The sequence below is a fragment of the Cydia strobilella genome, chromosome Z, assembly GCF_947568885.1.
Source record: "Cydia strobilella chromosome Z, ilCydStro3.1, whole genome shotgun sequence".
Classification (NCBI taxonomy): Eukaryota; Metazoa; Arthropoda; class Insecta; order Lepidoptera; family Tortricidae; genus Cydia; species Cydia strobilella.
In genome coordinates, this window is record NC_086068.1 from 30853569 (window position 1) to 30997747 (window position 144179).

Genomic DNA, 144179 nt, shown 5'->3' on the forward strand with positions numbered 1-144179 from the left:
GGTCCCAGTTCAAACCCTTGCGCCAAGCGTCTTGAAACATAATACGACCACGAACGACGATTGGTGCAAGGATTCCAAGCGGATCATAAATTCTCATTACGTGCACTAGAACCTCTCGCTTTGTTAGCTTCTCCGGCAACACGGTATCTTTCCTAATACCAGTATTAAAACCAATCAGGTCGTTAGCGGGTTGCCAGATAAGACTCAGCGTGCGAACGGGCGTAGCCAGGCGACCTACTTCAACGTCAACATTATTAGAATGAGGCACCTCGAGCAAAGATTCTTTAGGTAACAACGAAAGCGCACTTGAATTATTCGACGTCCAGCCGCGCATCTCAAAACCGGCGTGAGCATGAACGGTGTAAATATCAGCTGCCAGCTTGGCAGCTTTGCCGACGTCGTCTAAGCTAGTAATGCAATCGTCCATGTAATGGTCGTCGATGATTACTCCAGCCGCGTCAGGGTAAGTTTCCTGCCATTCTAAAGCATTTTTATTTTTTATGTGTATGGCTGTAAATGGGCTCGACGCGGCGCCAAAAATCATGGATGACATGCGGTACGTTCTAATCGGTTCACCAGGGGTATCTCGCCACAGAAATCTTTGCACGTCTCTATCTTTTTCAATAATTTTGATCTGCGGAAACATTTCACGAATGTCAGCGTTTAAAGCGACGGCACCCTCACGAAAACGCATTAGAATACCCAGCAGAGGTTGCAAAAGATCAGGGCCAGTCAATAACAAAGAGTTTAATGACACGCCGTGAGATTTTGCAGCTGCGTCGTGTACCGTTCGCAACTTATTGGGTTTATTTGGGTTAATCACGCCAAAATGAGGAAGGTACCAAACAGGACGTCCAGAAGCAGGGCGAGAAGAACATTGCTCAGCGTATTCTTTGAATAACATGTCATGAATATTGCGACGATAACGTTCAGCATAGCAAGGATCCTTCACCATTTTCTTTTCTAAGCTGAGGAATCTGGACAGTGCTAAATTGTAACTGTCAGGAATGTCCAGATTATCAGCCTTCCATAGCAATCCTACCTCAAAACGGCCACCCGGCAGACGGTGAGCCGTACTCTCTAGTACTTGTATGGCACGCTCATCGTCAGCATTGCGGGCCTCTTTTTTCGATATACCAATTGAATCGATCCTAAATTGCTCCCTAATAAGGTGTTCTAGGATAAAACAATCGCTATCGGAGTCAGGCTCGCTTACTGTGATATGGTTGACAACGTCAATACGTTTAGTCTTGCTGCAACCGAAACCAAACAAAACCCAGCCAAGAGCTGTTAAAATAGCTGCAGGTTGTGTCTTGGTTCCTTTACGCACGTCTGTAGCGAATGACAAATGCCAGTTGTCAAGTCCTATAATCATCAAGGGCTTTATGTCCCCGTAACAAAATTCACCGGCTATATCAGTTAAGTAAGGGTATTTGCGCACACTATCATGATGCGCACACTGCCGCGCAGCATCTAAACCGTTAATTGATCTAGCCTTTTTAATCAAGTGAACTTCAGTTGAATGACGACCCTGTATATTAAAATTGACATACTACACTTTAACGTCCTTGCTTAAACTAAGTACGCAATCTACGTGAATTAGCCTATCGGAGGTCTTCACTCCAATTTGAGAAGAAATTTTGGAATCAATATACGTTCCTGAGGACCCATCGTCCAATAACGCGAATGTGTCAACGCTACCAGAGGGTCCGGACACGGTGACGGCAACTATTTTTAACAACGGCCGTACGGAAGGCACTTTGGGCGATGAAGAGGTTGCATGCGTCAGAATATCGTATTCCGAGTCGTCAGGCAATGGAACTACAGTGGGCGCTTCGGGTGTTATGTTACGCCAGACGTCGATGGTACTTGCTCGTCGTCGTCGTCGGAGTCGCCGTCGGCCGCGCCGTCGTTGTCCTCTACGTCGACGTGCGCAGTAACGACGCGTTCAGATTTAGACCCGTGTAACAAATTATGATGACGGAATTCGCAACCTTCTACGCTACATACCTTTTTCATACATGAAATTTTGTTCTTATGGAAACCTTTTTTTAAACACCTATGACATATTTTATTCTTTTTGATAAATTGCCACCTATCATTTATTGACAGTTTGACAAACTTGTCACAATCAGATAAGTCATGGATTTGTTTACATAATGAACAATTATTGTTAGAATCATTATTATTTAATGATGTTGGAATGCTATCGGACGAATGGTTATTTTCAGCTATAATGTTTACTCTGTCCCTACTACCAATCAGCCGGGAAATTAGAGCCGGCGCGTAGTCAACAGCGCCTCCAAATCGGCATTGCAAGTCGACTTCGCGCGAGAGGAAATCGGCAAACATTTCAATTTTTGAAGCGCTACCATTGCACGAATGACCATAATCCAACCACCGCGGACGCAGCAGCGCAGGCAGCTTGCTCCATAGTGCTTGAAACAGCTCAGGCGAGCGTAAATGGTCGGGCTTATTTAACATGCGGATAACCTCTACGCAGTTACGAATACGACTCGCGAAAATCACTAGATCCTTACCGTCGTAGCTTACCTTAGGTAGGGCACGCACCGCTGTCACTTCATGCATGACGACAAGCTCAGGACGGCCGTAGCGCGCGTCGAGCGCGGCCACTACCGCGCCGGGGTCGCGGGCTGCTGCCAGCAAGCCCGCCACGGCCTCGCGAGCCGTCCCACGTAGGGCGCGTGACAACCTAGCTAAATTTTCAGTAGGCGAGAAACTATCTGCTTTATTTTCGTAAACTCTTTTTAAAGCTAACCAATCCAAATATGACTTGCCGTCGAAGGTCGGCAGCTCCGTCTTCGTTTGGTTTACTTTGTTTATTAACTTATCGAGCGAATTCACTAAGCGAGTCACTCCTCCGTCTTCAGGTCGATTTTGCTCGGGAGAGTTTTTACATGCCGCGGCACTCACGATTGCGCCGTGCGGGTCTCTCGGTCCCAGTGGTTCGCGCTGGGCCGCAATATCGTCGGACCTGAAAGGTGGGTTGGCACTTAATAAATGTTGCTCATTGGTATTAGGAATCGCATTATTCAACCATTCCTGTACGCTTGCACGACTGCGCGTGCCATGACTTCCACGTCGGCTTGGGCCCGCCTCTATGGCGGCGAGACTAGCTTCCAGTTCGAGATCAGCGAGTTGGCGCTCGCGCTCTGCTGCTTGGTGCTCGCGCTCAGCGGCCTGCCGCTCTCGTTCCTTATCTATTTCAGCCAGACGGCGCGCATGTTGCGCCCTCGCCTCCAGCTGGCGCGCGACAATGGTGGTAGAGGAGCGCGACGAGGCGCCGCTCGCCACGCGGGAAGGTGTCGGCCTTGGTTCGTGAAGGGCAGGGCCCGCGCCGCCTTGCTGCGCGAGCGGAGCAATGTCTCTCCCGACGGCTTCACCGTCTCCCTTATGAGCCGTCTCACTCATTGCACTTTTTGAGCGCATTATCATTGATATATCCGGTTCGAAGGACCAATTTTATAGACAACTGAATAATAGGCACTGGTTTTTAGGAGAAAACAAAATGTAATGTCAAATAGTAAAAAATAGACAAAACCATAAACATAAAATGAGTAAAAAACAACTATGTACAAGAAAAAAGAGAAAAAGACCTACCGTTATGAATGTTACCTTAAAATTACATGAAATTGTAAATGTATTAGGTTGGTATTAGGTCAAGAATAGCTAAATGCATTGAAAAAACTAATCTTGGTAGCTCATATTATATTAAAACCAATAAACATTAAAAGTCATGAAGAATTTTGGTAACAATTTTGTTTCGAATGAAAAATAGTTCGCGCGGAATTTTATTTTTTATTTTTCGATTTACGACAGCCGCCGTGGCACTGGTAATGCCATTCAGCCATTTAAACAAATATTTTTTTAGGGAAATATAATCTTATTTTACTGTTTACGTAATGTTTTCATGTATAATCAGTAATATAATATAATATTTTAATTATCACTAATTGAAACAAGTAAAATTTGAACTATTTTAATTGCCGTGAGCTAGCAAAAGCAGCGCCATCTAAGCTTAATTCCATTAAAAGCTGTAAAGCGGGGCGTACCGTATCGTGACCTCGGTCTGGTCAGCTTGTCTTTCTCTCTTTCATTCATAGCTGCGTTCTTCACGGATGTACTGCGAACCACTTTCCATTCGATCAAACAGACCTTGGATTATACTATAGGTAGTTGGTCAAGCAAATCTTGTCAGTAGAAAAAGGCGCGAAATTCTAATTTTCTATGGGACGATATCCCTTCGCGTAGGCGAATTTTTTAAATTTGCCGCCTTACCTACTAAAAAGATTTGCTTGACCAACTATAAGATCTCGGTCGGGTACACTTATCTATTAGCGCTTTAAATGTTCAATGTTTCGAATGAGCCAGGCATAGTTTTAAAGGCCTGTATGCTTATATCGACGGCAGATCGTAAAATCGGGCATATCGAGATTTCCCTAGGCATATCACGAAACGCCGCCATTTCATGATCTGACTAGCGACTACTAGCCATATCGTTCAAACCACAATGTTTGACGATTTGTCTGGCGACGTTTAGGCATATTAAATAAGTAAGGGTGTTATATTTCTAGGCAGATTATGAAACACCGCCATTTCATGATCTGTCTAACGAACACCAGCCATATCGTGCAAACTTCAAGGTGTGATATTCCTAGGCAGATCATGAAACGCCGTCATTTCATGATTTGCCTAGCGACCACCAGCCATATCATGCAAACTTCAAGGTGTGATATTCCTAAACAGATCATGAAACGCCGCCATTTCAGGATTTACCTAGCGACCACCAGCCATATCGTGCAAATCTCAAGGTGTGATATTCCTAGGCAGATCAAGAAACGCCGGCATTTCATGATCTAACTAGCGATATCGTGCAAACATCAACATTTAGACATATCGAATAAGTAGGGTGTCCATAAATTTTTGCAAATGATTGAAATGGCTTGACATACTATAGTACGTTTTTGGGCAGCGTACGATTTTATTACGCATGCTGCTCAAAAGGAACGTAAACCTGTACCAACTTGTACTAAAAGGTACGATCTGGAAACACTGGCGGAAGCACCACATAGAATGCAGCGCCACCAGTGGAAAATTTGCATTTATTTTACGATGCGCCCGGTACGAAGCTAGGAATTTTGACGAATACTTACATTGCTCCTATCGCTCTGCCGCCTCTTTTAAAGCTGTAATAGACTATTGCACCGGACCGCGATCTTGGTGCGGTCAAAATATCTCTTTCTCGCTCTAACTTATAGCTGTTTTCTTCCGTAACGCACGTACGCCGACCACCTTACACACTATTGACACGTGTGCCGATAGTCTATTACGGCGTTTATAAGGCAGATCGTGTTATGCCTGGGTTAATCTTAGTCAGATCATGAAATGGCGGCGTTTCATGATATGCCTAGGAACATATCGATCAAGCATTTTACGATGCGCCCGGTATGAATGAAGCTAGGAATATCAACGATCGCATTGGTCTGATCGATCTGCCGCCTCTTTTATAAGGCAGATCGTGTATTATAAAATTAAATAAAAAAAATTCAATTAGGCAACAAGGCCCATAGGCCCCCACAAATACCTTACAGACTAACATACATATATGTATTGTTATAGTTTGTCAAGGGACTGTCTCATTTCAAACATAGACAGAGAGAATTATACTATCTTTGTCTTACACTAGTACTAGCACCCAAAAGAAAAGGATGAGTATAGTTTTCTGTGTTCCTATTTACTGACAAGATTTGCTTGACCAACTATAAACAACTTATTCAACTTGTAACTATATTTTATTAGTAACTAATTAAGAAAGAAAGTCATGTTTTTTTGATATTGATAAAATAAACCCTTAATTTTTTGAATTATATTTGCAAATAAAAATAATAGGTATTTTATTTTATTTGCAAATAAAAATAATAGGTATTTTATTTGCAAACAAAAATATTGTAATCGGTTAAAAACCGCGTGAAACAGAAGCTAGAAATCAGGGCTATAACCACGAATACCGAAGTTCGCAAATTACAAGTATAGTTGGTCAAGCAAATCTTGTCAGTAAATAGAAACAAAGAAAACTATACTCATCCTTTTCTTTTGGGTGCTAGTACTAGTGTAAGACAAAGATAGTATGATTCTCTCTGTCTATGTTTGAAATGAGACAGCCCCTTGACAAACTATATTTTACCAGTTACCAATCAACAATAGGGCCATGGAGACTATATAAAGGAGCCAAATCTCTATGTATGAAAAGTGTCCATCAAAAAACAGTAATTAGGCGGCGCCACCATACACCGAAATACTACCAAAAACAACCTACGTAATTTGGTCGGGTTATTTGTTGCCTTATATGGTTCATGTTATACTCATGTCCCAGAGCCTAACTAACGCCACCGGAGAGATTAGGAACTATTATTTTCAGCTGAAAGCTGGTCACTTTTGCAATAGTTCTGCCATAAGAGATTGTCGTCCTTTCTATACCGTCCATAAATAGGGCAAATCTGTAATGTGTCAGTGACAAAAAACAAAAAAAAACCTCCTTTTCTACATTTAGGCGTAAAGCTCGCTCCAGACTACGCGGCATGAAGCCGCGAACGCGAGTCGGGAGTCGATATCGCTGATTAGCGAACTATAGGTAGACTCCACACTCGCGTTAACGTTCGCGGTTTCGCGCCGTGATTCGCGTATGAGTGTGGAGGGCCCTTAAGACGCTATCTTTTTCATTTCATTGTATGAAATCCAAAATCAACAATAATCTCTTTCACCGGTCTCCCTCATTGAAGTCGGTTTTTTTTTATTAAAAATTATTTACAAAAGAATTGAGATTATTTGGTTGTTGTGATTTTGCCCAAGCCAGAGCTACATTTGAGTCAGACCATAGATGAATCTTGGTAAAATTACACTAAGGCATTGTTTACCTTTTTAAATAACTGTGCAAGCAGCAACATCGCTCTAAGTTCAAGTTTAGGTATAGTTTCCTTACGCGCAACCCTTGTCTTCGAGCATAGTAATCGTGTTAAATAAAATATGGCCGTGCATATCTATAGTGCGTATATAGATAGCGCAACCGTATGCGGTCAATGAACTATCCGAGAATCCGTGCAATTCTAACGTTATGTAATCGCTGATAAGCGCGTACCTAGGTATTTGTAGTGAATTGAGCGTAAACAACTTTTAATAAAAGGTTTCCAATTCACTTACAACATCTGTAGGTAAACTTTGATCCCATTGATATTTATTGTCCCACAACTTTTTAATAATGAATTTAGCAATAATAAGGGTCGGGTTTAGAAGCCCTAGGGGGTCAAAAATAGCTAAGGCTAGGGATAAAATCTTTCGTTTGGTTAATGGCTTTGATACTGGTTCGTCTTTAAATTGGTACATTAAATTGTCACTTGTACTACACCACGCGAGCCCTAACACCTTATGCGTATCGTGTGCGAGTGAGATGGGTGTCGTGTTTGTGTGCGTGGGATCGGTATTACTTACAGTTTTTAATATGTTGGCGGAATTTGATTTCCAATTTCGCAGGTGAAAATTCGCTCCTTGCAGGATGTGCTGGAGATGCACCGAGTAGCTATATGGGGTGCGGTCTTCAAACCGAAACTGAGGGTTGTAAGTGTGTAGGTACGTAAAGGTTCTGTAGGATTTTCGCGCCATAGAATACATTTTAAATGTCGTTGGTCGGGGTTGATATAAATCATTCGGTACATACGTTCGATATCTGCCTTATTACATAGGTATTTATTTTTTCGGAACCTTAGCAATATGTTGACTAAGTCGTCTTGGTTTATTGTACCTTTGTATTAAATACTATTAAGTGATTTACCATTGTTAGTTTGAAATGAACAGTCCATTACGACTCTAAGAGGTGTCGTGGGCTTATGGGGGGTTAATACGGCATGATGGGGTAGGTAATTGCAGTGTTCAGTATTTTTTGTCTGAATCATATGTCCTGCATTTTCAAAATCTCTCATGAATTGAACATATTTTTCCCTATATTCGGGATTTCGAGAGAACTTGGATTATAATGTTTTAAATCGTTTGTAAACTACAGATCGGGACTGACCCAGATCGGTAGGCGGCTCCTAAAAGGGGATAGATACCACGAAGTTACCATCAGACGTTCTGGAGTGCTCATTGAATACCTTCTCGCACTGAACGTTTTCATCATCTGGTATGGCCGGTATAGAATGTTCGCTGTCTGAATTCCAAAAGGTCTGAAGCGCCTGAGTTTGAGTAAAGTTACATCTCACCCTCTGCGGCACGTTGGCCGAGTTGCAGGAATACGGGCCGGATACTATGTAACCTAGTTGGGTATTTTGAAGAATTGGTCGGCCAGTACCTAAAGAATGCCTCTCGGTACAAAGTAGCTGATAAAAATGCTCAGCTCCTATTAGCAAATCGACTTCTCCACCTTCGTAAAATAATTCGTCCGCTAAACGGAATCGCGTAGGTATATTTAACTGTCGAGCGGTAATCGAGTGTGTAGGTAAATTACTTATTGTAGATACAATAAAACAAGACAAATTCTTTGAGAATGAGTCATCGGTTGATCGAATGATTAAGTTGCATAATTGATTTACTCTCGTTATTTGTTCGTTAAATCCTATAATCTGATATCTAATTGTTGTTTTGGTAATTTTAATTTATCGTATGCATTTTCGGTAAAAAGTTCGATTGCGAGCCATTGTCTAGCAACGAGCGCAAAATAATTGGTTGGTTATCTTTATTAAGTACATTTACGCGGGCGGTAGATAAAATAACACCTTTATTTTGTGTAACTGAGGATGGATTCTCATCGCGCGGATTTCCACCAGAGTTCAATTGTCGCTGGTTAGTAATTAAATTGATTGACTGCGTATTTACGGAAGTCGGCGTCTCTGAAGGAGTATGAAGTGTCGATTATCGTGACTCGGTTGTGTCGGTATGTGTAATGTGTGAAAGCGTATGGTGCTTACCTTTACATGTTCTGCAGTTACTCGCGCGGCAGTTTGGAACAATATGATTAGATCCTAAGCAATTTGAGCAAAGACCTAATCTTTTTACCACACGAATGCGTGTAGCTGCATTCAGAGCCAAAAACTTCGGGCATTGGTTTATAAAATGCGCCTCCTTACAGTTCGGACATTGGTTACGGTAGGTACTATTTTTAAATGTTACCTTACTGTTGGTATGGGACGGAGGGTGCGTGATTACCATCGCCTTCCGCGACGGGGGCTCGGGGGCCGCGCCCTTCAGGGCCTCGGTTTGACTCACGGCCTCCCTGAGGTCGGCTTGGGTCCGCAAGAACGACTTGAAATCCTGTAACGTAGGCAATTCACGGGAATTATTTTTTTCTTCCCACTTGGTTTGCAGTTTTTTATCGAGTTTGGAACTGAGGAAAAAACAATTAGCAAATCCCAGTCGTTGGTTGGGACATTTACTGGTTTAAGTATGCGCAAATGCTTGGAAATATTATCATTTAATGATCTAAGGGCAGTGGCTGTATTAGGTAAGTAGTCAATATTAAACAGAGCTCTTAAATGGCTGTAAACGAGTGTCTTAGGACTATTATATCTTTCGCATAGTAATTGCCACGCTATGGCGTGGCTTTCCTCGGCAAATTCCAATGAGCTGATAACCTCAAGTGCGCTATCTGTTAAGCAACCCATTAGGTATTTAAATTTTTGAATAGGTTTTAGACTGGTTTGATTGACGAGCGCGTCAAAGGTGTCTCGAAACTCAATCCAGTCCGTAACCTGTCCATTATAGGACGGTAATTTAATATCTGGGTATTTAATAGAATCATGCTCACGTGGCTCGCTGACCTCGCGAACGTTGCCTTCGGGGGATCTAGAGGCTCCTGGACTAGATGCCTGCGCTAAATAACCTTTGCTTAAAGATACACATTCGAAATAAGTTTTCTCAAAGGCCTCTCTTTCCTGTAAATGCTCCTCGAGAGTTTCACTTAAAGTCTCAACTCTATCTTGAATAATTTCGAACTCTTTGAAAACACTTGTTATTCTAGATGTACGTAACTCTAATTCGATTATATGATTTCGACAGATATTTTTTTAAATAAGGTTACCTTCCCCTTAACTAAATACTCCTCGTTTTTTAATTAAATTCTTTAATTTTACATCCCCAACAACTGTGGATTCACTGTCTGAACTCGATGAAGACATATTTAAATTGAGTTATATGCAAATATGGTATGATATAGGTATAACACGTGTACAGTTAGGTTATAAAAATGCGAAAGTTGAAGGAATTTTCGAATAATTTAGCCCGTTAAATTAATTGCCAGCCACTTACTTGATATTAGAAACCTAGCCTTGGCCGTCTTCTTCTCTTCTCAACCCTTCTTTGGAGCTTGACCTCTGCAAGTGACCTCGGGCGTGGTCGCTCGCCACGACTCGTTGTTTGATGAATTGGTGAATTTCCAATTGATTTCGGTTGCAATCTCTGCGCATATGTGAAGATCTGTCGATTGTAGCACCTAGATTTCCTTCTCCGCTGGCAAGAATGCTTCTTCTTCGTTCGATGCGGGAACACAAAGACGGTCTATCTGCTTACCGCTCGATTTTCCCGTCTCGTTGTTGCTAGGCTCGCCTCGCCCAGCTTCTGCTCCGTGCGTATTCTCTTGGAAGTATCTTCTTTAGGGGTCACCAGAATGTTGGCACGTGGGTGGAGATCGAAGGAGTCAGGACAGGAGTCGGAGAGAAAACGCTTGTGTTTGGTATGGTGTCTATTCGTAAAGTAAGAGTACAAATATATTATTACTATCTTAAAACTAGATATTGATTAAGGCGCCATCTATGGGCCTATTCTTGAACTACGTGCCCTAGTGGGTGCGTAGAATATAAGCCATCGAGGGTTCAATACAGAGTAGAGAGTGTCCCATAGATGGCGCTTGTTGACGCAAGTCGACAGGTAATATGAAAACTATAAGGAAATATTTAAAAAAAAATAATGCAAATTTGTAGCTAAGTAAATTTTCCATCGATTGATGCAGGCAGTAATTTATTTTAATTGAGATATGGCCGTTCGAAAAAAAGGGTGGTTAACTGATGAACAGGTCACTCTACGTAACGATTTGTTTTTTTTTTGTATCTTCTCTACAATAGTTTCCCATACTATTTTTATTTTTGCTACACTAAAGAGAATATTTCAGAGCATATTATAAGAAAAGGAGTTTTGAATGATTCACGGTTAGTTTCACTAGACTTATATAGATTAGATTAGATATATTTATTTCACAACATATGATTATATGATTTATGATTTCACACATTAATGTCAATTTATAAGAATCTACATTGTGATCGTCAGAAATAAATTTAAATAATAGCAAAAACAATCCAATATTAATTTCATTAATTATACATTATATGAAAAATTTCCCCTGAGAAGGATCGTCAAATAGTAACAATAATAAACAAGGAAAATGTCAAAAATGGTATGCGATTAAAAATTATAGTTATGTCAAAAAATTCACTTATTGAATATAATGGGTTGTCCAGTAAAAAGTTTCTCAATCGACGCTTGAATGTTGTATCGGATGGTTCCGTCCTTATTTCTGCAGGTAATCGCTCATAATAAGTCGGACCGATGACACGCGGGTTCTTTGCTGCAAGTGCCATGCGACGTGGAACTGTTCTAATGTTTATTCCAGATACCTCAACGCATTTATTGACTTGTATTGAATATTGGGAGCTCAAAAACAATACAAAAGGTAATCATGGTCTATATTCCGGTCAATATAAGTCTAATATTAAAGAAAAACCTATTTAATGTCCAGACTTTGCACAGCACAAAGTGTGGTTGTTAAAAACGTTGTGTTTTCATAAAACATTACGTTTATGAAGACATTTATACACTATCTTAGCAAGTGCCATTCGGAGATAGCTTGGTCTGAATCAAATACCTATATTTTTTTGAATAAATAGTTTTTTAAGTAAAATTTGCAAATTAAATTATATTCTTGAAAACAAAGGCTGCAAAATTCTAAATGTCTATGGGATACACATGTACGAGTACCTAAACCTATCGTCAAGCTGGTAAAATTTGAGATACTGCTAAGATAATCAAACTAACTGCGTAAGCTGCCTAAGATGGGGCGACGTGACATATAAAGAATTTATAAGTAGACTAGACTGCGTTGTGCGTCAGGGCAGCTGAACCTCTCCGGACCTGTAGTACTCGCCCTTACCACGACTGCCTTAGCAGTGTTAAACTGACACATTCGCTAACGTCTGCTTAACTTACTTTCTATACATCTCGCTCGCACTAATATGCGAGTACGAGGGAGATGCATAGAAGGCAAGTTACGCACATGCTAGCGAATATGTCAGTGTCAAACTGGTGGTAGCCGTACTGGTGGCCCAAAATATGTTGTTAATAGTGGCACATATCACAAGACAAACGTATACATGTGACCTTAGCCATTGGACAAACCCTGAAATGCCACGTAGGGTTATTTCTCAGAAATGCTCTAACGTTAATATATTATTTTAATAAGAACCAAAGATAAAAAAAAAATCTAACAAAAGTTATTTCCAATAATCGACAACTAAAAGAAACATACTGTATAAATCATTCGCAGTGCTTTTGACAATTTCTTCGAAAATATGCGGCAATGATGGCAATTTGTCAAAAGTCAGAATCTTATTTCTGTCATAAATAAAAAAGATAATCAAAAAGGTCGAAGATTTCATAGTATTTATGAGCTCAGGAGCTACTAACATTACAGTTTTACAGTACTAACACGTACAGACTGATCCAAAGTAAATAATGGTAATTTGTTATTTACCGCGTAACCACTACACCGGTTGTTATGATATTTCGTATACCTAACCTACTGGTCCTAAATACCCTAATGCATATGTACATTTCGGCTTTGTCCAATGGCTAGGGACAACCTGTATAATTTATAAGCTTTTATCTTACTCTTTTTAATCGAAATAAAATGTTTGAAGTGAATGAGTGTTGGTTTGTATATAAATTAAAGACGCATTTCCTTCAATTATGCTTATATCTAACTTGACCTTGTTAATTGTTAGTTATTGTTTTTACGCCAAATACGTGCCATGATATTTTTAAAAGCTTTCATTATGGTTCGCCAATTATTTGTAAAAGTTAAATTTTCCCAGATTTTACATGCAGCGAAGAAGTTACCTACTATAATAGTTTCAGTAAAAAGTTGTATAAGGCACACAGCAGAAATTATTTCAGTGTATTGAATACAAATTTTATAATTCTGAATCAATACCTATCTAAGTTATTATGGGATGAAACATAGGTAGAATCAAAACAGTGATACATTTACCCTAGTTGATCTTGTGTAAAAGAATAATTACTCAAATAGAATTACGAAAGAGAAACTCTTCTAAGTAATGGAAAATTAAGTGAGCAGGAAACAAGGATATTAAAATACTTTACAAGCTACGTCAAGTTTAGCTTTATTGAAGTTAAGGGTTCATTTAAATTATGATGGCAATTATCCATATCGTCAAATTCTTGATTCTTACTCCAACTAGGTTTTTATTACAAACATCTTTATTGTAACATTATATAATCATTACTCATTCGCCTTTGAACCAGAATGAAAAAATAACGTGGTTTATCGTATGAAAATGATGAATCAACTAGGCTCATACGGCGACATAAATCACGACACACGGGTTTGAGTAACAATTTATTTTATTTTTACATAAATGCCCGTGGGACATATCAGGAACGTCAGCCAAACATTTATTCGCAGACATAAAGATACTCACATTACCCTCACAATTTATATTCAACATAGCTAAACACGTACACACACATAAACACACTTTTGTTATCAACAAACCCACACGCACTCGTTTAGGAAGCAAGGAACGACTACTATCAACACCCCACAGACTAAGCAAGTCTTCAAAGACCATGCATGTCTTAGGTCCTAAGATTTATAACGCGCTGCCTAATGACATCAAAATATTAGACAGTACGAATATGTTTATTAACAAACTTAAAAAATGGCTAATTGATAAAACTTTTTATATTGTAATGCAATTATTCGACGCCCGACCTATGTGCATTAAACTGCATGTAACTTATCTGGCTTTGTCAATTAAGATCTCCCTGCTAGGCTTCCAGCACCGGCTTAGATATAACAAGAGGTCCTTGTACTCCAATAGGACAATACTCTGCCGCTCTCTATATCTAGGCTTTATTCTAAATTCACCATAGGTTATTTTGATTCTTTACAATCTACTTTTTATCCATTACAACACCAGCTTCTTTTATACACGACAATATGGCCAAACATTACTACCATACTACATACTACACACTACATCACATCTACATCTACATACTACTACATTACTAACTACTAACATAATTATACTGACATAATTATTTATAATGTATTTTTAATTTAATGAACATAATGATTTATTGTAATTTTAATTCTAGACAATTTGTTTTCATTATCAATAATGTGATGATAATAATAATATATTCTGATGTTTGACGTGTAATATTTTAAGAATATTATGAATAAATGAGTATGAGTATGAGTATTTCTATTTACTCCTTTCTTGTATTTATCAACCCCGTTTGAAGTATAAGTATGGAGAATTTAGGTTTCTTTGAATTTCTCTGAATTAAGCGGGAAAAAATCATTTTTTTTCACAAATGCAAAATTGAAGAACTAACCAAGACTCAAAAAAATATGTCAAAAGATTTACTGTTATCATTTGGATTATTGGTAAAAATCGTCCTTGAAGTTGAAAATACGGTAAGTACAAGTATACTAATACAAGTGTCGGCGGCCGCGACTATAGAGGGGTCCTTCTATCAGAAGGCTTCTACTCTGTACGGAATCTGTACCTACACGAACAAAACGGTGTAATACTGTACAGCAAGTGTGTATGTATTGGATTTTGTTGCAAAATTAAGTGAATATTAAGCAGAGGCAGTGCATTTAAGGGGATCCCATGCCCCAATGACCTTCGATTTGAATCCCTTAGTGTTCTAATATTTTTTGTAGCTTATCATATTAACAGCAACGGATTTTAGCAATATAGTATCCCATATTTACATCAAAAGTTCATTGTTTTCGAAATATTTAGCATCAAAGTTGAACAATTTTAGGCCAAAAAACTGGTTTTCTGGACATAACTTTTGTGTAAATTAGTTTAAAATTAAAACAGACAAATTTTTAGAGACGTCTAAGACGAACCCAAAGATGTAGATTTCGTATAAGTAAGATATTTCACAGCAATCGAGATACGAAAAAATTGTTTTTTTAGACAATGTTTAAAACAATCATAAATAAATAAGTATTCATTTTTTTCACAATCCGGTAGACAAAAATGGAGATAAAAGATTGAAGAACCGATAGCCGCTTGTCTTATAATTCTATATGTAGTGCAAAAGTAGGAGATACGATTCAAAACTTGTCAAAAATCGATGAAAACCTCAGGTAGCCCCTTAAAACAGACTGTCAGTTCCACACAGAGTTTGCCGTTAAGAGCTAGGTTATGTCGGCGACAACTTCCCTAACAGCTGCCGCTTTGAGCTTGCAAGCTAACATGTTAGAAGTTTAACATCGTAAAGTGTTCTAATAAAAATTGCATAAGTTTGTTTTACTTTTGATATGTACCTACCGCCCGATAATTTATTTCATATGCATAGGTACCTATTTATAGACTGTAAAATGTATTGTCTGGAGCGTGTGTATTGTTAAAATCTGTTGCATGCCTTCACAGAGATGAAATTAATAATCCTAGTTACTTTAGATAGATAGGGTAAAGGCACCAGTGCTCGGCCATGCACCAGTAATCTTTCGAAAAAAGTAAGAGATAATTATTAATCCACATCAAAGTAATATTTTAATGCGGCTGACTATTGGAAACTACTTTTTTATACAAAATCCAACAGCAAGCCTCCTCAGGCTGACTTCAGCATGGGTTGACGAAAAGGTCGTAAACCCATGCAGAAGTCAGTCGCGGGAGGCTGACCATAAAAATTAAGACTTTTTTACATTAAAATGAAATGTTAGTCGTTAAACCAAGCACCTTAAATATTTAATTTATTATAAATATATTTTATTGAATACATTAAATATCCTATTTCATAAGTTGACATGTTCGAATAAGCGTGATCTATGCATGACGCTCTGGTTTTACAAATTCTAGTGGGAAAAGACACAAGTGGCTTTAGTCCAGCTGTCGTTACAGAATCAATTAATGATTTTTTTTCGGAAGTATTAGTTAATAAATCTACATTGAAATCGCCCACAATGAGCACTTTATATTGTTTTAATGATTGAAGTTCAAGTAATTGATTAAATTTATTAAGGAACGTTGAGAAGTTACTTTTCTCACCTATTTGGGGCGGTGGTTTATACACACATATAACTATCACGTTCAGTCCAACAAGCTCAATTGCGCACGCCTCAAAATCCATTTCTTGACAGAGGGCAGAGACTTCCTGGCGCTCTATTGTTAAGAGCGTAGACCGTTCGGGTATGCCTCGTTTAACCAACGTCGCACCTCAAGGCCGAAGTGGGCCGGACAACCGTCGTGCTGGAACCACATTGCTCTTCGTGTTTCCAGATCCACATCTTCCAGTAGATTAGTAAGCTCATTTCTCAAAAAATTCAAATAATTAGCTGAGTTCAATCGCAGGACTATCAATTTATTACCAATAATTCCAGCCCACAGGTTGACGGAAAATTTGTATTGATACGAATTTTCTCTCTTCGCATGAGGATTCTCATCTTGCCACAAATGTTGATTGCGAGAATTAAACTCTCCTTCCCTCGTAAACATCGACTCGTCAGTCCATAATATATTATTAAGAAACCCTAGGTCTTCTACTAATTTCTGGCTGACTCTTTGGCAATAGGCGACTCTAGCAAATCCATCATTCTTCACCCAACCTTGAACTTTCCGGTAATGGAAAGCATGAAGCCCGTACCTTTTCCATATTCTTAAAACGAGTCTGTAATTGACATTTACAATCCGTGCTACGGCTCTTGATGACAATGTCGGATCTTCTGTTATTAAATTCATAATTCTATTCTCTGTTCGTAAATCTAAATTCATCGCCATTTCTCTGCGATGTTTATTGAGGCCTTTTTCACGAAACTGTCTGTGTACATCCACGAAAGTGGAATGATGCGGAATTCGGCGGTTAGGAAATCTTCTTCTGTATTCAAAAACTGCGCTGTGCGAGTTTCCATTGCAAAATCCATAAATGAAATGGATGTCCGCTAAATGAGCCGAAGAATAATGCGGCATAGTGATTATTTTGATTACAATTTATTTGCAAATGAATCTTGCGTGACAGGCGGAATAATAATTTTGGACGTTGACATTTTAGCGATGTTAAGTTCAATTTACCGGCCAGTTATTAGCGTAGGCAACTAGGCACATAGTTTGCACTCTAGCGATAAAACGCAGAAACAAAACCTAAGTCTAGTTTAGTGATACAGGTATTTTGTGATAAAGAAAAGATAAAGATATTGTTACGATCAGTGTTGGCTGAACGTTAATACATTAATTAATTCCATTGACAGAAAATGAATTATCAATTGCCATTAACATCAATTGCCATAAATATTAATTTATTTCGAACTATTAACAATTAAAAATAATTAATAGTTAATGCTAAACCATTAACAATTGAATCAATTTTAATGAAAATTAAAAATGTGATTGATTATTAACAATTAACATGAATAATAAATATTGTAATTTTATAAAGGCGTCCAAGGGATCAAAGGTCTGCAAGACTGAAGGGCTTAGCATTGTCCCATTGCTAATATCGAAACTACCTCCAGTACTCGTTTCAATGTGGTCGGACTAAGCTTTCCACTAATCAAAGACGGAGCAAAGTCGCGTTTGAATATTATGACAATGTTTTCGCGTGAGCGGCCGCATTGATGCTGTGTTTGACGTACCCCAGGAAGCGAAAAGGCCCATTATTCTTGACGGACGGCATCCTACTACCAAGCTTTTGGTCAAGCACTATCATGTAAAGGCTGCGCACGGACACCAAGAAGCGGTAGTAAACGATTTAAAACAAGAATTTTGGATATTCCAGTTGCGACCTACCGTCAAAAATGTTACGTCTCGTTGCATGCTCTGCAGGCTAAGAAAGGCTACCTCACAGGTGCCTCGGATGGGTGACTTACCTCAAGCGCGCATGGCGCATCATCAACGTGCCTTCACCTTTAGCGGGATTGATCTGTTTGGGCCCATGGAAGTCACAGTAGGCAGACGTCGAGAAAAGCGTTACTTGCCTAACCGTCCGTGCAGTCCACATAGAAGTCGTTCACACACTTATTACCGACTCACTGATCATGGCGCTTCGACGAATGGCGTCTCGACGTGGATGGCCGTCGCATATTTATTCCGATAACGGCACGAACCTACGCGGAGCAGACATCGAATTGCGAAGATCCATACAGGAGCTCGACGAAGAATCACTAAGAGCCTCAGCTCTAAACAATCAAGTTCGTTGGACTTTTATTCCACCCGCCATCCCCCATCCCCCACGGTCTACCCATAATTTGTCAATAAACTTGTAGATAACGACTGTAAAGTTTTTACGTTCGTTCTGTATCTGTACAGATATAAAATAAAAAAAAGAATGACAGACTCCTAATATTTAATAAATGAAAATAATACCCCTACAAACTATGCGTATATATACCTACTGACAATATATTATAATAATCTCTCTAATACTCTAATAATATCATAATCTAATCTTATTTCTTGTAATTAAGTAATCTCATTTTTAACTTTATATAATTTTTGTTTTTCCTATGTACCACAATAATGTTTAAAAAATGTAAAATGTATAGGGCGATATAGTGCGATGGGGTTTCACGGCACTTTTCTGTCTGATGTAATGTAAGATTTTAATATAGAATAAATAAAAAAATATAGGTACGTACTTGGCACCTAAAGTAGTACAACAGATAGGTACTTTAACACATTCACTGCCAGCGCGAGCAAGTCTCTATAGGCGTAGCCCATAACATGGTTTTCCCGTTTCGCTAGCTAGTTTCGGGTCGCTAGCTGTGAATGTGCACCACAAATAGACACCACTAACCAATTGAGTAGCCAAAACAATAAATATATGCAACTATTGTATATATTTATTGACCGTGTTCCCGCCAAAACGCAACTTACTTAAGCATCTAGATATATTATGTATGTAGCACTTAGGTACCTAGGTACCTCATTAAAACATATTCACAAACGAAAACTCAAGTGATAAGTACCTAATTAAACTTAGGTATCCACCCATACATTACATATATACAACTGTGAGTTCAGTTAAAGAGTAAATATGAGGAATGTGGTAATTAAATAGATAATGATAGCCTTAAGGATTTAAATATAATTACCTACCTAAATCTAAAGAATGTTATTGCACACAAGTGCGTCAAAACCATCCCCACCCTCCTTACACTCCACCGCGCGCCGTACATCATGTTCCCCCGTAACCCGCAACGGGACGGACGCGTGAGACAGTATAGTGTAGGAAATAAAGGTAGTGGACCCCGCAGTAATTCCTCTGCCAGAAAAAACTTTACAGTATGATAAAGTATCAATAAATAAAGAGTATTGTATAAATGTCCAAAGAATAATAATAATAGGATTTAAGTAAATACCTAAAGTCTTAAATCGTTAATATCTTTTTACGGAAAAATGCTCCGTTCAAATTTTCTTCACCGGACATATTCATGTAACGTATTGCAACAATATATGAAATATAAAAAAAAAATATCCCAGCAGAAATACCAATATTAATAAATATAATTTTTTGGCATGTCTTGTACCGGAAAATTGCTCCGTCTAATTTTTTCACTGGAATGCAATTTTATTGCCGTTTTTTTTTAGGTTTAGGTTTAAGATTCTTTATTCTCACTAAGAATTTGACAATTCACTTACATGAGAACTTAAAACTACACAAATACATTTATTTTGCATGAAATTAGCGAAAGAACTAATAACATAGAGGGTATTTAAACATACAGTAAAAAAAATCGGCCGATACACTTTTAACAAAACAAGGTGATTAGTGGTGCATATGGTTAACATTTCGTCTACTTGAGATGTACACAAAAAGTTTTGTAGTTGACAGTAAGCTAAGGCCCAGTTTAACTTATTTCCGAGATTCGTAATAACTGTGCGTCAGCGGGGATCATCCCTGTACTGGTCAGTATAATGGGTAAGTAGACCGTAGGTGTCGCGAATGTCGGGACTGGTTTTTAGTTGCTATGAGCTTATTAAATATTCAATTATCGATCTTATTACCTAGTTATGTTAGGGTATTTTTTGTAATGGTCATGTACATATTTTATTTATCGTATAAATGGTACAATGCAGTGCAGCAAGTACGCTAACTTACAGATACTGGAAGTGGCAATGTTTTTGTTTTATTACAATTATATTATAATTTTATTACAGATTGTTTTTATTTTATTTATTAGGTGTTTAATTTTGACGCCTACATCTGTCCCACTTAAGCTTAGCGGTCTTGACGCCTACATACATACATACGTAGGCGTCAAGACCGCTAAGCTTAAGTGGGACTGGGCGGGACATGTCTGTCGCATGCACCCGGAAAGATGGGCCAAAATGGTTACTGAGTGGGACCCACGGAGCACCATAGACGGTGCAGGCCGGGGTTCAGGCAGACCAAAAAGGAGATGGCGGGACGACTTGGACGCATTCTACCCCAAATGGTGGGAAAATGGCGATGACAGGGTCGAGTGGAGAAAACGAGGGGAGGCCTTTGCCCAGCAGTGGGACACCAAAATAGGCTATTAAAAATAAAATAAAAAAAAGGTGTTTAATTTTATAACTCTAAGCGTTCTTGGTAATGTGATATGTAGATTATATACACAATGATATATTATAAAGTTGCTATTTAGGTATATATAGACAAGATTAAATTTGAAATGGTCTATTTTTTTTGGTAATGTTATTTTTAATTTAAATAAATTATATAGGTATGCGAATTTTTATTTTATTTTATACAGCGGCTGTTTATGATTGACATTTACTTTCCGAATATTTAGATTTATTCTATGGCGAATCATTGCTTACGTGTTTTTTCAATTGTTTTTTAAAGCTATACATAGACTTGATTTCTTTTATATTTTTTAATCTACATAAAATGTTCTACAAAAAAGATTCTGAAAACTTTTCTCTAATTTTCCCAAATAACTCGTAAACGGTGGCCAATAAATAATCTACATAAAATGTTCTACAAAAAACATTCCAAAAACTTTTCTCTAATTTTCCCAAATAACTCGTAAACGGTGGCTAATAGCAAAACCTGTTGTTGAACGTAAATAATCTACACAAAATTAACTACAAAAAAGACTAAGGATCCTTTTTGCTACGATTAATATTTAAAAATATATTAAAGAGGGTATGTTAATTATAATCAATTCGGTTCCTTTTTTTCACTTTTTCGTAAATAATTTTTAAAGTATGACCTACAGCAAAAAGAAATCTGATACATAAATAATTTACAGACAATTTCCTACAAAAAACATGTACACACACACACACTCACACACTCAACACTTTTCGCTAGTATCAATAATTTAAAAAGATATTAAAGCGGGAAAGTTAATTATTATCAATTTTAGTATTTTTTTAGTTTTTCGTAAATAACTTTAAACGGTGGCCCATAGCAAAAATATGTCCCGTTACATAAATAATCTACATAAAATTTGCTACAAGAAAGATTTCATACACTTTTTCGCTAGCATCAATATTTAAAAAGATATTAAACGAGAAATATCAAATATCAAATATCTTTATTTTGCTTAAAATATGGTACAAAAGATGGACTTAGTAACTAAGAAGCACATGCATACTTCACCAGCAACTGGCATGCAAAAAACACAAACGCGAGCTATGCTACATGGAATTAATAATGCTAATAAATTTAAATATTATACATGTCACTTCTTATAATTAATTAAAATCAATTCTATGGTGTTTTTTTTTATATTTTCGTAAACGGTGTAAACGGTGGCTAATAGCAAAAAATGCTGTGGAACGTAAATAATCTACACAAAATTTACTACAAAAAGGACTATGCAGCCTTTTTTCTAGGATTAATATTTAAAAAGATATTAAAGGGGAAATGTTAATTTTAATCAATTCTAAGGTTCCTTTTTTTCAGTTTTTCGTAAATAATTGGTTTACATATAATTTCCTACAAGAAAAATGTGGTACACTTTTCGCTAGCATCAATATTTTAAAAAGATATTAAAGCGGGAAAGTTAATTATTATCAATTTTGAAGTCCTTTTTTTAGTTTTTCGTAAATAGCTCGTAAACGGTGGCCCATAGTAGAAAAGGTTTTGGTAAATAAATAATGTAATTTTCTACAAAAAACGTTCCGAAAACTTTTCTCTAGGATCAATATTTTAAACGAAATTAAAGGAATAAACTTAATTACAATCAATTCACAGCTCCCTTTTTTTAAGTTTTTCGTCAAAATCTCGTAAACGGTGGTCCATTGCAAAAAAATGTTACACATAATTATTTTACATAACATTTTCTACAAAAAAGGTTTATTACACTTTTTCGCTAGGATCAATATTTAAAGAGGTATTAAAAGGGGAATTTAAATTATAATCAATTCTACACATTATTTAACTTTCCCACTTTAATAGTTTTAAAAATATTGATCTTAGGGATAAGTGTTCCACATGTTTCTTGTAGGAAATTGTATGCCAATTACTTGTAGTATTTTCTGTACAAAGGGACCTTATTGTCGATGGCGCTTACGCCAATATAAACGATGCTCCGATATAAATACAATGCCGCTCGACGCTGTGCGGCGTAAGCGCCATCGACAATAAGGTCCCGTTTAATAGAAAATCGTCGCTGGGCGTACAAAAGTCGCCATGTGTTTTTAACCTACTTTACAGGAGACACAAAATACTGTTTATTTCGATAATTATTGGACATAAATGAATCAATATTTTTGTGACAAAAGTATTTGCACTTTAACATACATTAAGGTATTACATGAAAAAATATTTTAGTTTTAATAATATTAAAATTGATAATAATTAACTTTCCCGCTTTGATATCTTTTTAAAATATTGATCCTAGCGAAAAGTGTACCACATTTTTCTTGTAGGAAATTATATGTAAACCAATTATTTACGAAAAACTGAAAAAAAGGAACCTTAGAATTGATTAAAATTAACATTTCCCCTTTAATATCTTTTTAAATATTAATCCTAGAAAAAAGGCTGCAGTCTTTTTTGTAGTAAATTTTGTGTAGATTATTTACGTTTCACAACATTTTTTGCTATTGGCCACAGTTTACGAGTTATTTACGAAAATATAAAAAACACCATAGAATTGATTTTAATTAATTATAAGAAGTGACATGTATAATATTTAAATTTATAAGCATTATTAATTCCATGTAGCATAGCTCGCGTTTGTGTTTTTTGCATGCCAGTTGCTGGTGAAGTATGCATGTGCTTCTTAGTTACTAAGTCCATCTTTTGTACCATATTTTAAGCAAAATAAAGATATTTGATATTTGATATTTCTCGTTTAATGTCTTTTTAAATATTGATCCTAGCGAAAAAGTGTATGAAATCTTTCTTGTAGCAAATTTTATGTAGATTATTTATGTAACAGGACATATTTTTGCTATGGGCCACCGTTTAAGAGTTATTTACGCAAAACTAAAAAAATACTAAAATTGATAATAATTAACTTTCCCGCTTTAATATCTTTTTAAATTATTGATACTAGCGAAAAGTGTTGAGTGTGTGAGTGTGTGTGTGTGTACATGTTTCTTGTAGGAAATTGTCTGTAAATTATTTATGTATTAGATTTCTTTTTGCTGTAGGTCATACTTTACAAATTATTTACAAAAAAGTGAAAAAAAGGAACCGAATTGATTATAATTAACATTCCCTCTTTAATATATTTTTAAATATTAATCGTAGCAAAAAGGATCCATAGTCTTTTTGTAGTAAATTTTGTGTAGATTATTTACGTTCAACAACAGGTTTTGCTATTGGCCACCGTTTACGAGTTATTTACGAAAAACTATAAATGGACTTTAAAATTGATAATAATTAAAATTCCCGCTTTAATATCTTTTTAAAATATTGATCCTAGCTAAAAGTGTTCCACATGTTTCTTGTAGAAAATTTTATGTACATTATTTAAGTATAAGATTTTTGCTATAGGTCATACATAGTTTTCAAATTATTTACGAAAAACTGAAAAAAAAGGAATTAATTATAATTAACATTCCCTTTAATATCGTTTTAAATATTAATCCTAGCAAAAATGATGCATAATCTTTTTTGTAGTAAATTTTATGGAGATTATTTACGTTCAAAAACATTTTATTGCTATTGGCCAATATACAAGAAACTTACCATAGAACTGATTTTAATTAATATTCTCGTTTAATATGTGCACGAAAGTGTACGAAATCTTTCTTTTAGGCAATTTTATGTACTTTATTTATGTAAAAGGACATTTTTTGCTATGGGCCACCGTTTACGAGTTATTTACGAAAAACTAAAAAAAGGGATCTTTAAACCCCCACCACCTCCCCCCACCCGTTAGCTTAACCCCTATCCATCAGTACTTTTATTATGTTGTTTCAGGCACCTTTATCTACAACTATGCCAGAATTCGCCTGCACACGAATTATTTCCCCCGATTTTCCTTCCTTTGGTGGCCTAATAACGAGCTTTGCTCCCGTACGACCGCAGACAATATAACAAACGAAAACAGTAAGCCGCCGCCGCCGGGCGACTCCTCGACTCGGGCAAAGCGCGGCGCGCGCGCGGGCGGCGGCCGGTTCCGCTCCCGCACCCCGCTTGTACACTCCGCTCCCTATCACACTGCTACCGAATCTCCCGATATGTTTAGTTTTTAATACGCTCGTTATTTTTTTGGATTTTTTTATAATTGAATGGTAAGAAAACTGTGAACTTAATTCAATAGATAAAATGGATAGAGAAATTTTCCACAGGGAGTAAAAAGGCAATTTCTGAAAATAGTATAGTTACATGGTAATTTTTTAGATTTTCATTTTGTAGGTATAAAACGGCAAAAATTAGACGGAGCAATTTTCCGGTACAAGACATGCCAAAACATTATATTTTATTAATATTGGTATTTCTGCTGGGATATTATTTTGATATTTCATATATTGTTGCAATACGTTACATGAATATGTTCGGTGAAGAAAATTAGAACGGAGCATTTTTCCGTAAAAAAATATTAACGATTTAAGACTTTAGGTATTTACTTAAATCCTATTATTATTATTCTTTGGTCATTTATACAATACTCTTTATTTATTGATACTTTATCATACTGTAAAGTTTTTTCTGGCAGAGGAATTACTGCGGGGTCCACTACCTTTATTTCCTACACTATACTGTCTCACGCGTCCGTCCCGTTGCGGGTTACGGGGGAACATGATGTACGGCGCGCGGTGGAGTGTAAGGAGGGTGGGGATGGTTTTGACGCACTTGTGTGCAATAACATTCTTTAGATTTAGGTAGGTAATTATATGTAAATCCTTAAGGCTATAATTACCTATTTAATTACCACATTCCTCATATTTACTCTTTAACTGAACTCAGTTGTATATATGTAATGTATGGGTGGATACCTAAGTATAATTAGGTACTTATCTTGAGTTTTCGTTTGTGAATATGTTTTAATGTAGTACAGTGCTACATACATACAAGTCGAGCTAAAACAAAGAGCCACGGCCGTACCATCCTTTTCTCAAATCCACTCAGGCCATTCTGGCCAGGCCAGAACTGTTTAATTTTTTTTTAGTTTAAACATAATTTTAATCGAATTGCCGTTTAGTAGAAATAGGCAAAAATACCTAGTAGCAAAACGGCATGTAGTAGTGTTTTTTACGAAAAAACTATAAGTCACAGGAAAAAAATAGTGCCGACTATAAGTAATATTATGAAATTGATTACCTATTTTATTTATCAACCAACTACTCGAAAAAAGCAATAGTTTAATAGTAAGGTAACTGTAAGATTCTATAAAATTACTACTTATTCGGAAAAGATTTCATGAAATAAAGAGTTGAATAATCATTGTCAATTTATAATTAATTAAATTTAAAAGTAAAGTTATTGATTGTTAACATTTGTAAATGGAAGGTAGTTTAAAGAAAAGAAAAATGCGACTGGCATGGCGGTTAACGGGCATTCGGTTACGAGCAGAGGTGAAGGGTGGACGATTGTGAAGAGAGGTGATTGGATGTTGAACTGTAACAGAATATTGTGATCAAGAAATATATTGTTGTTATGAAAGCTGGAGTTTTTCTTAAGCTTAAGTAAGTTGCGTATTGGCGGGAACACGGTCTCAAAAATACAATAGTTGCATATATTTATTGTTTTGGCTACTCAATTGGTTAGTGGTGTCTATTTGTGGTGCACGTTCACAGCTAGCGACCCGAAACTAGCTAGCGAAACGGGAAAACCATGTTATGGGCTACGCCTATAGAGACTAGCTCGCGCTGGCAGTGAATGTGTTAAAGTACCTATCTGTTGTACTACTTTAGGTGCCAAGTACGTACCTATATTTTTTTATTTATTCTATATTAAAATCTTACATTACATCAGACAGAAAAGTGCCGTGAAACCCTATCGCACTATATCGCCCTATACATTTTACATTTAAACATTGTTGTGGTACATAGGAAAAACAAAAATTATAAAGTTAAAAATAAGATTACTTAATTACAAGAAATAAGATTAGATTATGATATTATTAGAGTATTAGAGAGATTATTATAATATATTGTCAGTAGGTACATATACGCATAGTTTGTAGGGGTATTATGTAGTAACTTGAGGTAACTAAAAAAATAAGTTATTGTTTTTTCTTTTCATTTATTAAATATTAGGAGTCAGTCATGCTTTTTTTATTTTATATCTGTACAGATACAGAACGAACGTAAAAACTTTACAGTCGTTATCTACAAGTTTATTGACAAATTATGGGTAGACCGTCCAAACGCGCTACTCTTACACAGTATTACAATTATTCTTATTCCCTACAGTAGCGCAACGCCTTTGATGTCGCGCGATGCCGCCGCCAGTGTAGGTACTTACGCTGTCACATGCAAATATGCTAGGGTTGTCACAAAATGGGAAATTAAATGGTTGTGATTATTACTATTCTGATGTAATCATTTATTCATATGTACATTCAAAATAAATAATTCATCGACTTGAAACAAAACAGCAAATAAAATATTGACCGATTTTATTTAAATAAATGGCTTATATGAATAAATAAAGGTCAGATATGCGTAATTATTATGAATGTAATATTAATTGTAGAAACCAAGGAGAATAAGTAATAAATTGCCTTGTTTTACTGTTTTTGATACCTATTAAAATATATAGTTGGTCAAGCAAATCTTGTCAGTAGAAAAGGGCGACAAATGTAAAAAATGTAGGTGCGAAGGTATATTGTACCATAGAAAAATTTAATCTCGCGCCTTTTTCTACTGACAAGATTTGCTTGACCAACTATAATTAAGGCGCTAGTCGCTATTGTTGGCCGTAAACTCTTTACTTTCTAGAGTATATATCTGCTTAACGGTTCGACAAAAAAATATGAAAAGAATATAAATTAATCTACATTTTATGTACAACATTCCTAACGTTTGACTTTTACCCTATGACTTATAGTTTCTCCATAAAAGGAACATTACGACAGGCCGTTTTGCGACTAACTTTTCTTATATCTCCTAAACGGTTTATTCGATTAAAGTTATTTTTAAACTAAAATAAATATTTTAACAGGCACTACAAATGCAACGTTTCATAATGTTAAAAAATAATATTTTTTTTAAGAAATCGAATATTATTCAACATTTCGTGCGTATGTAGCACGAAAAAAGCGTGGCCGGCAGTCGTGTGCTAGCTTTGAGACGAGGAGGCTGTGTCGCTCGTCGCTCCGTGCCTTCCTTGTACTCTGTATGCTTGTGCTGAGCCCAAGTGCAACAAAATTGGAGTTATTGTGGCCAAAGACTAAATAACTGCAGAAAGTCGACTTGGTTCTGACGCGCTTAACACGGTGTTTCGCAGCCTAATATTACGAAAATAATGACAATATTTCCACTTATGTTTGAAAGCTTCATTTGAAATATAAAAATTAAAGTTTTCTAACATGCGCGGACATATTGCCATTTTTACGTTTTTAATAAAGTTCGATTCCTAACAAAACAATAATTAATTGATTAATATAGGCTATCAATTTACGTTGTATATAGATATTTATTTATTTACTTTTTAGTTTAATTTTTTTTAATTGTGTTGGGAGATTGGGTAATCTCCCATTGATTGGTGGTGGTTGATGATGAAGACGAACAGTACAAGTAAGAGTCAATTGATATTCTTTTATAAGCTAATCATAAATGAAAGTAGGCATAATCCAAATATAAAATATTTATTAATAATGACCCTTACAATTGATTAAGCCGTTTAGTAAAAAGACCAAAACGGCCTGTCTATTTTTTTTGGCGAAACTATAAATTAAGGTGAAAGGTAAAAATCAAACGTACTACTTACCACCGCAACGATAATACGAGTACCTATGCTATAACGCAATAGTTAGTTCGTATTTTACAAGTGTTTTCTTGTTCAGATACGAATAGACCTTGCATTTCGTGGAGGTCGTAAATTATTATAATGGTAAATAATACCTCTTTAACTCAGAAACTATATACTTACTTACTGTTACGGTCTAGAGCGTATTTCTTCTAAATGGGTAAGCAAAAAAAAAATTAAAAAAATATGTATGAATCTTTATTTATTTTTCAACAATTAATGTTATAATTGTAATAATATTTAATTTGTTTTCTTAAAATTTATAGTTTCACCGTAATAAAAATAATACAACGGGCCATTTTGCGGCTAACTTTGGTTATTTCTACTTAACGGCTAGTTAAATTAAATAAATCAATTAATATTATTTTTAAACTAACAATAATGTTTTAACAGCTGACGGTCTTTCCACCGCGATACAACCGTGCGACGATTTGTTTTATTTACAATTTCATCTAAATTCTAAACTAATATCTGACAAAGTATAATGAAATGGGATGCGATGACTGAAAAGTTTTTTTTTACGTGTTCATGTGACCATCAGCTGACGGTCCACCGAGATACAACGGGCTGACCATTTTTTTTATTCACATTAGCATCTAAACTATCATCTGACTTGATCTGACAAAGTATCAAGCGGGAGGCGATGACAATATTTTTTTGCGTGTTTCGCTGGCTGCCATTTCTCAACCCACCAGCTGACGTCCACGGGGGTTCATCATACATAGCCGTTAACCACTATATCGGAGTTATTGTGGCCAAAAAATAAAAAACTGCAGAGCGCTGATTTGGTTGTGGCGCGCTTGTAATATAAATTTCCCACGAATGATATTCCCACGTAATGTTTTAGAAAACTTCGAACTTCGAAAAATAATACTATAGGTATAGTTTAACACTAATAGATAGGTAACAATTCCCAAAATTTTATATGTAGGTAGACTAGGTACATAATTTTATAAGTTAACTATTAAATGCCATTATTTATATTTATTTATTACGGATAAAAAAAATACTATAAAATAAACACACTGTACGCCTCAATTTCGTACATAACAAGCTCTAGCTATAAATCTTAATCTGTTGAATTGACTTAGGTATTTATTTGTAAGAAACTAACTTTAGACCGATATCAGTGTTACCGACATTCAGTAAATTTTTTGAAAAATTAGTATTGTCTCAGTTATTGAAACATTTTAACATCAATAATTTAATGCATAACAAACAATTTGGTTTTACACGGGGTCGCTCAACAACCGACGCTGGTGTTGAGCTAATTAAACAGATCTTCGATGCCTGGGAGGAGTCGCATGATGCTTTGGGTATCTTCTGTGATTTATCTAAGGCCTTCGATTGCGTCTGTCATGAAACATTGATCAGGAAACTGCACTTTTATGGAGTAAGAGGATCGGCACTGAATTTAATTAAGTCCTACTTACACGGTAGAATACAAAGGGTCGATGTGAATGGACAACGATCACCGGGGTCATTGGTCTCTATGGGTGTACCGCACGGATCAATATTGGGGCCGTTCCTGTTCCTTATCTACATTAATGACCTGCCATACCTTGTAAAGACCCACCATGATATAATATTGTTTGCAGACGATACCTCACTTATTTTCAAAGTCAAACGACAGCAGCAAGCTTACAGTGATGTAAACGATGCTATTTCAGAAGTAGTAAATTGGTTCAATGTTAATAACTTATTGTTAAATGAGAAAAAGACTAAATGTATTAAGTTTGTCACTAGTAGTAACGTAAGGCATGTGCAAACAAGTGTCATTGTGAAGGACGAGGAATTGGAATTGGTTGATAGTACAGTTTTTCTTGGTATAACTTTAGATTCTAAACTCCAATGGGGTCCCCATATTGATACTCTTTCGAATAGACTGAGTTCTGCAGCTTTTGCAGTGAGCAAAATCCGTCAGTTAACTGATGTGAAAACAGCTCGATTAGTATATTTTAGTTACTTCCATAGCGTTATGTCATATGGTATTTTACTGTGGGGTGGTGCTTCAGAGATAAATACCATTTTTGTTCTGCAGAAGAGGGCTATTCGAGCAATATATAAAATGAACCATAGAGACTCACTTAGAGATAAATTTAAGGAATTTGACATAATGACAGTGCACTGTCAATATATTTATGAGAATATTCTGTATGTACATAAAAACATTGCCAGTTTTAAGAGAAACTGTGACATACATAACATTAATACTAGAAATAAGCATAAGCTTGCAGTAACCTTCACTCGGCTCCATAAAATTAAAAAATCATTCATGGGTAACTGTGTAAGATTTTATAATAAACTTCCAAATATCATCACTGAATTATCTGTTAATAAATTTAAAAAATATGTAAAACGTAAACTTATCTCTAAAGCCTATTATAAGCACACAAGACTACATGAATGATGAAACACCGTGGGATTGTGATTGAAAATAATTAATTATTTATTATTGTGTTAATAATGATGAAATTGATAATTCAATGAATACCTATATTAGGTAATCTGTATTTTTTGACATTTAGATTTTTATTCTAGAAAGTTTCTAGACTAGTATTTTTTATATAATTTTGGTGTTTGACGATCCTTTTGTGAATTCTTATTATTAAGTTTGACATATCTATAATAATTCAATGTTTTTAAGAATAATAATAACTGCATCAATAAATTGCTCTGATATTTAGATTAAGGTAATATTTAAAACTTGACAATTTAAAAGTGCTTGTTGCTAGGCCTATTTGAATAAAGATTATATTGACTTGACTTGACTTGACTTAAAAGAAACAGATAAAACATAAATTAACTAATTGAGGCTTGTAAAGTATAATGCATAAGGGAATATATTTTTATTATAATTTACGACCTCCACTAAACGCATGATCTACTCATACTCAAACGACAAAATATCTGCAAAAGATACACAAATACGAGTATAGCCACCAACCGCGCACCTCTGGGCTGTAGCTTATTATTTAAACCTCGTTGTGGTAAATTCACGTACGATCGCAGTGACCGGGGTGCGGGTACAGAGACGCTGAGACGCTCAAGGACACATCAGCGACTATCGTCTTAAGCGTTTTTATTTACATTCACGTTCACTCACTCATTTCATTCATTCATCTCAACTCCCGTGGAAATACATATACCTGCATTTATATTATACTTAGGTAGGTAGTATACTTATATAAGATTGATTACGACTTGGCATTTTTTTAAATTTCATGAAGCCGCCGGTAGAAGTAGATATACATACCTACCTACTTAACTAATAGGTAGGTAAATAATGCTGATTGTACCTCCTACTACATAATTTTGATAAAACTTCATGAGGTTTACAGGTGAGGGTGAGGTAGGTTTTTCTCGTCACAATCGAGTGCACCTAGCCCTTAACTTAGTTAATACAAATAATTACATAATACTTAGCAAGTACGTAATTACTAGATGGTGTTTTGGTATTTAGTTGCAACTTAAAAAAAAGTACACAAATGAAAAAACCTACCTCTCGTCCGTCGTGGGGAAATCTATGAAACTTTAAATCCTTCTGGGATTTCGATGTCGAATTACATCCGTACACATAACAGTTTGTGCGCACCATTATAGAGTATGTATATTATTACTAATAATTATGTAGTGACGATAATTGAAGTAAAAACACGCCATCGTCCGCCCTTCGCGCTCGGTACCACAAACTAAGCGAGTTCGTGGTACACGGCCCGCGCCGCCCGCCACCCCGCGAGTTCCCCTCCGTTGCTCTGCGTAAGTACATTCGTCGCGCTAGTGTAGTGAATATTGTAATACTGTGACTCTTATGAGAGAGAGACGTAAAAATGAGACAAGTGAAGAAAAGGAGAAACGTTGGTCTCAAAGTAGAATGTCTAGAGCGAAGGCAATATCAAAAGAATGTTGTGAACAGCGAAAAAAAAGGACTATCGCTTATGAATGCGTACACTAAACAAATATTAAACAGTGAAAATACTGAAAGGCGTGCTCAAGGATTGGGATTGATCCAAGATCGTCTTTCCAATGAAACTGAGTCAGAGGAGCAACGTGCCCACCGTCTCGGTTTAATCCACGAACGCCTTTCAACCGAGTCGGAGGAGCAACGCGCCCACCGCCTCGGTTTAATCCACGACCGCCTTTCTACCGAGTCGGGGGAGCAACGGGCCCACAGACTTGGATTGATTCGCAATCGGTTACTAAACGAAACACCTGAATCTCGTTCAGATCGGCTAAATACAATGCAACATAACATTCAGGTTCGTATCAGGAATAATCTTTTGAAGCTGGTATTAATGTTATCGCCGATGTTTCATGCGCTGTTTGTAAAAGAAAAATTTATCCACAGCAGCGCTTCAATTTACTAGCAGACATGTACACTGTTACCGGAAGAATTGGTATTAAAAAAAGTATATTAAAAAAAGAAAAACTCCTCCAAATGCATTTTGGAACAAAATGTTGCCCGCAGAAATACCATCGGAATTAGCCAGTTTGACGAGCGTTGAGGAACGGTTTTTATGTCGGATTGTACCATTTTTAAAGATCTTAAAACTTAATAACCGATTCAGCTAAAATTGGTGCAAGGGACAGGTAATTTTATTTGCAAAAGATGTTGTTGAAATAGCTGAGCGGCTACCACTGACCCCACAACAAGCCGGCTTAATTTTGGTTGTAGAAAATTTTGAAAACCTTGAATGTTCCAAAGAATTTGTCGTGGATATGCAAAGATTAAATAGAGCGTTAGCTTGGTTAACTTCCAACAAACACCTCTACAGAGATGTCCAAGTTCATTTTGGCAGTAACTCAATTAGTCCCTTAATTCAAATTGCTGACAATTTTAATACTGAAGAGATTGGTGGTACCTCAAAAACGTCAAAACATTGCGTCACCTTAAGAGAAAATAAAAGTATTCTACACAGATCATTTCACCAAGGTGACTTACGGTTTGATTCATCTCGGGGTAAACAATGCACTAGCATAGCGGCGGTTGCTTGTGTAGCATTTAATGTACTTGATCCAAACGCATGGGCTAAGAGCGATATTGATTACATTGTGATGATAGGTGATAAGTACTACAATAACTGAATCGCTGTTAGAGATAATCCTGCGTCCGGCGAAGTAAACCCTGATTACCTTGCTGTAACCGATCTTATGCCAAGACTTGTATATAATAGAGAAAATGTGGCGATCACTGCACTCGAAGAATCCAATTATAATGGTCATTTAGACAACGACAACTGTTCCGAAGGCTTCCCCAATTTAAAGAGTCCATTAAGAAGTTTCTTCAGAGAACATTCAAATGGCATACTTACAGCAAACGCAATGTCGGTAGCAGTGCATTGTAGAGCTTGCTCTGAAAATGAAACGTCCTACTGGTTGTTCGATTCCCATGCCCGTGGTCCCAAGGGTGCCTCTGCTTCCATAAATGGTACTGCTTGTTGCATGCGCTTCAGCAATTTAGACGAATTGCATAGCGTCTTGCGACGCAATTTGATTGTACCATCCAACAATGTGTTAGAAGCGGACCTTCGTCACGACCTTAATGTGTTTTCGTTAACCAAATGCAATCGCTTCGACCTATGATAGAACAGTCGACAATAGAGAGTCCAACATATACACCTGGAAGCGAGCCTCTTCTAATGATCAGTCCAACATTTACACCTGGCAGCGAGTCTCTCCAAATGTTCAGTCCAACATTTACACCATACAGCAATTCCCAACAATCAACAACACAAGTCATCGAGTCTCTTCAAACAACGATTCAAGCAGAATCAATCCAACCAGATAGACCCTTACCATCACCAGTCCATAATTCATTAGACACCGTTTATATTGAATCAACAAGCATGCCCCGAAACGTAGACGACAATGTTCCTAATGTGGATAGTGTTGTAGATAACACAGATGACACATTGATATTGGCTAGTATTTCAAGAAAAACAGCTCCGCCCGTGAATTTGGACCGTGAACGCCGTATGGAGGAATTATCCTGCGCATGCCCCTCATCCCGAGCAACTTCCCGTTCCGCTTCAAGCGCCTACAGGTTCCCGTGAGCGTCTGCTTCGCCATGACCATCAACAAGTTGTAGGGGCAGACGCTGCGCGCCGCCGGCGTCATTCTTAGACTGATTTGACTGGAGGACCGATTTGGATGATATTTGCCATGGACATTGATTTGGATAGGTACAGTCAAGGACGTAAAAGTACAAAAATTGTACTGTATCGTTCGATATACACCTACTACTTTATTTCGTTTAAATCAAGTCAAAAATTTGAATAAGGGCAAAAAAATATTGATTTTGGAGTGTAGTTTTATGTAGTGGTACCTAATTGTAAAATATTTTATCTGAACTACAGTCCTTTTGCGTATCCATCTGTCAACATTACTTCAAGTTCCGCCTCCAGGGGAGAAGGAGATAAATTAGGGGTGAATTAGCCGCTTACTGACACAGACCGAATTCCACGCAGGCGAAGCCGCGGGCACAGCTAGTTTGAAATAAATAAATAAATGTTAATTATAATGTCATTCAAGTTTTACGTTTTGAATAATGTTTCATTCCATCTCGAAACAATAAATAATTGATTTAACATAAGCTACCTATTTACCTATTACGTTGTATGTATGTATAGTATACCTGTTAAAAAAAATGTTTTTGTAGTTTAAAAATAATTTTAATCGATTAAGAACTAGCAAAACGGCCTATCGTATTTTTATTTACGGAAAAACTTACTATTAAGCTCGTCACAGACGGAGCGATAATCTGTCGCGCGTGTAAAGCGCCAAGTCGAGCTAAAACAAAGAGGCACGGCCGTACCATCCTTTTCTCAAAGCCACTCAGGCCATTTTCAACGTCCTGTAATTTATTATTTACAACGACGGGACTTAATCGCGTAAAATAAGTATTCCGCGTAAAATCCGTGAAGCCATTGAAATCAAGAAACATAGAAATTTCAATCGAGACGAAGGTTTTAAGATCTCATCCACATGGAACCCAGTCATTAGTAAGTGTAAGCGAAACCAAATATCGAAAGTTGAAAAATTGAATATTGTGAGTGTTGTGTGTCGACCCGGTAACATCCCTAGTGCGCAAAACGTTCAAGTTAATAAACAAGACCAAGTGCGGGTAGTTCGAAAAACTCGCGCGCCTAGAAGATGTTGATGTCAACTTTAGCCAGTCTTCTCCGAGACCACGGGGACAACGCCGTCCTCGAAACGTCGGAGGTGGGTTTAATACTCATTTTACGCGATTAAGTCCCGTCGTAAATAATAATGAGTAAAAATCGTGAAAGTTTAAATCAGTGTCCTGTAATTTTGTGTTGGCTAAAGCTAGAACCCTGAATTTAGTGACACATATGGCATAATATGGCTTAGATATATCCCCAAGAACATTCCATTTAAACTTGTAGTATAAGAATTATTGCACGTCAAAGTTGCTTACTTTGGTCACTGACACACTCACTCACTCACCAATCTCATCATAATTCTAAGGTAATAGATCGAATCATAACAACTGAGCTAATGCACTTACCTGTACTAACAATGGCATTGTATTATTACAATACTATTATCTGCTTTTGTTCTCGTAGCCGCCAACTAGATACTTACAAAATAAGTTAGAAGTGCATTGCATGTATATTTAATTTTTAACCTTATTCCTTGTTGAATGGGGTTAAAATGGTCTAAAAACATGTTGTAAAAATGCTTTTCTACAGAGTGCATTCGTTTTGGGTGTCGACGGTTGTAAAATGCAAATAAAGTTATGTTAGCCATTATTTAGTTAGTGTATTTTGTAGCCTATTGTTAAAAAATAGTTGTTAATCTATACTAACATTTCAAGGCGGTTATAATCTGCTTTTACTACGAGGTAGTTATCCTAATTTGTGGTTTACCACTCAATGGCATTGTATTCTTGAGACTCTTTGAGTAAACAGGTAAGTGCATTAGCTCAATTGTTATGATTCCATCTATACTTCTAGCAGACCCACAAGCTGTAAATTTTAATCATATAGTAAGTAGTTTTAGCTTCTCAAGCCATAAAAAACCTAAAAATATTAGAAGATCAGTCACGTTTTAAAGATTTGAGAAATGCATAAGTTACTTTGTAATCCCACATAAATATATGATACTACAAAGTTACTTTTGCAGTTCCTACAAATAGTAGGTGAAGGTCTACGATGTACGATGTGAGTATGAAGATGTGTATAGTTATAAAATGTGTATAGTATGAGTATCGTATGGCTATGAGTATGGTAAGGATATGAATATGGTATAGGTATGAGTGCGGGTATGGTGTGGGATGGGTAAGGGTATGAGTATTGTACGAGTTATAGTTTGGTATGGCCATGAGTATTGTATAGGTATGAGTACGAGTACCCATAGTGTGGGATGAGTATGAGCTTTGAGAAAAGTGGTAGCTGGCGTACAAGAAGTAGTACCCAAAAACAAGGACTGCCTACAAAAAGAGATGAGATCCCATCAAAAACATTACATGTAAAAGATGCAAGTCTCGCAACGCAATTCTTCAACTACAAAAAAGTTTTGAGATGTAATATGAAACCATGTCGGTATTTTAGTCAGTGCCAGGGGGTGTTAAAACATTGTATTTACAGAACTGTTAAAACAGTTTTTAGTTTAAAGATAATTTTAATCGAATTGCCTTTTAGTAGAAATAGGCAAAAATACCTAGTAGCAAAACGGCATGTAGTAGTGTTTTTTACGAAAAAACTATAAGTCACAGGAAAATAGTTCCGACTATAACTAATAGTTTGAAATTGATTACCTATTTTATTTATCAACCAACAACTCGAAAAAAACAATAGTTTAACTTATACTTAGTTTACAAGTTAACTATTAATGGCATTATTTATATTTATTAATTTATTAAAGAGATAAAAAAACTATAAACGCATAATTAATTAATATATAGGTATTTTTCTTATAATTTTCGACCTCCACTAAATGCATAATCAACTCATACTCAAAGGACAAAATAGCTGCAAAGCAGTCTTTGCAGTCAAAAGATACACAAATACGAGTATAGCGCCATCGGCGCGCCTCTGGGCTGTCTTTTTATATTCTTTGAACCTCGTTGCCGTGCCGCGAGTCAAAATTCACGTACGATCGCAGTGAGCGGAGTGCGGGGTGAAGCGGGTACATTTGCCCAGACCAGGGACCGGACAACCCTTTCCGCGATAAAACCCTTTCAATGGGCGACACTTAAACACGGCTAACACATTGAAAGACTTTCCCTTTTGAGCTGCAAGCCCATTCATACCCTTACCTTTGACTAACCCTTACCGAAAAGCTAACCAAAAATAAGGCTAGCTCTTAAAAAGGGTTACCCTTATCTTTAAGCGGTTTTTATAAAGGTTTCCCTTTGCGTGAAAGAGACAGGATTAGTATATATCTACGGTAGTGTATGAAAAGGAAATAAAATACTTGCCTAGTCAAAGAACGCCGCCGTCGCCGCCGACGATCGCTCGAATTCGAAGTAATGTGTGCTTTATGAACAAGGTAGACGACTTAAATTAGCACGCTTATATGCTAAAAGGGAAGCCCTTTATAAGGCTAACCCTTATAAGCAATACGCAAGGTGTTGGTGAGCGGATGATAAGGGTTTTGTAAGGGTATTTGGGCTACCGATTACTCAAATGTGGTAGCTTTATATAAGGGTTTTTAAAACCAAAACAAAGGGTTTCGTCTGGCAAAGGGTATGGTGAGTTAAGCCTTATGCAATACCCTTATAAAACCCCGATAAGGGATAGCGGGCCGGTCCCAGACGCTCAAGGCCAAATCAGCGAGAAACGTCTTAAGTTTTACCGTCATTCACAAACTAGACCCGGTAGTTGAAATAGATCTAAGTGAATTTTGATTTCTTTACACCGAATGTTACTTGAAATGTAATTTATTCACTGGAATTCGGTCTGTGTCAGTAAGCGGCTAATTCACCCCTAATTTATCTCCTTCTCCCCTGGAGGCGGAACTTGAAGTAAAGTTGACAGATGGATACGCTAAAGGACTGTAGTCCAGATAAAATATATAATATTTTGCCCTTATTCAAATTTTTGACTTGATTTAAACGACATAAAGTAGTAGGTGTATATCATGTGCCTAAATGATAAATAAGTGCAATATTTCCTAAATGTAAAACTTTTCGAAAAATATTTTATTTTGCTTCTTTTCGCTCTCCTCCAAACCAATGTAAGTGGCGTATGGCAAAAACTTATTCTCACCCGACGAATATCTGATGGCGACTGTACATAATATTCTGTTACAAACAGTCAAAGAAAAATTTCTTGCCTATAAGCATCAATAATCATCGGAATAACGGTACACAGCAAATATAGTACCGGAACTGGGAAACGATAAATTTGTAGCGAAGTAAAATAAAACCTTTGGCTGCCTGGTTCTGCTGTCTGCGTTTATGATATATCATTCGATGTCGGTAAACTTTTCCTGTATCATTTAATAGTTATTGCTATGTATATACAGAATGGATTTTTTTAATGGGGCATTCAGGGCAGCTACCTGTGGGTCTACCGCGAGTATTAAAAACTCTTATTTATCTGCTCTTCAGAAAAATCAGGAAAACCGAAGGAAAGATTCGATAGGCATAGAAAGGTAGTGAAGTTTAATCTAGGAGGCTTAGTTAGAATTAAGAGAGGGATACCTGCGAGTGGCCAAAGTCGAAGCTAGTACCTAGTAATAGTACATTTCGATGCTAGTGCGGAAAGTATGTCATTACTTTACGAGTACCGAGATATCGGGACGAGTGAAGAATGACATTTCCGCACGTGTATCGAACGACGTTTTTTAATACAATTGCGAAAAAATAAGAAAAACAACAAGTAAGGAATTCGAAACTTATATGGGGCATTTTCTATGAAAAGGGACCTTATTGTCGATGGCGCTTACGCCGCACAGCTTCGCGCGGCATTGTATTTATATCGGAGTATCGTTAATAATGGCGTAAGCGCCATCGACAACAAGGCAACTTTTATAGAAAGTACCACATATTATTAATTCTGTCACATCATTGACATTGACATTTTTTTTTGATCATTTATAGCGACATTGACATTATGAAGAGGTGTTTTTTTAGCTGGGTGTTATTATTATTGAACTCACTTCAATGAAAGTTTTTTTTTTAAATGCATGTTCTATAAGACAGAAACAAATGTAAATATAAAACATTGTACTATTATTACCCAAATATCGTTAATTACGATTACTTGTGTATTGTACATTTATAAAAACTATCGAATGTTGCCTTTGGAAACTTAAAGCAGAAAGAAAAAAAACGCCTCTTCTTTGACAGGCGTTCCGTTCCATTCTTATTAAGAACGATTTTTCAATATTCAATATATAAAAAAATTGACGTGTTATAATGATGAGGAGGTAAGTAATAAAATATAAAATATGTATATTTTTCGTATTTTTACATTAATAGTAGGTTTTTATGTTGATTACGACGTTTAAAGGAAACTAATATTAACACTCATCAATAAGTAGTCATGAATTGTAACAAGAATAAATTTAAAAAAATTGGAAAACTAAAAAGCACTAGTTCGCGAAAACCAACTTTCCGCACGCTAAACAGCTACGTAAAGTATTACTTACTTATTTACGATACGATACAAGTGCGGAAAAGAGGAAATTCTAAATGAGTGGCGATAAATTAAAACACGACCGCCGGGAGCCGTGTAGGGTTGGAGCCGGCATAGTTTTTATCGCGTATATATATATATAGGCGGTTCCCCGCCTTTATTACTATCGCCCATAGTGGTTAATGTAAGTGCACGATTAGATAGTAACCAATAATAAAACACTTTACAATCAAAAGTTATTTAATATCTAATTAAAAGAATAATCACAAAATAAACGCACTAGTAATTAGGAAATCACTTGTTTTATCGATTTTACACACTTTTCAATTATAAAGGACGCTAGATTACGCGGAACAAAAGCGATTCGTCGGTTCCGTGGTGCGCTCGTTGAAGTCTAAATTATTCTGACATTTAACATGGCGGCGCTAACCATCGACCCAACGCTCCGCCAGACTGACAGATTGCAGCTGTCAATCTAGTTCCTTCGTAATTTAAAAGATGGCACTAGCCAAGCGCCGTCATATATATATCTTTATTTGAAAATAATTGTGGTGTATAACTAGCCTTATGAACCGATTTTGCATGTACAACCAGCCTTAAAGTTTATAGTCTATGATTGTTCATTATTTTTAGTATGTGGGTATTTTTGCACTTTGTAATTTTCCTCAGTCACCCGTTGACCACGAACGCTGTACAGGGTTCGAAACGTCGGGATGTATTATAAATTCAATATATGCGATATAATCCCTTTTCATAGTTTTATTTCATGAGTAACTATCGCGGTAACCGAAGACAATATTAAATTTATACTTGTTCCAATTCATGACTACTTATTGATGAGTGTTAATATTAGTTTCCTTTAAACGTCGTAAACAACATAAAAACCAACTGTAAGAATACGAAAAATATACATATTTCATATTTTATTACTTACCTCTTCATCATTATAACACGTTTGTTTTTTAATATTGAAGATTGAAAAACCGTTGTTAATAAGTTGTCGGAATGGAACGGAATAGCTATATGGAAGGTAGAGGTAGGAATAGCTGATGAAACGCCGAAAGAAGAGGCGTTTTTTCTTACTTAAGCTAAGTTTCCAAAGGTAACATTCGATATTGCTTTTATTCCTTACGTGTTGTTTTTCTTATTTATTCGCAACTGTATTAAGCTTCCTACCGTTATTCGAAGCCTATTTTATTATATTTGAGAGAGCAATCCTATTGACAGATGACGTAGCGGTTCTTTATTGGTAGACAACTATCGTAATTTTTCCTTCCACCCGCGTTTTGCATTTTAATAGTTTAACCACCACCAAGGCGAACTCGGCGCTAACGCGCGCCGTCTGCCTCATTGGCGTTCTGTTTGTCGGAGCGTACGGTTCACAACAATAGGCCTCCCCCAAGGCTCGCCACTCCGACCGATCCTGTGCCGCTCGCAACCACCGAATTCCCGCGACCTTCACCAGGTCGTCGCTCCATCTCGTTGGAGGCCTACCGGCAGTTCGTCTTCTGGTACGCGGATGCACTCCAGAACCTTCCGGCCCCACCGGCCATCAGTTCTGCGAGCAATGTGCCCCGCCCACTGCCACTTAAGGTTTGCAATTCTGGAGCTATGTCGGTGACCCTAGTTCTACTGCGGATATCATCATTTCTGACTCTATCACGCAGATAAACCCCGAGCATAGCTCTCTCCATTGCCCTTTGCGTGACCTTGAGCCTTCTTATGAGGCCCATCGTTAGCGCCCACGTCTCAGATCCGTATGTCATCACTGGCAACACACACTGGTTAAAGACTTTTGACTTAAGACACTGCGGAAATTTGGACGAAAAGATACTTTGGAGCTTCCCGAATGCTGCTCAACCGAGTCGGATTCGACGAGTGACCTCTTTCTCGAAGTTGGACCTACCTAACTGGACTGTTTGTCCTAGGTATACATAATCGTCAACAACTTCGAGCGCAGAGCCTCCGATTAATACGGGAGTTGGCACAACATGGTCGTTAGACATGATCTTCGTCTTGTCCATGTTCATTTTCAGACCAACTCGTTCAGATACTCTGCTGAGATCAGCGAGCATCGCACTGAGGTCCTCCATGGTCTCAGCCATGACTACGATATCATCGGCAAACCGAAGGTGAGTGATGTACTCGCCACATACATTGATGCCTCGTCCTTTCCAGTCCAGAACCTTGAAGGCATCCTCCAATGCAGCGGTGAACAGCTTTGGGGAGATTACATCTCCTTGTCTGACTCCCCGCTGCAATGGAATAGGATTCGAGCTCTGGCCCTGTAGTCGGACGGACATGGTGGCGTTTTCGTACAAACACATCAGCACTTAGATATACCGGTAGTCAATTTGGCACCTTTGGAGAGACTGCAGCACAGCCCAAGTCTCGATCGAATCGAAGGCTTTCTCGTAGTCCACAAATGCAAGGCAAAGGGGGAGGCTATACTCCTCAGTCTTCTGTATAACCTGCCGCAACGCATGTATGTGGTCTACGGTACTATAGCCTTTACGGAAACCTGCTTGTTCGGGAGGCTGGAAGTCGTCAAACCTGCGTGCGAGGCGGTTCGTGATGACTCTCGAAAACAGCTTGTAGACATGGCTCAGAAATGAGATCAATAAGTGTTTAAAGAAATTTATTTTCTCAAAAGAAATTAAACATTTCACTTAAATAGAGAAAATCCAGCATAAAACATAAAATATGAGTGAGCATGCAGGTAATTAACAAATTATAATAACAAATAAAAACTAGAACATGTCATTCACGAGCATTATTTACATGTAAAAAATTAGCATACGAACATGCTTAGTAAAGTTGTATACTCTTATGTTCACGCCCTTATTTAGCGTGAACTCTTTCTTGTAACTTGATATTGTAGAAGTATTATGGAAACGCGTTTTATAAGTATATAACAATATTTATTGGACTTTTACATACATGTATGTGACATTTGTCTTATTGTTTTATAGCGAATGAATAATGACATATATTTGAAATCATAGTTGTTATAAGTAGCATCCGCGCTAGACCATAAAGGTTGGATCGCTAACATACATAACAGCCATAGTTGTATACTTATATTATAAACATGTGGGTATGTCCAAGTTACCATGTAACATGGTACCAATTAAGTACCATGGTAAGTAAACAGCTAAGTACCTACCATTTTTTTAAACAACAGTATTAAATAATTTTTTTTATTGGTAGGGTAGCCATTATTGTATTAGTACCTACAAACGATACTTTTGGTCACATTGTCATGAAGTTAGGTCGCTATAGTGATTTTGGTATTTTTATTTAAAGTAGGTAAATTGAACTGCCTGTGCCTAAGATGTTTTTCGCATCTTATGTAACTTTCCGAGTGACCCGATACTTTTCCATAAGTAACATCATTTCTTTATACTTGATAGCTTGATAAGCTGTACAATTTGTATGCTAGCGTATTTAAGTTCAATATTACCTCCAGCTGTCGAACGCTTGTATAAATATGTATCCACCTTGTAAACCTACCTATCTTATCATTAAAATCACAAAGATCGTTAAGTTTCCTTCTGTTTAAGTCTACAATTATGAATATCTATCTCTGGATAAGTATTATGAAAGCTACTTAAGGTTGAGTCAGTATTAGTCCTCGAAGCTGGATTAACGCGAATAAAGCCGGCTTCGGAGATAATGCTCCTGCCGGATAAAAATACCTACCCGCCGAAATATGTTAATTGTAAGTACTCAACTCTGTGCTAGTAATCATTAAAATAAATGTTAGTACGTAGTTTCAAAATTACAAAAAGGGCTTGAACTTTATAATATAATTATTTGCCTATATAAGTCTTACAAATTGTTTTAGCTTGCGGTGAAATATGGCAAAAAATTAGTGAATATCACATCAATTGTCCTGATCAATTATACACCAAAATGTCGATAATTTAACTGCGATTGTGATAATTTATAACCCTCTACCCTGACGAGAAGAATTAAAGTGAGGATCTTCAATTCCAATGTAAAGGCCGTGCTGCTGTACGGGTGCGAAACCTGGTTTGTCCGCAAAGATCTAATGACGAAGCTCCAAGTGTTTGTGAACAAATGCTTAAGGCAAATCCTTCGCATCTTTTGGCCTAACTGGATCACAAACGCTCACTTATGGAGAATAACCGGACAAACACCCGTACACAAGGAGATACAGACGCGGAAATGGCATTGGATTGGACATATCCTCAGGAAACCTGACACCCACCTATCCAAAGTGGCCCTGACCTGGAAGATGCCCGGCAAGCGGAAACATGGTCGCCCTAAATCCACTTGGCGTCGTTCTGTGGAGCAAGAGCTGGGTGTATTGGGGATGGGGTGGGAGGAGGTTACCCAAGCTGCCCAAGACCGTAGTCAATGGAAAAACAAGATTCGAGCCCTACACCCCAGCAGGGGGTAACAGGAAAAGAAGAAGAGAAGAAGTGATAATTTATAAGGTAAATAATGTTGCCCAGTCAAAACCAGGCAAGTATAGGGTGGGCCAGTGATAAATTCTCTTTTCGTATCGACGACTTTCGTTAAAATGCATTAATCATTGGCCCACCCTATATTAGCCTCGATCCGAAGGCGTCAAGTCAAAAAGGTCGATTCTGCATAGAAACGCCGGTTGCTTCAATTAAATCCATTTTTTGTAGGTAAATTGATAAAAAAAAAAAATAACAGCCATAATATGTGACGTTTTCAACCAAAAGGCCAAAGAACCATGCATTTAGACATTGTCGCTTGTCGATAAGGTTGATTTCTAATTGAAGCTATATGGAAATAGCGCCTTACTGACGAGCGACAATAAGGACCCTTTTGGTTGAAAATGGCACATATATGCTTTTTTAAAACAGTTTAAGCCTTTAAAAAACCGGCCAAGTGCGAGTCGGACTCGCGCACCGAGGGTTCCGTACATTACATAATTTTAACAATGTATTTTTTATGCGAAACGTGAGTGTAAGGTAAATTGCGGTTTACGATTTATGACGTATTAAAAATAAACTACTTACCAGATCTCGTTCAAAACAATTTTCGGTGGAAGTTTGCATGGTAATGTACATCATATATTTTATTCAGTTTTATCATTCTCTTATTTTAGAAGTTACAGGGGGGGGGGGGGGGGACACATTTTACCACTTTGTAAGTGTCTCTCGCGCAAACTATTCAGTTTAGAAAAAATTATATTATAAACCTCATGCTCAAACATGGTCATTAACTGAGGCGTTAAAGTCCAAACTCAAGGTTTGCCAGCGAGCGATGGAGCGCAGTATACTAGGTGTTCGCAGAACTGATAGAATCAGAAACACGGAACTGCGCTCCAGAACTCGAGTTGTAGATGTAGGTGTCCAGACCGCTAAGCTTAAGTGGAACTGGGCTGGGCATGTCTGCCGCATGCACCCTGAAAGGTGGGCCAAAATGGTTACCGAGTGGGACCCACGGAACACCATAGATGGTGCTGGCCGGGGTGCAGGCAGGCCGAAAAGGAGATGGCGGGACGACTTAGACGCATTTTATCCGGATTGGCGGGACACTACAAACGACAGGGTCGAGTGGAGGAAACGAGGGGAGGCCTTTGCCCAGCAGTGGGACACTAAATTAGGCTAGTAAAAAAAAAAAAAACCTCAATATCACTTTTGAAGACCTATCGTTTGATGAAAAAAAATTTTTGAGTTTCAGTTCCAAGTATGGGGAGCCCCCAAAATTTATTGTTTTATTTTTATATTTGTGTGAAAATCTTAATGCTGTTCACAAAATACATCTACTTACCAAGTTTCAACAGTATAGTTCTTGTAGTTTCAGAGAAAAGTGGCTGTGACATACGGACGGACAGACAGACAGACAGACAGACAGACAGACATGACGAATCTATAAGGGTTCAGTTTTTTGCCATTTGGGTATGGAACCCTAAAAATGACATGTGGCTTAGTGGTTAGTCATTTTAGTCTACGGAATAAAAAAAACAGACCTTAGTTCGATCGCAGCTCTGGGCACTGTGGAGACTGGAAACTTTTTCTTTCAAATGTTTTAATTTATATATGCCCGGTAAGGGCATTTATTTGTGTGATGAGCACAGATATTTGTTCCCGAGTCTTGGGTGTTTTTTATGTCATCATCATCATCATGTCAGCCGATAGACGTCCACTGCTGGACATAGGCCTCCCCCAAGGCTCGCCACTCCGACCGATCCTGTGCCGCTCGCAACCACCGAATTCCCGCGACCTTCACCAGGTCGTCGCTCCATCTCGTTGAAGGCCTACCGGCAGTTCGTCTTCCGGTACGCGGACGCCACTCCAGAACCTTCCGGCCCCACCGGCCATCAGTTCCGCGAGAAATGTGCCCCGCCCACTGCCACTTAAGGTTTGCAATTCTGCGAACTATGTCGGTGACCCTAGTTCTACTGCGGATATCATCATTTCTGACTCTATCACGCAGATAAACCCCGAGCATAGCTCTCTCCATTGCCCTTTGCGTGACCTTGAGCCTTCTTATGAGGCCCATCGTTAGCGCCCACGTCTCAGATCCGTATGTCATCACTGGCAACACACACTGGTTAAAGACTTTTGACTTAAGACACTGCGGAAATTTGGACGAAAAGATACTTTGGAGCTTCCCGAATGCTGCTCAACCGAGTCGGATTCGACGAGTGACCTCTTTCTCGAAGTTGGACCTACCTAACTGGACTGTTTGTCCTAGGTATACATAATCGTCAACAACTTCGACCGCAGAGCCTCCGATTAATACGGGAGTTGGCACAACATGGACGTTAGACATGATCTTCGTCTTGTCCATGTTCATTTTCAGTCCAACTCGTTCAGATACTCTGCTGAGATCAGCGAGCATCGCCACTGAGGTCCTCCATGGTCTCAGCCATGACTACGATATCATCGGCAAACCGAAGGTGAGTGATGTACTCGCCACTTACATTGATGCCTCGTCCTTTCCAGTCCAGAACCTTGAAGGCATCCTCCAATGCAGCGGTGAACAGCTTTGGGGAGATTACATCTCTTTGTCTGACTCCCCGCTGCAATGGAATAGGCTTCGAGCTCTGGCCCTGTAGTCGGACGGACATGGTGGCGTTTTCGTACAGACACTTCAGCACTTCGATATACCGGTAGTCAATTTGGCACCTTTGGAGAGACTGCAGCACAGCCCAAGTCTCGATCGAATCGAAGGCTTTCTCGTAGTCCACAAATGCAAGGCAAAGGTTTTTTATGTATTTGTATATTATATATTTTGCGTTGTCCGAGTACCCACAACACAAGCCTTCTTGAGCTTACTGTGGGACTTGGTCAATCTAAGAATGTCCTATGATATTTATTTATTTATATTGTTCATATTTATATTTAACTTTAATTTAAATCTAAATCTAAATTTATATTTATACTAAGACCGTCAGCTGGTCGCATGAACATGTAAAAAAGAAAATTCTTTTCAGTCATCGGCGTCATCGCCTACCGTTTGATACTTTGTCAGATGATAATTTAGATGCTATTGTAATAAAACAAATCGTCAGCCGGTTGTATCGCGGTGGAAAGACCGTGTCACGCGTTTCGGTGGCTGCCATTCCTCAGCCCACCAACGGAGCAGCATCAGCGGTTCTCGAGGGTTCATCATATATAGCCCCTAACCGCTATACCAGTTTTTCGCCCGGGAGGCGATGACTGACGAAATATGAGCCTGGCTCGCGGTCTATAAAGTCCATAACTTTGAAACGCCACTTTATTTCTAGGTACCTAACCTCACGCTCGAAGCAAATGATTTGACTTCAAAATGGCCGAGCCAGGGGGGGACGCGAGGTATTCCTAGTATCAGTGTTCACACGTTTACTCGAAAAAGCTAAAATCGCCGACGCCGAACACCCCTGTCGTAAAGGCGCCGGTGCGCTTTCTATTTGCGTATGAAAATTGTCCTTAATCCGTATTTGTACAGCCCGAGCCCGCAAACATCTATCCGTTGGAAAAATGAATATGTAACAGTATTCCGTCGCTTAGAACAGAATATGCTTTTGTAGCTCTTTTTAGATTACATTAAGACTTACAAATGTATCATTTTAAAAGGTGCGAGTAAAGATGGTAATATTTGGGGTCCCTTAATCAACAAAAACCCTGCGTGCTATTCAGGTTTTAGTACATACAATTTGTTAAACTTTCGATATTTCGCTCGCTTAGTGATAAACTAAAAATTCGTGTAACATTTGTTTTCGACACCGTTTCAATACCTATCTTGTTATCTTGACTACAGAATATGGGAATCCGAGGAACTCCTCTAGCATGGTTTCAAAGTTATCTCCAAGACCGTAACCAAAGATTGCGTATCTCCAACTACATAAGCAATGAAGCTACTTGTAATTACGGTGTTCCCCAGGGGAGCACGTTAGGTCGATCTTTGTTTCTGGCCTATATTAATGACCTTTGTAAAACTAAGATCAAGGGAGCTAAACTTCTAATGTTTGCTGATGATATAGTTTTGGTATTTCACGGGAAAACTTGGGAAGATGTCAAAGTACTAGTAGAGGCAGGATTAAGTAGTGTAGCTCCTTAATTTAAATATAAGTAAAACTAAATATCTGTGCTTTAGCAAAACGTCTGCAGCAGCACCTGACTCAGCACTTGACACCATGAAAATACATACCTATCCCTGCAACAGACAGACAAGTAACGGTGAAATTGCCACTAATTGTAACTGCGGTGTCTTATCTAGAGTGGCTACAATTAAATATCTTTACGTTGTCATCGACGATAAGTTGCAATGGGGTCCCCATATATCTACCACAGCTAAGAGAATCCGAAAACTAATATTTATATATAAAAGCATGCGAATGGTGGCAGATCACAATCTCTTACTGCAGACATATGATGCCATATGCCAAAGTGTCTTGAACTACTGCATATGCTCTTGGGGTGGTGCAGCCAAAACACATCTTATAGAGCTCGAGCGCGCACAACGAGCAGTTTTAAAAGTAATGTTCTATCTTCCATATCGATACCCCACTGAGCTGCTTTTCAATATAGCAGAAGTTTTAAGTGTACGCAAACTTTTTATTTACCAAACAGACTAATAGCCCCTACAATCACAATTGGCAACAAACGCATAGCTTACTACCCAGTACCCCACTGTAATAGTGCATGGTCTAAAAGGCATTTTTCTTGGCTCCATACTTATTTATAATAAAGCAAACAAAACCCTTAATATCAACAAAGATAAATATAACTCTATGATATCTTACTCTATGATATCAATAACATTAGTAATTTTCAATTAAAAAACATAATTAAGATTTGGTTAACATCATTAGTGAAGCAGAAGAGTTATTACGAAGCGTGTTCTAGTACAATCCAAAATAACCAGACACACACGCGCATTACACACAGAAACACACACATATCCCAAAAATCAGACACACATAATACTCACACACGCGCGCGTACATACACATAATCATAGTCTCAAATGTTCACTTATTTCTCTAATTTAAATATTGTTAAAATTATATTATAGAATGTCTAACATTGTAACCATACGCTTGTAATCGAGAAGGGACTGGCTCTTGAGACACAGGGAAACCTACTTTGAGAGCCAGGAACCAATGTTAAGTAATAATTTAAAGTTGCAATAAATATTATTTAAAATTATCTGTATAAATGGTATTGTATTGTATTTATTTCATACATACACATATTAGTTGTAAATGAAATTATATTATTTTATTTTTATTTTTTATTTATTTTGTATTAAAACAGCCTATTACCAATAGCACTACCAGATTTCTCTCTCAAAGCGGCCTAAAACGTGAGTTAAAAAGAGATAGCACACTATGCTACGGTTTATTTTGATAGACAAGGTATATTTCGTTTCATGCTAAAGCAGCCGACTTCAGTTTTGTTGCGACTTGTTTGCGAGGAAGACGTCACTTTCGTGTTTCATTTGGAGATAAATCGTTGTTGTATTAAAAGTAATGTTAGTAATTAAACTATCTTTTGTAAAACATTGGTACATTACAAGTTAGCGCGTTTTACTAAAAATATAAGTGCATGATAAACTGGCGTAATTAAGAATGCATCACTTTACTACAAATAATTATTGGACACTAAATGCTATTTGAGATGATGCTTTGTTTTATATAAAGTGTTTTAAAATAATTTTAACATTAGGATATCAGTTAGTTTTATCATAAAATAAAACATGCCATTGGCGATTTATATGTGCTTATTTCTTTTTATGCTTTAAAAATGTGCGTCGGTATTTGTAAACTTACATACAAATTCGCATTTTTAACCGACTTCAATTTCATAGAAGGAGGAGGTTCTGTATTCGGTTGTGGCTATTTTATTTTATTTTATTATGAACAAAAGAATAGAAATAATGAAGCGGCTTGCAGGTGTCACTGACAAAAAAAGAAAAAAGGAAGGCATCAACTTTGGATGATATCGTAAGGGTAATTTGCACTACAAAAATAAAATAACTGGTAAATTTTAATACTTATCTATTTCATCACATAGTTACCATACCATTTTTAGGTAAAACGTGCAAAAGAAAAATGTCCCGAAGAAGACCAGTTAGAACAGAGGACTTCCGATAAAGAAAATACCATCGATTATTTAGTTAGTATGTATCTATTAATCCCTATATTTTTTTGCAATGTAATGTAAATACGTAAATACCTATTAGTAAGTTATAAGTTGTAAGTAAATAAGTTGTTGGAAGAGTGGGACGTCTCAACACAGCCCCTGTAAGCCTATAGCACAATCGGGTTAAGTATAACCTCGAAATCCTTCCAAAGTTATGAAATTTGGTATGTATGTTAATTAAACCACGATACCCACGCGAAGCCTCTGTTTATTAAGCTAGGTATAGACACTGCCAGCAATAGTCATTCTGCATGTGGCTGTATATGTAAGAGTTCATCTGGCGGCATTTAAAACATTTAGAATGTTAAGCTCGTACGAAACGCGGAACGCAGATAAGATTGCGGGTATAAGCCGGACGTTGACCAAGTCATCTAAACTCACCCACGTCATGGGTCCCACTGTCTACAATAAGTTGCCTAAAAACATAATTAATGCTCCAAGCTTGGGCAGCTTAAAATTCCACCTAAAGCAGTGGCTTATCGAGCAATCGTTTTATAGCTATGACGAATTCATTGCGTGTAAGGCATAATGCTTACTATTATCATATGTTAATTCCACCATTTGCGGTATACATTATTATATTGACAATTATTATTAAAACATTTAGTTAATTATTATTAATCAGAACTGTTTGTACCTAATAACTAGTTCACTATTATTGGGAAATCACTATTATTAATTATTTATTATTGACGTGTAAATTGGTTTTATAAATAAATTATTATGATGATGTAAGTTTTGTAGTTAAGTATTGTGTAAATTTTCTACTAGTACAATCGGATTAAGTCTAACCTCGAAATCCTTCCAAAGTTATGAAATTTGGTGTATATATATATATATATATATATATATATATGTTAATTAAAGGTCTCTTTTTCATGTCCACACTATTTGACATTTGGGGACCTCGAGGAATCGCAGCCATCTTGGAAAATGTGTACCATCTTGGAGAAATTTGCGTTTTACTATTAATATACGTTCTCTATGAAAATATGGCGTAAGGCAACATTAACGCTTATCAAATTGTACACAAAAAAGTCCTAGATATCTTTGCGGAAAAAATACATCTTGTTACAGAAAATAATAGCTGAATCCAGATTTAGCGCTTATACCTTTTCAGGGGATATTCTCTTAATATGAAACTCGGAGGTATATGAATTCCACTTTTGTCTATACATTTGTATACGTTCTACCCCAATATCATCATTTTACTCGACTGCGACTTAAACAGAAAGTAGGGTTATGGGTTTAAATACTGAAAATCAGTACATCCTGTAGGTCAGGATACTGGACGGATTTTTTCAGCGATATTGAAAATATGTGGCGTTTAAGAAAGTGCCTCCGTGGACCCGCCAAAGAATCCGTAAACGCGCTGCTTATTATTGGCACATCAACTGAAACTCTAATGTCAACTCTTGAGTTACAATTTGGAAATCCGGAATTAATAATATCGCGCATGCTAATAGAAATTAAAAAACTACACCCTCTGCCACCGGAATACCACAAAGAAATAGTTAGGTTTTCCGTTAAGATAAAAAATTACGTCACAGCTGTTCGTGCCTTAGGTCGCGGAGAGTACCTGCAAGAAATAAGCATAGTCGGCATTATCTTATCTAAGATACCTACGGTGTGGCTACCCAAGTGAAACGACTACAGTTACGCGCTAATAAAAGAGGGAACTAAATCTAAACTTGATATCCTCTACGAGTTTCTCCACGAGGAAGCTATGAAAGTGTCAACCTGCAGTGCTTCTCTTATGCAAGTTCGATCAGACTATAAACGTAAAAACTATAGTGGAAATAGTGACTATAAACCGCAAACTGTTTTAGTGCAAAGTGCGCATACGAACAGTAATGATAAGTGCCGCTTTTGTCGCGTAGGTAATCATAATTTACCAGAATGCAAAAAGTTTAAAAAATCACTACGCAAGGACCGTTGGCAGTATGTAAAGCGATTCGGTTTGTGTTATAAGTGTTTATTATCGCACCGTGATAGACAATCGTGCACGGTCGCCGCGTGTGACGTGGAGGGGTGCGCGCAGGCTCACCACCGGCTCCTGCGTTACGTATCCGGTCAAAGTTCGCGCTCGACTCCTTATAACGTCGTAGAAGTGTCGGACACTAGTGCTCAAACAGAGACTGTTACGCATATAAACGTTAACCAGTGCGAAGTGCTATTAAAAGTCGTGCCGATATACCTTCATGGACCTAACGGTAAAATAAAAACGACCTGTATGCTTGATGATGGAAGCAGCGTATCTGTCATAAGCGCGGAACTCGCGGAGCGCGCGGGGCTGCGCGGGCGCCGACAAAGTTTAAAGGTGCGCGGCGCTTGGGTCAATTCGGAAGTGAAGTGCGAAACACAGCTGATCGATTGCTCGATATTTAAGAGGCCGTAGTCGATTTTGGAGCAAAAATTTAAAATTGATAGATTTAGTCGTTGAAATTGTACATGTTTTGTTACGTAATATCTAAATAACAAGTATTGATTTCTATTAGCACGTCTTCTCATCTTACCTTTTAATAATGAGGTCGCGAGCGTGCGTCACCGGTAATGCATGAAGAGAAGGGGCAGTTTTTAAAAATTCATCAAAAAATCATGGTGGTAAATTATACAAATTGATGTATAAGAATAGTTTCAGCAAATGTTGTAGATTGTTTAAGTATCAAAATTACGTTGAAATTAATTCGATTTTCAGAGAAATTGTCACTTGTTTTGAAGTAATTTCTGGAGAAAACAGATTTCGTCTAACTTTCATTTACACTACTCATAACTCATAATAATAAAAATGTAGTCTGATAAACGTCAAGTACAGGATATGTGTAATACAAAATTACCATGTTTAGCAGTCCAAACTTTACGAAATTTACAAATAAGAGCGACAAAATCAGTGCTTTACGCGCGTTTACCTAAACGTCCATCAGAAAAGCAAACATTACTAATTTAGTGAGTATGTTTTCAAAAAACTGATCTGATAAAAGGTAAGATAAGAAGACGTGCTAATAGAAACCAGTACTTGTTATTTCAATTAGGTAACAAAAGGTGTAAAATTTCACGGACTAAATCTATCAATTTTACATTTTTGCGACTAAAATCGACACCGGCCTCTTAATAGTGACGGGACAATGTTCAACTTAACCGCGCGTAGTACAAACAATCTGGACGTACCTGTACAAAACGTAGGACTTGTTAAGTGCGGTAACTACAAGTACCTAGACCGTATAAAAAACTATTTGTGTGCTGAAAATCAGAAACATGAATTTCTTATTGGACAAGATAATTACCACTTGCATGTACCACTAGAGATCGTGGAGGGCGGCCAAAATGAGCCCTATGCGACTCGCTCCCCGCTGGGCTGGTTCGTGCATGGTCCGTGTCAACGAGCAACTGTAATGAAACAAAGGGAAATACATACTTCATTACATCTTACTCATAACTACGAGCAAGATATTGCAACCGAAAATAATCAAATTCTACGTGAACTGCAAGAAGACATGCGTCGATCTTTCTCCATCGATTCAATGGGCGTATCTGCTAAACCTCGGCAGAACTCGGAGGACGTACTGGCCCAGCAGCACCTGGAACAAACCTCTGAACTTATCGATGGCCAATGGCAAGTCGGCTTACCTTGGAAGGATCCTCACTGTTGCACCGTCAACTCGTATCCAAATCCATTATCACGACTGAAAGGAGTTGAGCTAAAAATGAAAAGGAGTGAAGAGTATGCACGAAGGTATAAATAACGCATACAACATTTGTTAGACAATAAATACGCTGAGAAACTGAAGAATCCAGTCACATGTACTAGAACTTGGTACTTACCTACTCATGGCATAGATAATCCAAATAAGAAGAGCCTCCGTCTGGTTTTCGATAGGTCAGCTAAAACAAAAGGGTTTAGTCTAAATAGCTACCTATATAAAGGTCCCGACCTACTAGTACGCGAAAACAAGGTCGCGATCTCTGGCGATATCAAGGACATGTTTCTCAGAGTTAAAATAAAACCCGACGATCAGCAAGCCTTACGCTTTCTGTACCGAGATAAGCCCGAAGATCCTATAGATGCGCCCTTCATAGCACAATTCATAAAAAATAAAAATGGGCGACGCTTCGAATCTACATATCCAGAGGCGGCTAATGCTATATACACGCAACACTACGTCGACGACTACATCGATAACTTACCTGATGAAGAAACTGCAACGAAGCTAGTCCGTGACGTCACCTATATTAAAGCACGAGGCGATTTTCATATACGCAATTGGAATAGCAACAGTCAAACCGTCATCAACAGCATTGCAAAAGAGACTCGGTAACAGCGCAGTAAAGTTCAAAGTCGGACAACAGTATGAGGGCGAGCGAACACTTGGATTGTTATGGAATCCTACTGAAGATACGCTCGGGTTCGATGTTTCGCTGAAAAAGTTATCTGAAAATATAATCCACGGGAAAGAAAGGCCTACGAAAAGAGACATTCTACGAGTAGTAATGTCGATTTTTGACGTGTATGGATTTGTAGCGCCTTTCACCATAAATGGAAGATTAATTGTTCAAATAACGTGGCAATTAGGCGTAACTTGGGATGAACAAGTACCTGACGTCGTCTACGAAAAATGGCTAAAATGGATTAATCGATTAGAATTGATGCGCGAGATACGTCTACCTAGATATTATCATCATGCCCGACACAAGTGCGAACGAGATAGTCACAGTCTAAGTGCGAGCGAGATGGTAAAAGCGTCTACAAGTGTGAGCGCGACAGTCACAGATGCCGCGAGAGCGAGCGGGACGCGGCTAGTACCTGCTATCAGTGCAGCGGGCGGCAATGCACCTGCAGGAAAACAAGATTTATTAACTATGAATAGTTATAAAGATCTACTGTTCTTTGTAATAAGGTTGATATTTGTATGTAGGGATTTTTCTGAGAGATAGACGTGTGCACTGTTTGAAGATTTATTTGTGACTGGATTTGACAGATACATGCATACATTAATACGCTCACTCACACATGCTTAAAACGCAACTAACATACCGCCCACCAAAAGGGCATCGACCTTTTTTAAGACTACATAGGTATAGATACAACTCATCTACAAAATTGTACATAGTATTTGACTATAACAAATTGTATGATTATAACTACATAAATGCATGCAATTGCATTGACAAACTATAAAACTATGTATAGTAAGGGAAAGCAAGTATGAGAGAGTATAAGTTAAGCAAGTTAGGTGAAATTCAATTACTAAAAGTGATACAATTCTTATTCGCAATTATTACGACAGTATTCAGTTACAGAACTAAGTAGAAGATTTGAAACATAGCTACATGCAAAATTAATTTAATGTGGAGCATTAAGTAAATTAAGATGCTGTATGAACAGGCATAAGGCACAATTTAGTGATAGTTCTTTTTACGATTGAATCGCCACTTTTAATACTGTATACACGAGTTAAGTTATCCGCGCACGCGGGTTTATCCACTATGTCTCCAAGCTGTCATTTCCCAGGTGTATACCAATTCTAGGTGTATAGCCACGGTGGCCATGCATATGAAAATTGCTATGTAGGCCTTACATGTTTTAGCACCTCGACCTCTAGACACAAAGAATTGATAAGGTCCGGCAAAATGAACATCACTATTCAGGGTCATCTGATATTGTACATGTAAGGTTCTTCGGTGGGCGTCGTGCATGATGAGGTATATGAAGTGACATTTGACTAAAATTATAGGATGCCTTCGTTCTTCATCTAACTTAGAATGGCACAATCTGCCGCCCAACCTGAGGATATCGCTTGCGTCAAGGTAAGGGTTCAAAGTTCTTAATATGCTCTTAGTGCTTCCTCTTTTTCTTGTTTTTAAGCTTTCTACGTTTTCATTGAAATATTTTGCTTGCACAACCCCTATACATAACAGTGCTTTCTCCACTTCTTGTGTTGTTACTGTAGTTTCCGTGGTTGTGTTTTTCTCTTTCAGGTACTTCAAGAATCTTTTGGCGTAAACTATGGACTTCAGTAAATCAGGTAACGTATCATATTCTTCAAACTTCTCAGGTAAGGTCTTATGGACTTCAGTATTATCTCTATTTAGGTTAACTTGTATTGTTACTTCTTTCATTTTCAGGTTTGTCTCTTCTATTATTGGATGTTCTAATTGTTTGTTCTTATGTTTCAGCGACTGCGTTCCATGCCACCAGAGGTCGCAGTTCCTCAATTCACTAAGTGGCATGCCTCTTGATGAAATGTCAGCAGGGTTCTTCGTAGTTAGAACGTGGTACCATTGATTTGGAATAATGTCTTGTATGGCAACATCTACAACCTCTTGCACGGTGTCTGCCCCGGTCATCATGTTATCAATGGAAAAATCTTCCTTTATGGTTTTCGTTTCAAGCCGATACTCCTTGCCCTCATCTTCTGCCACTTGTTGGAGTATCTTGACAGGGAGATAAAGCGCAGAAGTGGTGCCAAAAGTTACACGATCGCTTGTCTTTGTGGGTTTCTTTTCTTCCTCAATCACAGTGTGATGTGGTAAATATACCGTCTCATTGTTTACTTCCCTTTCACTTTCTTCAATGTAGTTTAGTTTCATGTATTCTTCTATAGCTTTAACATACTCATTCTTCAGATTAGGTTCCCTTGCGAATATCTTTTCTTGTTGTTTCAGTCTCAGCATGGCGATGTCTCTTGTTTGTCCTTTTGGAGAGAGATGTTCTTCTTTTTTGAATGGTAACGTTCCTATGTATCTTCCTTCTTCGTTTCTTGTATGAGTCTCCTTGTAAATCATCTTACACCTTTCTTCTTGTCTCGTAAGAGTCTTCTTTGTATCTGTAGTATCTATCTCCCAAAATGCCTTCAACATGTCGTTCACGTCGACCTGATGATGCATCACAACTATGTTTTCTTCTAAAGTGTATGCTGTGCCTTCTGCGTCTCCGAATATTATCCAACCTAGGCTTGTTTCTTGTGCGCATGGAGTGCCAGGTGGACCTTTCATTACCTTTCCTTCTAGTATTTGTGCATACACTTTTACACCAAGTAGCATGTCTACTCGCCCTGGCTGATGAAACTTAGGATCAGCCAGAGTGAGTCCTTGTATGTGTGACCAGGCTTGTGGGTCATACTTAATCTTCCTTGATGGTAGTTGTGATGTGAGCTTCGAGGGCATTATATAAGCTTTGACATCTAGCTTGAAACTGTCATCTTGATTTGACAATACTTGAACATGTGCTACGCTGTTGATCTTGACCTGGAGGTCGCCGACACCGGTAACAGTTCCTCTCACAGGTGACCTCTTGACTCGCAGAGCTTGTGCTGCGCGTTCACTTAAAAAGCTTGATTCTGAGCCTGGATCAATTAAACAACGAAGGGGAGTCACGTGACCTTCGTCGTCCCTTATGGATATCATTGCAGTCGCTAGCAGGCTTTTGGATTTCTTGCAGGTAAAGTTACACGAAATTTCCACCACTTCTACTTCTTCATCATTCTGCGGGTCTTCTTCGTGGTGTGTCAGCTGACTGTGGTAAGCTTGAGTTTTCACTGACTCCTCATTCTGCGCTTGGTGTATCATGGTGTGATGCCTCTTTTTGCATATACGACATGAAAAGGAAAGACGACATCGTGATGCAGAATGTCCAGGTAGGAGACAGTTGAAACATAATTTAGTTTTCTTCACATAGTCAATTCTCTCCACAGGTGACATTTTTGTGAACTCTTGACAGTGACATAAAGTGTGTTCTTCCCTACATAAAACACAGCTCTTTGATGATGTTGACACGTGGTAAGACTTTTCCTTAATTGGTTTTGATTCTCTAGGTACGGTAGCAGTGACAGGGTTAACCAGTTCCAACGTACGAAACTTCGACTCGAGATATTTCTTTAATTCAGTCCACTTAGGCAACTGGTCAGCACTTAAACTGTAGGCGTGTTCCACCCAATCCTTATGAGTTTCGTTGTCGAGTCGGTTCACGACTAGGTATATTATGAACGGATCCCACTCGTTTATATTCACTTGAAGATTTTGTAAATCATTCAAACATTGCGTCGTAGTGTCCAGTAAAAGTTTTATTTGACTAGATGTTTGCGTAGTAATCTTCTTTTGATTAAACAATCTCTTCAAAAGGGAGTTCACAATTAACCTCTTATTACCATACCTTTGTTTCAAAGTCTCCCAGGCTAACTCATAATTTTGTTCTGTAATCGTAACATGCTTCAATAAAGCAGCGGCTTCACCGGCGATACTTGACTTTAAATAGTGCAGTTTCTGAACCTTACTAAGACTCGTGTTGTTATGTACTAACGACGTAAACAAATCGTGAAACGTCGGCCACTCTTCATAGTTATTCGAAAACACAGGTAAAACAATAGCAGGTAACTTGACATGTTGTTGTACAGCTTCAAACATCGTGATATCCAGCGAACTTGTTCCTTGAACATGTGTGGGAGCGGCAGCAGCGAGCGCGTCCTTGATATCACCTTGTAAACATAGGTATAACTCCTCCACGACATAATAATCTTCCTTAAGAAAATACTGTATCTCGCCGCGCTCCTGCATTGTAGTATTCTGTACCAGCTGTTTATGCGCCGATGTAAATGTTTTCCAATAAGCGTCAATACACTGTGCTCGAGATTCTAAATAGCCTTTAGTTAAACGTTGTTTGGGACATTTCTTCAAATTAATTTCAGTTTTCTTTAATAATAACGCTGTATCCTCCAAAACACGAATTAACTGTTCGTTAGTACTCATTTTGCAGTATTTACTTGTCCATTCACGTAAACAACACGATAACACAACTTAATAATCTTCACTTCATTTAATTTGTCATAATTTCCTTATATTTCGCACCTGCAGATAACAACTAGGCTCAGGAATGCGGTCCGCTATTGTTCTCGCCGGCCGGCTGGGCTTCGCTTATCTGGTTCCTCCTCCGGTTCGATGTCGACCAAATGTTCTTTGTAATAAGGTTGATATTTGTATGTAGGGATTTTTCTGAGAGATAGACGTGTGCACTGTTTGAAGATTTATTTGTGACTGGATTTGACAGATACATGCATACATTAATACGCTCACTCACACATGCTTAAAACGCAACTAACATCTACAACTTCATTTATTTTGCGACTCGTCAATGAAAGTTATGTGCGCAGTAGCATGCTGGCGCTGGCAAGAAAACAACATAGTTCGTACGGCATTTATAGCCAGTAAATGTCGCATTGCAGGCCTGAAGAAATCGACTGTGCCCCGATTGGAATTGAATTCGGCAGTTATGGCAGCTCGATTGGCTGAAACAAAAATTAAAGAACACAGAATAAAACCAGATCGCCGTATATTTTGGTGTGACGCCACAGTGGTTCTGTACTGGGTATGAAACAACGCGCGTACATACAAACCTTATATCGCAAATCGGCTTGGTGAAATAGATGATTTAACGCACGCGAGTGAGTGGAGATATGAACCTACGCACCTGAATGTCGCCGATATACCTACCATAGAATCATACGGCCGTTGTGTGTTGCCTACCGAGTGGATACAGGGACCTGCATTTTTACAAAAAAGTGAGAACGAGTGGCCACCAAATATTTTGACCGCCGACGTAAACAATGACGAGTTAGAATGTGTTATGACGATGACGTCGTGCAATAAGGAAAACATATCTATACCTAAGCCTACAAGGTTTTCATCGTGGTTACGATTACTTAGGGCTACTTTTATAATGCTACAGTTTATAAACAAATGTAAACATATAAATGAAGAGGACGGTGCTGTCATGGAGAAAGCTGAAAGGTTACTTATAAAATATTCTCAAGCGCAGACGTTCTCCGAAGAAATCCTGAAAATTAAAAATGGATTATACTTACCTAAAACAAGTAGATTACTTACCTTATCGCCGTACCTCGACGAACACGAAGTCCTACGCCTCGGAGGCCGCATCGACGCCGCCGCTGAAGTCGGACCTGAAACCAAACGACCTTCTATCTTGGACGGATGAGACTACATAGCAAGGCTGCTAGTGAAGCATCACCACGTTCTCGCAGCCCACGGGAACCAGGAGACTGTTGTTAACAACCTGAAACAAAGGCATTGGATATTAAGATTACGACCGACAGCTAAAAATGTAACAAAAAAATGTTTGCTATGTAGAATAAGGAAATGTAAACAAGAAATCCCACGAATGGGAGACTTACCGCCTGCCCGCGTTGCTCATCATCAGCGCGAATTTATCTACACTGGCGCTGACCTCTTCGGGCCTCTAGTAGTAACTGTTGGAAGAGGAAGACAAAAGAGGTACGGAGTTTTGTTTACATGTTTAACAGTGAGGGCAGTGCACATTGAAATAGTCAACTCACTTACCACTGACTCATTTCACTCATTTATAATGGCTCTTAGACGAATGGGAGCCCGACGCGGCTGGCCGCAGTACCTGGGGGATGGAAGAGGGGATGAAAGTTTGTCTTGGAGTTCAAATTTTATTTTAAGCTAGGAACTTGAAACTGCAAAAAGGTATTTAAAAAACAAGAAAATTAATTTCAGTGTTTTTAAAAATTCATCCCCCAAGGTGGTGAAAAAGGGGTTGAAAGTTTGTATGGAAATCAAATATTTTTGTCGGTGCGGGACTTAAATCTTTGTACAATGGCATATTAGTGGCATACAATAAAAGTAATTTCAGCGATTTTGAAAATTCATACCCTTGATACCATACCATTGAAAGTTGGTATGTAGATCAAAAAATTTTCAAGTGCGGGACTTGAAATTTTGTATATGGGCATATTATTAGAATACAGGAAAAGTAATTTCAGCGTTTTTTTAATGTCATCCCCTAACAGGGTTAAAAAGGGGTTGAAAGTTTGTATAGGGTTCCAATTTTATTTAAGCTAGGAATTTAAAACTTCGTAAAAAAAATATTTTATTAAAAGAGAAGTAAACTAATTTCAGCGTTTTTAAAAATACATATCCCAAGGTGGTGAAAAAGGGGTTGAAAGTTTGTATGGAGATCAAATATATTTTGAGAGCGGGACATAAATCTTTGTATAATGGCATATTATTAGAATAAAAGAAAAGTAATTTCAGATATTTATAAAATTCATCCCTTAAAAGGGTTATAAAGGGGTTGAAAGTTTGTATAAGGTTCCAACTTTAATTTAAGCTAGGAATTTTGAAACTTCGTAAAAAAGTATTTCATTAAAAGAGATGAAAACTGATTTCAGCGTTTTGGAAAATTCATCCCTTAAGGTGGTGCAAAGGGGTTAAAAATTTGTATGAAGGTCAAACATTTTTTTGAGTGCCGGGACTTGAATATTTGTATAAACTCATGTTATTAGAATACAAGAAAAGTAATTTCAGCGTTTTTAGGGTTCCGTACCCAAAGGGTAAAAACGGGACCCTAATACTAAGACTCCGCTGTCTGTCTGTCTGTCTGTGTGCCGTCTGTCACTAGGCTGTATCTCATGAACCATGATAGCTAGACAGTTGAAATTATCACAGATGATATATTTCTGTTGCCGCTATAACAACAAATACTAGAAATAGAATTAAATAAATATTTAAGTGGGGCTCCCATACAACAAACGTGATATTTTTGTCGTTTTTTGCGTAATAGTACGGAACCCTTTATGCGCGAGTCCGACTCGCACTTGGCCGGTTTTTAAAAATTCATCCCCTAAAGGGGTTAAAAAGGGGTTGAAAGTTTGTAGGGTCCTAATTTTATTTTAAGCCAGGTACTTGAAACTTCGTAGGAAGATATTTAATGAAAAGAGAAGATAACTAATTTCAGAATTTTTGAAAATTCATCCCCCAAGGTGGTAAAAAATGGGTTGAAAATATGTATGGAGATCAAACCTTGTTTTGAGTGCGACACTTCAATCTTTGTGTAAAGGCATATTATTAGAATTCAAGAAAAGTAATTTAAGCGTTTTTAAATATTTATCTCTTAAAAGGGTTAAAAAGGGGTTAAAAATTTGAATCTATTACAAATACTTTGAAACTTCTTAGAAAAGCATTGTTTAAGATAACAAAAACAGTTGTTTCAACATTCTTAGAACTTCAACCCCTAAGGGGGTTAAAAAGGGGATGTAAGTTTATATGTGGTACAAGTTTTATTTTAAGGTAGAAGCTTGAAACTTGGTAAAAGGGCATTATATTAAAATAGACGAAAGCTGATTTCGCCGTTTTTGAAGTTTGTATTAAGTAATAATGTTTGCATCGGGAGCGAACATTTAAAAAAAAATAAGTAGTGGACTTGAACATCTTCTAAGAGGGTTGAGTGAGTATCGAGGACATTTTTTTTAGCTCAGGGGCTTGAAACTTCGTAGTTTGTGAAAGACAAATTTCATGCATTGTATAATTATTAACCAATGATTAACCGTCCCTACTGATATCTTTTCTAATATGTGTATGTAAAAGACTTATATAACCACCAACATACAAATCCACGCGTACGAAGTCGCGGGCAACAGCTAGTTTTATACAAATATAATTATGATGAATATTTCAATGAAATACTGTGAAATATTCATCAAAAACAACCTCTATGAAAAAACAATTACATGAGACCAATTTTTCTCATCGCCCGTACAAAGGAATACTATATACTAGACTACCTAAAGCAGTGAGGTGGAAGTGACTCACAAACATAAAAAAAGTTATGCCGTAAAAACATAGAGGTGATATATTATTGGCCGGTACTGTATTTAAAACTTTGTGAATCCATTTTAAATGTAACACTACACATCAACAGTCAAATGTCACGCCTAAAAAGTATAAAAAATAAACAATTCAGTCAGCAAGCAACAGCACTCTCAAGTCAACATCGAGAATTCGGAGAATTGTAGGCGTATTAAATATATTAATAACGGGTCACTCACGTGTTACACCGGTCCGCCGGTCCGTCACCGTCGACGCAAGCTCCTGATGACGCTACTCGGTACGGAGTGAAAAATGTCGAGCGTTTTCGACTTAAAACACGTGAGTGACCCGTTATTAATATATTTAATATGTCTGTGTCTCACGGAAGTTTTGTTATTAAAATTGTAGGCGGCTGAGATTAACCGTTATATATCGTTCCACGAAAACAAAACAAATCGTTCTCTCAACTAACCGGTAAGAAGAGAGAACTAAATTTTAAAGTTCGCGTTCCATCAATTAACGGGTTTATTAATGAACGAAATAGAATAACGGTTTAGGAACGATATTAACCGATATTTCAATACCGGTTCCGAGCCCTGGCAGTACCTATACTCAGATAATGGTACCAATCTTCGAGGAGCTGATGCAGAAGTACGAAAGTCAATCCAGGAGTTGGACCAGGAGTACCTTAAACGTGAGTCATTGAACTATGGGACTAAATGGACATTTATCCCACCCGGAAGTCCACATTGGGGTGGAGCTTGGGAAAGGCAGATCAGAACTGTTAAAGAATGCATGAAGGTCGTGCTGAAAGAGAGAGCCCCTCGAGAGGAGACTTTGTGTACATTTTTGACAGAGGTCGAGAGCATAGTAAACAGCCGGCCACTAACGCACGTCTTCGTAGAACCTGGAAGCACAGAAACTTTAACGCCTAACCATTTTCTTCTTGGCTCTTCTTCCGTCTTACCCCACCTTGGCGCTTACAATGACTCTGAATATTTCTTGAAAAAGCAGTGGAGAATCGCCCAACGACTGGCCGACTTATACTGGAGAAGATGGGTGAAAGAAATCCTCCCGGACCTGCTACCACGTAAAAAATTGACACAAGAAGTGAGGCCCTTACAAGTGGGAGACCTCGTCTTGATTGTAGACCCAGATGGACCTCGCTGCGCCTGGCCAAAAGGCAGAACAGCAGGCAGCAGGCAGGCTGCTGCTTTGGAGAACAGCTGTTTCCAGGCAAAGATGGCCGAGTAAGAGCCGTTAGGATTAAAACCAAGAGTGGTGTACTTACCCGATCGGCTGCACGCGTAGCCCGCATACCAATAGATGGTGAGTGCTGGGGTAGAGGATGTTGCCGACGAGTACCGAGCGCCGCTCGGGGTGAGGGCGCGCGGGGCGGGGATGACCCCACCAACGAGATCCGATTGCGAGTCATACCGAACGGACGTTAATTTGCTAATTATTTGTCTTTTTCTCTAATATTCCTTACATGTACTGTGTAGTGTTCTATATAGTTTAAATAAATAGTATAGTGCATTATTTGACCATTTTTATTGGAAAAAAACACTAAAAACTAAGACAAACTATTTATTGATTTTTTGAGAACAATTAAATTCGTTTAATTAACCATTCAAGCTGCGGTCAGCCCCGTTGCTTTCATAACCTGTCCACATAAATCCCCCATTTCAGACGCACGCGATAGCCGCATAACTTACAAGTTATGGTACGTCTGTGACAAGTGTGACTTGATTTAGGTATTTCTGGGCCGGTGCCATTGGCTTCTGCTTGGATTAACTTCGGTTTAAGAAGTTGTGTGAATCAATCAACGTTATATTATCTAAATAATTTTAGGTAAGAGTATATTTTATGCAGCACAAAACAATAACCATAGGTAGAATCAGTTACTAGCTACGTAAGTGAACCAACTTTTTGTTGTCACTCATTGCCCTGGTTACGGTCTCCTGGATGATTTAAAAAACTGGTTTTATGGTATTTAAACAACAAAACACGATTATATGTGATATGCGGCCAAAGAATATGATCCGCATAATATACTGGGGATGTGGAAAGTGATTTTGGCCGTATTTAATAATTCGTGAATAACGTAATAGCGAAACAGCGTAACGAGTACCTGGAGTTGTACTAAAGTAAGAGAGAAAAGAGAAAAAGCGGAAGCACGCTTTTGTAGTTAAATGATTTCTACGCCTAAGAAGTGCAAAATTGCAAATGCAAATACAATATTTTTAAGTGACGTTTAGTAACGACGGTACATTTGAGCTGTATTTTAAAATCGCTTAAGTTTTTGCATGTCATGTCGGTAGGTTAGTGCTTGCTATTATTGTAGTTTGCACGCGATTTTTCATGCAATGGATTGAAATATGAACCTGTTTTGACACGGTTCATATAATACATGCATTTTACATTTAGTAGGACCTTAATGATTTATTTTTAGGACTCAACGCTGTTTCAGTACTAGTAATAAAATTTAGTTTTAATATTTTGGCGTAATTTTTTCGTCTAATTTGTCGACAGCAACTTTGAAAATGACCATTGCACTATCTTTAGAAACGTGCGAGCTCGGAAGAGTGCTCGCAGCTAGCAGGCACACTCCGAGAGCTCGTCTCCATTTGTCCCACCTGGAGGTTGGATCCTCGTTCGTTCTAATGCGGACAACTAAGACATCATTGTAATACTATCCGTAAGCACGGAGCATGTGCGTTAGGTAAGTAGTAAAAAGAAAAGGAAAAGAAAGAAAAATGTTTATTTAGTTATTTTTACAATGGTAAAGATCTAGTAGGTATGCAATACCTGTGGCAGGAGATCTTGCTCATCCGTTATGTCCTATCCTATCCTAGATAATAAAAATAAGTAAACAAAAAGTACTTATATTAAGTAAGATTAGAAGCTTAAAAATAACAAAAGTGGAAATTGAGTAGTGTAAGTACCTTCTAACTACCGAGTTTCTATACTTAAGGAGTTATCGAAGTTGGATAATACATACATACATACACACATACATACATACATAAGGATTGGTAGTAATTTTAATTTAATTTTATTTTAGTTTAGTTTTCCTTTCCTTTTAATAATATTCTAACATAGTTCTTAAGTAAAGAGTTACTAACCATATTATGGAACCTATGTTTTCTGAAATAAATGATTTTTATTTTATTTTATTTTTATTTATTTATTGGACCTCAAGACATACATTAAAGTTCGAGTCTATGTGACAATAGCAAATTATCACTTTATCGTGCATAATAGGGTATTTGACAAATTTTTATAAATGGTAAGTTGATCATGTTTATTTTTTGGGATAAAATACCACATTATTATATTTTAATGTAAGGAATCAAAAGGTACCATACTTTTTTTTTTGTTTTGGATGTCTAAAAACTAAAATTTTGAAACTATAAGATCTTGTATTTTTTTTAATTTCCATATTTTTTTAGTTTTAATTTTTTTGTGTAAAATTGTCCATTTTCTATCTATTTAACTAGATTTATTTATAAGATTCAACATGAGTCACCATCCCTATTATAGTCACATCTTTGAACAACTTCGACTAATTTGTTCGAATAAAAAAGTTAATCGTCAAATTTTAATCGCGACTAATTTATTCGCGATTAATTTAGTCGCCGTAACCTGCGATTGAAATTGAATTAATTTGAATATTAATCAAATAAATTTTCAATTAAATCTCGATTGAAAGTTACAGGGGGTAAATTTTTGTACGTTAAAAAAATAAAGAAGTCTTGCGTGCAGATGGCATTGGCAGCCAAAGACTTTGACATAAAAGTCGTCAAGGATGTCGTGTACAGAATTGATAATGTTAGATCCCGTTTCTACCACGAAGCTCCTCTTTTCGAATTGACTCTAGGTCCTTACTTATGAAATTGGCGTTTTGTATGGAGAATTTTATGAAAACTGTGATTTTCATACATTGCATTTTGCGGAATATTCAGCAATGTCAAATCCAAACCAAACAAAATTTTGTTAGGAATATTGAAAACTTTTAAGCTACATTACATATATCTTAATTACTTAAAAATAGTTAGTATCATGAAACTATACGTAATTGAAACACTTGAACCGGCAGCACATGAAAAGGGTGGTTTTCAAGCTTTAATAGGGAATATTACGCGAAACTCTGCGCAGGGGGCGCCACTACTATAATCTGTGGGTCTATCGCAAAACAAGAAAATCGAAATTTCGTTATCTAACATCTCAGACACTTGCATATTCGAGGGTCTCTATTGTTTGACATAACTATTGAAAGTCATCATTATGATTGTCATATTATCATCAGTCAGTCATAATTTGGTTTTTCTCAGAAACGCGTAATTTTTCAGTATTGCCATAAAACAAACCTAACCTAACCTATCTATAGGATAACCCTTGGAAAATCCTGTTAAGTTAACGGTTTCAGAATTACCAACCTTTTATTTTGTCAATGAACGACTTCACCTCTGCAACTGACCAGGCGGAATTCGTCCTATTTGCTGACGACGGATGTGTCATTGTTGCGGCTGAGACTTACGTCTTACTAAAAGTAAAACTGCAAATGATCATGGATCAATTATCGGCTTGGTTTTCAGCTAATGGCATGGTGTTCAATATTGAAAAAACCACCATTATACACTTTAGCCTGCGGTGCCCAAGTGATCAATCACTAAATAAATTTAACGTCATGTGCAATGGCCAACCTGTACCTCAAGTCGACCAGGTTAAATATTTGGGACTAGTCATCGATGCCGGCTTAAAATGGGCACCTCATATAGACGCGCTGTGCCTACGGTTATCTTCAGCTTGCTTTGCCCTAAGTAGAATGTATGGATTTGGCTAACGTAAAGAAAGCCTACTACGGCTACTTTAACTCCATATTAACTTACGGTATTGACCTTTGGGGCTGGGCTGCGGAACGTGAGCGAGTATTCAAACTCCAAAAGTGTGTGTGTTAGTTGGGATCATCCTGCAAAGGACTTGTTTATAAAACACAACATCCTAACCGTACCTAGTCTTCACATCTTGGAAATGGCTAAGTATGTTAGAAGTCATATTAACCACTTCCATACCAACGCTGATGCGCACGGCTCCATCACGCGACGGCGGCATGACCTGAGCTTGCCACACACACGACTGGCTAAAGGGTGAATTGCAGAAAATATGTACCTTTTGGCGTATTTAGTGTCCCGTGAAAACACGGAGGATTTAAAAATATATTTTGAGATTAAGACACATCGGAGTTATGTTAATTTAATTAAAGTAGGGGAGAAGTGGCATGAAAGAGCCAGTTTTCTTTACGAAGGAAAAAATACTACTTACAATGAAATGAATGCTAATCTTTTATTTGTAAATTATTCTTTATTTATTTGAGCATGTAATTTCGTACAGAAAAATCTTAAACAATATATAAAAATCAACGAAATATGCATTTCAAAAAAATGTGGCATTTGGATCTTTCATCACAATTCGGTATCGAAAGAGCTGCTACAAGTTTTGAAAGAGCCGGTTCATATTACAACGCGTAATTATGAAAATTATCAAAAATCATAATAAACGCAATATTAAAAAAAACCCAAATACAATTCTAATTTTTTTTCTAAGTAGCTACTAATTAATTTTTTGAAAACTTTAATTATATCAGTCATTTTAAGTAATCCTTACATTGCTTTAAACTTAATATATTAATCAGTCATAGGTACATATACCTACTGTATAACCTAACATATAGGCGGTTTTATTAAATTAATAAGAGTCTCTAAAATAAATTAAATAAAAAATAATATCTTCTATCAAAACCAACATCATCAAATCTTTAAGAACTTCAAAAATAATATTGCTAACTGAGCTTAAATAATAAAATCCATTCATTCAATATAAAAATCAGACTGTTAGGAACCTGAAATATATAACATTGTTTATCCAAAATTAGAAACATTTCTTACAAAAAAAATTCAATTGCCCCTTAATGCCACAAGACTCATGAGCCCAACCAAAACAAAATTTTCACTGAAACTGTTTTAAACTGTTTTCATATGATTTGCTACAAACTGTGCAATCATCACTGTTTGTATTTGTTTTAGAGTATTTTTTGCTTCGAACAACCTTTTTTTACTGCAGTTTTATTTATAGACCAACTAGACAATTTACAGCTGACCGATGAAGTTAAGTACTTAGGGCTAACTCTCGACAGTAAACTCAACTGGAACAATCACATTAACAAATTAACGTATAGACAAGGCGGGAGTTGTCTTCTGGCAATGCAGAAGGATGATTGGTAAGAGGTGGGGACTCAACCCAAAAATTACTCTCTGGCTCTATAAGACAATAATCCGCCCCTTACTCTGTTACGGTGCTCTGGTTTGGTGGCCAAGAACAAACCTAGGCAACGTACGAGACAAGCTACAAAGACTCCAAAGGCTCGCATGCGCGGCCACCACTGGCTGTACGAGGTCCACACTGACTGCAGCCATGGAGGTCATGTTAAGCCTTCCACCGCTGCACCTACACATACAACAAGAGGCCAGTCTCTCAGCGGTAAGGCTGCGAGCCCTTAATATATGGTCCAACATCATAGGAGCTCTTCACACAACTTGCCTGGATAAGGTATATGACGAATTTCCAGTGCTCAATTCGGGCACGGATCGGATTCATAAACAAGCTATCTTCGATAAAAGGTACAAAATACAGTTATACGAGGACGACAATTACGAAGGACTCAATCCTCGGGAGCTCAGAATCTTCACTGATGGGTCCAATACAGACAGCGGATCGGGCTCTGGAACCTTCTCAGAAGACCTGAACATGTCAATCACCACTCCGCTGGGAGCCCATAACTCGGTATTCCAAGCTGAGTGCATGGGCATCATAAACGCGGCGGCTGCCATCACTGCAAGGAAGGTAGTAGGATCCTCCATCCGCATACTCTCCGACAGTAGAGCAGTCTTGATGGCTCTAAAAAGCCATAAAGTCACATCCAAACTTATACACGAATGCCACGAACGACTAATGGAGGTATGTCATAACAGTAACATCACCCTACAATGGATCAAAGGACACAGCGGATCCTGGGGTAACGATGCTGCGGACGAGCTTGCCAGGCAAGGATCGAGTGCGAGAGCGATTGGCCCAGAACCGATCCTCCCGATACCGTTTAGCAAGGTACGCTCAATGCTGCTGGCACGTACAGGGAAACTACACACAGAACATTGGCTAAACCAGACTGGATGCAGACAGGCTAAACAAGCCATGCCTGGCATCAACGGAAAGCTCACAAGGGTGCTCCTTCAATTAGGAAAGACCCGACTGAGCATTTTAACCAATGTCATAACAGGTCATGGACTATTTAACAAACATCTTTTTATAACAGGTGTCACAGACAGTCCCCTATGCAGAGGATGCATGGAGACAGAAGAAACAGCCTCTCGCGTGGTGCTGGAGTGCAGCGGAGTGGCCCCATACAGAGCAAAACATCTCGGATCCCCGAGAGACCTCCCCGAGGTCCTACTCAACATCAAAGGTTTGATAGGTTTCCTCAAGGAGCTGGGCTGGCAGGACTAGCCCACCCCCGTGTCACGCAAAATAGGCGCCAGTCGTCGAGTTGCGGAAAATCGCCCGAACTACAATACAATACAATAGTTAAAATTGTAATAATTGTTTAATGTATATTTAATATCTAATGTAATGTGTAATTGTATACCGACTGACGTATAAAATGTAAAATTTTATGAATAAATAATTGAAATTGAAATTGAAATATGACTTTCAATAATTATGTCAAACAAAGGGACTCCATATTCGAGCGATAAAGAGGCAGATAGCGAATTTTCGGATTCGCGTTTCCCGGTAGGTAATCATACCGCCTTGGTGCATCAATGTCAAAAACCTATCATTTGTGTTTAAAACTGGGATCGAATACCGGTATATTTTTCATACAAATTAACCGGTATTCAATTTCGGTATCTCGGTTAGGTTATTTATGTATATTTTTCCATCTTATTTAGGTAATCTGATAACTCATTGTCCTTACCTACATACCATTCTATAGGTACAATATCAAAGAAATATTTCAAATGCTACGTGATATTTTGATTTTAAGTTATACCGGTAACGATCCCTGTTTTTAAACCTTTGCTACATATTCTACTATTGGAATTAAAAAATAATTTTGAAGTTGCAATTGAAATGAATAAATTACGGACAAAATAATATCTGTAAAAAAAACGCCAATTTCATAGGTAAGGACCTAATATATTGTTCACGACACGAGTGAGTAGAGAGAGATGTCAATCAATCAGATACACACAGCCATAAGTGCGAACAAGATGGCGAATCACCCGATACGATCCCGCCATGTTTTCCCGACACCCTCTGAATTCTTCCAAACCGCTCCGAAACCTATTCGCATCATCTCACTCACTCACTCGCTCGTCACGCTTGGCCGGCTCATTCGAATCATGAGTGGGAAAGAGCGAGCAAGGAACACTGAGATAGATGAGCGACTGATCGAGTTAAATCATCAGGGAGTTGAAGAGTATCGTAACTTACTCTTCTTACAGAAAGATACCTCAAGAAAACTGTCAGGTAGCTTACAACCGCATTGCTTCATGAATTCTTTATAAACGAGTCTAATATAACGGGATAAGGAGTGCTCGGTCTAGGTGATTATGTATGATCTACAACTTTAACATCCTCCGATTATAAGTTAAAAGCTAACATATGAGATTCACCAAAGCTATAACTATTAAAAAAGAGAAATAAAGTGAATTGAGTTTAATTTTTGAGATATCTTGGAGAGGCAAGAAGTCTTCTTTTAAGGGGCTACCTGAGGTTTTCATCGATTTTCGACAAGTTTTGAATCGTATCTCCTACTTTGGCACTACATATAGAATTATAAGACAAGCGGCTATCGGTTCTTCAATCTTTTATCTCCATTTTTGTCTACCGGATTGTGAAAAAAATGAATACTTATTTATTTATGATTGTTTTAAACATTGTCTAAAAAAACACTTTTTTCGTATCTCGATTGCTATGAAAGATCTTACTTATACGAAATCTACATATTTGAATTCGTGTTAGACGTCTCTAAAAATTTGTCTACGGTTTTAATTTTAAACTAATTAACACAAAAGTTATGGCCAGAAAACCAGTTTTTTGGCCTAAAATTGTTCAACTTTGATGCCAAATATTTCGAAAACAATGAACTTTGAAGTAAATATGGGATACTACATTGCTAAAATCCGTTGCTGTTAATATGATAAGCTACAAAAAACATTAGAAAACTAAGGGATTCAAATCGAAGGTCATTGGGGCATGGGATCCCCTTAATATATCTGGTAAATAAATTTATTTCTTATCTGTTTTCTCTGGTACAAAATCCCTTTTTCCAAAACATACCTTTGTGCTATTCTACCTATATTATCTATAAATTCAAATGTCCAATCTCTTCGTCTTCCCTCTGTAACTCATTTATTATTTTTAATTGTTTCAATAAATTCTACCCCTACTTCCGGATAAAGAATCTCTGGTAATCTAACATTGTCTTCTTGTAGCAAATCACTCTCTGGTGGATATCTGGATAATATATTGATTAAGTAGCGATTATGAGATGAAATACGGAACCCTTTATTCATAAACCTCTACTAAAGTTGACAAGCCGCTAATAATCATTTGTCCCTTTCCATCATACCAATACGTCGGAAAGGGACAAACGATTATTAGCGGCTTGTTAACTTCAGTAGACGTTTATGAATAAGGGGGTAGGAATATAGGGGGTATTTAGCATAGCAATTAAGGGGAAGGCGCTCTCTACATAGTTCGTTGTTTGAAACAGTGTGTTTCGAATTGTTTCCTCATGTTAACCGGTAGAATGCACTTTTAAGTAATGGTTTTTAATGATTTTAATGGCTAACAAAGAGAGTATATAAGGGAGAGGTAGAAACGGGAGTTGGAAGGGGCAGACCTCGGCGGACTTTCTCTGATCAGATCGGGGAAATCCTGAAGAAAGGCCAGGTCAAGAGCACCCTAAACCGGCGAGCGTGTATGAGGAATGTTATGAAAGTGAAGGAAGCGAAAGAGGTATGTCAGGATCGTAGCAAGTGGAAATCCGTGGTCTCTGCCTACCCCTCCGGGAAATAGGCGTGATTATATGCATATATGTATGTTTTTAATGATAAATGTTTAAAAGCATTAATTTAGATTTGTTTTTTTTTACAGCTAGTAATTGCCTCACGTTGGTGTGGTGAAAATTTTTCTATTTCACTAGGGCAGCGGTTTCTTCCTCATTATCATGCCTTGAAACCCTCGAGACTCTCAAGATTCCACTTTTTTAACCATTCGCTACACTCGGTCATGTGCTATGTACGATTTCAACAACTCCATGTTAGAAAAATAAGTTGCAAGGATTTGCTACGCTACTAAGTAAGTGCAATAAAGGTTTACACATTCAACCATCTTTTTAGAATTATTTGACTTTCCGTATTTCAGCTTTTTTCATTTCCTTGGCGTAACTCCAAATTCCATTAAAAAGTTCTCCATTCTTTTCTTACGCCTTTGTTGTTTAGAAACGGAAATATTTATTTCGTTTACAGAGCTTACAAAAGAACAGTGCAATTTAAATTTCATTTATGCATTAATATATTTTGGGATAACATAATTTGGCTAGGTCACTAATATAGGTAGGTATATTTAATATTTTAATGTTTGTGTGTCACGGAAGTTTTGTTATTGAAATTTTATAACTTGAACTTACAATTTGAATGTCACCCGTGTTAAAATACTACTAAAATTTGGTTAGCGTAGGTAGAAATGCGCATGTCATTGTGACACCTTTAAAATAGCAATATCTATATTATCTATGGATGACGAAGACCGCTAAGGGTCATGGTAATCTCCATAGGCTACTGTGGCTAAAATCAAGAAATACTGTCCAAAATTTAATTTAGCAAGAAGCATAGGGTAAGTACATTTTACTATATTGGTGTCTTTTTTTGTCCACATTAAGTAATAACAGTTACCGTGGTCAAGATATTATTGAATTCGTCTAATATTTGTGTCTGCTTCGGTGTACCAGCAAAATCAATTTTGTTTACATTCACAACAGATGAATTTAACACATCGCATATCTTGTGCATAGTGCATTTTATATTGTTTAAACGGTATTTCATGGCTTGGTTTTATCATTTGATTAAACAATATTTCTTGTGGGGCTTGTTTTCTTCTTTTTAGTGGGCAGTCGGGTTTTTCGTTTTTTTTTTATAATATTTTTTTTTCTAATTTTGATTTTAAGCTATTATGCATGCATCACTTTGGGGCAAAGTTTTTTGCCAATATCAAATTTAATGCGGCGCAACTTTCGTTGACTGGGCAAATTTAATGTACTTGCTGAAACTTTGTATGCCAAATGGCTGGCAAAGTATACTTATACAATTGTGTGCGATATATAGCAGTCACTAAGAAAATTAAAATTAGGGTAAGACTATAACTTTAGATCAATTATATTACATATTTTTTTATAATTCTTCTACATTACTTGACATTGTTTATTATATAAATACTAAGTAATATGTGGAGGATCTGGGCGTCCCAGCGCTCGCTGGGTAGACGACTTAGAGAGAGTGTCTAGCAACTGGTTCACAGAGGCACAATAACGAGAACGGTGGAAGAGGTTGGAGGAGGCCTATACCCGGAAGGGGTCCTAACACTTTATTAGATTAGTATAAAATATGTTTTAGAAATAGTTTGTATAAGTGGTTACGGAATAAAAAGGCTTTTTATTTTATTTATTTCCTTTATTGAACTTGGGTCTTAGGTTAGGGTTTTACAATAGGAGTGTTGCGGACTCCTTTCGATAACCTTAATTACTTACCTTTTTATACACATGTTACAAGTCTATGATTTGACGTTGTCATGGTACCCAGTGTAAATAAATATGTCAATGGAAAGATTGTGATCTTATTTAAAAAAAATATCAAATATATTACAAATAAGTAAAAATACTTAAATGTAATATATCGTGTTACCGCGCGTCGGTAACATACTGGTCCTTCGAACCGGATGATCCAGTGCCGCGCCGCCGTCGACTCTCCCTACATTTTGAACCGAACTGAACTAAACCATGTCGGGGCGAGTTACGAGGAGCCGCGCTAAGAACCCAGAACCAGAACCGGAACCGGGTACGACTGGAGATACGAAGGAACCGACCACGTCAATCCCTGTTAAAGAAAAATCTGATGTCGTAATCGTTAGATCGAATAAGGCAAGTACCGTCAGCCAGAATAAATCGGAACGAAACTAAACCATCCGATCTGTTGTTAGTAGCGTACTCGTACAAAAAAAGGAGGCTGAACTAGCAGCCGCGAAAAGACTAGCAGAACTGAAGCTTACAAAGCTGAACCTAGAACAAACCGTCATTCAAAAGGAACTTGAAGTAACGTTAGCACGCCTAGACGCTAATGGAAGCCATCGTTCTCAATCAAGCCGAACTAGTCGAAGCCGCGTCCAGGAGTCGCTGACAACTAACGAACACTACAAATCAGGCCGTCGCTATGAACCAGCCCTGAGTGAGAGTGAACTGCCGAATATCTCCGATGATGATGAACGTCTCCATCCTGATCCCAAGCTCTCAGACTTACAACTTCTTACTCGAGAGATAGCAAATCTACGTCGTCCGACTGATCCAAAAGATTTGCCCTACTACAACGGAAACGTCAGCAAATGGCTCTCATTTAAAGCTGCCGTCGCAGATATCAGAGCCTCCTCGACCGACAACGAACTGATTGCAAAACTCTGACGATGTTTGAGGGGAGAAGCACGCATCACTGTCGCCGAACTTTTACATGCACATGTCCCTGTCAATGAAATCATGGAAGCCCTAGAGCTGCGCTTCGGCTTACCAGAACTTATTCTGCAAGAAGAAATACTGTTGCTCAGAGACTTACCCAAGCTCGTCGACAACACAGAACAGCTCAGCAAGTTTGCTTGTAAGGTTCGAAATTGCGTGTCAACCATCAAAGCTCTTGATAAACCCGAACACCTATATAACATGGAGCTTTTACGAACTCTGAAACAGAAGATGCCCCATCTTAAGTCACGCTGGCTTTCATATGCGTCAGACCATGAACTCGATGATAAACCTGAACTTGTTAAGCTGTCAGAATTCTTGAAGAAGGAAGCCCAAACTATGTCAAAGTACTGGATGCACGAGACGACCCGCATCACAATAAAACCGATACAGCAGCACAAGACCCATTACGCTATATCCGAAGATAGCGATTCTGATCCTGAACCCGAACCCTGCTATGCTTCGAATCAGCCCAAAGGTCCCCTTGAAATATTGTGCCTATACTGTAATTTGAAGACTCACCTTCTCAAGAACTGTGAAAACTTTCTCCGCCTGTCAATTGGCGATCGATGGGATTGGGCGAAAGAGGCCAAGGTGTGCTTTAAGTGCCTGAGAACCAAACACCATAGAGAGAGCTGCCGAGCCCGCTCGTGTGGCATAGAGGGATGCCGCATGTTACATAACAGACTGCTTCATTCTCCGGTTCCTCGTCAACCCGAAATATCAGTTTGCGAACATCCATCAGCCTCAAGCCCTCAACCGACCGAGGAGATAAAAACTGAAAAACCGCTACAAGAAACGACGGCTTGCAGCAGAAACACCAGATCTCAAGTTTGGTTAAAGATCATACCTGTTCGAATCCAAGGGCCAGTCAAGTCAAAATTGACTTACGCCTTTCTGGATGGAGGAAGTACACTTACCCTTCTAAAGCAAGACCTCGCGAATGAAATTGGTCTGAAAGGGATTGCCGAACCGTTGAGCCTGTCTGGCGTGAATACCACCTCCGATCATCGCGGATCTGAACGTCTCGACGTAGAGATTACTGGACCCTCCAAAGTGCCACTGAAATTGTACGATGTTCGAACAATAGAAAGATTGTCGATTTCGCCACAGACTGTTGCCAATATCGACGGATACGAGCACCTAAAGGACTTACCCAAGACTGGACTATGCTACGAGCGCGGAGTCCCAGAGCTCTTGATCGGCCTAGACAACTGGCATGCGACCATTACCAAAGAGGTCTGTCAAGGAATGAGGACCGAACCATTAGCTACCCTGATTCCACTTGGTTGGATACACGGATTTTACCATTCACATACCAACGCTGTACACTTTGTGGGACATGCTGACTCTCTCGAAGTCACAAACAAGATAAAAGTGAACCGAGAGGATGAAAGAGCCATCGACATCTAACAAATGCCGAGAAAGAGAGTAGAAGATAGCAAGAGATGGGAAGTAGGACTGCTACAAAGAGAAGACAGTCCTGTGATGCCTAAGAGCTTCTCCTTTTCTACAAAGAGTTGGCTGTCAATAGAGAGGAAAATGGCCAGAGACTCGACGAACAGTCAAAAATACAAGGATAACATGGACAGCTTACCTGGGCCTGGGCTATGGAATAAGAACAGCCGATTACGTATTTTTTTTCGGAAAAGAGCCAGAGTTGTGAGCGAAGTACATCGGAATCTCACCCAGTCTATTATGTTTTATGGCAAACATCTACATGTGAAGTTACTTATTACCGAACTGCGTCATCCCGATCGAGCTAACTATGGAAATAATCAGCCGATTGTCAACTCCTTACGCCAGAAAGGCATAATAATTAAAGTTTTCACAGGTGGAGGAGACTACAGGTCGTGTACGGGTCGCCGATGTCCGCACCGTCGAGGAAGTACTGCAGATTCCCGCTGTAAAGATTGTCCGCCTTCTGACTAATGCTGAATGCGCTTAGTCGCGCATTCCCGGGGGAATATGTTGCGGGCTCCTTTCGATAACCTTAATTACTTACCTTTTTATACACATGTTACAAGTCTATGATTTGACGTTGTCATGGTACCCAGTGTAAATAAATATGTCAATGGAAAGATTGTGATCTTATTTGAAAAAAATATATTACAAATAAGTAAAAATACTTAAATGTAATATATCTTGTTACCGCGCGTCGGTAACAAGGAGTATAAAAGTATAATATACCTATATAAACACTTACAAATCATTACAAAAAATATACACGATGTTTCCTGTAATAGGAGCAATAAATTTAACTGGAGGCTGTACGCCTCAAACTGACCAACATTGGAGTCTTAGCAATAGGGTCCCGTTTTTACCCTTTGGGTAAGGAACTCTAAAAAATAAAAAGTAAGAGGCAATCCCCGCTGATTTTGATACTATGATGAACAAATCATTTTAAAATTAAGTACTGCAGTTTGTTAAAATATGTGTGTTTTCGTAAATATTGCAATCTAAATGTTTTTCGCTAGGAGTTATTTATCTTTACACATGTAACGTCTCCGATTGCAAGTAAGTCCCAGGCGCGGATCCAGCCCCCAAAAAAGGTTGTGGTCACAGCCACACGAAAATCGGCAAGTAAGAGTCAGAGTACGAACTCGCTCATGAACAATCATGACTCTTGAACGATCATCCCGATCTCAATAGACCGTATAAGTGTGACGTCACATGTGTTGTGTATTAGGGGTACCCCCCTAATGATTCCCCTACCAATGTTTCGCAGATTATCGATTCACAGACAACATTTCGCCAAACATCTAACTTTTAGACGACATTTGCTAGTTTTACCGTTCAATTCGCTTCTGTGTTAATTAGAAGAACAATTATTGTAAGATTTTATGCATTTTTTTTATTAAAGATTTCGTTAAGTAGTCGACAAGTTCAAATCAAATGGTGAAAAATAAATATACTGCTCCTAAAAATACTGTCTAGATATGTAGGCCTATTCGCGAAGCACATAAAAAATTGGAAGAGTTATATAATATACTAGCTTTTGCCCGCGACTTCGTCTGCGTGGAGTTAGTGATTTTTTTATCAAATCTGCATTTTATCGATTCCCATAAAAACTACCCTATATATGTCCTTCCCCAGGACTCAAATTATCTCTATACCAAATTTCAACTAAATCGGTTCAGCGGTTTAAGCGTGAAGAGCACAGACAGACAGACTTTCGAATTAATAATATTACTAGTTTTTGCCCGCAACTTCGTCTGCGTGGAATCAGTAACAGCAGCTAGAGTAAGTTTAGCGCCTGGAGAAAGTCTTTTAGCAATCATTCAATTTGAGCATAATATGCACAAAAATTATCAGACAACTAATTAATTATCTCAATTCTACCATGATTCCACCCCGCTTTTCACCCTCTTAAGGGATAATTTTCTTGATAAAAACTGTCCTATGTCCTTCCCCGGAACTCAAACTATCTCTATGCTAAATTTCAACTAAATCGGTTCAGCTGTTTATGTGTGAAGAGGTAACACACAGACAGACAGACTTTCGCATTTATCATATTAAGTATGGATGGTAAGTATTTTGTTTTTTGCCAATATATCATAAACTATTAATATTTAATAAATTAAATTCGTATAGATTAGCTTAAAATAATTTATAATGTAATTTAATATTATGAAATAAATCAATCTGAATCTAAATCTATTTAAAAAATAAAAAAAAAACTATGGTGTATTTTAAACATGTTAAAGAATGTTACTGTTGTTGGGCAATTATTAATTAACACATTTTTCTCGAAATTTCGGCTTTGTTGTAAATTAATAAAATGTTAAAATAATTGGCGTAAAAATATTTTTTATACATAGTTTTAGTTTACGAAAAAGACGTAAGTTCAAGATTTTTTTTAAATTAATAATTGCCTAACATATAAAAAAATATCTTTAAGATAAATTTCTAACAGTAGTACATGCTTTGACGTGTTTAATATACACCACATTTTTTCAGTTTTAAATGAATTTTGAATACCTTATAATTAATAGAGTTAGAGTAGCGAAAAATGGAATCTTGAGCGTTGCGTGGGTTACAAAAAATTTCCCACACCAGCCCGTAGAAAATATTTACTGTAAGATATCAAACAAAATCAAATCCAAAATCCAAATATTTATCATTCTAACTAAATCATCATTTAAAAGTCAATTCTACCAGCTAACATAAAGAAACAACTCAAAATTTGCATCTTATTAATTAATTTAATTTAAAAATTGTAATAGATGTCATATATTAAAGAAAAAGTGACGAAGCCCTCCAGTGGTGAAGGCCGGATCCGGATCCACTGACACCACCACCACCATATGGCATCTATTACAATTTTTAATTTATATATAGTAGTGTGACTACTTAAAAAATCACAAATCAAAATATTTAATAAAATAATTTGATTTGTTCCCAAACTTGTTAATTTAATTTAACTTTCTCATCACTTTTTGAACAATCAGCCTTTACCAGCTGGTGTGGTGAAAATGTTACAGTTAAATTAGTAATTTAGCAATTGCATTACTTACAACATTGATTCATTGAGTCATAGATAGCACTTTTTATACATAGATAAATATAAAACTAAACGCTACGCTAACTACGCTAAAAAAACTCCTACAGCTGTAAATTAAAAGCTGGCATTATTTTAGGAAATTGTACTAATATTTGTGAATGTTTAAGATTTATAAGACCCATAACTCCCACAAGCTAAAAATAATTGCCTCTGTTAGTAAATAATCTTTATTCTTGCAAATAATTAGGACTCTGTGGCCAGCTGATATTAACATGCAAGAATTTCTAATGAATACCACATGATCACTCTACTTACTGGTGTTTCGACCAATGGTTATCTACTCGGGTAATCGTGACGGAAAACGATCATTCTATGAAAAGTAAATCCGCGTATCAATATTATGCCAACTTCTCTGCGTACTGAAATTTCTGCGAAAGCGTGTGCGAAAAATCGGCGTAATTTTACTCGGGGACTCAATTAAGGTTGTGGGCATGCCCATCGTGCCCACAACGGTGGATCCGCGCCTGGTAAGTCCTAAGGATAAAAATCTGCTTAGAGGGATTAAAGTGGCACTTTTCTGTTCTATGGCACTATTCTTTTCTTTAGCTTAAAATACTATTTTAATACAATAATTTCCTCATAGGTGATGACCAAAGCATTATGTAGTACATACACACTCGTAGTAGCAATATTTTCAATCTGAACGTTAACACTTGCATCCCTCACTCCGCTCAGTATTTTATTTTAAAATCCCTCGCTACTCTTGGGATTCTATTATAGAATTGACATTCGCTTCATTCAGGATTCAATGTATGTCCTCACGTAAATATTAAATTTTGCTCCCTTGTGACACAGTCTACTAGCGCAAACACCCTAATAATCGACAATAATAACATACATAACATACGTCTTAATGAATGTTAAGACCCAAAATTCGACACCTTGGTGTCAACTTTATTGCTATGACATTATGATTGAAAATGACAATATTTACGGCAAGGGCGTACAATTGAATCCTAAACGAAGCGAAGGATTCTATAATAGAATCCTGAGCGTAGCGAGGGATTCTAACATATAATCCTGAGCGTAGTGAGGCGTTCAAGTGTTAACGCCCAAGATGAAAATAATTTTGCTACCACGTGACACATACTGCTTTTCACATCACCTATGAGGAAATTACATACATATATTAGGTTTCAAAACATTATTATTTTAAGCAAAGATCGATACGGACAAAGTGCCAAAAATATGTATACACGACCTTAGTATAGGTACATACTTCTGGCACTGGTACATACTTTGTCCGTATCGATATTTTCAGACGTGACTGTAATGACAAATTAAAAGTACCTACAGCTCATAATTATGTATCTAATATATTTTCAAAGACAGCAGCAAACACCTAAAATGATACAATAAAAATCAAGTACATTATTTTTGTAGATTTTTCTGGTAGCAAATTAGCTCTTACCCCTTTGAACCAAATTTTCGGAAGAACACTATGAAGACTGATATCACTTATATTTATTATTATAAAGTTATTGATTTAAACTAAGTATTTACAAATTTATACACAATACAGAACCGCATAATTATGCTTTGTGAAATATTTTTACAAAACTTTTTAAATATAAACTTTTTAAATTGCATAGACAAGTATGGCTGCGTTTAAGGAGACCTAAAATGTCAAAATAAAAATTAAATTATTAAACTAATGTTATTTTTCGTTTCTTTGTAAATATTACGCTAATTAATTAATTTACTTAATTTAAATATGCTATTAATTAATTTAAAATACGCTAATTACATTTATTGTTTACAATTACAACAAAATATTATTTAAGTTACAAAATTGTATGCACGTAATCGATTATAAAGAAATTGTAATCGATTATAATAATTTCATAATATGTCTTTGTGTCAATATTTCATACTGGCAACAAAATGTCCTTGAACAGAAAAGTGCCACTTTGATCCCTCCTAGCAGGGAAGAAAAATCCAGTTTCCGAATAGGTGATGTGAAAAATAAGTGGCACCTGTCCAACGGGTAAATCTAGCCAGTATCTATCAAGGTCAGGAACACAAAATTATATGACGAAGTCTACATTTTGCTACAAGCGCTTTTAGTGCTTAGGCGAATTGTGTTTTAAAATATTATTGATCGTAATACCACAGGAGCATTGTTTGGTATCTGACGTATAGATAAACTAGGTTGTTTAATGAGAAATCTAGACGTAGTACGACTTAATCAGCAGTACAATTTAGCCGACTTTTCCTGTGATAAGTTGACACTTGACAGTAGGCCTCGCGGTTTCGTGTATCCGTCGCCTGGTCCTCGTTTCCGTGTAACAGGGCAACGGTTTTCTGGCCAGTTTAGCAATTTTAATTAAAACTCTTGTATTCATGCAAACGGTTACACGTATCTTAATTACACGCGGGTCTGGCCCGTGTTTGACGTATCGTTGACAACACGATATGTTCAGGTTCAGAGTAGAGCCGAGACACGCCGACCCGGATGCAAACGCAGATAAGGACACGCGGGTTTAGCGGGTTCGTTTAAGTCGGGACCTTAATATCGCCCGGCTTAATTGCACGTGTATTACGGAAAAGGGGAACCCTGGTACATAGTGTAGGGTATAAAAAAGGCCCATTTTAAGTAATGAATACACTGAGCATGGTCCGACACGTTCTTGTTTTGGCTCTTTGTTTTCTTATCGCAGGAGCTCTTGACCCAACCCACCTTAGAGAATAGATAACCCAATTCAAATCTATTCTGACTAGATACCTACGGCCTTTGTCGATGATGTTTACTGTAAACAGGTATGACATTCGTTTTCTGCACCAAACTATGTTGAATCACTTTGAACAATATTGTTAGCTACGAGTATTGCTTTTTATATAAAATGTTATTATGATTGTGATAATTGCAATATGATAAATCAAATCACATATTTACAAGGTGCCACTAAAGATCAGCAAGGTACAAAAGATTTTGTTCAACATGCAAGCGTTGAGAGAGGAAGCTCTTAGAGATTTTCAAAGAAATAAAGTGCTCAGTTCTTTGTGAAGCGATGCCGGTAAACTTGATTTATGGTGGAAATGTCTCCTCTGGATTTATCATTGCCCTGAGCGGATCTGGAGCGGGAGAGTAGTACACTTCTTTTGTACTTTTTTTTATAAACCAACGGTAAGTATCGTCTTTGTAAAAAAACTGATATTAGTTTGATTGTATTTTATTTGTTGACTACTCTAAACGAAGATTGATACCTTCTTCCGAAACAATCTCGTAAAGGAAAACTATTTTAGGAACAGACGCCTTGCAATTATTTGTGAAGTTTGACTCGTATTGGGATTCCATGTTAACCACACTGGTTAATAAATACTTAAATAACAATAAACAACTCCTGAGCAGCAATGAAATGAAATGAAATGAAATATTTATTTGCTTAAACATGGTAATTACATACAGATGTTATAAATTAATTGATTTAGTATCACATGTTAAGCCAAAAAATGGCATGCAAATTTAAAACTAAATAAGAATTTTTATTACAATTTCAAAATTAATATTGAAAAACAAATTTATTAAAATGATTAATATAACATGCAAGTCACATTTTTTTTTATAACAAGTCACATAAAGTTGAACATTACATACATACATTACATACATTCAAGTATATTATTTAATAATCCATTAAGTATTATAATTATATCTAGTCTAGTGTCTAGTAAACAGAATCATTCAGAAAATCGTTTAATGAGTAAAAGCATTTGTCTTTTAGCCATTTGTGTCATCTGGTGGTAAATAATTTGTCAGGTAATTGTCTGATTTCATATGGCAACTTATTGTATACAAGAATACTCATTACATAGCAGTTTTTCTTAAATAAAGAGGTGTTACATAGGGGCATTTGTAGCTTAAATTCATCCCTGGCTCTTAATCTATTGTTAGTAGATGACGGTTTAAAATAAAGTGGAAGTTTCTGTTAGATTTAGAATCTACTGTAATGTGTATATACTTATTTGTTATATATGAACTAGTTTGGTACTGGCTTACAAGTCTATGATAATATTATTTGAATTTTATATTTCGCCTGTGTTCTGATTTTTGACTGCTTGACACCGTTATGTAACTCGATCCTAATGTTTACATTGTGATACACGTTATTCAATATATATGTTAATATGCCTAAATAGCGCTCTGTTATTTAACCACAGCGTGCTCAGAGAGTTCCGCCACAGTTTCCGTACAATGCACCCTAATTCTAGTATGTACATGTCAAATAAGGTTAGCAGTCCAAGTTTCCTAAACAAAGGTCGGCAAGAGTCTCTCGGCTTAGCTCCGCATACCGCTCTAACACACTTTTTTTGAATCAAGAACGCTTTATTAACATCTGTGCAATTGCCCCATATTGATATGCCATATCTTAACACTGATGCAACATAGCCATGGTAGGCAAGCAATGCTGTTTTTTCTCCAGCTACGGTCCTAAGCTGTTTTAAAGCGTAGACAAACCTATCGAGTTTGTCGCATATTAGTTTTACATGATTTTTCCATGTACAGTGTTGATCTACGATAATGCCTAAAAACTTCATTTCGTTAACTCCCTCAATTATCTGATTCCGACAATGTAGTTCTAAGTCCATTGGTTCCGTTTTGTAGTTCCGAAACTGAATATAACATGTTTTTGATGTATTAGTTTGTAAGTTGTTTCTGGTTAACCATGAGTCTATTGCGTTTATTGTTTCATTCAATTGGTTTGTATAAGAAACTGTTGTGTCATCAGCAGGTATTATAACGGCTCTATCGTCAGCAAACAGGGACATCGAGTACTGTGTCTCCTTAGGTAGGTCATTTATGTATAAAATAAACAACAGTGGACCAAGAATACTTCCCTGAGGGACCCCGTACCCATTGCATCTGTACTCCGATCGATAAGCGGCAATTGTCAAGTTTATTTAATTCGACACATTGCATACGATTGCTCAGATAACTCTCGATCCAGCTAAGAGCAGGTCCTCTAAGTCCATAATGTTGGCACTTCTGAATCAACAGTTTGTGATCGACAAAGTCGAATGCTTTAGTCATTAAAAAAATGTTACTACTACTGGTATTTTATCATCAATATATTGAGTAATTCTACGAACAAGTGAGTATGATGCATGCGTAGTCGATTTTTGCTTCTGAAACCCATTTTGTTCCGGGGCAATTATGTTGAATTTATTCAAAAATTGGGTAACTCTATTGTGGAACGCTCGTTCGAATATTTTAGAAAAAATCGGAACCAGTGTTATAGGTCGATAATTCCTTACGTCAGTTTTACTACCTTTCTTGTGAATAGGTTTTACTATGGATTTCTTAAGCCGTTCAGGAAAAGTACCTTCAATGAAGGATAGGTTGACTAGATGAGTCAAAATTGGAGAGATCTCCGAAACACACTCTTTGAGGACACTAGTTGCTATACCGTCAAAGCCTACAGAGTTTGTATTATTTAATGATTTAATAATTTTCTCTATTTTATCTGCTGTGCATGGCATTAGGAATAAACTATCCCGAAGTCTTTCAACCTTCAATGATGGCTTTTGACCGTGTGCTGTCGTTTTAGCATTAATGTTGACGTTCGTTGAGTCAATCAAGAAGTCATTGAATACCTTGGCAATTTCAGCTGGGTTGGTTATGGTTTTAGAATCGAACTCGATGGAGTCGATTTCTTGTCGAGATGTATTGCCATCATGCTTGTTTTTAATGATATTCCAAACTGCTCCGCATTTATTTTTCGATTTATGTACATATTTATTGTTAACATTTTTTTTTTATATAATAACGCATGCTTTCAACAGTTTTGAATATGAATTAAATTCTAGCCTACTCTGGGTAGTTTTTTCTTTATAGTACAAGGCTCTAAGTTTTCTTTTCGTCCTGCTTGATTTTATAAGTCCTTTTGTAATCCATTTAGGGCCAGAGCTGTTTGCTTTAATTTTTATTTTACTTTCAGGAAAGCAAAGGTTGTAGAACAACATAAAGGTATCATGAAATGTATTAAACGCCGTATTTAAATTACTAACGGAAAACGCTTCAGTCCATGAAATTTGGGATATATACTCCTTAAACTTTTGCACATTGTCTTTACACATGTCTTGTTCAATCACATACCAGTATTCCTGCACGTAACTGAAGTCTGACTTGCAACAGCAAGTCACACTTATATTTACAGATTTCTCTCACGATAATTCTGTAAAATGTTTTCGTACAAAAACTATTCATTATTAGGTAGGGTATAGAGTGAGACATGTTGATGTGTTTAGGCGTTACAAAGTGGTGTACTCATATGAGTACACCATTTGAGCGTCATAGCAAAATCAAATCTACTGAAGTCAATAAAACATTTATTTGGGACAAAACGTCATCTGACAAAATTCTTGTTTTACGTATTAATACACAGCAAAATGTTCTCAAGTAACAAAAGTTGTTTGAGTAACGAGTTTCTGTACAATTGTGCAGAATAAATATTAAAATCCCTTATGAATGCGAATTCATATGCGATTTTGATTACTACTTTAAACGTTTTTGACGTTAAATCATTTTACGGTTTAGACTCACTTGCTTTAGTCATGCGCGAGTCATAAAATGATTTAATGTTAGTATGTCTCACAACAGTTTAAATTCGGTTTTTGACGTTTCTTTTGTCCAAAAATCCCTATAATATTTATTATTAGTATGTGTATCTCCCGTTTTAAAACTCTCGGGTCTTTCGAGCCCGGTCATTTATAAGGCGTGCGTGGGGATATAGATCCAACACGTAGAGGCCGTTTGGAGAGATTTCATGTAGAACGCCTGCTGGAACCCATTCACGGGTACATCAATAGATACCCGTGAACCGGTTTCAGTAGGCATTGGAAGCTATTGTAGAGAATATGGACAGAGTACTGGTCTATGGTTTAAGTTTGGGTGGAAAAATCACTGGCCTGTTGCAAAGAAGTCCGGACACCTGCCATAACATTGCTTGCACAAGTTATTGAGGCAGGCGGTGACTCGCCACTCGTTAGATGGGCACCTGATGCGCCATCGTAAAGACGGCCAGGCGCAACACCGGCGTGAGCGGCTCAGGGGTGTCGAGAGGTGTGCTGCGCTTTCTCCGAAGTTACTCGCGGCGTTATGCCCTTTAACACTTCCACCCCTGGAGCATATAGCTCTTACGACATCCCTCTGGACGGCCAATGAAGGCAAGACAGAGCTGAGAGTCCTGCGGGTCCCCTTGGGGTCCACTCCGACCGACGAAGACACGCCGGAGACGGAGACCCTGACCGACTCTCTGGAGCACTCGGGTCCGTGGGGTCGTCACTCCCCTACAGCTCGCCACAAGCTGCCCTGCGGGCTTATTATTATTATTATTTAAAAATAACAATAAAAACCAGCTACATAATATTCATCAATAAATTCCATTTATCAACAGAACTATCCCCATCACAAATTGTACAAGGGTCATTCCATTGTGGCGGGCGGGTTTCTCATAATAATAATAATACTTTTTTAGATGGTACAGTATGCAATGACTATTCATTATTATGAGAAATTTATGGTATAAGAAGTGTGACGGGTGGGACTTCAAAGTGACTCTCCTCTCCGAGTTGACTTACACCATTCGCAATTGGCAAGAAACTATGAAACTTTCGTTAAATAATCTATTTTTATATAGTTCCTGATATTGTATAGATTAGGTATTAGTATAATTTATGCAAATAACTCATAAAACAAAAGTAATTTTGCTTCTCTATGCTTGTGACGGGTGGGACAGTACTTTGTGACGGGTGGGACGAGTAACATTTGGACATACAAATATATGAAAAATAAAAACACAGTTCTTTTGTATTTACTTTGAATTAGCTCTTTAATGAATTATTTAATGTTACAAGTAATCATTTCAGTAGTTTTCTTAGAGCAATAAGCCAAAAAAAATATTTTTTCTCTTCAATGTTTACAGGTTTAGAAAATTGATAATACAATACAGTCTATACCCACATAATTTAATCAGCGGTTCAGGTAGAATGTCTAAAATTTGACTAGTTTTAATGAAATAGACATCTTCGTCCTCATTCATTTGGTGTAAATAGACTGCATTTTTACAAAGGCGTTTCGCGCAATCTCTATCCTGAAACGTATTTCCTGCTCCTTGTCCCAGTTCTCGTTCAGCCTTAGTCTTGCTAATGTTAATTTTCAACTTGTAATGATTTATTTTCGAATCTAAACGGTTTAATATATGTTGTAATTCTTCAGCACTATTTGCTAGCAGGACGGTGTCGTCTGCATATCTTAAATTATTAATATACTTCTCACTACATTTAATGCCTATATCAAGCCCATCAAAGGCTTCTGAGAATATAAGTTCGGAATATAAGTTGAAAAGGCTCGGGGATAAAATACGTCCTTGGTGGACGCCTTTTAGTATTTCTAAGTCTTCGGTGGCTATATTTCCGACTTTGATGTGAGCAGTTTGATTCCAGTACAAATTTTTAATTATTCGAGCGTCATTGGTGTCAATATCTGTTTGATAAATTACTTCCATAAGTAGCTGGTAATTTACGGTGTCGAATGCTTTTTCGAAATCGATAAAGCACAAAAACACGTCTTTTTGATGTTCCAAACAGTTTTGTACCAGCACCTGGACCGCTAGCAGAGCTTCTCTTGTTCCAAGACCGTTTCTAAAGCCAAATTGAGTTTCGCTGATGCAGCTATCTATTTTACTAAATGTTCTGTAGTGTAATACTTTAAGGAAAACTTTTAATACGTGGCTCATTACACTAATTAATCTATATTCATTGCACGTTTTAGCGTTAGGTTTCTTGGGGATTGGCAAGAAGGAGGACTTACTTACTGTGACTTACTGTGTCTTCGTCGGCAGCGGAATTATTAGTGGTGGAAAAACTTGATCCAGGCGTTGGGTCTATATCATCCTCATCTATCGTCATTGAGTCCGTTTCAGCATCCTTAATATCATTCTCATCATCACTAGATCTGTCATTATCCAAAGTGGATAGACTTAACCCTGATGCTGGGTTTATTTCATCCACATCCATTGCCGGCGAGTTATTGTCTTCGCTTTCGCTCTCGCTATAAACATCAGCATAATTTTCTTTCACGCTAGGAGGGACACAAAGTGGCACTTTTCTATTCTAGAACACGATTATTTTTCTTTTCTGCATAGTATATTTTTAGGTTAAATCATATTTTGGAACAAAACATATATACATATATTTCTCATGGGTAAAGTGAAAAGCAGTATGTGTCACATGGTAGCAAAATTATTTCCACCTTGGGCGTTAACACTTAAATCATTCAATTATAGAATCCTTCGCTTCGTTCAGGATTCAATGTACGCCCTCGCCGTAAATATGTCATTTTGCTCCCTTGTGACACAATCTACTATGTTTTCTATTATTTTAGCAGTTGTCAAACCAAACCGTCGTGAATTAACTTGTAAAAAAAGTTTCTGCTAACTTTAAAAAGCGTTAAAACTCAGATATATCACCGTCGTACATCCGTCCTTATCAGTTCAGAAAAGCTGTTAGGTAGTTGGACAAATACTCATCCATAAATTCAATCCAAGCCAAAGCGTTAGGTAAATCGGTTAATTTAAAAAATATGAAATTAAAGGAAGGAATACTTTACAGGTAAAGATCTCCCACCCGTGCCCCCTATTCGCTTATACGGCACTCCTTTGAATAGGGTAGAATCTTTTAAGTACCTCGGCCATGTGGTAACCTCCGACTTGAAGGATGATGCCGATATTGAGCGAGAACGGAGGGCTTTGTCTGTTAGGGCAAATATGGTGGCCCGCAGGTTTGCTCGTTGTTTTGCTGAAGTTAAGGTAACTCTCTTTAGAGCCTTTTGTACAACCTTCTACACGAGCAGCCTGTGGATCTCTTACACGCAGAAACAGTACAACGCCCTCCGTGTACAGTACAACAATGCCTTCAGGATAATGATGGGGCTGCCTCGCTACTGCAGCGCATCGGGGATGTTTGCTGATGCTAGGGTAGACTGTTTTTACACCACTATGCGGAAGCGGTGCACATCCCTGGCACGTAGGGTGCGGCGCAGCACGAACAGCGTCCTGAGGGCATTTACGTCAAGGTTTGACTGTCAGCACATGAACCATTGCCATATGATACATGTGCTGACAGGCAAGCCAATTTACTGTATGTAAAAATAGAATGCTGTGTATATATACTAACCTTAGTTGTAAGACTTCATACTGCTACTAACAAATGTAATTTATTATATAACTAGCTGTTGCCCGCGACTTCGTACGCGTGGATTTGTATAATAATTATACAACGCATGAAATTTGTCTTTCACAAACTACGAAGTTTCAAGCCCCTAACTGAAAATAATTGTTCTCGATATAATCCCTCTCAACACTTAGATTTTCAAGTCCACTATTTAAGAGGCCTTATTCCTACAAACGAGCGTATTTGGCAAAATGCTTCCTTTTTCATTCAACATTACGACGTAACTATTAGTATTTATTCAAAAACTGTCAACGTTCTTAAATAATCATTTCCTAAACTAGCGGCTGAAATATTTAAAGGGTGCATTTTCTCTTTTTAAACCTAAAATAAATGAGTTTTCCTGGGAGTATTTTTCAAAATTTGCAGTGAGAAGTGTCGTTTCGGTTGCCAATTTTGCAGTAAACAAGAATCATTTGGTCCATGAATGATTACAATTCAATTCACCATATCTTGTACGAGGGGCTGAAATGATTGAAGATCAAAGATTCATTTAAAAAGATTGATAAAATACCTTCCGAGATTTCTTCATTTTTTCGGTGAAAACAGGGTCGCATAATATTTTTTTATCGCAAATTATACTTATATTTTGCCCTCAAAATAATATTATAGCAAACTTTAACTTTATGTGAACCCATAAAAAAAAATCATAACTATAGGACCTATTTTGCCGTAAATTTAAATATTTTTAAAAGACGTATAAATCACACTGCACGGACGCTCCGCGCTCAGTCTCCGCCGGGCGCGCTTAGGGGACGGACCTGTGCTCGATCGTCAGGCGTTTGTTGCGTTCGTAAACCAGCGAGCTAGTTCCGAGAAATGGTGTATACTGCGATTAGAAAATCTTGTTAGGTGATCAATGTAATCGTAGGTTTTTTGCCTAGGTGATCGGGTCTGTTCAGGGTGCCTAGCCAAGATGCCAACCGTTTAGGTACCTATAGTTTACATTAAAACCAAATCTGTAGCTGGCCTCTGAATGGGTAGTAAAACCGGGTTCCGTATGTCTTTCCCTTTCCAGGTGACCAAGGTGCCTAGCCAAGATGCCAACCGTTTAGGTACCTAGAATATAATTTACATTAGTAGAAACGGGATCCGTATGTCTTTCCCTTTCCAGATGGCCAGGGTGTCCAGCCAAGATACCAACTGTTTACGCTCCATAGCGAACGAAACGCAACCGTCTCTGTCGCACTAATATGGAAGAGTGATAGAGAGAGATTACCCTATCTTTCGCTGCGGAACGAACGACTGGCATCTTGGCTAGGCACCCAGGCTTAGGTACATATAGTTTACATTAAAACCAAATCTATAGCCGGCTACTGTAATGGGTAATAGAAACGCGTTCCGTATGTGTTTCGCTTTGCAGATGACCATGGTGCCTAGCCAAGATGCCAACTGTTTACGCTCCGTAGCGAACGAAACGCAACCGTCTCTGTCGCACTAATATGGAAGAGTGATAGAGAGAGAGATTACCCTATCGTTCGCTGCGGAACGAACGACTGGCATCTTGGCTAGGCACCCAGGTTTAGGTACCTATAGTTTAAATTAAAATAAAATCTATAGCTGGCCACTGTAATGGGTAATAGAAACGCGTTCCGTATGTGTTTCGCTTTGCAGATGACCAGGGTGCCTAGCCAAGATACCAACCGTTTACGCTCCGTAGCGAACGAAACGCAACCGTCTCTGTCGCACTAATATGGAAGAGTGATAGAGAGAGATTACCCTATCGTTCGCTACGGAACGAACGACTGGCATCTTGGCTAGGCACTCAGGTTTAGGTACCTATTATAGTTTACGTTAAAACCAAATCTATAGCTGGCCACTGTAATGGGTAATGGGTAATAGAAACGCGTTCCGTATGTGTTTCGCTTTGCAGATGACCAGGGTGCCTAGCCAAGATACCAACCGTTTACGCTCCGTAGCGAACGAAACGCAACCGTCTCTGTCGCACTAATATGGAAGAGTGATAGAGAGAGATTACCCTATCGTTCGCTACGGAACGAACGACTGGCATCTTGGCTAGGCACTCAGGTTTAGGTACCTATTATAGTTTACGTTAAAACCAAATCTATAGCTGGCCACTGTAATGGGTAATGGGTAATAGAAACGCGTTCCTTATGTGTTTCGTTTTGCAGATGACCAGGGTGCCTAGCCAAGATGCCAATCGTTTACGCTCCGTAGCGAACGATTCGCAACCGTCTCTGTCGCACTAATATGGAAGAGTGATAGAGAGAGATTACCCTATCGTTCGCTACGGAACGAACGACTGGCATCTTGGCTAGGTACTCTGATTATCTGGAAAGCAAAACACATACGGAACGCGTTTCTATTACCCATTTCAGAAGCCAGCTGCAGATTTGGTTTTAATGTAAACTATAAGTACCTGAACGGTTGGCATCTTGGCTAGGCACCCTGGTCATTTGGAAAGCGAAAGACATACGGAACGCGTTTCTATTACCCATTTCAGAAGCCAGCTGCAGATTTGGTTTTAATGTAAACTATAAGTACCTAGTATAGACGGTTGGCATATTGGCTAGGCACCCTGGTCATCTCTGGGTACAAGTATGTATATTTTCTTAACATAATAAACTGAAATTACTACTACCATGCATATAAAATAAAATAATAGAGTGGCTATAACAATAAAAATAATGTTACTTGCTACTGAAATCGACAACGATCAAGATTATTCTTCTCTGCGTTCAAAACGCGTTATAGTTGCCGGCGCTCGCGTACCGCGCGTCAACGCCATCTATTGAGTGTTATTTCGTGAAATCGATGAACTCTCCAGGGAATAAGGGCTCTTAAAAAAATGTTCGCTCCCGATGCAAACTTTATCAATCAGTTTTGTCTATTATAATACCTATATAATGCCCTTTTAGCAAGTTATATGTTCCTAGCTTAAACGAAAACTTGAATCACATAAACTTACATCCCCTTCTTAAACCTCTTTGAATTTGGGTTGAATTATTAAGAACGTTGAAATAACTTTTTTGTAATATTATACAATGCCTTTCTAAGAAGTTTCAAAGCATTTGTAATGGATTCAATCTTTCAACCCCTTTTTAACCCCTTTAGGGGATGAATATTTAAAAACGCTTAAGGCACTTTTCTTGTATTCTAATAATATGCCTTTATACAAATAATACGTCTTCCGGTACGCGGACGCCACTCCAGAACCTTCCGGCCCCACCGGCCATCAGTTCTGATCGGTCGGAGTGGCGAGCCTTGGGGGAGGCCTATGTCCAGCAGTGGACGTCTATCGGCTGACATGATGATGATGATGATGATGATGAATATAATACCTTTTTGTAAAGTTTCATTGCAAGTTCCTAGCTTAGAATAAAAACTGAAACTTAAAACAAATTTCATCCCATTTTTAACCCCCTTAGGGGTTGAATTTCCAAAAACGTCGAAATCACTTTTTTTGTAATCGGCTATTATGCCTTTCTAAGAAGTTTCAAAACATTTTTAATGGATTCAAACTTTCAACCCCTTATTAACCCTGTTAGGGGATGAATTTTTAAAAACGCTGAAATTACTTTTCTCGTATTCTAATAGTATGCCCTTATACAAAGATTCAAGTCCCGCACTCAAAAAAATGTTTGATCACCATACAAACTTTCAACCCCCTTTTCACCACCTTGGGGGAAGAATTTTTAAAAACGCTGAAATTCATTTTCTTGTTTTTTAATATAATACCTTTTTGCAAAGTGTTAAGTTCCTAGCTTATAATAAAACTTTAACCCCAAGACAAGCTTTCATCCCCTTTTTAACCATTTTGGGGTTGAATTTCCAAAAACGTCAAATTTTTTTTGTTAGCGGCTATTATGCCTTTCTAAGAAGTTTTAAACCATTTGTAATGGATTCAAACTTTCAACCCCTTTTTAACCCTTTTAGGGGATGAATTTTAAAAAACGCTGAAATAACTTTTTTTATACCACGTCGGTGGCAATCAAGCATACGGCCCGCCTGATGGTAAGCAGTTACCGTAGCCTATGGACGCCTGCAACACCGGAGATATTACACGCGCGTTGCCGACCCTTTAAAAACCTGTACACTCCTTTTTTGAAGAACCCCATACTGTAGCCCCTCGGGAAAACCTCGGCAGGGAGCTCATTCCACAGCCGAAGCGTACGCGGGAGGAAATTTCTCTTAAACCGCACAGTACGCGACCATTTAGGTGCTAGGGTGTGAGGATGAACACCCTGCCGATGGCGAGCGGTGCGGTGATAGAAAGCGGCCGTTGGCATCATGTCAAACAGTTCTTCAGAGCACAGCCCATTGTACAAGCGGTAGAACACGCATAAGGAGGCGAAGTCTCTCCTTAGACTTAAAGGTTCAATACCGCTTGTGAGTTTGGGATCGTCGACGATTCGTACAGCGCGCCTTTGGACTGAGTCGAAGGGTCCAAGCTGGCATCCAGGTGCTCCTGCCCAAAGGTGACAGCAGTACTCCATATGGGGTCTGACTTGCGATTTATATAGCAGCAGTCTTTGCCCCGGAGTAAAGTATCGCCGTGCTTTATTGAGCACACCGAGTTTTTTGGATGCCAGATCAGCCTTCCCTTCCAGGTGGCTACGGAATTGGACGTCACTGGAGATGTCGACACCGAGAATCCCAATACTCCCTGACATGGTAAGGGCTGTGCCTTCGAACTGTGGGACCACAGTAAATGGGGTTTTCTTAGCGGTGAACGCGCAAGCTAGTGTCTTGGTGGGGTTGAATCGCACTAAATTGTCCCGGACCCACACCGAAACTGGATAGAGTGGCCTCAATATCACAAGCTTTTCACGACTCTCTAGCACCACGGGACGAAGGATGTTGGCACGGCCTGCGTAATAGGCATCCCCAGTACTGTCGTCTGCATAGCAATGAATGTCGTCGACAGACAACATGTCATTGATGTGCAGCAAAAACAGCGTTGGGGATAGCACAGAGCGTTGCGGAACGCCAGCGTTAATGTCCATGCTATTGGAGCAGCTTCCGTCTACTACGGCTCGTATGCGTCTGCCAGACAAAAAGCTAGCGATTCATTTGCATAGTCCTTCCGGCAATCCATAAGATGATAACTTCGACAGGAGACCCCAATGCCAGACCCGATCGAACGCCTGCGCTATATCTAGGCTAACTGCCAATGCCTCACCTTGACTCTCAATGGCCGAAGCCCAGCGGTGAGTGAGATACACTAGAAGATCACCAGTCGAGCGACCGTGGCGAAAACCATACTGACGGTCGCTGATCAGGTCGTGTTCTTCTAGGTATTTCAGGAGCTTTGCGTTGATTATACGCTCCATGGCCTTAGAGAGAAGGGAGGTAATAGTGATAGGCCTGTAATTCGATGGGTCCGATCTATCGCCCTTTTTAGGCACAGGGTGCACAAGGGCCGCCTTCCACGAAGATAGAACATGCCGTTTGTTGCTAGAGAGTGTGAAAAGACGCGCCAACACGGAACATAACTCAGGAGCACACTGCTTAAGCACAAGTGCTGGAATGCCGTCTGGCCCGCTCGACTTATGAACGTTTAGGGATAGCAACTCCCGCCGAATATCCCTCTGCGTGAATGAGATTTCGGGCATGGAGTATGCACACCGCGGGATGGTGGGCGGCACGGCGCTACCGTCGTCGTTCAGGGTCGACTTCGAGGCAAAAAGAGTGCCAAGAAGATCGGCTTTCTCTTTTGCACTGTGGGCCAGATCACCATCAGCTTTTCGCAGAGGTGGTAAAGACGACTGACAAAAATTTCCCTCGGCAGCTTTGGCGAGCGACCAGAACGCGCGACTCCCAGAGGGATAGCCCGCTAGCTTGTTACCAATTCTGCCGACGAAATCGTATTTAGCCCTGGCAGTGGCTTTTTTACTGGACCTCGAGGCAGCGTTTAATTTGCGTTTCACATCAGAAACGTTCGGATCCTTATTAGCTACGGCCTTGGTCTAAGCCATTAAGCGGCTTGCTTGCGAACTGTAGCTTCTTTACAAGGCCGATTAAACCAAGGTCGTCGCTTTGCTCCCGCTGCTATTACCGTGTTGGGAATGAAACAATCCATTCCATTCCTTTTCTTTTCTTGTATTCTAATAATATGCCCATGTACAAAGTTTCAAGTCCCGCACTTGATAAAAATTTTGATCTCCATACAAACTTTCAACCCCTTTTTCACCACCTTAGGGGATGAATTTTCAAAAACGCTGAAATAAGTTTTCTTGATTTTTAATAATATATCTTTTACCCAAGGTTCGAATTCATAGCTTAAAATAAAACTTGAACCCCATACAAACTTACATCCCCTTTTTAACCCCCTTAGGGGTTGAATTTCTCAAAATCGCTTCTTATCTCTTGTACACATTATAGGTAAATGTAACTTGGTGTGCAAATTTCAACTTTCTAGCTTTTAACTACAAAAGCGCGCCTCTGCGTTGATGAGTCAGTCAGTCAGTCAGGACACGTGCATTTATATAATATATTATATAGATTTAATATTAATTCTACATGTAATTCAATTGTATATGGACATGGTCTGAAATAAAGAATATTCATTCATTCATTCATTTACAATCATGGCGTCAATGGGAGATTTACTGTTAAAACTCCCGCGTCGAACCAAGACTTTATTTTTATGAATTCTACCAATCTGTCATTGTAGTACAAAATTGTTACAAAAGCAGAAAGACTAATTGTTAGTTTAAGTAAAATGGCCAACCGAACTATTATTTTAGTATTTGGGATAGAAAACAGGGCTTAGTCTCCATAGTAAGTAGGTAGTATTTTTCTCGCGAAGATATGGTAAAGGATATTGCGTTTCACACGGCAGCAATGTTTCTTTGTCCTTCAGGCCTTGAAACCCTTAGAATGCTCAAGATTTCACTTTTTGAATCTTTCACTTCTCAGATGTCAATTAGTCTCAATATTAGCACGACGTGTAAACAACAACTTTGTCCCATTTGCAACTATTTCCTAATCTAACCACCTAACTTACTTTGTCTGTAATATCTGGATTCGCTCTCCTCTAAAAGTTTTTTCTGACAATAACTGGTTTCAGCTTCCTTGTTCATCTGGGACTATTCAAATGATTCAGATGAAGAAGTATTCTTTATCCAATTTGCATACTATCAAAACACATTTTTATGCAGAGCCAGAGCTTTTCGCATAATTTCATGCATAGTGAACTCTGAAAGCTTACTGTGTTTATTCCAGTCATAAAAGGGCAGCGAAACTATCATTTTAAAACAGTTGCTCAAAAAGTGCTACTTTTCGTGGCTGTTTAGCGTGCGGAAAGTTGGTTTTCGCGAACTAGTGCTTTTTACTTTTCCAATTTTATTATCTTTTTACTTGTTCCAATTCATGACTACTTATTGATGAGTGTTAATATTAGTTTCCTTTAAACGTCGTAATCAACATAAAAATCTACTGTTAATGTAAGAATACGAAAAATATGAATATTTCATATTTTATTACTTACCTCTTCATCATTATAAGTATTATAACACGTTTATTTTTTAATGTTGAAAAACCGTTCTTAATAAGTTGTCTGAATGGAACGGAACGCCTGTCAAAGAAGAGGCGTATTTTCTTACTGCAAGAATGTTTTAAGTTTCCAAAGGCAACATTCGATATTATTTTTATAAATATACGATACACAAATAATCATAAATAATGATATTTAGGTCATAATAGTACAATGTTTTAATATTTACAATTGTTTCTGTCTTATAGAACATGCATTTGAAAAAAAGCTTTCATTGAAGTGGGTTCAATAATAATAACAAAATCTATTCTAGTCGAATAAGCTAGAAAAACACTTCTTCACAATGTCAATGTCAATGATGTCATACAGAATTAATAATATAAAAGTTTCGAATTCCGTTCCTTACTTGTTGCTTTTCTTATTTTTTCGCAACTGTATTAAAAAACGTCGTTCGATACACGTGCGGAAATGTCATGGCGGACATACTTTCCGCACTAGCATCGAAATGTACTATTTGAGTTTCATATATTTCAATTTCGTACTATATCACTGCAAAGTACAGTAGTGTGTATCATCCATTCAAGCAAAATTATGAACCATTATTCGTAATTATCTCTATATATACCTAAACGTAAAAGTCCTGACTAACTGACTGACTGACTCACTTAAATCAACGCCCAGCCCAAACCGTTAGACCTAGAGAGCTGAATTTTTCACAATAGGTAGCTTTTATGACGTTAGTATCAACTAAGAAGGGGTTTTTCAAAATTCATCCCCTAAGGTGGTGAAAAAGGGGTTGAAAGTTTGTATGGAGATCATAATTTTTTTTAGTGCGGGACTTGAAACTTCGTATAAAGGCATATTATGAAAATACAAGAAAACTGAAAAGGGGGTTGAAAGTTTGTATGGAGATCAAACATTTTTTTGAGTGCGGGACTGCAATCTTTGTATAAAGGTATATTATTAGCATAGAAGAAAAGTAATTTCAGCGATTTTAAAAATTCACCCCTTAAAGGGGTTGAAAAGGGTTTGAAAATTTGTATAGGGTTCAAATTTTATTTTAAGCTAGAAATTTGAAACTTCGTAGAAAGGTATTTAATTAAAAGGCAAGAAAAACTTGTTTCAGCATTTTTGAAAATTCATCCCCCAAGGTGGTAAAAAAGAGGTTGAAAGTTTGTATGGAGATCAAACCTTTTTTTGAGTACAGGACTTCAGTCTTTGTATAAAGGCATATTATTAGAATACAAGAAAAGTAATTTAAGCGTTTTTAAATATTCATCCCCTAAAAGGGTTAAAAAGGGGTTGAAGTTTGAATCCATTACAAATGCTTATTGAAACTTCTTAGAAAGGCATTGTATAATATTACAAAAAAAGTTATTTCAACGTTCTTAATAATTCTACCCCTAAGGGTGTTAAAAAGGGGATGTAAGTTTATATGTAGTACAAGTTTTCGTTTTAGCTGGAACATGAAACTTGGTAAAAGGGCATTATATTAAAATAGACGAAAACTGATTGCACCGTGTTTGAAAAGTTTGTATTAATAAAGTTTGCAGAGGGAGCGAACATTTTTTTTAAATAATGGACTTGAAAATCTAATTGTTGAGAGGGATTATATCGAGAACAAGTTTTTCAGTTAGGGGCTTGAAACTTTGTACTTTGTGAAAGACAAATTTCATGCGTTGTATATAATTATTAACAAATGATTAACCGTACCTACTGATATCTTTTGAAAGTACCGGTTCAGCCATCCCTACTACATACCTACGTACAACATCGACGTATTTTCCTGCTTAAAAACATAGGTACATATACACAAAATAACTTCTGTAAAATAATCTCTTAGTTCAAAGACTTTGAACTCATTATATTATCAATTACGCAATCTATAAAGAAACCTTATTCATAAAGTCCGTTAGGTTCATCTTTGTTTTATAAAAATATCGCACGTATTAAAAAAATAATAGAATTGTGGGTAAGCACTTAACTTGGCGTAGTACAAAAGTACGAATAAATAAATGAAATAAAATAAAAGAAATCACGAATTGCCGATCGGAATAGCTTTCGATCAATAATACCGAATAAGTTTTATTCCCCTGCGCAAAATAGGTACTTTACGGCAAATATGACAGTTACTTTCCTTTCAAGTAAATTCAAATGTACATACCAAAGCGATGATGAGCGTTTTCAGTCATCCTACACTTCTGATTGTGAAAACTGTAAATAAAAATACGGACCCGGGTATGTCCTTAAACTACGTCCAAAAGGACCCGGGTATGTCCTTAAACTACGTCCAAAAGAGAGGTATGGGCACTGTGAATGACATCTCGCTTTGTGTGCTAGGGCACAGGACAGCGGATGTCATTCCAGATCTAGAGCAGAGCCCAACTGGGGAGGTACCTCCACCTTACAGAAAACCGCAGCCAAATAACACTAGATCCTACTAATAGTGTTGTGTTCCTGCGAGTAAGGTTGCCAGAGCTCGAGGGAGAGGAGTGTTAGGGTCGGCAACGCGCATGTAACTCCTCTGGAGTTGCAGGCCTACATAGGCTATGCAGACTGCTTAACATCAGGCGGGCCGTATGCTTGTTTGCCACCAACGTAGTATTAAAAAAAAAACAATTATGGAGAGATATACAAACTATAATCCAAGCCTTTACAGAGCAGTATTTTCGATATTTCTTCCGCTAACTTCCAGACACTTGACCGTTGGTTTCTTCATCCACCCACAGATTAAATCGTCGTAGCCTCCCTTATTCCGTGTTGCCAGTACAATCTCTATTTTTTGCCAATTAAAGTTACAATTAAAATAAACTATTATCTTTTTATATTGAAATTAAAATAATATTGATATTTAATTTTAGAAATGCTCACAAAACTAAGTGGCAACTCGTTTTAGTGAGGATATGGGGTATGGTTTTCAATTCATTTTTGACGCCCCCATGAATTAACAATGTTTTGTGGTGAAAAAAAGTTTGAATCATTTTTCATTCTTTCGTTATTGAGTCTTCAAGAAATTTACAAAACCTCTATAAGGTGTATACAAGGGAAAAACGTTTATAGTGGTTATGTTGTGAGCTAAGCGTTCTCCATCTTGATAAATTTTAGGGTTCAGTAATGACTAAATAAAACACTTTTTTTCTAGATCTGCCGCACTGACTAATATGGATATTTGCATTGATGTGGATCGATTTCTAAGAAGAGAAGATTAATTTTTCGTTCATACTGCAAATTGGCCTTGGCAAAAGACACATTTCGTAAAGAGAGACTTGTTATAATTGCAAACGAACTACTTCGATCCAGATAACGTCCCATTCCTTTATTAATCGAGAACAAATTTAATGCTTATTGTATTTCACATTTATTTGGTGTCGACATTGTCAGTATATGATTTATGATCATTTCCCGGATGATGAATGCGAATTCTGTCACTCTTCAAATTAATACAATATGTCTTACAAAGTAGTAAGCACGATTGAAAAAGACCCCGGTGGGCGTCCACATGTATTCGTGCCTGATTCTGAGTTGGACAACATTACACAATGCGACACAGAGCAGTCGACAGACCTTTTTCGTTCTGGCAAATCAGAGCCCATTGAATTTAAAAAAAATCTGATTCCGAATCCGTGGAGAATAATTGTGAAATGAATGATTGGACAGATGCACAAGTGGTGAATTATGATTTCGATAATTATGAGTCAAACCCCGATGGGCGTCCAGATGTACTCGTGCCTGATACTGAATCGGACAAAATTACACAATGCGACACAGATCACACAGAGCAGTCGACAGACCTTTTTCGTACTGACAAATCAGAGCCCATTGAATTAAAAAAATATATATGTGATTCCGTGGAGAATTGTGAAATGAAGGATTGGACAGATGCACAAGTGGTGAATTATGATTCCGATAATTATGAGTCAAGTCCAAAAAATTTCGTCATGGACTTAAAACTAATAGTTTTGATCAAGAAAAGCCTGAAATCAGCGGGACAAGCGGGACAGCGGTGAAAGTAGATTCTTCAGACATACAATTAAGGAATTTACGTGATACTGACACCGCTGATCTCTTTGGAAAATTTGTTTCAAAGGAATTATCAAAATTAAACACTAGATTTGTACGATTGCATGAGAGATATTCTAGTCGTTATTAAAAGATATCGACAAAAATATAATTAAGTAAAATTATAATTTCAGACGAATATGTTAGTGCCTGTAATAGAGAATTAAAAGAATTTATGAATTAATATTATCACGGCGATATCGAAGAACAAAATAATAATAGTGACATTGATTTTGAAAATTGCATACCGGAATCAATAATTAAAAAGGCATTTATACAATCATATGAAAATGAAGACTTTTTAGAAAACAAAGAACTAGAAGAATGCAAGATATTAGCTGACGAAGAGTTGTTTCTTTCTACAGGGTGTGGATGTCAAAATAAGTGTACTGATTTTTTTTCTCGTGACGTGATTTAGAAATGTCGGCTTGATTGTTTAGAATTAGATTTTAATTGTGAACAACATTTCAATCATCTTAACATCCTACTTCTGGGCGAATTAGATGTACTAACGAAAATAGGACCTGAAACGTTACAAAAAGCACATAAACCAAAAAGTAGGCAAAGAGCTCGTGCTGACTTTTTGTTCAGAGGGTTTCCAGTGTGTCGAAATTTCTTCCTATTTGTTCACGGAATAGGAATTAAAATGCTGTTCCTGTAGCCGAACTTCTGTCGTGTATGCATTTTAAAACCGAATCATCTAATCCTGGTGTCTCAAAGTGCTCAAAATCATCGCCAATTGAGTATTTAAGGGATTAATTTTGTACGGAACCACTTCCACTTTCGGATGTATTGTTCTTGACAAAAGAAGTGTTGTTGTCAGAAGTAGAAGTCATAGTTTTAATGTCATTGTTTATTTTGTCGTGCATCTTTTTAACCGACTTCAAGATTTCAAAGGAGGAGGTTCTCAATTCGGTTGTATGTTTTTTTTATGTTTGTTACTCCATAACTCCGTCATTTCAGGACCGATTTTAAAAATTCTTTTTTTGATTGTAAGTATATACATACAGATTGGTCCCGTTTTTGTCAAAAAGCAGTTTTGATGATGGGATCCATGAGGAATCGAGGGAACTCCTCAAATGTTAAAGACATACATATAGTGATTTTAGTATTTTCATCAACAAATCAAGCACTTACAATTAAAAAAGTGACATTTGATGAAGTGGAACTGCTGATGATGATCAGAACGGAACTCTTCAATGACGCATAGTTCACGTTTGGCGGTTTGTCCTCTTCGTTATGTTTGTTAAGCAAGTTAGGTTCTCAAGAAACATTTTTGTCAAGCTCGAGTTCTGGTGATGGGATCCATGAGGAATCGAGGGCTCCTCAAATGTGAAAGGCATACATATAGTGATTTTTGTATTTTTATCAACAAATCCAGCATTTCCATTTTAAAAAGTGACATTTGATGAAGTGGAACTGCTGATGATGATCAGAATTGAACTTTTTAATGACGCATAGTTTAAGTTTGGCGATTTTTCCTCTTCTTTATGTTTGTTAAGCAACTTAAGTTTTGTAAGACATATTTTGGTCAAGCTCGAGTTCTGAAATTGAGACCCACGAGGAACCGAGGGAACTCCTCAAATGTGAAAGGCATACATATAGTGATTTTTGTATTTTCATCAACAAATCCAGCATTTACATTTAAAAAAGTGGTGATTTTTGTATTTTCATCAACAAATGCAGCATTTACATTTTTAAAAGTGACATTTGATGAAGTGGAACTGCTGATGATGATCAGAATGGAACTCTTCAATGACACATAGTTCACGTTTGGCGATTTGTCCTCTTCGTTATGGACCCAGACCCAAACTTGGACCCGGACTCGAACCCGGACCCGGTTCTGGACATGGACCACAACTCGGACCCGGACCCGGACTCGGATCTGGACCCAGACCCGGACCCGGAAATGCTACTAGAAAAGTGGATTAGGTGGGTGGGTGGCTTTTGAACTGCGATTCTCACAGAACAGAACTGCTATCAGAAAAGTAGGTTAGGTTAGAGCTGTGACCCTTACAGAAACAAAATGCTATCAGAAAAGTAGGTTAGGTTAGGTTAGAACTGCGACCCTTACAAAAACGAAAAGTGAGTGGTTTTACCTCCTTTTCTACATAATTAGGCAAAAGATGCTGTCTTTTTCATTTCATTGTCTGGAATCTAAGAGTGCACCATCAACAATAAGTGAACTTTCAGCGGCCCCCATTGAAGTCGGTTTTTTTTTCTTAAAAATTAATGACTTTCCTCTTGTAACTGCCACTTTTCTTGAACTTTTTCCATTCTTCCGAATTCATCTTTTATAATTTTATTTAAGCAAACAAACTAAATTCGTGTAATGGCCGTCTTTGTCATATAAACAAAAGTTGCATGACAATAATAAGGATTACACGCTTATAATTCGTATATACCTGACTAACCAAGATTTGAATTCTTTTGAAAGTCATACAAATGACATGTATTCCATTGCTGTATAGACGTTAACTTTCTGACCTCTATAAGATAAAATGCTTTATAACGATCCTGTGTATTTCTTTTACAAGATAATAAGCCTCCATGATAGCCTCTATATGGCTTTTAGTAGTATTTGGCTAAAAGCCCGTATAATTAGCCATTATAAGGTAATTAATATGTTTAGTCTTATAGTGGCCATATAATCTGGTTTTATTGGCGTTTACCGAACCCAATTATAAAGGATGAAATTTTATAAGTAAAGGTTTTATTGTAGCCTTATAATATAGGTATAGGTTTGTAAACGTTTACCTGACCTTATTATAAAGTCTGTAGCCATATTAGCTTAATCTTCTTGTAACAAGCTTTTATACGGTATGTTGACATAAACGATGCCTTTAAAGGACGTTTATAAGAGTTTTGGCCATATAAGCCTATCTTTATAAGGTTATTTTGCTAGTTGGATAGTGTGGGATGGGTATGAGTATGAGTTTTAAGAAAAGTGGTAGCTGACGTACATGAAAAGAAGGACTACCTACAAAAAGAGACGAGATCCCATCAAAAACATTAAATAAAAAAAAGATGCAAGTCTCGCAACGCAATCCTTCTACTACAAATTAGAAAATTAGAATTATTTTTAATAGTTGACGATGATCCTTATGTCATTATGCAGACGTGCGATGGCCAAGTCATTATACGTATTAAAAATTAAAGATATCTAATATTGATACGGTTTTAACACCCCCTTTGTAGTAGAAGAATTACGTTGCGAAACTTGCATTGTTTTACATATAATGTTTTTTAATGGGATTTTATTATTGACCTAATGATTAAAGAATTTTTATTTAGATTATTTTCCTTGTCAGAAATATTAAAAAACCAGTGAAACATTGAACTTTTACACACGCTTAAAATGTTTATCTGTAACTCGTGATGAGATGGATAACAATCTTAAAATAGGACAAAAAAGGACATTACTTCGAAAAATTACAGTTGCAAACAACCATTAAAAACTTCACCAAGTACCGTCCCAAGCGATATTATTTGGATTTCGCCTATTACTGCAAAGAGGGGCGTAAATTTGCCCGAGATGAGAAATTTCCTCGAAATTAAACTGTAACAAAATAAAACTCGCTTGAGGAAAACCACTCACGCCCTCTGGCCATGTGTGGAAATTGCGTTCGAATAGGGAAAACTTACAGTCTCACCCACGTGCCATTTTGGATTTCATTGCTATACTTACTCGTATTTATTGCTAGCATATATATATATTCGTGAGCGTCAGGATGGCGGGTGGACCTCAGCAATTTCGACGAAATATTTTATAAACATATTGTACCTTCTGTGTACCTCAGTGTACCTTTAATAGAAACCCGTGTACCTCTCCCTAAGATGAGATTGCCCCGTCGAAATCTTGACCGGAAGTGAGATATTCACGATGGCGGCCAATATTCATTGCTATGCAGACGACAGTAGGTACTGGGGATGCCTGTTACACAGGCCGTGCCAACATAGTTCAGTGATACTGGAAAACCGTTAAAGCTTGTGTCCAATATTGAGAACACTACCCAAAGTTTCGATGTGGGGCCAGGACAGCTTAGTCCGATTCGCTCCCACCAAGACACAAGTTTACTGCCAAGAAAATCCCATTTAAGAAAGTCCCACAGTTTCAAATTGGGCCAGTCATCTTAAGCCTAAAAGGGGCTCAACCTCAGAATGAGAGATAATAAGCTGGAAACTCGTATACACCTTCGGTATGACGTCGACGCATATATCGTGTGCGCGTCAGAAGTTATTCAAGGTGAAGGGTCATACAAATCGTTTTTACGCGGATTTCAAAATTTCTATAGCTCCGATGTTATTTACATGAAGGTAAGAGTTGTAGGGCATAAAATTGGCGACATGTTAGGTACCAAACATTTCATAAGATAAGCCGATTTCAAGATATAGGGTACAGAAAGCGTAGTGATCAGACATACGTACTACGAGGCAAGGTCAATCGTGAATATCGGTAAATAATACCCAATAATACCTTCTATAAAGTTATATAATTATCCTTTATTGATGACATACAGCTTTTAAAAGTTGTCTGTCCTGTAGAAAATAAGTAACCGCTTGTGTCCATGTAAGTATAGTATACGTACGGCGTACTTACAGGTTATTATTGAAATCGATCGTACACAGAGTTCCAATGGCTATCTACGGTTACCATCAACAGATCAGCTCGATGGCTTTACATTGTCATCGGTCTTTCATAATGTATGCCAAATTTTAGCTCAATCTGAAACCATTAAGTAGCCGAGAAATGGTTGGCAAATTTTGTAGCCAAGTTTCATAGTTAACATACGAACGTCGGGAGTTAAATAAGAGTCCGTGAAAACATTTTTTTTGTATTATTATTACTTAAAATGTACCTCTTTCCTGTAGAAATACCTAAAGTTATATAGGCTATAAAGCTTAATTTCCTGATTAAGCCCGTGTAAAGGGGTACCCTTTTTATATTCAACTATGTCATAAAATCATTACATATATGCATAATGTCCACAGGAGGGGCAACTTTTGGTTTAAGATCTATGTATGACCCACGAGTGTCATTTTAAAGATTAAAAAACTTTATATAATGTATTATTCACAGAGGTTACCACACAGAACTATATCAAGATAGAAGAAAAGAGTGTATGTACATCGCGTGGCGAAACTACGACTCGGTGGCTCAATTGCTCGCCGCGAACTTCAGTCTGCTCCCGATCGATGTCTGCTTGCGACGTCAGGTTTTAAAAACAAAATGGTTTCTTGCGCAATAATTAACTGTTCAAACACTACCAATAAAGTTGGAGCTGTTAATGGAGGTATTTCCTTTCATTGGTAAGTACAATTTGTCCTTAAATATCTGTTATTGATTAAAAAACTATTTATTTTATTATTTTCATCAAAACAGTAGCGGGCGATTGTGTGCCAACGCTAGCTTTCCATTGCGGCTTAAATTTGACGAGCCAGACTTGGCGTGCGTTCAAAACCAGCGATGTTAAAATAAGCTATTCAAACTGTCGAGCACTGTCGAGTCACGTTCAAGGTCGATTTCTCATTTTTTCTGTCAAAAGTAAGAATAGTGCTGTACACTGCGATTTTCTTACTTGATTATTAAAATCGATTTTGAAAACAGACGAAATGATAATTACGTTCTTATATTATTATGCAGCTATATAATGTACGTAGTGCAAAGCAAATATTATTAACAAACAGGTTATGGTTACTTCTATATTGCAATTTTGTTTTAGTTTTCCGAATGATCCTAATATTAAAAATAAATGGATTGAAGCAACTGGTCGTAAAAAATGGTTTTCTACCAAGAACAGCCGGATGTGTTCTATACATTTCCACGAAGACACCTTTACTGGCCCATTCACTGCCATTTACTGGCCCAGACTGGCCAAGTCCTTTATTACATATACCTTATAGACTAACATACATATAAATTTCATAAACTTAAAAACTAAACACTATTTTGGCAATAGAACGTCGTGGCTCCGTTGAATCGTCAACGTGAATTATCATTTCCTCTGTCGAAAATAATTATCATTCCTTCTGTCGGTTCTTATCGATATTTTAGAATCGATGCCGTGTTCTAATCGATCTGTGAATCAATGCTTTTGAATCGTTTCGCGCGGCTTATGTTTCTCATCACTAAATTACGCTCGTGACGTCAAAGTACCGACGCAAAATGTTACACGCTCGGTCTCCCTACAATTTGCCGAGCTCTTTACTTCTATCTTGATATAGTTCTGTGGGTTACCAACTAATCTTGCGTCATATTTAGTGCGTTTGGCTGGCCGCTGCGCCTTCCATGCCGTATATCTTGAAAACGGCTAATCGCATGAAAAAATGTTTAAAACCTAACTTGTCACAAATTTTATGCTCTACAATTCTTACCTACATGTAAATAACATCGGAGCTATAGAAATTTTGATATCCGCGATAAACCGATTTTTATGACTTTTGACTTTGAATGACTTTTTAAGAGAACCTTTAATACGTCATAACGAAGGTGTACGCGTTTCCAGCTTATTATCTCTCATTCCGAGGTGAAACCTTTAATTACTGTATCAGGGAGTATTGGGATCCTTGTGGTGTCGACGTCTCCAGTGGCGTCCAATGCCGTGGTCACCTGGAAGGGAAGGCTGCGCTGGCATCCAAGAAACTCGGTGTGCTCAACACAGACCACCCCCTATAGAAGCCTAAAATTGGCCATTTTGTTCGCGGCGGAAATCACCAACCTCTGAGGTGTGGGGCGGGTGCTCACGGCGTTGTGATTGGTCGTTCCAAACGACACGTGTAAGCGTAGGGATGGGACATGTTCATTACAGGCAGTGGTATTGGTACCAGTTGTACCATAATTTACTGTGGTAAAATTGTTATCAATCTACAGAAACAATGCTTAATAATATTAAAGCGATATAATATTTCATTAAGTAGGTACTTTATAAATGAATCTAAAAAAATACTTAGCATATTAATGACATAAGATTCTAAACGTAAAGTACCTAATAAGAGTCCCAGAAAATATGTATGAAATTTAATAAACGGTGTTGCATACATTTTGTGGTGAAATTTACATTCATGAGATTTACACAGTATTTAGTATTTGTTGTTATAGCGGCAACAGAAATACATCATCCGTGAAAATTTCAACTGTCTTACTATCACGGTTCATGACATACAGCCTGGTGACAGACGGACAGACAGTGGAGTCTTAGTAATAGGGTCCCGTTTTTACCCTTTGGGTACGGAACCCTAAAAACTAAACTACGTAGGTATCTACCTACTAAGATAAACTACCAACTAAATAAAACTACAGATTCTACATATTAATTATTATCAATAAAAAAGAATCCCAGTTTTCTTTTATATTTTTTAAAATGGTACAATACGGTACGAACGAAAGCACGAAGTTTCCGCAACTGACGAGACCATCACCGTCACATCACTAGTCGTTAACGTGAAAGGGATAGCACATTGCATTTTCATGTTGACGAAAAGGGACGGGCATACTTCGTTGCTGCTCAGTACAACCGTATTGACCAGTACAAAATGAACCCCGCGGACAAGAAACAATTTTCAACAAAATAATGAATTTCACAAATAACTGGAATGTTATTCCATCTGTTTTGTATTTGGAAGTCTTAGATGACTTGCCACACCATTTTACGCTGCAACATAAATTATTAGCGAACGAATTCAATTATTTACGATTTATTTTCGTACAGACGTGCACACTGCTAATAGGTCGTATTCTTGGGCGCAACTGATCGGAGCGGCGCGCGAGCAATCTTATATAAGACCTATACACCATACGGGCGGTGACCGCGAGTCGTCTTATAAACTCGGTCTATAGGGGGTGGTCTGTGGTGCTCAATAAAGCGAGGCGATAATTACTCCGGGGCAAAGATTGTTACCTATTTGACGATTGTTTTTGTTTGTAATCTATTTGACCTTGAAAAACTTCCGACGCGCACACGATTATATGTGTCGACTTTTAAAAGAACCTTTAGAACGCCACAATGAGGGTGTTTACGAGTTTCCATCTTATTTCTCATTCCGAGGTTAATATTTTTTTGGGCTTTAGATGACTCGGCAAATTGAATTGAAATGAAATTGAAAAATCTATATTTCGGATTCTGATTGGTTTGTTATGAAGACTTGAGAAATGCACTGCACCATGTGGGCAGCCTCAACAACATTCTGAATGCATTATTATATTGCACGTGCAGGGGCGTTAAAGGCTTTTTTTGTGTACTTTACCTACAGGCTGCTCGAGTGAATTGATTGATTGAATTTATACTTCTCTGGAGCATCGAGCAAACCTGCGGGCGAGCATAACAGAAATTCAGCAAGTAGGCGTCAAGTGCTCTTTCTCAAGTCAATGATAAAGACCTTACAGCCCTTATATCTAGGTCATCATCAAGGTCTTGCATTATGATATGACCTAGATATTTAATTTCATTCACAACAGAAAGTGTGGTTCCATGCAGTACGACCGACGGCACCGAGCTTGGCAAGTAACTTCCAGCAAACAAACATTACACCTGACATTTCTTAGGGTTGTACTGCAACCTATGCGTCTCAGATACGTCTCAAAAACCGCAAGCAGTTTCCTAAGGGCACTGAAATACGGACTCAGCAGTAGGTACCATATTATGTAGCAGTCACACAAACTACTATTCTTCTACTGTAAGAATGACCCAGGATATATAATATTCCATTAAATAAATAAAAATTGACGTAATAAATAAACTGAGAAATTACAGCGCTCACTTTTAAATTAAATTTTCGAGTTTTGGTTATAAATTTCCCTTGGGTCCCGTATGTCAAACACACTGAGATTTTGCGTCCGTACAGTACAGTACAGTAGGCTCTCTGCATATTCAGGTGGAACGGAAGGCACAAGTATACGCTACCTCCTGATACCAGTAGGTACTAGATCTTTCTAAGCTAGAAACTTGAAACTTCGTAAGTAGGTATTTTATTAAATGAAAACTTATTTTAGCGTTTTTGAAAGTTAATCCAAGGTGGGGAAAAACGGCTGAAAATTTGTATGGTCAAACATTTTTTGAGTGCGGGACTTGAAACTTTGTATAAAGGCATATTATTAGAACACATAGTCTAACCCGTTCGTATAAAAATACCGCAAATCGATGTAGAGGTTAGCCGTTTGGTACACACATACTAGAGGCCAAAACAAAATTTTTGACCCGTAGTTCCTAAAAAAATTTCGCTGGGGGGGGGGAGTGGTAAAACATTATTTTTTTTGTATGGAAAAAAAAATATTTTTTTTCCAAAACCTATGGTATGTCATACGTCATACGAAAGGGCTTTTTGAGGCGATTCTAAAAATATATCACATCATTACATTTCGGGCATTTTTTTTAAATTAAACAAAAAGAATTTTCGAAACATACCAAGTTTTAGCTCCTCCAGACACGTAATGGCTGATTTTTTTTTGTACAATATACCACAAATGATACGTGATATCCTCATGTCTAACTCCAAAAAAGCAACTATAAAAATAATATCATTAACAATTTTTTTTTAATTTTTCAATTTTACAGTGACACAGTTCTACTTCAATACCTATTTCACGAGACTTATGGAACTATACTGCAGATACGCTACATATTAATCATAAAATGATACGTAATATCCATATATCGAACGGGAAATACCTCTTTAACCCTTTAACTGCACCTTTCATCAGTTGGTATAGTTTGTTTAGTTTTTGACACAAAATATCAAGATTGTATCCTTCAGATACGATATACCTTACTGATTTTTTTTGTACAATATACCACAAATGATACGTAATATCTTGATATCGAACCCCAAGAAAGCAATTTTGAAAATAATATCATTAACAATTTTTTTTTAATTTATCAATTTTACAAAGTGACACAGTTCTACTTCAATACCTATTTCACAAGACTTATGGAACTGTACTGCAGATACGGTACATGTTAATCATAAAATGACTCGTAATATCCATATATCAAATGGGAAATACCTCATGTAATGATGTGATATATTTTTAGAATCGCCTCAAAAAGCCCTTTCGTATGATACCACAGTCGATAGGTTTTGGTTTTTTTTTTTTCCATACAAAAAGAATAATGTTTTACCACTCCCCCCCGCAGCGAAATTTTTTTAGGAACTGCGGGTCAAAAATTTTGTTTTGGCCTCTAGTATGTGTGTGCCAAACGGCTAACTTGTACATCGATTTGCGGTATCCCTTTGAAATTGGGGTCGAGCGGCTTCCGCTAACAAGAAAAAGAAATCCAGCGTAAAAAAATTCATCCCCTGCAAGGGTTAAAAAGGGGTTGCAAGTTTGAATCCATTACAAATACTTTGAACTTCTTAGAAATGCATAATAGCCGATTACAAAAAAGGGCATTTAAACGTTTTTGGAAATTCATCCCCTAAGGGGGTTAAAAAGGGGATGAAAGTTTGTATAGGGTTCAAGTTTTATTTTGAGTTATTAGGAACTTGAAACTTTGTAACAAGGTATTTTATTAAAATAGAAGAGAAATAATGGGTTTGGTCGATTATTATCATTCGGGATGGTGACTTATATATGTATATAATTAGCATTACGAGCACGCATTCAGCTAATGTTACAGTCTGACAAACCTTGATTTTCAAGAGGTATTTTATTCTCATTTGCCGTCACAATAGTTCGAAACAGTTCGGTAACGTTACGACACATTTGTGTATATTTTTAATTATAAAGTGGTAACAAACTTACCATACGGTTACTACACGTTACTACATTTTGTTTCTAGTTTCACAAAACTGACCGCAAGGCGCATAAAAATGTTTCGACGCTATGTGACCGTAAAGTGTACGTACACAGCGACTACGTAACTAAAAAAAATCTGGTCGTATTGTGTGCGAACTGTTACCACACAAATGCGGGACACAGTCGCAATAGTATTTTATACAATCGTGATATAATAGAGAACTTTTCAGTCGAGTACCGTGTTTAAGCAAAGAAGCTTGCTGAGTTGCTTAAGTTAAGGTACGAGATTGAAAAGCTTGATTATATCACTATTGTATACAATACTTTTGCTACGAGACAAAAAAAATATACTTTCTACTAGTAGAATCATATAGGTAAACAAATCAAAAGTATACAGCTAAGATACAGCTAGGCCCGCGATACCTTCATACTCGTACGCGCCCCGGCTGCCGGGCCCGGCGCTCCCGGCGGGTTGGTCAACGACACCTCCTCGTAACTCATGAGGCCCTGGTACCTGCTCCGCGCTAAATTCAATTTTAAGACAGTTTTTTTCTCGATTTTGGCCACCGTAGCCTATGGAGACTAACAAGCAACGCTAAGCGGTTTTCGTAGGGTATGGATGTTGCTATATGAAGGGTGTCACATGCGCGTTTCTGACTTATGAAGCAATTTTTTCTACTACAACATGAAATAAAATGTTTTTGTTTTCCAACCAATCACAAAGCAGATGCGACTAATTTGCATTGAATCGAGTCTTCTTAAACAAGAAATATTTTATCGAAATGTATGAAGGTCTATTTTTAAAATTTTTATAATTGACTAAACCGTATCGATAAAATTCTTAAGCTTGAGTCGGAAGTTCCATAGACTATCCAACGTTAAAAAGAGTAAGGTTGTAGTGTTGCATATGAAGTTGTAATACACAGATTATACTCGACGAGTAGAAAAAGTGTATTAACTGTTACTAGCGAGCCGCCCGCCGCCCCGGCTTCGCACGGGTTACACAAAACCTTAACAAATTATACATCTAAACCTTCTTACTCTATTAATAGTGAAAACCGCATGGAAATCCGTTCAGTAGTTTCTGAGTTTAACGCGAACATACAGACAGACGCGGCGGGAGACTTTGTTTTATAATATTACCAGCGACCCGCCCCGGCTTCGCACGGGTTACACAAAATCTTTACAAATTATACACTAAAACCTTCCTCAAGAATTACTCTATATAGGTGAAAACCGCATCAAATCCGTTGCGTAGTTTTAAAGACCTAAGCATAGGTACATAGAGAGAGACAGACAGCGGACGGCGACTTTGCTTTATCTATACATATAATAAAGCGGAAGAGGGTCGAAAGTCTGTACATGGAAGATATTCGAAAAAAAATTGGCTGGGGATACTTACAATCGATAACAGAACACGTTCCAACAGTTTTTAGAATTTTTGTCTGTTTGTCTGTTTATCTGTTTGTCCGTTTATTTGACCGCGCATCAAATGAAAACGGCTGAACGGATTTTGATGCAAACTTTACTAATCTGTCGAAAAAAACCACGGCCAGGTTATAGGCTATAAAAAATTGAGAAATTTTACCCCTAAGGGGGTTAAAAACGGGATGAAAGTTTGTATGGGGTTCAAGATTTATTTTAAGCTAGCAATTTGAAACTTCGTAAAAAGATATATTATTGAAATACAAGAAAACTAATTTCAGCGTTTTTGAAAATTCATCCCCTAAGGAGGTGAAAAAGAGGTTGAAAGTTTGTATGGGTATTTTTTTTCGAGTGCGTTACTTAAAACTGATATGGGCATATTATTATAATATAGGAAAAGTGATTTCAGCGTTTTCAAGAATTCGTCCCCTAACGGGGTTAAAAGGTGGTTGAAAGTTTGAATCCATTACAAATGCTTTGAAACTTCTTAGAAAGGTATAATATAATTAATAGACGATTACAAAAAAAGTAATTTCGACGTTTTTGGAAATTTAACTCCTCAGGGGGTTGAAAAGGGGATGAAAGTTTGTCTTGGGGTGCAAATTTTATTTTAAGCTAGGAACTTGAAACTTTGCAAAAAGGTATTATATTAAAAAGCAAGAAAACTACTTTCAGCGTTTTTAAAAATTCATCTTCCAAGGTGGTGAAAAAGGGGGTAAAAACTTTATCTTGATAACTATATCATTTAAGCTACTAGGCCAAGTTAGGTATCGTTTTTGTATAAATCGGGTATGCCGAATTCATTTATGATATCAAAATGACACTATTCCGGAGTGAAAACACAAAAAATATGAATCAATTATACTTTTTTTAAATTCCGTTTCACGCTTAAACCGCTGAACCAATTTAGTTTAAATTTGGTATAGAGATAGTTTGAGTCCTAGGGAAGAGCAAAGGATAGTTTTAATTTCAAACATCATCCCTTAAGGGTGTGAAAAGGGAGGTGGAAATTCGTATGCGATTCAATAACCGCTGAACCGATTTAGAAAAAAATTGGTATAGAGTCCCATAAAAGAACATAGGGTAGTTTTTATCAAAAAAAAGATGCCTTAAACTGAAAAGGAAGGTGTAATATTGTAGGGGGAATCAATAACCGCCTGAACTTATTTACATGAAATCTACGTATACGTCTTTTGATTTAATTGAAAATGATACTAAACGACGTAGAACCTAATCTTAAACATCCCCACCCCCTACATCTAAAATCTGGGTAGCTCCACTTCTTAAATACATCTTAGGAACACCAAGATTAATTCTGCCAAATACCTAATCGTAATTATATCGCATCCATATTCATACGTATCGCATCTTTTAAGCACTAAGTCGAAAGTGGAGGACCCGCGCGATATCACCTTTTCGTACAACTGTTAGTCCTCATTTTCCTCTCTTGATATTAACATTATTCAAAATATTTTGACACAATAAGTTGTGTATCAACCACAGCTATGTCCCGTGTACGTTTGTTTTTAGAATTTTTAATTACTTAAATTATAAAAGTTAGAAGCATTAAAAAATTTGCCTGAAATCAGGTTTTCGCTCCTAATTTTTACAATAATCAAAAAATCTAAAAAAGTCAAACGTAGAAAACGTAGAATTTAGCTATGGTAAATATACATCAAATTATGTACCTAAAAATATTTTCATAATGATAGAGGAAAGTGGAGACTGCGTTTGTATGGAGAAGCGGTCGTGCCCTTTCCTCTTAATAACGGCCACGAAGGTGGGTACTTAAAAAAAATAATTTTTCTATGTCGTTTGCGGAGTAATTGTCAAACGATTTGGGACTTATACGCGTTACCATGCCTTCCCGAAAAAAATCGAATCTTTCGCGAAAGTCTCGCAACGCATTGAGGCTACAAGGGGCACGGTCTCAGGAGTCTGAAAAAAGACCACGGTGAGAGACTCAGTGGCGCTCTAGCCAGGCAGGTCGCTTCACTTTCGGCTGAAACTGCAAGCCAGAGCGAGTCTCGATTGTGATCCCAAAGACATCGTACGCAATACACATGTAGGCGCAGATCCTGACGGAGTGTGGCGCCGGAGAAGCCGTGTTCATCTCGCGCATCCCCCTCATCCCCAGCAACTTCCCGTTCCGCTTCAAGCGCCTAGAGGTTTCCGTGAGCGTCTGCTTCGGCATGACCATCAACAAGTCGTAGTGGCAGACGCTGCGCGCCGCCGCCGGCGTCATGCTTAGACTGATTTGACTGGAGGGCCGATTTGGATGATATTTGCCATGGACATGATTTGGATAGGTACAGTCAAGGACGTAAAAGTACAAAAATGGTACTGTATCGTTCGATATACACCTATGTCGTTTAAATCACGTCAAAAATTTAAATAAGGGCAAAAAATATTGATTTTGGAGTGTAGTTTTATTTAGTGGTACCTAATTGTAAAATATTTAATCTGGACTACAGTCCTCTAGCGTATCCATCTGTCAACTTTACTTCAAGTTCCGCCTCCAGGGGAGAGGGAGATAAATTAGGGGTGAACTAGCCGCTTACTGACACAGACCGAATTCCACGCAGGCGAAGCCGCGGGCACAGCTAGTACTACATTATGTAGTGATTATAAGTTGTAGGATATATATAAATTTAAATAACTGTTATGACTCTTTAGTTACTACTTTGATGATTCTGTGACCAGAATGATGGTTATATGCGCTTAACATCAAACTCGGATAAATCCATACGACCCTCTTAGGAAATATCTACCCTATTACCTTTTCCTAATGCCAAAATCGCAACATCTGACCGTTGGATTTATCCGAGTTTGAAGTTAAGCGACTGGGACTCAGTGACGTGGTAATCCCATGCAACCAAATAATCAAAAACTTTTAGTGAATTATAATGTTACATAACTTTTTATTTAATTAACAACAAGTAATGATAATTTTAATTATCATGTAATATTGGTTTTTGTACGTAATAACTAATAAATGTTAAATCTCTTCTTCTCAGTCGCAAACTCTTGTCAGAGCAGTCGTGGTCATTGAGGTCGTTGTACGGCGTTTTTCGCAGTTTCCCGCCATGCTTCTCTATTCACTGCATTCCGCCCGCACAGATTTAAAGGTGACCCGGTGAGCGCTTTGACTTGGTCGGTCCATCGCATTGAGGGCCGCAATCTGGGTCTTGTGCCATCCACTCTGCCCTGGACAACAAGCCTCTCCATGGCGTCGTCTTCCTTGCGCGTAATGTGACCGAAGTATCTAAGGATACGGGAGTGAACGATTGCCGAAAGTCGCTGTGTAACCTTGAATTCCTGGAGAATGGATATATTAGTGCGACGCTGAGTCCACGATATCCGCAGCATCCTTCTCCAGCACCACATTTCCAAATCATCAATGCGTTTCCGTTCACTCTCTCTTACTGTCCACGTTTCGGCACCGTAAAGCAACACTGGGAAAACGAGAGATCTTACGAGGCGAGTCTTCGTTGCCTTTGTGATGTTACGATCTCTCCAGATCTCAGATAGTTTCTCCATTGCAGACCTAGTGATGGCTATGCGTCGCTTGATTTCATCTACGGAGCCTCCGCTGTCTGGGACCAATGACCCCAAGTATATATATGATGATACAACTTCACAATTTCCAATCGCTTTTGGTTTTACTACGTTGTTACAGTTCACGACCATCATCTTGGTTTTCAGTCGGTTGATCTTTAAACCGAATTCGAGACTGACTGTTTCAACGCGACGCAATAGTCTTGCTTTAAGATGTTCGCTTGTTGCTAGGAGTGTTGTGTCGTCAGCGTAACGCAGATTGGATATATTTTTTCCGCCTATTGGTATAACAGCCGTCCAGCCTTCAAGCCTTCAAGCGCTATCCTCATTATGTGCTCAGTATATATGTTAAATAGCAAGAGTGATAGTATACACCCTTGGCGAACCGCAGCCGAAGGGTGAAGTGGCTTTGACATTGTATTGTCCACTTGTACTGACGCAGAATTGTTTTCATAGAGCGCTCTTAATATGTGAACGAGATGTTTTGGAGCGCCCATTCGTAAGAGAATTTCCCACAGTTACGGCCATTTAACAGAGTCAAACGCCTTCTGAAAGTCAACAAAACAGATGTATTTTGGTCTGTTGAACTCTTTAGTTTTCTCCACTATTTGGCGCCTCAGAATAATGACTAAAGCAAAGAAGCCGGGCAAAAATAAAAGCTTGGTAAAAGATATCGTATTCACAACACATTATTACTTTTTGTCTATGAGTGAGTGAGACAACAATCCGCAAGTTCTTTCGTTTTTTCAAGTATTGTCATAAGATAAACTGAGGGAAATGTCAAATGGTCCTATGTGGTTCTATAATATAATCCAGCCAAATAAAATATATGTTCGTTATTTCACAGGTAGGTGTCAACTGTAACAACTTGACATAGTCGTATTATTTTAGTTGAAATATTTCGGGATGTTTCAGCGGTCATCTTGGTTTATTTTAATTATATTTTTGCTATTCCTGAAAGATTGTTGGAAAACGTGCTGAGTTTTTATTTGTTATGGTTTGAAGTTCCCTTTGTGATAATGTCTTGTGTGATCGAGGGCTGTAAATCGCATACAGGAAGAAAAGAAAATACGCACGAACCGATAACCTTTAATCGGTGAGTTTTGTTCAATTTTGAAGAAATTTATTTATAGGACCTGACCCTAAACATAGAAATCGATATGTTGTTTATGTAATTATTACTTGCATTCAAGTCTATATAGATTTTTGCATATATTTTCGAACTTTTCTGCTAAGTATGAAGGGTTATATTTTTGGCATAGTGATGTATCGACCTCAGATCAATAACCTATCGACATTTACAGCTTTCTTATAGTTTGGCCCAGGACTGTCTCATTTTAATTGATGAGTACAGTCAAGGGCATAAATATATATACATTCCCAAAGTCTCAAAAATATGTGTACGCTCAGACAATAAAATCGTGTTCACATATTTTTAAGCCATTTGTCTGGATCGATATTTTTGCCTTCGACTGTACCTATAGTTTTCTTTGTTCTTACTTACTGACAGATTGTGTTTGCCAGACTATAGTTTAATACTAAAAACCGGTCAAGTGCGGGTCGGACGCGCGCACCAAGGGGATCGTACTTTTTAGTATTTGTTGTTGCACTAGCTTTTTTAGTGCACCGTAGAGTAACTTATTCATACTGTAGCTTTAACAGGTTTTTGACAAGTTTTCAGGGGACCTACCGGAAAACTCGAATCCGAAATTTCGTTATCTAGCTGCCTCTTTATCGCTCGAATACGCAAGAGTGACAGAGATGTTAGATAACGAAAGTTCGATTTTCTTGTTTCGCGATAGAACCTCAGATTGTGATAGTGGCGCCACCTACGCCGAGTTTCGCGTAATATTCCCTATTATTAAATAATAATAAAAAAATGTTCGTGTAATACGAACATTTTTTTATTATTATTATTTCCTATTTGGTACAGTCAGCTGCAGAGAAAAGGTACCCCACGTCCATACTAATTTACAGAACTTTGTATGCAGGGGGTGCCTTTTCTCTGCAGCTGACTGTACATGACTAGAAACTATACTTAGTCTTTTAGCATTAGAAAAAACGGTAAACCATTTCCACGTGTCTTTTTAAAGACAAGTTTTTTTATAAATATAACAATATTTTACTTATGAAAGCAAAAGTATGTAAATGATCGTATATTATATTTGTTGTGACTTATTTTCAAAGTGTTATTCGATAAAACGACACGTTAAGATCGCTCGCCTTCTTTCTAATGATAAAAAAACGAGAGGTATAGTTAGACGGTTCTGAGTGGTAGACTGCAAATGAGATAAAAGCTATATTAGGTACATGCATTAATCCTCATATCAGGCGGCTCTTTGATTCCAAGGATTGCATAATTTTTATACTTTTTAATGATTTTTAGAATATGAAAATTATAAAAAGTGTAAATGTTATGAAATCCTTGTATTCCACGCATTTCATTTCATTTCATTTCATTTCAACGAGCCGCCTGCTACAGATTTCTTAAAATTGCCGCGTTTTTTCAGGTTCAACTTTCATTAGCCAGACTATTATCAATTTGCCAATTTCGTGATTATTATTTTACACGGCACATAAACTTATGCATAATTTATCGATAAAAAAAGTCGACACAGTTACATCCCTAGCAAATTATCAAACTTATGACACCGTACGTAAATGAGAAATAACAAGCATATATGCATCTCTTTTCGGCACATTATCTAATTCGTAAGGAAGTAAAGTACGGGTATACATATTTGCGAAGCATTTTTGCCCGACTTCTATGCTTTAGTCATTATTCTGAGAGCGCTATACTGGAATGTTGACAAAAAAATCGGTTGCTTGTCTGTGGTACAGTGCGATCCTCAGAATAATGACTAAAGCAAAGAAGCCGGGCAAAAATAAAAGCTCAGTAAAAGATATCGTATTCACAACACGTTATTACTTTTTGTCTATGAGTGAGTGAGACAACAATCCGCAAGTTCTTTCGTTTTTTTTAGTATTGTCATAAGATGAACTGAGGGAAATGTCAAATGGTCCTATGTGGTTCTATAATATAATCCAGCCAAATTAAATATAAGTTCGTTATTTCACAGGTAGGTGTCAACTGTAACAACTTGACATAGTCGTATTATTTTAGTTGAAATATTTCGGGATGTTTCAGCGGTCATCTTGGTTTATTTTAATTATATTCTTGCTATTCCTGAAAGATTGTTGGAAAACGTGTTGTGTTTTTATTTGTAATGGTTTGAAGTTCCCTTTGTGATAATGTCTTGTGTGATCGAGGGCTGTAAATCGCATACAGGAAGAAAAGAAAATACGCACGAACCGATAACCTTTAATCGGTGAGTTTTGTTCAATTTTGAAGAAATTAATTTATAGGACCTGACCCTAAACATAGAAATCGACATATTGTTTATGTAATTATTACTTGCATTCAAGTCTATATAGATTTTTGCATATATTTTCGAACTTTTCTGCTAAGTATGAAAGGTTATATTTTTGGCATAGTGATGTATCGACCTCAGATCAATAACCTATCGACATTTACAGCTTTCTTATAGTTTGGCCCAGGACTGTCTCATTTTAATTGATGAGTACAGTCAAGGGCATAAATATATATACATTCGCAAAGTCTCAAAAATATGTGTACGCTCAGACAATAAAATCGTGTTCACATATTTTTAAGCCATTTGTCTGGATCGATATTTTTGCCTTCGACTGTACCTATAGTTTTCTTTGTTCTTACTTACTGACAGATTGTGTTTGCCAGACTATAGTTTAATACTAAAAACCGGTCAAGTGCGGGTCGGACGCGCGCACCAAGGGGACCGTACTTTTTAGTATTTGTTGTTATAGCGGCAACAGAAATACATCATCTGTGAAAATTTCAACTGTCTAGCTATCACGGTTCATGAGATACAGCCTGGTGACAGACAGACGGACAGCGAAGTATTAGTAATAGGGTCCCGTCTTTACCCTTTGGGTACGGAACCCTAATAAAAAAGACATTAATGATCATTGTCATCAATGTTCCTTTTATTAATATTGTTGGTCACAAAACTTAACTTTTTATTTCAGATTTACAAAGGACGAGGAATAGGGGATATTACTGCAATGTTCTGCCACCAGAGTGCAGCACTAGCTTTTTTAGTGCACCGTATCGTAACTTATTCATAATGTACCTTTAACAGGTTTTTGACAAGTTTTCAGGGGACCTACCGGAAAACTCGAATCCGAAATTTCGTTATCTAGCTGCCTCTTTATCGCTCGAATACGCAAGAGTAAAAGAGATGTTAGATAACGAAAGTTCGATTTTCTTGTTTCGCGATAGACCCTCAGATTGTGATAGTGGCGCCACCTACGCCGAGTTTCGCGTAATATTCCCTATTATTAAATAAAAAAAATATATTACACGTACGTTTTTTTTTTCATTTCCTATTTGGTACAGTCAGCTGCAGAGAAAAGGTACCCCACGTCCATTCTAATTTACAGAACTTTGTATGCAGGGGGGGTGCCTTTTCTCTGCAGCTGACTGTACATGACTAGAAACTATACTTAGTCTATTAGCATTAGAAAAAACGGTAAACCATTTCCACGTGTCTTTTTATTGACAAGTTTTTTTATAAATATAGCAATATTTTACTTATGAAAGCAAAAGTATGTAAATAATCGTATATTATATTTGTTGTGACTTATTTTCAAAGTGTTATTCGATAAAACGACACGTTAAGATCGCTCGACTTCTTTCTAATGATAAAAAAACGAGAGGTATAGTTAGACGGTTCTGAGTGGTAGACTGCAAATGAGATAAAAGCTATATTAGGTACATGCATTAATCCTCATATCAGGCGGCTCTTTGATTCCAAGGATTGCATAATTTTTATACTTTTTAATGATTTTTAGAATATGAAAATTATAAAAAGTATAAAAGTTATGCAATCCTTGTATTCCACGCATTTCATTTCATTTCAACGAGCCGCCTGCTACAGATTTCTTGAAATTGCCGCGTTTTTTCAGGTTCAACTTTCATTAGCCAGACTATTATCAATTTGCCAATTTCGTGATTATTCTTTTACACGGCACATAAACTTATGCATAATTTATCGATATAAAAAGTCGACACAGTCACATCCCTAGCAAATTATCAAACTTATGACACCGTACGTAAATGAGAAATAACAAGCATATATGCATCTCTTTTCGGCACATTATCTAATTCGTAAGGAAGTAAAGTACGGGTATACATATTTGCGAAGCATTTTTGCCCGACTTCTATGCTTTAGTCATTATTCTGAGTTTGGCGCAGTATGAAAATCTGCTCTCTCGTTCCTTTACCTCCTTTAAATGTTAAATAGCGAGAATGAAGTTCTTGAACATAAAAACTCGTTGGTATGGACGTATGAATTAAGGTCAGAAATACGTTTAAAAAATTGTAAAAGTAAAAGCCAGTATTAGTTAGAACTTTGCGCACGCGAAACAACTACGTAAAGTATCACTTTATGAGCAACTGTATTAAAAAATAATGTACATTCAAGGAACACATTTCAATACCATTACTTTACTCGTAGGTACACCATGACCCAAATACATGCACGTCGGCATGAGTAAATTATGGGTACTAAACCAAACAAATAGGTGCTTTAGAGCTACTTTGTCACAGTCGCATCGTAAACTCGCTGTTACTCCGCCGAGCCAATAAAATACCTGGCAAATAAAACTTTGCATGTATGCCAGGCAGGTGTCTAAGGCTAGGTTAGTAAACATGTCATGGCATACAGGGTGGATTTTCTCAATGGGGCACCGACGGAAGCTACCAGATCACGCGTGACTACGCCAAAATGGTCCTCATGCGACGAACCCTAACTTTATCATTAAACATGATTGCCAATAGTGACAAAATAAACAATTTTTTGGACTTCAAACAATTCCATTTCTATCCATGACCAAAAGCTTGTTAGATGTCAACCTAGGTACGAGAACGTGAATTAATGAGGATGATAACACTGTATGGAGATATTACAATTAGAACACTAGAAATGTACGAGTAGGGTGTGGTATTTAATGTTTACAATAATTCAATATTGATTTTTTAACATTGAAAATATTGCATGTTATTGGTGATGTATATTACCGATAACATGCATCATATCATATGTGTTTGTCGTTGCCACTCTGAAAATGGACAGCTAGTTAATTGTAATATTATAAGTGTATTATATTTCACCGGATAAGTCGCAACGGATAGACAACGGTGACCATCCCCGTGTCTATTCGTGCCTATATAGGTCCCATAGCGGTGATGCCGAAACTGAACGACTCATTGAGCAGATCCAAACGGCTGCAGACTCTGTGCAGCAGCAGATCCCTTCCGCTGAGATCATTGTACTTGGTGATTTTAATGCCCACAACGCCGAATGGCTCGGCTCTAGCAAGACTGATCATGCGGGCAGATCTGTTTATAACTTTGCTCTGGCATATGGCTTGACACAATTGGTTACTGCGCCTACGCGAATCCCAGATGTGAACGGCCATGAACCTTCCCTGTTGGACCTTCTGCTGACCTCTCATCCGGTTGACTACAATGTATCCGTTGAAGCCCCACCCGGTTCCTCGGATCATTGCTTGATCCGGAGTACTGTGCCACTCGTGTACCCGCCGCGTCGGCGAGTTGCTTGTGGCCGCCGTGTGTGGCACTATAGGTCAGCAGATTGGGACGGGATGCGGTCCTTCTTTGCATCCTACCCTTGGAGGCAGGTTTGCTTCACACCGGATGATCCCAACGTCGTTGCTGATTCTGTTGCTGACGTGGTGCTGCAGGGAATGGAGCTTTTCATTCCATCCTCTGTGGTCCACCAACAGTGGTGGCCTGGTGGCAAATCCCAACCTTGGTTTGGTCGTTCCTGCAAAGAGGCCTCTCGCCGAAAGCAAGAATGTTACCAAGCCTGGGTAGACGCAGCGGCAGTACGGGATGTAAAGACTAGCGCATTAAAAAAGAAGTTTAACTTTGCCTCCAGGTCCTTCAAAAGAGTTATTGCCACAGCAAAGTCGCTGCACATTGGTAGAATTGGCGAGAAATTAGAGCGCCTCCCGTCGGGAACTCGTGCGTTCTGGTCTCTTGCCAAAGCTATCCAGGGAAATTTCTGCACGCCATCTTTTCCACCTCTGCACACGGAGAATGATTCATTGGCCCACGACGCAAAAGACAAAGCCGATCTTCTGGGCAAACTCTTTGCGTCCAACTCGACTTTGGATGACGGGGGAAACGCGCCGCCGACCATACCGCGGTGCGAGAGCTATATGCCGGATGTCCGGTTCAACCAAAGCTCGGTGCGCAAAGCACTTCTTTCCCTCGACACTCATAAGTCGAGTGGGCCCGATGGAATTCCTGCGATTGTGCTGAAGATGTGTGCTCCCGAGTTGGCACCGGTCTTAACGCGTCTTTTTCGGCTCTCTTACTCTTCCGGCGTAGTCCCGACCTCGTGGAAGTCAGCTTTGGTGCACCCGATCCCTAAAAAAGGCGACCGCTCAAATCCGTCCAACTACAGGCCAATAGCTATAACCTCCCTTTTCTCGAAGATAATGGAGTCCATTATCAACTGCCAGCTCCTTCGGTACCTAGAGGACCACCAGTTGCTTAGTGACCGACAATACGGTTTCCGTAGTGGCCGCTCGGCTGGTGATCTTCTAGTCTACCTGACACATCGTTGGGCACAGGCGATCGAGACAAAGGGTGAAGCAATGGCTGTTAGTTTGGATATAGCGAAGGCCTTCGATCGCGTCTGGCACAAAGCACTTCTTTCGAAGCTACCGTCCTATGGGCTTCCCGAGAGATTATGTGTATGGGTCAGTAGCTTTCTAGCAGACAGAAGCATAAAGGTCGTAGTTGACGGTGAATGCTCAGACTCCATGTCTGTGAATGCTGGTGTCCCCCAAGGCTGTGTGCTATCACCCACGCTATTCCTTCTGCATATCAATGACATGCTGCAAATCAGCGGAATTCATTGTTATGCTGATGATAGTACGGGTGATGCCTCTTACGCCGGCCGCACCAATATCTCTCGGGAAAACGTCATCGAGAGCCGGAACAAACTTGTGTCTGAAACTGAGACTTTCCTAAAAGAAATCTCTGAATGGGGTCGACTAAACTTAGTCCGTTTTAACCCTGCCAAGACACAGGTTTGCGCGTTTGCCGCAAAAAAGTTAGAGTTTGTCGTGTTACCTCGTTTTGAGAGCACTCCCCTGACTGCCGCAGCCAGCATCGGAATCCTCGGCGTCGACAATTCGAGTGAATTCCAGTTCCACGGCCATTTAGAGGGGCCAAATTAGCCTGAAAAAAGCTCGGTGTGCTCAACAGATCAAGACAGTATTTCACGCCGGCCCACCGCCTACAGCTGTATAAAGCGCAGGTTCGCCCACACATGGAATACTGCTCTCATCTATGGGCAGGGGCACCCCAATACCAGCTTCTCCCTCTGGACCGCATCCAACGAAGAGCGACTCGAATTGTCGACTGCCAGCGTATTTCGGAACGGCTTGACTCCTTGGCGCTGCGTAGAGATGTGGCCTCGCTCTGCATTTTCTATCGCGTGTATAACGGGGAGTGCTCCGAGGAATTGTTCGGATTAATACCTGCCGCTTCTTTTCGCCATCGCCCTACGCAACAACATTACCATCCTCACCACTTAGATGGTTGGCAGTCGTCAACTGTGCGTTTCTCTAGAAACTTCCAGCCTCGCACAGCTAAACAGTGGAGCCTGCGGTATTTCCGGACCGATATGACCTTCAAACCTTCAAGAAAAGAGCGTACTCCCATCTTAAAGGCCGGCAACGCACTTACAACCCCTCTGGTGCTGTCCATGGGCGGCGGTAATCGCTTACCATCAGGTGATCCGTCTGCTCGTTTGCCTCCTATTTCATAAAAAAAAAACTCAAGAAGTGTGAAAAAAAGCTCACAAGTGTGAAAATAGTATTATATACAATCGTGATATAACAGAGTTTTTCAGTCGAGTACCGTGTTTAAGCAACGAAGCTTGCTAAGTTGCTTAAGTAAGGTACGAGATTGAAAAGCTTGATTATATCACTATATTGTACACAAAACTTTTTCTACGAGACAAAAAAATAATACTTTCAACTAGTAGAATCATATAGGTAAACAAACCAAAAGTATACAACTAACAACTAAGATACGCGAGCTGCCGCAGCCCGCGATACCTTCATGCTCGTTAGCACCCCTGGCCGCCGGGCCGCGTATTTACAAAGGCTATACTGATATGGTTCAGATGCGAACTGAACTAGATTAGCTTTTGTTTGGATAAAACTTAACAAAACCCTAATCTATTATAGTACAGAAATTTACTGAAATCGGATGAGGGCGCCACTGTCCACCATAAACATCGGCTCTGTGTTATTTTGCTGTTTAAAAATATTAAAAGTGATCCTAGACGTTATAAAACTATTGTAATGAAGAAAGTGAAGGCTAAAGACGCTGTGTATAAAATAAGCTATTTGCAAAATCAATGAAATGTGAAATAAAACGGACTAAACACTTCCAGCTTACAGTGAAAACAAACAGTAAAACAGTGCCTAAAAAAGTCAAAATAGTGTTATTATAGTAACTGTAGTGGTGTTTTTGGAGTGCGAACTTGTCTGTGATTTATAAACTTTAGTGAAATCGTGCAAAAAAATATAAACTAACCTAAAGACAATTTATCAAATTTATGCAAGTCAAACCACAGACCACATATATACGGATCCATTCCATACACAGCGCCATCTAGCGTCAAATAGCGAATATCATACGCTCATATCAAAGACACATTTTTCTACTACTCGCCACGAGAGGGCGTGGACATCAATAAACAAGTTAATAGTGACTACAAGATATAACATTTTTCTCGTACAAATTAATAATGGAGGGACTCATTGAAATGATCAAAAATCTAGAAACGAAATTCGATGTCCAAACTAACGAGCTACGTGACATGAAGCAAAGTATTACACAATCAATAAATAATAATATAGACTCCAAATTTGCACACTTAGAAATGAAATATAACGCACTTGAAAAAGTCGTAGAACAGCAGGGCCGGCGTATACAGCAATTAGAGAAATCAACTAGAAAAAAGAATTTAATATTTTTTGGAATAGAAGAAAAAGAAAGGAGCTACTATGATCTACAAAACATTATTCTGAATATTATAAACAACGACATGAAAATAAGTTGCAGCAAAGAAAATATAGAAGAAGTGAGGAGTTTAGGGAAAAAACAGGGAGGTGGTAAAGTAAGACCTGTTATTGTCACGTTTAACACAATGGGGATGAAAATACAACTTTTCAAAAACAAGAAAAAACTGTCAGAAACGCCGTTCTACATCAAAGAAGATTTTCTGCCTGAAGTTCTTGAAGAAAGAAAAAGATTACAGGGGCAACTACTGGAAGAAAAAAATAGGGGTCATAAGGCATTTCTGAGCTACGACAAACTTGTAGTAATCCCTGAAACCACTCAAAATAACTACAACAATTCTAACCAAAATACCAGCAAAAGACCTTTACCAGAGTCCCCAGAAACGCACGATAAATCTAGTTCAAACTACAATAGTAACAGGAAACCAAAGAAACAAAATATCGAACAGTATATGATTAGAGGTCAAAACGCAAACACAGATGCATCTACGTACACCTCACCACCCTTACCCTCTACCGCCACCAATAGCACTGAATCTACAACATCTAACCAAAACAGTAACTCGAAAAGCTATTGACATAAGGCGACCTCTCCACGTTCACCCCCACCACGGCCGGTCACCGCGGGGGCGAAAGACCAAAACCCTCCATTCCAACAACTCTACATATGTACCTCTCTTATCGAATGAAAGATTAATGGATTTTAAACAAGCAATTAAGAATATTAACTACGATATCATCGGTCTAGCTGAAATAAGAAGAACTGGATATAATATCGAAGAGGATGATGAGCATATATTCTGCTCCTATGGCGAGACCAAAGGTCACTATGGAGTCGACGAGGAGTCGGATTTCTTATAAAGAAGAAGTATAAATTAAACATAGAGAGTTTTATCGCACTAACAGAAAGAATATGTATTTTAAACCTTAAATTCGACAGCGAAACCTTGTCAATAGTTCAGGTCTACGCGCCAACTGCAGAATCAACCGAACAAGAAATAAACGAATTTTATAATCAACTCCAAATAGCCCGTCAACAATGCTACCAACATCAGATTATACTAGGAGATTTCAATGCGCGCGTCGGTCAACGTCTGGCAGGAGAAGAAAGAATCCTTGGTAATTACTGCTACGGGAAAAGAGACTACAGAGGCGAAATGCTTCTACAGTTTTGCTGGGAAAATAGTCTGTTCATTCTAAATAGCCTCTTAAAAAAAATACAAAAAACATGTGGACATGGTTATCCCCAAAAAAGCGGAAAAGTCAAATAGACTACATATTGACTAATCAGAAAGAAAAAGTCACTAATATTGAAATATTAAATAGACTATCGTTCCCCAGCGATCATCGATTCATAAGAAGCACAATCGTCATGTCAAAGCTAAGGAAAAGTAGGGCTAACTACAGAAATATAAAATCTAAATTAACTACACCAGAAGATAAACAAACCTTCCTACAAACTTTAAATAAAAAAACGAACAACTTAGACAAATGCGAAGATATAGAGTCTTTTTACAACAATATCAAAAAATGCATATTAGAGAGCCTTAACGCAAAAAACGAACCTTTGAAAAAACACAGTGTTATTACGGAAGAAATAAAACAACTAATAACAAGAAGACACGAACTAACAACCAAGAAAAAACTGACAAAAGAAGAAAAGGAGGAGCGCAGCTACTTATATAAACATATACATAGACTTATCAAGAAAAAACATCAAGAATATAGAATAAAAATATTAGAAAACCACCTTACCTCATCAGGCAGTACGAAAAAAGGTTACAAAGCGCTGAAATGTATCAAACAATGGATCCCTTGCCTAAGTGAAAACTCTACCAACAAAAAAACTTACTCAAGATCAAAAATAATAGAGACTGCTACATCATTTTATCAAAAGCTCTACTCATCGCGAGATAATTACCAAGAGGAAAATGAACCCATCGCCCATGACTCTACAACTTTAGACAGATTCTCTGATTCTGAAATTATGAAAAAAATAGATAAGTTAAGACAGGACAAAAGTCATGGACCGGACTGCATTCCAAACGAGGCAATAAAAATAGGCAAGTTTCTGCTAGCCCCTCACTTAACAATCTTGTTTAAGAGCCAACAGGAGCCGAGACCAAACTCAATTTTGAGATTTGAAAGAGAATATCGTCGTCGCGCTGACGGGGGCGGTACCGCGTACCGAGGGACTATCCCAGTGTGTGTGGTGCACGCACACCGACGCGCACGTTATTTACGCTCCTCGCCGGCCTCACGCCGCTCGCGTTTTTAGTAACTAAATTCAATATCCTTCTACAACCTGCAATCTAATTAACATTTCGAGTTACAGAATAGTAAAAAAACATAACATAACATGGACATACAAGAAAACATTGTTGTATAAAAACATACAAGATAACGGCTGTTAAATTAATCCAATTAAATATTTTTAAATATGATAAACAAAAATATTAAATTATAGTCGTGAGTATTTTAAAAGTAAAACTCCCTTATACCTTGATTTTAAACAAAGTATTTTACTTATAACTTACTTGGTTCGTATGAATTAGTGACATACCTAATTAAAAAAGAAAGCTATAACTCCCGCGGGAACAATATAGGCCTTTTCCCTTCAGTACACCTGCATGAAATAAGATCTTTTCGAGCAAGCGTCTTGAAAAACAAATTTGCCGCTCTCCGGCTCCGTTGAATAGAAAAAAAGAAAGCCTCAGGTTAGATAAAATTATCATAATAAAGAAACATGTGACATGTGATATTTCTTACTTTGATGTAATTATACAGTTTTATTGATGGTCCGTTTTTTTATTTATGTGTCAGATTTTGATAAAAATAGGTATAAATTGAAGAGCTCCTAATTCTGATCGGAATAAATATGAAACCCAATAAATAAATAAATAATAATAAATATTAAATCAATATTATAGGACATTCTTACACAGATTGACTAAGTCCCACGGTAAGCCCAAGGAGGCTTGTGTTATGGGTACTCAGACAACGATATACATAATATATAAATACTTAAATACAAATAGAAAACACCCATGACTCAGGAACAAATATCTGTGCTCATCATATCATATCATCGAACCCAGGACCATCGGCTTCACAGGCAGGGTCACTACCACCTAGGCCAGACGACCGGTCGTCGCCCAATATTTTGGGACAATAGTCTAGTCTACAAAAGGTTCAAGGTGGTGAAAAAAATAGTGCAAGCTGTTCGCATAAAAAAACCGCAAATCGATGTACAGGTTAGCCGTTTGGTACACGTATATACTAGTCAAAACAAAAATTTTGACCCGCTGTTCCTAAAAAAAATTCCCTTAGGAGGGGAGTGCTGAAACCTTTTTTTGTATAAAAAAAAACTTTTTTTTTAAACCTATCGTATACTTCTCATCTATCATACGAAAGGGCTTTTTGAAGCGATTCTGAAAATATACCACATCATTGCATTTTAGCCATTTTTAGGGTTCCGTAGCCAAATGGCAAAAAACGGAACCCTTATGGATTCGTCATGTCTGTCTGTCTGTCTGTCGTCCGTCCGTATGTCACAGCCACTTCTTTCCGAAACTATAAGAACTGTTGAAACTTGGTAAGTAGATGTATTCTGTGAACCGCATTAAGATTTTCACTCAAAAATAGGAAAAAAAAATTTTAGGGGTTCCCCATACTTAGAACTGAAACCCAAAAATTTTTTTTTTTCATCAAACCCAAACGTGTGTGGTATCTATGGATAGGTCTTCAAAAATGATATTGAGGTTTCTCATATATTTTTTTTCTAAACTGAATAGTTTGCGCGAGACCGAGAGACACTTCCAAAGTGGTAAAATGTGTAACCCCCCCTCTAACTTCTAAAATAAGAGAATGATAAAACTGAAAAAATATATGATGTACATTACCTTGCCAACTTTTACCGAGAACTGGTTTGAACGAGATCTAGTTAGTAGTTTTTTTTTAATACGTTATAAATCGTAAACCGCAATTTACCTTTCACTCACGTTTCACATAAAAATACATTGTTTAAATTGTGTAATGCACGGAACCCTCGGCGCCCGATTCCGATTCGCACTTGGCCGGTTTTTTCTTAAATTGAAAGAAAAAGAATTTTCAAAACATACCAAGTTTGGGCTCCTCCAGATACGATATGGCTGATTTTTTTTGTACAAATGATACGTGATATCCTCATATGTAACCCCAAAAAAGCAATAAAAAATTTATTTAGTTTTTTTTTTTTCAATACAAAGTGACACAGTTCTACTTAACCCTTTAACTTGACCCCAAACTTGGTGTGTTTTGAAAATTCTATTTGTTTTAATTTACAAAAAAATGGCTAAAATGTAATGATGTGGTATAATTTTAGAATCGCCTCAAAAAGCCCTTTCGTATGATACCACACACGATAGGTTTTTGGAAAAAAAATGTTTTTTTTTTTCATACAAAAAAAATGCTTTAAGCTCAGCTTTGTATGAACCAAGGAATAATAAATAGTGTTAAACGATATCCCCTGAGGCCAAAGTGCATACTCACTTTACTTACTTCGCCTACTAAGAGGCAAATCGCGACTTTGTTATGGTTTATCGATAACTTATCACATCACTAGATTATCGACTTTCAATGTCGACTATTGCCCATCACTTTTCTGTCCGTGTACGTATTTAGAAACTTGACCCCGCCCCTAAAATTAGTGCGATAAGGACAACTGCAGCTTAGGCGAAAAATCCTGCGTAAAAATCTCAAAAATCGAGGTTTCGTACTCGACTGTTTCCTCCTCCAAAACTTAAGCAATCGTAACCAAATTTGGAAATCTAAATGATTATGAAATTGTCTGTGTCGGACTGTTTTGATTTTTTGGCTAATTGATACCAGTTTTGAATACCACGCCTCTCATTGCGGCATAGTCAGTGAGGCCATTTTTGGCCATGTTTGAAGGGCTCTAGCGCCTTAAAAAACAAAAATATCAAAAAAAGCAAAACACACCGACACAGATATTGACAATATTAATCTGTGTTGAAAAAATCATTCCTCTAGCTTCAAAAACCAGGGAGGAAACAGTCGAGTACGTTTGTATGGAGAAATGACCACTCCTGTTGGCTCTTAACAAGATCCTAGATGATAGAAAAATACCCACCGACTGGGCAAAGTCAGATGTAATATTGTTGTACAAAAAGGGCGACCCGGCTAATATAAATAATTACAGACCTATCAGCTTGCAACCAAATATGTATAAATTATTTGCCTCTTGTCTCGAAGAACGCCTAGCAAAATACACTGAAAAACACCAACCACCAGAGCAAGCTGGTTTTAGAAAAAGCTTTTCTACAACGGATCACATCCATACGCTAGAGCAAATCATTGAAAAATATGAAGAACACCAAAGTCCGCTTTACTTAGCTTTTATCGACTATGCGAAAGCGTTCGATTCCATATCTCACAAAAGCATGTGGACAGCTTTATATGAATGTGACGTACCGTACGAGACTATAGAGCTTATAAAAGATATATATAGCAAAAGCGTATCTTGTGTAAAAATGGAAACTAAAGGCTCTGAATTCAAAATCTGCAGAGGAGTTAGACAGGGAGACCCGCTCTCGCCTAGAATTTTTATTACTGTTCTTGAAAGTATTATGAAAAAACTAGACTGGAAACAGAGAGGTTTAAATATAAAAGGCAATTTTCTGAGCAATTTGAGGTTTGCCGACGATATCGTTCTCTTCTCAGAAACAGCAGTGCAACTAGAAAAAATGGTTTGCGAACTTCACAAAGTCAGCCAAGAAATAGGACTAGAGTTAAATGCCACAAAAACTAAAATCATGACTAACTCTATAAAAATACCCATCAACGTCAACACTACCCAATTGGAGTATGTACAGGACTACAGTTATTTGGGTAAACAAATAGCATTTCCTAAATCCAGACACTACGACGAAATAAACAGGCGAATTAATATTGCATGGAGTACAACAACAAATGTAATAGACGCCTTAGAACATTGTAAAAAACTGAAATGGATATGGGCTGGTCATGTAGCACGCATGAGCAAACAGAAATGGACATACAAAGTGACTACTTGGCCAGGACCACAAAATAAACGACAAACAGGAAGACCGAGGCAGAGATGGATAGATGAAATAAATAGAGTAGCTGACAAAAACTGGATGTCCAAAGCTAACGATAGAGATGTATGGAATAATATGGAGGAGGCCTTCACTCGAAGAGAGGTCCTTAATTCAAACTTAGTACATAAATAATTTAATTAAACTGCACGACATAAGTATATATTAAACAATAAAAAAAAATGTATATTTTAAATCTTATCATAATCGTATTTAATTGTTTAATATAGATTGATTAAAATTCTAGATAATAATTAAATTAATATTTAATATACTTAATGTTAAAATGAATTATGAAATTGAAATTGCTATTCTAAACTATTTTGCACGTGAAATTATTTAAGAATTGTTATGTATATTTTTTACTATTGAAATGTATTTTTAAATTAAGGAATAAATGAGGCTATAATAATAATAATAATAATTGTTACTACAAATGCTAGACTGTTGCGATCTAAAATTTGAATAATATTTTAGTAACGACTTCGATTGTATAAAATAATTTATCGTTCATGCAAATTACTTAACAATGCCTAAGTTTTTTTTTTACTTTTAGAATTATTTCAGTTGATAGGTACGAGTACTCCCTTTAGTACCGTTTGGTAACCAAAATTTCGTAACCAGCTACAGAATGGGAATCAAGATTCCTAGTTTGAAGCCGGTTACGTATTGGGCCAGCGTGTTACCGTTTGGTAACTAAATTTGGTAACTAGCCACAAAACAGGAATCTAAAATTCCTTGTATGTAGCCAATTACGAATTGGGCCAGAGTGGTACCGTTTGGTAAATAAGTTTTGTAACTGGTAGCCACAAAATGGGAATTCAAAATTACATTAAATCAATAGGTAGGTAGGTTAGGTTCGTTAGGTAGCTTCAAATGCCCGAAGGGCAAATCGTCCAGAAATAGGAGCCCGCGAAGCGGGGCTCCGGCTAGTTAAGTTGTGAAGTAAATGGGTTTTTTTTTAAAGAAACAGTCCGACGTACTCCAGCGAACTAGAAGGAGCCCCGCTTTGCGGGGCTCCTATTTCTGCGCGGTTTGCCCTTCGGGCATTTGAAGCTACCTAACGAACCTAACCTACCATTGATTTAGTGTAATTTTGGATTCCCATTTTGTAACCATTTACAACCCGGGATTTATTTTTCCCGTTTTGAAGCCGGTTACCAATTTTTTGTTACCAAACGGTACTAAAGGGTACTCGTACTTCTTATTAGGTTTTGTGAGAGCAAAATGTTTGAATATTATCGCGACAAAAGCTAATCCATTTGTTTAAATAAGTATTATTAAAATTTAGATACTTATCATATTCAAACGATACTGACGTTACTAAACTCGAATAGGTTTTGTCGTGAATAATATTTGAAAATATGTAAGCAAAAAGCTAATCCATTTGAGTGACTACTTTTTACCGAAACGGTATAGATATTGTTAACTAATATGCATAAACAAAAGCTCACCTATTTTAATCTGTGACTGAAATAGTTTAGCTTTTGTAAATACGCCGCCGGGCCCGTCGCCCCCGGCGGGTTGGTCAACGACACCTCCTCGTAACTTGAGACCCTGGTACCTGCTCCTTGTTAAATTCAATTTTAGACAGTTTCTTTTCTCGATTTTGAAATGAAAATGAAATGAAATGAAATTCTTTATTTATTTCTTTACTATGGAGACTAACAAGCAACGCTAAGCGGTTTTCGTAGGGTATGGACGTTGCTATATGAAGGGTGTCACATGCGCGTTTCTGACATATGAAGCAATAGTTTCTACTACAACATAAAAAAAAATGTTTTTGTTGGCCAACCAATCACAAAGCAGATGCGACGCAGCAGCGTGTTAATTTGCATTTAATCGAGTCTCCTTAAACAAGAAATATTTTGTCGAGATGTATGAAGTTTCAAAATTTTTAACCGACTTCAAGATTTCAAAGATGGAGGTTCTCAATTCGGTTGTATGTTTTTTTTTTAATGTTGTTACTCCGTCATTTCTGGACCGATTTTGAAAATTCTTTTTTTGATTGTAAGTATATACATACAGATTGGTCCAGTTTTTGTCAAAAAGCAGTTCTGATGATGGGATCCATAAGGAATCGAGGGAATTCCTCAAATGTTAAAGGCATACGAGGATGAATCAAAAAGTTATTAGAACTACATATTAAGCTTCTTACCGTTATTCGAAGCATATTAATTATATATTGAGAGTGGCAACATTGATTGCTATGTCGTTACGGTTGCTGAATAGTTGCGATTCCCACTCCTTTTACCCCCTCCACTAAATCTCCGTTTTTACCTGCTTGCCACCAGGGGCTCTCGCTTGCCTTCATTGGCATCTTGAATGCGAAACGGTACGGTCGCGCTTACAAATTGAAAAAATTTGTAAGTCAAGCTGATTTATTTGAAAAATCATAACGGTTTTACCGTTCCAAAAAGATTTTTAAATAAGTGTATTAATACTAAATTATTTTTACAGAGAACATGTCCGAATCTAGTTCGTCTAGTTCTGGCTCATCATCCGATTCTGACGAGGTTGCACCCACTCCGGGGCAGTCATGGGAGCCTATTCCGGGGCTATCATCGCAACAGCCGCTTCCTGTAGGGCCGCCACGTTCTTCTCATCGGCCTTCGAAAAGGAAAGCAAAGAAAACAAAATCCGGACTGAAACGTAAGCGACAACGAAGTAACGATGTCATACAGCAACTGGCAAACCAGGTAAATGAGATCCAAAATTGCATCAGCAATATGCTGCAATTTCAATCAACGGGTCCCGCAGACCGATCTTTTGATCAAGGTGACGAAATTGAGGGTAATGTGAGCGGCGAGTTATATGAAGCGGAAGAAACCGAAGCCCCGGCTCCTAATAATGATGTAGCAACGTTAAAGTTAGCATTCAATACAGTTTTAAAAGAGCCACCTGTTCCAAAATCCTTGCCCGCTCACGTTGACCTCTTAACGGCTGTTCAACATTTTGACTCGGAAAACTGGTCAAGCGTTAGATATTCCCAGGTAAAAAAACTTTATTGCTCACAACCAGCCTTCACAGAATTAGAAACAAACGATGAATTAAAGCCTTTTGATAAGTTTTCGAACCTGAGCGTCCTTGAACGTGGTTTTGCGGCTATCACGCAAGCTTTGATCAAACAAGGTGAAACTGCCGAGACTTGCTTTGATTCCTTAGTAACGTGGGCTAGGACCACTACAGCACTTACTCCCGAGTCTTTGCAAAATAAAATTAAAGAACTTTTTATAGAGGGCTCTTTCCAAAAGATTTCAAACGATGTTTTGCAATTAGCGTGTGGTTACCGTGCTGACCTTATACAGCAAAGACGGGACAGTATTTTACGTTCTGTAAAAGATAAATATTTCAAAGAGTCCTTGAGAAAGATCCCCCCAAGTCCTCAATTCATTTTTCAAAAAGATTCGCTGTCTTCAGCAATCGAAAAACAAGGGGGAGTATCTAAATGTTTCTGGCCGGTCCGACCGCCAACCCAAAACAAACCTGCTGCGCAAGCAGGCGTCAATCAGACTAATAACACTCAAAGAGCACCCGCGCAGGGCGCTTACGACCCCTCAAGCTTGCTTATGACCATGCCTAGACCTTTCTTACCTATGCCTGCGCAAGGCCACTATAATTTTGCACCTATGGCTTGGCGCGGTCCTTTTCGCCAACCAAGACCAGACACATTTCTGGGAAGTCAAGGAAAGGCTCCACGCCAACGGGGCAACGGTTCGAGACCCCAGGGTCCGTATGCATATCAGCAAGGTGCCCGAAATCAAATACAAGCGGGCCAGTACGTTCCGCGCAGGGACTATAACTCAAAACGGAAATACTGACTCGACAAGTTTTCGAGCGGGGCAGTTAAAGGAATTTGTGGAAAACTGGAAGCTATTAAATGCCCCTCCAGAATTAGTAAAATTAATACAAGGTTTTCAAATCCCCTTTTACATACCGCCCCCTTTGTCATGGCCCAACCTAAAATTTCAAACCCCTTACTCGCCCCAAATGCAAGAAGCTATACAAAAGCTAGTAAACATGGGAGTGCTAGAACGTGTGAGCCCGGGTCTCAGCTTTGTCTCCCCTATGTTCTTGACCCCCAAAAGCGATGGCACATTCCGGCCAATTTTCAATTTAAAAAGGCTGAATCAGTACCTACCACAGCTGAAATTCAAGTTACCAAACATGCATGCGATCCCGGCATTCTTACAGCCTTCAGATTGGCTGATAAAAATAGACCTCTCGGATGCCTATTTCCACCTGCCAGTCGCATCAAATCAAAAACGGTTCCTAAGACTGAATTTCATGGGTCAATTGAGGCAAATGACCTGCCTGCCATTTGGCATCGCTTGCGCTCCGAAAATATTTGCCTCCCTGACCAACTGGATTGCCCAGGATTTCGAATCATAGTCTATTTAGACGATTTCCTTCTTGCGAACCAAGACCCCCAGGTCTTACCAAATCAAGCTTTAGAAGCGACACAAACCTTATACCAATTAGGGTGGAAAGTAAATCGAGCCAAATCCATCTTAACCCCTCAAAGGGTTATAGAGTATCTCGGAATATGCTGGGACCCACATTCGAACCGGAAATTCCTTCCGGCGAAGAAATGCTCGGTTCTAAGGCAAAAAATACTCAAATTACTAAAGCACAGCTCAGCCTGCCTAAAAGAGGTTCAAAGTATAGTAGGCTCCCTCAACTTTGCAAGCTTTCCAGTACCACGAGGCCGCTTGAACCACAGAGTCCTATTAAAGTTTTGTCAAAGCCTTCTTTACCAGCCCCCTTACCGCCTGCTTCCGGTTCCACAAGAGGCCCAGAACGAACTGTCTTGGTGGCTAAGCAATGTCGAAAACAAATCTGTGATCCATTATCCCCCGGTTCGTCACTACTTGGTGACAGACGCATCATCACTAGCATGGGGAGCTCAACTGAACAATATAAAATTATGGGGCCATTGGACCAGAGCCGAAGCCAGTCTCCATTCAAACCAGAGGGAAATGCTTGCAGTACTTTACGCCCTAAAACGTTGCTGTCATTACCTAGCAAATTCATCATCGATGATTCAAAGCGACAACCGATCAGTAGTCACCTTCCTCAAAAACGAAGGAGGAACCCGACCATCACCTCTGATGAATATATGCTACCAGATATTTCACCTTTTAGACCTATACAACATTCACGTTCAAATTCATTATCTCCCCGGGAGGTACAACTGCGAGGCAGATCGCCTGTCTCGCCTGTCGCTCACTCCGGAGTGGCATCTCCTACCCACGGTAACGGAGAAGATATTCTCAAAGTGGGGCACCCCGACGATAGATTTGTTCGCCTCCGCGACAGCACATGTGGTCCCCAATTACGTCTCGATCGACGCGACAGATCTTCAAGCCCAATTCCACAACGCATTCAGCCGAACTTGGTGCTACCGACTGGCATGGGTGTTCCCACCACCACTTCTAATACCCCAGGTGCTAGCCCACCTGAACACGGCCAGAGGGATATACTATTGTGGCCCCGCGGTGGCCGAAAACATTTTGGAGACCAGATCTCAAGAACCGAGCCCTAGCCCCGCCGTTTACAATACTTACTCTGGATATGGTATTAGTAGACACTGTCACGGGCCGACCGCCGCCCCAAGTCCACTCGATGAACCTGGAAGTATGGAAATGTGGGGGTGGGCAAAAAGTGTGAGTAATTGGTCCCAAGAGCAAAAGGATTTGTTGCTATCTAGCTGGCGTGAATCCTCCCGAAAAACCTATCAACCAGCTTGGAAAAGGTGGTCTTCATGGACCCATGATAATAAAGTCAATACCTTAAAACCATCAGCAGCAGACTTGGCCAGATTCTTAATAGATTTGCATCAAAAAGTCGGGTTATCTTACTCTACGATCCTAGTTCATAAATCAGCAATTGCCACCTTAACTGATCCCGATAACCAGGCTAACTTGAGTTCTCATGCTCTAGTAAGACATGCACTAAAAGCTATTTCCATTAAAGCTCCAAAAGCAGACAAAGTCCCTATTTGGGATACAGATAGTCTTATAAACTGGCTGAAAAACAGTACATTAGATGAAAATAGCTTTTATGAATGTACAAAGCGGGCTGCGATTTTGCTCTTATTGTGCTCAGGACGCAGGGTACATGACCTCACATTATTATCTATAGATAGTGGTAATTGTATTGTGTCTGAGAATTCAATAACATTTTGGCCAATTTTCGGATCGAAGACAGATTCCGTTTCAAATAGACAATCAGGCTGGCGCTTATTTCAAAACAGTGAATATAAGAATCTAGACCCAGTGTTTTGGATCAAGAAAGTAATTTCATTGTCAGCCGACAGGCGTAGCAAATGTAATTCTAATAATCTGTTTATTACAGCCTATGGGACTCCTAAGTCTGCTTCGCGCACAGTTATCGCGAACTGGATCAAAAAAGTACTGCTAGACGCAGGCATCCAGGCAAGCCCGGGCAGTGTGCGCCCCGCAGTGGCCATTAGACGATATCTTAGCTCGCGGTAACTGGCGCTCACAGAACACATTCCTTAACTTTTACCGTAGAGAAATTAGACCTCTAGCAACTACATCATCAAGTTCATCAATAACAAATTGTTTTGCCCCTATTTGACAATTAAAATCGAATTAGAATTACCTATATACTTAGTGATTGATGTTTATTACTGTATATTCTTGCCTTTACTTGATATAAAAGAGAAGTAAATAAAAAAAAAATGTAGGTATTATGAGGATTTATTTAATTTAAATTACTCACTATTACAATTATGTCACTTGAAGATGATTATAACCTAGAATGTTTCAAACTTACCTGCTAGTAAGAATCATTTATATACCTTAGGATTAATGTGTTATGTTATTGGTAGTTACACACTATAGTTGTGGCATGATTAATTAAATGTATGATTTACTTTAAGCATAGATTGAGTGAGACTATTATGTATAAATAAACAATGTTTTATGCTGATCTCTTTGTGTTTTTCACATCACATTACCCTTTTGTTAATTTATTTTCTAACCCCATTAGAAATCCTGTTTATAATGTTTGCGATTACAGCTGAGGGCCCTTGCCCACAAATCGTACACATTTTATCACTTATCTGATTCACATTGGCATCTGGCCACCAGGCGGTCACAGACAGATCTCAATATATAATTAATATGCTTCGAATAACGGTAAGAAGCTTAATAGCAGTGTTTTACCTACCAATAAAACACTTATTAAGCGAAATACCTTATTCGAAGCATATACTTGTAGGCCGGCCTGGCGGTAGATTGCAATGATCCACTGTCATCTTGGAATCCTATAATTATAGTTAAAATACTATTATATTTTCACTTTCACTTCACTGTAGTCCCTAATATAAAATACGAAAGTAATTACCTAATTACGCAATTATCCTATTGCTTTTTACGTGGAACATTGCAATAAATAAACTGATAATAATCAAAAGTGAGATTCAATGAAGGCAAGCGAGAGCCCCTGGCGGCAAGCAGGTAAAAACGGAAATTTAGTGGAGGGGGTAAAAGGAGTGGGAATCGCAACTATTCAGCAACCGTAACGTCATAGCAATCAATGTTGCCACTCTCAATATATGATTAATATGCTTCGAATAAGGTATTTCGCTTAATAAGTGTTTTATTGGTAGGTAAAACACTGCTATTTACAAAACTTCTTTACGCGTAGTTTTATTTTTATTTTAAACTGTCATTATGACGTATTATTTGACAGTTATTTGTTTTCGAAATTCTCCCGCTATTTCATTGTAATTAATTATTTTGTGCAACAAGTTGGCAAATTAGTTCAATTATGGCAAAAAATGCGTGCCGTGATAAAATACCTGTGTTTAAAAAAAATGTCTACCAAAGAATTTTTTTTGGATATTCAGCAAACTGTTGGCATTGATGCTTTACCCTATTCTACGGTCGCTTACTGTGTTGCTGAATTTAAAAGAGGCAGATCTGGCTGTAAAGATGACCCCCGCTCAGGCCGGCCTTCCACCTCAGTTAATGAAATAAATGTTGAAAAAATCGAAAAAATGGTGTTAGAAGATAGGCGAATTACTATTAACTTCTAGCAGAGACCCTTAAGATTTCATTTGGTAGCGTGCAATCAATATTAACGGATGTTTTAGGGTTTAAAAAAGTATCCGCCAGATGGGTTCCACGAATGTTAACCGAGGCTAACAAAGATTTGCGTTTGGAGATTTCAAAGCGAAATCTAAAAATTATCGAGCGTGTTCGGATACTTTTTATCTGCGTTTTGTCACCATGGATGAAACATGGGTTCACCATTTTGATCCCGAAACGAAAAAGCAAAGTATGTCCTGGAAACGCCCGTCTTCTCCGCCGCTCCGCCAATGAAGAAATTTCGAGTATTTCCGACGGCAGGGAAAGTCATGGCCTCAGTTTTCTGGGATACGGATGGTATCCTTTTGATTGACTATTTGCCAAAAGGAAAAACCAAAACAGGTGCTTATTGCACGGAATTGATCCCAAAAGTGCGGCAGGCAATTAAAGAAAAACGTCGAGGAAAATAGCGTGCTGGCGTGTTGTTCCACCATGATAACGCTCCTGCTCCTCGGTCACAGATGGCTGTCACTGCAATCCGCCACGCTGGTTTTGAGATCTTCGACCACCCACCCTACTCACCAGACTTAGCTCCGAGTGATTTTCTCTTATTTCCCAAATTAAAAGAGCACATCCGTGGAACTAAATTTGATGACGATAACGCGGTGATGAGTGCTGTGGAGGAGTTTTTCGAAACTCAAGAAAAAACATTTTTTTCGGAAGGAATAAAAAAACTTGAAAAACGGTACTTAAAATGTATTGAAAAAGAAGATTATGTAGAAAAATTAAAATAAAAACAATGATTATCTTTTGTTTTTGACCCTATTTCTAAGAACTTTTTGATTTACCCTCGTACATATAGTGATTTTTGTATTTTTATAAACAAATCCAGCACTTCCATTTTAAAAAGTGACATTTGATGAAGTGGAACTGCTGATGATGATCAGAACGGAACTCTTCAATGACGCATAGTTCACGTTTGGCGATTTGTCCTCTTCGTTGTCTTTGTTAAGCAAGTTAGCTTTTCAAGAAACATTTTTGTCAAGCTCGAGTTCTGATGATGGGATCCATGAGAAATCGAGGGAACTCCTCAAATGTGAAAGGCATACATATAGTGATTTTTGTATTTTTATAAACAAATCCAGCACTTCCATTTTAAAAAGTGACATTTGATGAAGTCAGCTGCTGATGATGATCAGAATGGAACTCTTCAATGACACATAGTTCACGTTTGGCGATTTGTTCTCTTCCTTATGGACCCAGACCTAAACTTGGACCCGGACTCGGACCCGGACCAGGGTCTGAACATGGACCCCAACTCGGACCCGGACCCGGACCGAACTCTGACCCAAACTTGGACCCGGACCCGGAAATGCTACTAGAAAAGTGGGTTAGGTGGGTGGTTGGGTTTTGAACTG

The 144179-nt window shown here is 37.9% G+C and overlaps 1 protein-coding gene and 2 pseudogenes across 1 annotated transcript; all 3 read right to left on the reverse strand.

The window, feature by feature from the left end:
• Window positions 1–8105: 8105 nt before the first annotated feature.
• On the reverse strand, window positions 8106–43411 carry LOC134753739 (uncharacterized; annotated as a pseudogene).
• Window positions 43412–46691: 3280 nt separating this feature from the next.
• LOC134753740 (uncharacterized) lies at window positions 46692–89970 on the reverse strand (annotated as a pseudogene).
• Window positions 89971–117869: 27899 nt separating this feature from the next.
• On the reverse strand, window positions 117870–118550 carry LOC134754758 (uncharacterized). Its single transcript, XM_063691098.1, has one exon. The coding sequence runs from the start codon at window positions 118548–118550 to the stop codon at window positions 117903–117905; it is 648 nt and encodes a 215-aa protein (XP_063547168.1). The 3' UTR covers window positions 117870–117902.
• Between the last annotated feature and the right edge of the window lie 25629 nt (window positions 118551–144179).

Excerpts from the sequence above, each read along its gene's own strand:
- LOC134754758 (XM_063691098.1), bottom strand. The coding sequence starts at position 118,550 with ATGATGGTCGTGAACTGTAACAACGTAGTAAAACCAAAAGCGATTGGA.